We start from the raw sequence: 144,179 nt of genomic DNA on the forward strand, positions 1-144,179 counted from the left end.
ACAGAACTAAGAAAAGCAAAATTAAATGAGACCAACCTAGTTGTGAGCACAGAAGGCAGAGGGCCAATTAGCAGACTTTATGATGACAGTTGACAGTGAGAAGGTCCTGTGGGCATTTTGTTGCTATGTTGTCTAAACAGTGTTGTCTCTTTATAAGTTCCTAGAGAGCAGAGACTGCCTCATTTACCCTTAAATTCTGTCCAGCTCCCAGAAGAATACCAGGCACTCATGGTTGCTCAATAAGAACTATTCTGATTTTGAAGTCTGTTTGAATGTGTCCTGTAAGGAAGGAATGGATAATAACTCCTCTTAGTACTGTAATGATTGACATTTTATGGCTCTATTTCTTCAGATTATCAAGATTTACTTGGCCCTTAATTTAGAACCAAATTTCTTTATTAGTTAGATTTCCTTTCCTTCCCTAGTCTCTGAACTAGTGATGGGTCAACCACTGTTTCTAGCTAGAAGGAACCATTAAAGGCGATATATAATCCAATTCCCTCCAAATCTTACCATTATACATTTTTGGACATGTATAATGTGGGAATCTGTTTTGCTTGACTGTGTATATTTGTTACAAGGGTTTTACATCTTGTTCTTTTTTTTTGATAATGGAAGTAAAAGAGAAGAGGGTTTTTTTATTTGAAAAAAGAAAATAACAGGCAAAAAGATCTATGACAAAGTCTCAGAAAAAAGTTTCAAATCACTGAAAAAAATCACTGAAAAATTCATCTATGACATACAATGATGACTTATGTAAGAAGTGGGATGATAGGTAATATTTCCAGATAAAAGAAACTCTCAAAATAAGTAGTAGTAGTAAACCCAGAAACTTGAGTCATAATGAGAAATTCTGCAAGGAGATGAGAAAAACCCAACTTCTTTTCAGAGTGATTCTTTTTTTTCTTTTTTTAGGTTTTTTTGCAAGGTAGTGGGGTTAAGTGGCTTGCCCAAGGCCACACAGCTAGGTAATTATTAAGTGTCTGAGACTGGATTTGAACTCAGGTACTCCTGACTCCAGGGCTGGTGCTTTATCCACTGGGCCACCTAGCCATTCCCAGAGTGATTCTTGAAGGCATATTACATACATTGACTACAGGAAGGTCAAAAGTACATATTTAACATAATATAATATTCAATATAATATCAGAATGGAACTCTATCAGAATTTGGAATCAGAATGCCTCAGTTCTTACTGGCTTTTCTCTTCACCTTTCCTTTCCTTTTAGCATTTCTCCTTTCTGGGCCTCAGGTTTTGTTTTGTTTGTTTTTGTTTTTTGCCTTAGCTTCATCATCACACAACCCTGGGAGGTAGGATGCTATTGTAAGCTGCATTTTCCATTTGAGAAAACTAAGGCAGATAAAAAGTGTGCTGGGGTGGGGGTGGGGGGTTGTTACATAACCAGAATCAAGCATATGAAGTACGTTTTTTTTTAATCCTGCCAGATAGTGGGGAGGGCAAAGGATTAGGAGAGGCTAGAGAAAAGCATGTTCAAAGTGAATAGGGAAGAAAAGATAGGAAGAACAGTATCAAATAAAAAGAAGAACAAAGCTTTGGAATGGAAAAAGAAAAGAAGGGAGAAAAGAAAAGCAATGGGCTGAAGGGGGATAATACGGTAAGAAATAAGGTAGAAGAGCTAGTCTCCAAGAAGTGAATTGAGGAAAGTAAATGAATAAGCAAAGTTCAAGAAGAGCTATTTTCACATTTTAATTCCCAGCTACCAAAGAACTGATCCCAGTGGGCTCAAGGTGTCATTATGACTCAGCCTTCTCCATGTGATAACTTCAACAGAGGCTTTACACTCATTTGTCTGTTTCCACCAAGGAAATTGGGGGGATTAGGGTAGAAAGTGAGTGTGAGAATTGAGTGAATCACAATGACCCCATCTTGTGACTCAGAACTGGAGCTAGTCCAGTTCCATTTCTATTCAATTATGGGTCTAGTCCAAATTCTGTTTTAGGAGAAAACTTTATTCAGTTGTGGGAATTGGGTGAAAATCTTATTGTATTGTTTGAACCCAGCCTTATGTGGCTAAGAAGCTAAACCACCTCTACCTAGGTTAAACTGATCAAAAACACAGTCAAATCCAAAGAATGAGGCAAGGAGTTTTCTTACAATTGTACTTCTCAAGCAACCCATATGTCCTATCTGAAAACTGTCCCCATACTGATCAATTCCTTTGATAGTTCACAGACATTTGCGGGGAATGAGACACTTTTTTTTCCTGAATTCAGGGAACTGCATCAGTTCACTTTCCCCCTCCCAATTTGGAAAGCCCCTAATTGTTCCTCAAATTAGAAATCATATTACCTAACCTTGTACTGTTTCATTTTAATTAATCAATCTTATTTGATTAATTTTTTAATGTATAAAAGTTTATCATTTTGGGGTATTTGGGAGTCTAGGCCTGAGCTTGGGTGGGGTCTGATCTTGGTTTTTTGGGCAATTGGCATGCATTGCCTAATAAATCACTGTATTCAAGAGACTGAATCTTTGTTTCCTCTGCCATTTCACTTTTCTCCCCCCACAAATTACCAAATTGATTCAAGGTAAGGGAAAGCCATGCTATGGTGAGAGGAAAAGTCTGCTTTGGGCAGATAGAATTGATAGAAAAACTGACTGACTTGGGGCAAATAGAGTCCCTAAAGATTGCCAGAGCAAACCACAGTTGGCAGAAAAATTTACTAGGGTGGGAGAGGGATAGGTAGGTGGAATAGCTGGTTCATAATTTGGCCTGGCTTTCCTGTGGAAAGGAGAGAGAAGTAAAGAACACTTGAGAGAGCTGAGAAAAGTACAATTAAAGAGGCAAGCCAGAGCTCCCCAAACATCAGAGATGGTTGGAGATTGGAATCAGAGATTGAAATTAAGGGAAAAAATAGAGTGAAGTCATAAAACATCATCAAATATTAGCAAATGATGTGACTTAAGAGATCTTCTACTCTGAATTCCTCATTTCAGAAATGAGAAAGCTGGGGTCTAAAGAGAAGTGATTTGCTCAAGGTTAAACCATTTCTTAGTATCAGAGCTGGAACATGAACCTAGGTTCTCTTTTTATTTCCAATGAAGGAAATTTGTCCTTTGTTTTCTTTTTTCTTTTTTTTTTCTTTTAGGTTTTTGCAAGGCAAATGGGGTTAAGTGGCTTGCCCAAGGCCATACAGCTAGGTAATTATTAAGTGTCTGAGACTGGATTTGAACCCAAGGTACTCCTGACTCCAGGGCTGGTGCTTGATCCACTGCTACCTAGCCGCCCCTGTCCCTTGTTTTCAAAGAGGACCAATGACATGGGGTGATGACTTGCCAGTAAATTGAATTAAAATGAGGCAGAGCTGTGCAATATTATTAGTCTCACTGTTGGTCTTCCAAGGTCCTCTAAGTCCACTAGCAAGACAAAAGTTAGATGACTGGCAATGGCCTAGATGCAGTGGCTAACCTTGGCATCTTTGATGTCTGAACAAACCCTAAGTACTCCACATTGCCTGCCTGCTTCAACTGCCTTCAAGGTTATTGGAACAAATTGTTCTCATCTGCCTATTTCCCCCCAGGGGAAGTCTTCACATGGTCGGGATGGACATTCCTCTAATTCACTGAAAGGCTTGAGGCCTGATGATTACCCTCAATCTAGTTTAGCCCATCTGCCTAAATGGTTTACCAGGGTGTGGCCTTGTGGCTGCCTAAAATTATACTCAGTTATCTCTTCCACATTGTGGAGTTTAGGAGCATAGTGCCCTGGAGATCTGGAAAATTCATGTCAAATGTTTTTGCCCTCCCTTTATAGTAAAGAAAAAGTCTGAATTTTTTTTCTTTTTTATGAGGTGTTTACAATACCTTATTATAAAATTTGGCTTAAATATTTGATGATAGTCTATATGTAGGTCAATGTTAAATAAAAATACTGTATGAAATACTGTATATCATTTTTTTGAACCACTAGGAACACTATGCTTGGGATCCATGATTTTTAACAGAATTTATAGTGTTTAAATGACATAAGACACAAGAAACTTGAGATGCAAAGATCATTCTATGAAATCACTGTGAGATGTCACATGAGAGATTGCCAGAACCATGCTTGCCACCCCTAAACTGGTACATAAAACTGCAGTTCTTTTAGTACAAATTTAATTTTAAGGGTAAAAATGTGCAACCTTATGTAATTAAACAGTAAAATATATATTATAGGTAATACTATACAAAAAGTACATTTATGAATTACTAAACTTTTAAAGATGTTTCTACATTTCTAGCCTTTGTATGTCATCTGCTGGGTTTTGTGCTCTTTTTGCAAACATTATCTTTTTATTTATTTTACTTTATTTTATTTACTTATTTTAACTTTAAAAAAGAAATTGTGCTGGTTAATGATATTAAAAGACTGTAGTGTAATTGTAGAGTTTTTGGAGCCACAGGTGAGAGAAGTGAACAGCAAAGGAGAATGAGCAGGTTTAGAAATCCCTTACAGCAATGGGGCAAGTTCTTCCTGAACACTTCATATTCCTGAATGCTTCAAAGAGGAAGAAGAACCAAGCAGAACAGTAAAATTATAGGAATAAAGGACTATATTTGGAAAAGAGTGGGACCTCAAGGATATAGTTTTGATTCCTTTAATATGTTTGGACTTGATCTGAGATTGTACTGATGTTTAAAATCCTAATGGGAAAATTCCCTCTAACAATATAGATTAACAAATACTCAAGAAAGTATATTCTTAAAAAAATTGTCTTTTCTAATATATCATGATTATTTGTGTGTTTGTATTACTCTTTCTTACTGCATCAGGAGATAGCAGATTACCAAATGCACCATTCTTAACTCTTGAGATGTACAAAAGCAGGCACATTTGTTTTGCTGGCTATAATCTACTAATCACTAACTAGATTATAAATTTCTTTTTTTGTACAAAAATTACTTTATTACTGCTGATTTTTAAAAACTTTTCCTTTGTTATGATACAAAGAATTCTTACAAACAAAATATTGTACTTTATGACCTTGTTTTCTCTCATTTTCTGACAACTTGATAAAAGCTATAAATGCATAATCCATACAATTAATACAGGTTATATATGAACTAGAAATGTATGCAGAACCAGAATAATACTGACAATATACTATAAAATAAGCTATGAACTATCTTTACAGAATAGAAAATGCACACATAAAACTGTACCAACTGAGGCTCATAGCAAGAGAAAGGCCTCATTCTCCATTGAAACATTTTGTAAGTCTCCACTGTGAGCATCTGAAGATTATAAATTTCTTGGGAATAGAATGACTTTTCAACTTTGTATCCCTAGTTTAGCATAGAGCTATATGAATAAATAGCTGTTTTTCTAAGGAATAAGCTACAATGGGGGGGGGGGGCAGAACCAAGAGGCTGGCATGAAGGCAGGAATTCCCAGAAACTCATTCCCCAGAAAACTCCAAAAGCTGTCAAATTATGATGCTGGCCAAAATTTAGAAAGGCAGAACTCACAGAAAGCCTGAGTGATACAATTTCCCAGTCCAAGACAACTTAGAAGTTCCACAGGAAAAGTCTGTTTCACCATGTCTGGGGGGGGGGGGGGTTGGAAAAAGTCACTGCTAGGGCAACTGCAGCCTCAGCACAGAACAGCACAGCCAGGCCAAGTGGCTAGATCCCTGGGGTGCCTGGGTCCATAGCAGAGGGGACAGATTTTCAGACTTCCTGGCCCAGGGATCACTGGGAACAGCTTGAAGGGGTGGTGAGAGAACTCTGCTGCAGGAGAGTGAGTGTGGAGACCTCAGAACAGTGCTGCGCTGAGAACCTGCAGCAAGAATCAGGGAAGCCACCCTGCACCTCCAGAGTGCAGCCCACAGACGGTAAAGGGGTTGGGTTTGACTGCAGAGGTCTCTCTGCTCTCCCTGGGTCAGGGCTCAGCTGTTTGCCCACATTCAGATCCAGGTTATAGTTTGTACTCCCATACCACCATAGCTGAGCAGGAACCCTCCTCACAGCTCCAGGGCAGAGGGGAGTGCCTGAGGTCATCCACATACCAAAGTACAGACAAGAGAGCAGTCAAAGCCTCTCATAAGACCTTGGAGGAATTAAGGTCCCTGTGGGTTGTCCCAAAAGTGCCCCCCCCCAACCTTGGAAGTGTGGTAAATCAATTATAGGCTGAGGAAATGAGCAAACAAAAGAAAGAAGAATCTGACCATGGAAAATTACTTTGGTCCCATGGAAGATTCAGAATGACAAAATTGAAGCTTCTGTACCCAAAACTTCCAAGAGAAATAGAAAATGGACTCAGGCTATGGATGAGCTCAAAAAAAAAAGACTTTGAAAAACAATTAAGGGAGGTAGAGGAAAAATTGAGAGAAATGAGAGTGATGCAGATAAATCATGAAACCAAATCAGCAGTTTGATGAAAGAAATACAAAAAAATACTGAAGAATAAAGTATGTCAAAAACCTGCTTAGGCCAAATGGAAAAAGCAACATAAAAAGCAAATAATGAGAAGAATGCTTTTTAAAAAAGCAGAATTGCCAGCTGGAAAAGGAGGTAAAAAAGTTCTCTGAAGAAAATAACTCCTTCAAATGCAAAATGGAACTAAAGGAAGCTGATGACTTTGCAAGAAATCAGGAAGAAATAAAACTATTCCAAAAAAATATTAGAAGAAAATATGAAATACCTCATTGGAAAAGCAACTGACCTCAAAAAACAGATCCAGAAGAGATCATTTAAAAAATTTATTGGGCTACCTGAAAGTCATGACCAGGAAAAGAGCCTAGATTTCATTTTTTAAGAAATAATGCAGCAAAATTGCCCTGAGATCCTAGAAGCAGAAGGTAAAATAGAAATTGAGGGAATTTATCGATAACCTGAAAGAGATCCCAAAAGAAAAACTTCCAGGAATATTATAGCCAAATTCCAAAACTCCTAAGTCAAAGAGAAAATACTAAAAGCTTCCAGAAACAAATAATTCAACTATTGTGGCTCTATAGTCAAGATTCCACATGATCTGGCAGCATCTACATTAAGGACTTGAAGGGCTTGGATTGATATTCTAGAAGGCAAAAGATCTTGGTTTACAACCAAAAATCAACTACCCAGAAAAACTAAACATCCTCTTTCAGGGGGAAAAGATGGACTTTCGAAGAAATGGGACTTTCAAACTTTCCTATTGAAACAACCAGAGCTGAACAGCAAGTTTGATCTCCAAGTACAGGACTCGAAGGAACCATAGAGAGGGTGGACTAGAAGGACTAACTATGAGGAATTTAATAATGTTGAACTGTTTGTATTCCTGCATGGGAAGAAGATACTGATAACTCATATGAACTTTCTCATTTATAAGAGCAGTTAGAAGGAGCATATATAGACAGGGCACAGGAAGGAGCGGAATATAAAGGTATAATATCGTAAAAAGATGGAGTCAATGGTCATAAAGGAAAGTATGGGAGGAAGAGAAAGGAGAGGAAGAAGGGGCTAAGATATTTCACATAAGAGTCAAGAAAAAACTTTTTCAATGGAGTAGAACAGGGGAAGGCAAGGGGGAATGAGTGAACCTTCATTCTCATCAGAAATAACTCTGAGTGAGAAACAACTGTGGAGTTTGAACAAAGACCAAAGACTATTACCTTAAATTTAGGAAAAAAAAACCTGATATCTTATCATCTGATCTTGCTATCTCTTATACTTTATGTTTCTTCCTTAAGGATATGACTTCTTTGGGCAGCTAGATGGCACAATAGATAGAGCACCAACCCTGGAGTCAGAAGGCCTCAGACACTTAATAATTACCTAGTTGTGTGGTCTTGGGCATGCCACTTAATCCCACTACCTTGCAAAAAAAAAAATAGGATATGACTTCTCTCTCATCACACTCAATTTGGATCAATGTATACCATGGAAACAATGTAAAGACCAAAAAATTACCTTCTGTGGGGGAACGGGGGGAGGGAAGCAGGATTAGGGGAAAAATTGTAAAACTCAAAATAAATAACATCTTTAATAACAAAAAAGGAAAAGAAATGGCTCTGAGAGGAAATAACACACACACTTAAGAGGGTATAGAAATCTATCTTATCCTAGAGAAAAATGAGAGGAAAGGGATGGGATAAAGGGGAATGGGGGGAGGGAAGGGGGAAATATGAACATCTATAGATGTATTAGTGCCATTGGAATAACAAATTTGATATGATGATGAATATAAAAAAAATAAATAAGCTACAATCTGTGAACTTACTCTGCCCTTTCCCTGCCCCTTAATCTTGGTTCTTCAAAGCACACTCAAGAAGGCAGTACTCTTTACCAAATAACATTTTAGAAGTGGAGACAGAACCAGTATCCCCTATTTCATCTATCATTATTTGTTCTTACTAATTGATTATGGACAAAGATCAGCATACAAGATATAAAAAAGTAAATAAAACCCAGGGAGTTGGGAAAGACTTATGTAGTCATAGATCTCAAACTGGAAAGGATCTCAGAGCCACAGAATATAAACCTCTCATTTTACAAATGAACAAGCTGATGGATGTTATAGTAACATAAATATCATCCAGTTCAATTTTAAGAGAAGGGAGGGCTTAGAGTGAATAGAACTTATAAGTGGCTGCAAAAGTATACTGAAGGAATAATTCCATTTAAGGGATACAGGTAAAGTGGCTTGTTTTCAAGCTTTTCCTAGTTCAGATAGGCCATCCAACTGGCACTAAAATTATACTTGCACTGTCTTATCAGTAATCGCGTGATTCCTCATGTTGACTGATTGAAAGACATGGTAAATAAAACTATCCCAGAATGATCTCAAGTCTAACACTTCAGATTTAATATTAGGATGTATATATTAGAGTCAAATTACTTTCTTGACGTGATCATGGAATTTCAGAGCTGGAAGAGACTCTCTACCCGAATAAGAATTTCTTCTTTAATACTGGTAACTTATTTTTTTAAGATCACTACTGAGTGAGAACTTCATTACCTGCTGATGTAGCTGATTCTACTTTTGAATAACAGTTGGAAAGTAATTTAAGTAATAATAATAATAGTGGGGCAGCTAGGTGGTAAATAGAGCACTGACCCTGGAATTGAAGGACCTGAGCTCAAATTCCCTCTCAGACACTTATCTAGCTGTGTGAACTTGGGCAAGTCACTTAACCCCACTGCCTTGCAAAAACCAAAGCAAAGCAAAACAAAACAAAACAATAGACCTACTGTCCCTGGAATCATTTCCCACTGTGGGCTCAAGCCAGAACTGACTTTCTCAGTTTTTCATGCAAAATACTCTCTATTCCACCTTCATCCCTTTGAACTGGCTGTTCTCAAAGCTTAGAATGTACTCCCTCCTCACCTGTACTTCAGAGAATCCCATTTTCTTTCAAGATGTAGCCCAAATAATACCTTCTCCATGAAGCTTCACTTAATTTTCCACTGACAAAACTTGTTTCATTCCTCCTAAAATTACCTCAAATGTAATTATTTTGTATTTCTTCTCTTTATATTTCTTCTCTCTCTCTCTCTCTCTCTCTTTCTTTTTCTTTTTCTTTCTTTCTTCTTTGTTATCTTCATCTTCTTCCTTCTTCTCTGTTCTCTCTCTCTCTCTCTCTCTCTCTCTCTCTCTCTCTCTCTCTCTCTCTCTCTTTCCATGTTAGGGTATGAGTAAGCAAGGGTTTTTTTTTTCATTCATTCTATTTATATGCCTAATACCCACCACAGGGTCTGGCATAAAGTAGGTGCTTAATAAATGCATAATGATGGATAATTTCTTGTGAGTTAGCTAGGTTTCTAACGGTAATATATAGTTTTTCTGACTATATTTTAATGTTTTAACTATTAGAAGCATTTAAATATCATTTGGAATACTCCACTGCAATTTAATACAATGGCAATGAATATCGATAGATAGATAGATGAGATAGAGATAGAGATAGAGAGAGAGAGAGAGAGAGAGAGATAGATAGATATATAGAGAGATAGAGACAGAGACAGATATATATATATAATATATATATATATATATATATATATAGAGAGAGAGAGAGAGAGAGATGTGTGTGTGTGTGTGTGTGTGTGTGTGTGTTCTGCTGTGAAAGTTGGCACCATGAGGAGGCTGAAGCTATCCCCCCAAAAATGAGAAAAATTTCATTGAGTCCCTTTACCTGGTAATAATATACTTACCTACCTAACAGCTGGACATAGGCTTTCCATCTATTGAAATCAATACAAAATAAATGGGAGCAAACAAGTTGGACTTTAAACAATGTATTACATTGAAATTAGTTAGTTCAAGAAAGTTATATAGTCTTGGGGTGGATAGGTGGCACAGTGGATAAAGCACCAGCCCTGGATTCAGGAGTACTTGGGTTCAAATCCAGTCTCAGAAGCTTAATAATTACCTAGCCGTGTGGCCTTGGGCAAGCCACTTAACCCCATTGCCTTGAAAAATCTTTAAAAAAAAAAAAGTTATATAGTTTTGTAATGTAGTGTTTGGTTTTACTGTATAAATTTTCAATATTTCAGCTATTTTTAGCCAACCAGTACCATTTGGAATGCTCCAATGGAGCTTGATTCATTGATTCATTGACAAATGTATTGTGCATACATTAAAGTAACACATTACTCACCTACCTTTTTCTTTTCTAGTAATAATTTTAACTATTAATTAGAAATAAAGATTTCACAATTCAAAATAAAAGTAAACAAACTAGCTTGACTTGTGACATGTATTTTGACCTTAAGTCACTTAACCTCTACCTGCCTCAGTCTCCTTATTCATAAAATGAGATTAATAATAACTCCTACCTTCCAGGGTTGTTATGAGGATGAAATGAGAAAATTTTAAAACACCTTGCATACCTTAAAGCACTATATAAATGGCAATTATTATTACTATTACTATGGTTGCTATATAATTCCTAGCTATCTATTGGACACAATAGTAATATTAAGTTTTTCAAAAAATGTTTCTTATATTTCAGCAATTGATATTAATATACATCATTGGAATATTCCAATTAAATTTGGTGCAGTGCAATTCTTAGTTATATTATTCTCAAATATTTTGTTTCTAAATGATCATACTCCACTTGATAAACTAGAAATAAAGATTTACAATTATTTGGAGAAACAAAAAGCAAAATAAGTTGATTATTTTACAATGGATTTTACTGAAATTATATACATTATTTCATTTGCATAATTAGGTTTCTGTTTGTCAAACATAATATTTATTATACCTATGAAGCCATGAAGACTTAGATTCAAATTTCAACTCTTTACATGTAGAGGCTGTATGATACTGGGCAAGTCAAGTAACTTAGTGTTTAGGCAACTCCTTAAGACAACAAGCTTTAGAAAAGAGGAAGTCTAAAATTGACAGAGAAAGTTTTCTTATTCATGAGTTCTCTATACCAGTGAAATTGCAATACTAGCTTCTATCACTGTCTTATCTCCAACTAATAATATTTCATTACAGCAGTTAGAAATAATTTTTTAACTATAAAAAAACAAAGTTAAGGAGGACTTGAGTTCAAATCTGGCCTCAGACACTTAATACTTACTTAGCTTAGCTATGTGACCTTGGGTAAGTCACTTAATTCCATTTCTTCCAAAAAACAAAACAAAACAAAAAGAACTAAGTTAAGCAATTAAAAAATAGAGCAAATGAGATGAACTTATGTAAATTGTGGGGGAAATAATTCATTCTTTATTTATTTAGTTAGTAATTGAACCTAGCATTTTTGGCCAGAAATGGCCTAACTCAAAACTGAAGTCATGCTGACCTCAAAGATTCCCTTATCTTTGGGTGTACCCAAAACACTTTTCTATCCAACAACTGTTCCTTCCTCAGATTTTATTGAATGTTTATCCTTATCTGTTGATATCCATCTCAAAAAGTCAATTGACTTTTTCAGTGTTAGTCACCCAACTGTTTGTTTTTTATTCTCTTATTTGAACTCAATATAATGTAAACTTATTACATTATATGACCGAGGGAAGGAGTCATCTATCCAAAATCAATAGAAACTTTCCATGCCATGGTAATGCCATTTCAATACATAAATTCTTCTATTTAAGTTTCTTCTTTCCCATTAACAATATTATACTCCATCATCTAGAAATAGAAATTGCAATCTATTTATAGCACTACAAAACAAAGTGGAGCAGACTAGTTGATGTTCTGGCAATATAAGCTAAACTTTATCTAATATTCTATTATCTAATTTTATCTAATATTCTTTTTCTGGCTTTCTACTCTGTAGAAATGATTTTATAAAATTTTTCTAAAAGATCCTTTTTGGATTTTGAGATATATATATATAGTTTTTGCAAGGCAATGGGGTTAAGTGGCTTGCCCAAGGCCACATGGCTAGATAATTATTAAGTGTCTGAGTCTGGATTTGAACTCAGGTACTCTTGACTCCAAGGCCAGTGCTGCACCACTGTGCCACCTAGCCACCCTTTGAGGTATATTTTCAACTGACACAATACATAAATTGGACACAATTGAAAAAGACTGAACAACAACAAAAAAATGTTTTCTACTATGGAAATTTTCCTTTATTACCTAGAAATAGATGCTTTTTTTCACTATTTAAATCAATCCATATAAATTAGAACAAACTTGTTTCGTTGTCAAGAATTTTACTTGGACTTGTGATATCATATTATATTTGAGTTTTATACATAATTTCCAGTTAGCTATTTAGATTGCTGTTACTAATATTTGGTCTCTCCAGCTAAGTTTCCTATATTCTAGTCATATTAATCAATTTAAAATCTATAGAAGCTTTCTGTGCCATGGTAATGCAATTTCAATACATAAATTCTTCTATTTTATGTATCTTCTTCTTTCCCATTAACCACATTATTCTACATTATCTAGAAATAGAAATGTCAATCTATTTATAGAAGTACAAAACAAAATGGAGCAAACTAGTTGATGTTCTGGTAAAATATGCTAAATTTTATCTAATATTTTATCTCCTAACCTCTATTAGGAATATTAATTTACTCAGACTAGATTGCTCATTACTACTACTACTATTACAATTAATAGCTAGAATTTATACAGTACTTCAAGGTTTGCAAATTGCTTTCTCTCGCTCTCCCTACAAACAAACACACACACACACACACACACACACACACACACACACACACACACACAAACAATCTCACTTGAACCTCATAACAACACTGAGAAGGTAGCTGCTTTATGATCCTATTTTCCAATTGAGAAAACAGAGCTGAGCAGAGATTAAGTGACTTGCCTAGTAGGTGTTTGATGGGCTTCAGAAAGTATTTGAACTTTCTGGTTCCAAGTCCAACAATTTAATACACATATGTCAATCCAAAATTTAGAGGACCTCTCTTGTGGCGTACGGTGCAATGGCAGTGTATTTTCTGTTATTATATTTCACTCCATTAGCTAGGATTAGATATTTCTTGCTATTTGTTGAAACTATGAAACTCCACCACCACCTGATTTTTGATAATGTATAGTTTCTAGATAAAGTACATGATTTCTGACTTGCATGAACTGATGCTGAGTGAAGTGAACAGAACTAGGAGAACATTGCACACATTAACATTAACATTGTGAGATGATCAACTATGATGGACACAGTTCAGTGATCGAAGATAATTCTATTAAGACTTGTGATGGAAAATGACATTCATATCCAGAGAAAAACCTTTAGTTTGAATACAATACAGAACACACTGTGTTTACTTTTTATTTATTTTTTTATTTTTTTAGGTTTTTGCAAGCTAAATAGAGTTAAGCGGCTTGCCCAAGGCCACACAGCTAGGTAATTATTAAGTGTCTGAGGTCTGATTTAAACTCAAGTACTCCTGACTCCAGGGCCGGTGCTCTATCCACTGTGCAACCTAGCCGCCCCAAGTGTTTACTTTTTAAATATTCTCTTACCTTTTTTCTTTCTTTCTCATATTTTCTCTCCTTTATTTCTGATTTTTCTTTCACAATATGACTAATATGTATATCTGTTAAACACATGTATTGTGCTTACTGTGCATGTATATCCTATATCAGATTTCTTACAGCCATTGGGAGGGGGAGGGAAGGGAAGGTGGTAGAAAAATGTCGAATTCAGAAACTTACAAAAAGATGAATGTTGAAAACTATCTTTGGATGTAATAGGAAAAAATAAAATAATGGTTAAAAAAATGAAATAAGCACATGATTTCTTATAGTGTTTTTATAGTTAGGATCCTAGTCTATTGCCATTTGCATCAATCTAAAATCAAAAGAACTATCACTTACCTTATTTTCTTGGTTTCTAATTATCATATATCATTCCTTTTATTAGATACTTCTAGTTATTTTGAGCAGAGCTGAATAATTTACAGCACATTTCTTATTTTCCCATTGTATTCCATTCAGACACATACAGATTTTTTTAAGAAAGATTTTATTTTGAGTTTTACAATATTTCTCCCATTCTTGTTTCCCTCCCCCCACACCCCACAAAAGGCATTCTATTAGTCTTTACATTGTTTCCATGGTATACATTGTTCTCAGTTGAATGTGATGACAGAGAAATCATATCCTTAAGGAAGAAAAATAAAGTATAAGAGATAGTAAAATTACATAATAAGATAATGAGGTTTTTCCCCTACATTGAAGGTAGTCTTTGGTCTTTGTTCAAACTCCACAATTCTTTCTCTGGATACAGATGGTATGCTCTATTACAGATACCCAAAAATAGGCCCTGATTGTTGCACTGATGGAAGGAGCAAGTTTATCAAGGTTGATCATCACCCCCATGTTGCTGTTAGGGTGTACAATGTTTTTCTGATTCTGCTCATCTTGCTCAGCATCAGTTCATGCAAATCCTTCCAGGCTTCCCTGAATTCTCATCCCTGCTGGTTTCTAATAGAACAATAGTGTTCCATGACATACATATACCACAGTTTGTTAAGCCATTCCCCAATTGAAGGACATTCACTTAATTTCCAATTTTTTTGCCACCACAAACAGGGCTGCTATAAATATTCTTGTACAAGTGATGTTTTTACCCATTTTCATAATCTCTTCAGGGCATAGACCCAGTAGTGGTATAGCTGGATAAAAGGGTATGCACATTTTTGTTGTCCTTTGGGCATAATTCCAAATTGCTCTCTAGAAAGTTTGGATGAGTTCACAGCTCCACTAACAATGTATTAGTGTCCCAGATTTCCCACAGCCCTTCCAACATTGATCATTGTCCTTTCTGGTCATATTGGCCAGTCTGAGAGATTTGAAGTAGTATCTAGAAATGCTTTTATTTGCATTTCTCTAATAAGTAATGATTTAGACCAATTTTTCATATGGCTATGGATTACTTTGATCTCCTCATCTGTAAATTGCCTTTGGATATCCTTTGACCATTTGCTAATTGGGGAATGGCTTGGGTTTTTTTTGTTTTTTGTTCTTTTTTTTTTTTTTAAGATTTTTGCAAGGCAAATGAGGTTAAGTGGCTTGCCCAAGACCACACAGCTAGGTAATTATTAAGTGTCTGAGACCAGATTTGAACCCAGGTACTCCTGACTCCAAGGCCTGTGCTTTATCCACTACGCCACCCAGCCGCCCTGTGGCTTGTTTTTTTTGAAAATTTGACTCAGTTCTCGGTATATTTTAGAAATGAGTCTTTTGTCAGAAATACTAGTTGTAAAAATTGTTTCCCAATTTACTACATTTCTTTTGATCTTGGTTGCGGTCACATACAAGATTTTTGATGATACAATGGATAAGAGTGCTGGACTGAGAGTCAGGAAGACTCATTTTCATGATTTCATATCTGGCCTCTGATATCTATGTGACCCATGTGACCCCCATCTGTTTACCTCAATTTTCTCATCTGTAAAATGAACTGGAAAAGTAAAGAGCAAACCATTCCAGTATATTTGTCAAGAAAATCTCAAATGGGGGGCGGCTAGATGGCGCAGTGGATAAAGCACCAGCCCTGGAGTCAGGAGTACCTGGGTTCAAATCTGGTCTCAGATACTTAATAATAATTACCTATCTGTGTGGCCTTGGGAAAGCCACTTAACCCTACTGCCTTGTAAAAACCTTAAAAAAAAATCTCAAATGGAGTCACAAAGAGTCAGGGAGTACTGAAACAACACAACAACACCACTTGAATTATAATGACAATCTTTAGTTTCTCAAACTAAGTTCCCAGCATTTTTGCCACTTAAATTAATCCAACATCAACAGGAATTCTCTAATGGGACTTGATGCAATGTCAGAATACAACTTTAGGGGTGGCTAGGTGGTGCAGTGAATAGAGTACCAGCCCTGGAGTCAGGAGTACCTGAGTTCAAATCTGGTCTCAGACACTTAATAATTACCTAGCCGTGTGGCCTTGGGCAAGCCACTTAACCCCATTGCCTTGCAAAAACTAAAAAAAAAAAAAATACAGCTTTAATCTTATGTGTCTTCTTGCCTATTCTTAACTTCCAGGATCATTATGAGGATCAAATGACATAATATTGGTAAAGCAGTTAACAAACTAAAGCACTATATAAATGCTATCATCATTTGTTTTTTGTTGTTGCTACTATTATTTTATTTCATTAGTAAAAAGTACATCTGGGAGCCCCAAAGTGGCAAAGTAGGCAAAACACTGACCATGTAGTCAGGAGGAACTGAGGTCAAATCTGACTTCAGACTCTTGACACCTACTACCTCTGTGTCCCTGGGCAAGTCACTTAACCCCAATTGCCATACCCCACAAAAATGTAGATGTTTTCTTATTTAGAACATTAGAAAATAAATTAGAACCTACTCATCATAAAATTGAATATGTATTTTGCATATGATTTCTAGTTATCTAAATAGATTTCTAATATTAATATTGGGTTTCTGACATTCTGACTATATAAATTAATCTAGCATCAAAATGAATTATTTAATTACATGTTGGGTAGTATTAATGTAAACTATATTCTTTTTTCTATATCTTATCTATTAATAATAAAGTGTTCAATTAACTAGAACTAAATTTTTTCTAGATTAGCCATACCAGCAAAACAAAAGAAAAAACTATAGTACATACCTATGGGAATTTGACAATATAGGCTGATTTATGGCATAGTTTCTATTTAGCTTTATGATATTAAATAAGAATATTAGATTTTTCAAACTAGATTTCCCCCATTAAAATCTATGTGTAACAGTCCCAGTCTTGGTTTTGTTGAAAGAACTGTGGCCCACAGGAGGTATCTCTACCATGTGGACCACAGCATGTATTGCCATGAAAGTTGGCACCATGAGGAGGCAGATGGTGTCCTCAAAACTGAGAAAAATAAATCTTTTTCAGTTTTCTAAGATAATAAATCAGAAAAATCTATACAATAAGTCGCTTTGAGGAAACATCTTTTGCCTTGATTTGTCAGCTATTGAGATCTCTGAAAAAATTGGTAGAAGACTTCAAAAAATTAGGAGGGAGTGTCAAAAAATTTCTAAGTAAAGACATATTATCAAATTTCAAATAAAAAGGAATCAAAATCTTCTAAGACATTAGGATGTATTCCTCTTGTTGAATATCCAGAATCAGTATTTATGTATATGTCTATATATATATGTATGTGTCAGAGGAAATACTTTATTTCATTCTAGCTATAATGAAAAAATAATATTAATTGGAAAAGTCATTGTGGAGCATGTATACTGTCAAATGCTTTATCCTAGGAAGTAAACATTTTCCATATTGATATGAAATACTATATTAAACAAAAAAATTGTATGTAATCAAGAAATCAAACATAATAAGAGAGAGAAAATCTAAAAAAAAACCTTTGTAAAAATAGAAAATTTGTTTTAATCTTTCCAATTGTGTCCAACTCTTTGTCATCACAAGTGGGAGTTTTCTTAACAGATATACTGGAATAATTTTTGCCATTTCCTTCTCCAGCTCATTTTACAGATGAGAAAACTGGGGCAAACAGGGTTAAGTGACTTGCTCAGGATCATACAATTAGTAAGCATCTGAGGCTATAACAAACTATTTTACCCTTAGTTGTTCAATGTACATCAAATAAGCTATACCTTTCCTAAGTCCTTTAGTCCTTTTTGGGTTTTTTTTTTTTCCTGTGCAAGGCAATGGGGTTAAGTGGCTTGCCCAAGGCCACACAGCTAGGTAATTATTAAGTGTCTAAGGTCTGATTTGAACTCAGGTTCACCTGACTCCAGGGCCTGTACTCTATCCACTGAGCCACCTAGCAGTCCCCTTTAGTCCTTTTGATATGGATAAAACTTCTAGTCTGTAGAAGCAAACACTAGCTAAACAAAGGAACAGAATAGATTGTGAACTAAATTCATCCAAGCCTAAAAGAAAACAAAATAAGGGCTGTGTGAGCAATACTCACAAAAATACTAAGCTCTTCAGGCCCATTTTCTAAGTAAAAACACAGAAATTTTGCAAAATGTACTGCATTCAGAGTCCATATATTCTTTTATTTCATGTGTTCTGTGTCCTTACAATTCAACTAGTAAACTCAGATAACATTTGGATGGTGTGTATGCATACATGCTAAATCTAGTGGAAAAAATTAAGCTGAATTTGGGAGCAACTTCTTCTGAATAGTAACACACAAGGATATATTCCAGAAATTTCTGAATATCAAGGAATTATAAATTAAAAAAAGACTTCTTAGTCTTGAATTGAATTGGATTTTAAGTTATCAGCCAGGGGGATTAAGAAGACCCTAGTTAAGGATTTTGGAACTGTCCCAAGGGCACATTCTGCCTGGCTGATCAAACTTCCCAGTATGTAGAAGAAAGCTGCTGCCCATATATTCAAGAGACAGTCATGCCAGTCTCTCATTTTGATGAAACAGATAAAAATGTGTCTTAACTATAATAAAAGTCAGATTATATGTTTTTTTCCCCAACTGCAGTTCAAATAAAGATGGTATCAGATAGACCTCCTAGTAAAGAGCCTAAGAAAGCTGAAGTCCAAAGCACAGGTGTCTTACCTTCAGGGAAGCTGCACCAAAAACTGAAAACTATTATTGATGTTGAAGATTCAGTTTTGTTTGAGTCTTCATAATCCCTTTTGGGATTTTCTTTTGTTTGTTTGTTTTGAAAGATTTTATTTATTTTGTTTTACAATTTTTCCCCCACTCTTGCCCCCCCCAACCAAAGGCATTCTGTTAGCCTTCATATTGGTGCCATGTTATACATTCATCTCAGTTGAATGTGATGACAGAGAAATATCCTTAAGGAAGAAAAATAAAGTATGAGATAGTACAATTACATAATAAGATAATGGTGTTTTTTTTTTTCTAATTTGAAGGCAATAGTCTTTGGTCTTTGTTCAAATTTCATAATTCTTTCTCTGGATGGTATTTTCCATTGTCGATACCCCAAAATTGGCCCTGGTTGTTGCACTGATGGAATGAGTAAGTCCATCAAGGTTGATCATCACTGTCATGTTGCTGTTAGGGTGTACAGTGTTTTTCTGGTTCTGCTCATCTCACTCAGCATCAGTTCATGCAAATCCCTCCAGGCTTCTCTGAATTCCCATCCCTGCTGGTTTCTAATAGAATATTAGTGTTCCATGTCATACATATACCATAGTTTGTTAAGCCATTCCCCAATTGAAGGACATTTACTTAATTTCCAATTTTTGCCACCACAAACAGGGCTGCTATAAATATTCTTGTACAACTGATGTTTTTACCCATTTTCATAATCTCTTCAGGGTATAGACCCAGTAGTGGTATTGCTGGATCAAAGCGTATGCAAATTTTTGTTGCCCTTTGGGCATAATCCCAAATAGCTCTCCAGAAAGGTTGGATGAGTTCATAGCTCTACCCCACTAGAGATTTTCTTTGTTATTTAGGGTTTTTTTTTTGCAAGGCAATGGGGTTAAGTGGTTTTCCCAAGGCCACACAGCTAGGTAATTATTGTCTGAGGCCGGATCTGAACTCAGGTGCTCCTGACTCCAGGGCCAGTGCTCTATCCACTGCACCACCTAGCCGCCTCCTGGGATTTTCTTAACAAATATACTGGAGTGATTTGTCATTTCCTTCTCTTGATCATTTTACATATGGGGAAACTGAGGCAGAATTACATGACTTGCCCAGGGTTACACCGCAAGCAAGTATCTGAAGCTGGATTTGAACTCAGGAAGATGAGTAATTCTGACTCTGGACCAGAACTAACTACAAAAAAAGGAAATCAGAAGAAAAATATAGAATTCTATTTAAAAGAACAAAACAGATTTTCCTGCTGCAGAAGAAGAAAATAGTATTTGTAGTTCACCAATACAGTTTTCAGTGGAATGATTTTAAACCAATAAAGAAAATTCTGAGTTTTGAGGTTTTACATACTGAAAGCAATGATTTACATGATATGTTAGACATTTAGGAAAAAGAAAACAGGTGCTGTCCATGTTTCTTCTCCTTCTTCAATCTTTATATTTAACTAGGTTTCAGAGGATTTTTAAGAATTTGTACTTTTCAGGGGCAGCTAGGTGGTGCAAGTGGATAAAGCACCGGCCCTGGAGTCAGGAGCACCTGGGTTCAAATCCGGTTGGAGACACTTAATAATTATCTAGCTGTGTGGCCTTGGGCAAGCCACTTAACCCTATTTGCCTTGCAAAAACCTAAAAAAAAAAGAATTTGTTCTTTTCACAAATAGTGAAGATGAATGTTACTGAAAAATGTATAAAATTCTTCCTTTACTATTTATGTGAAATTGAACATTTTAATAACCAAATTTAAATATTAAGATAAGGATTATTATTAAAATTTTCTTAAGAATTGTTGTCCTGGGTGGCTAGGTGGTGCAGTGAATAGAGCACAGGCCTTGGAGTCAGGAGTATCTGGGTTCAAATCCAACCTCAGACACTTAATAATTACCTAGCCGTGTGGCCTTGGGCAAGTCACTTAACCCCATTGCCCTGAAAAAAAAATCTAAAAAAAAAGTAATTGTTGTCCTTCAGTCATTTTCCAGGCATGTCCAACTTTTCATTATCCCAAATGGGATTTTCTTGTCAAAGATACTGGGGTGGTTTGCCATTTGCTTCTCCAGCTAATTTTGCAGATGAGGAAACTGAGGCAAAGAGGATTAAGTAACTTGACCAGGGTCACACAGTTATAAGTAGCTGAGACCAGATTTGAACTCAAAAAGATGTCTTCCTAACTTCAAGGTCTGCATTCTATTTACTATACCATTCACATCCCCAGAAATTTAATACTTTTATACAAATAAATGTTACTAAAGCTACAGTGGCTACTGCATCTTGCATACTATGTACATAATTTCTCAGTAAAACTTTCTGAATGAACAATTAAATATGAACTCATACCATAAGGGAGATGACATCACTTCTCAGTAATTTTCAGTAATGTTACAGAATCATATAAAAACTTAGTATCTCAAAAAGGCATTACAAGTAAACCTATTTAAATATTAGATTGGGGCAATATAATATATACCACTGAAAAGTACTTATCATGATAAAAGGAATATATTATAAATTAAAATATCTAAATGGATATTTGAATTCTGTTTTAGAGAGCAAGAGACAGAGGTGTAAAACATCCCCATGAAGATGTTCCTATGTAACAAATGCTTGGGGCAATGTCCAGTATTTTCATGGTAAATGACTATGATGATTGATAACAGGACTTGGGAGAGACTCCTCTATTGGTACTGAAAGGCAATTTTCTCACTGATGAGCTCTGCTAGTGGTGCTAGTTGTTTGAAGCAGAACTTCTGAGCAGATAATACATTTCATTAACACCTGCCTGTAGCACAGTCTTAACTGTTAATTGGAGATCTGTTTGGTTTGGGATGCCATATGGTATTAGGTTTTGCTTTTCTGTTCATGGTTCTTGAAATTAATATGAATGCAAAAGGGTGAGAATCAAACTACTTAAGTGTTTCAGTTTAATTCTTAGCCATGTTATTTTCAAGAATTGGAATATTAGGGGCAGCTAGGTGGCATAGTGGACAAAGCACCAGCCTTGGAGTCAGGAGTACCTGGGTTCAAATCTAGTCTCAGACACTTAATAATTACCTAGCCGTGTGGCCTTGGACAAGCCACTTAACCCTATTTGCCTTTCAAAAAAAACTAAAAAGAAAAGAATTGGAATATTATATTTGTGATGTGTGATTGTGGGAGGAAAATGCTTTAAGTAAAGCAGTCAGCTAACAATTCAATAGGAGTGCAAAACAGTAGTCATAATTAAAAAGAACATCTAAAATTAATAACCAATCATAATAGTCAATTATTAATAACAAAACTAATAATCCAAACTAAATATCTAATAATTGCCCCTTTTGCCATGGAAGTAATTCCATTTCACACCTGGGAAAAGTAAACCCAATTTTTCTTTTAGTTTTTTTTGCAAGGCAATAGGGTAGTGGCTTGTCCAAGGCCACACAGCTAGGTAATTATTAAATTTCTGAGGCCGGATTTGAACTCAGGTATTCCTGACTCCAGGATTGGTGCTCTATCCACTGCCCCATCTAGTCACCCCTTTCCTTACCAATTCTGAAGGTACTATGCTGATGATGCCTCCTCACCAAAAAATTCTACCTGCTCACATACTCAATCTCGAGAACACTTAAGCATCCCTGGACAGCTTTGGTTTCCTCTCTTGTCTAGTCCTTCTTTTTTCATTCTCCTTTGCCAAGGTTGTGTCATCATCTTTTTTCTGAACCCTAATTGTCCTGTCTGGGTCCCTCTTTTCCCTATACTCTTTGCTTTATTGACCTCATCAGATTCCCATTTATTACCTCTCTGCAGATGAATCCCAAATCTGTGAGTTTACCAACACCAGAATGTACCATAGTCACCTCAAACTTTCAAACTTCCACAATACTTTCAAATTTCTGTTTCTGTTTAGGGTATCAAATCTTGTCAATCTTTTCCTTCTTAGACTCAAAATTAGCCTTGACTCTTCCTTCTTCCACACTCTTCACATCCAATAAGTTGCCAAATTGTATCAGTTTTGCATCAGTGATTCTCTCTCATTTTTGTGCTTTTCTCTCCCCTCTCACCATCTAGCGGCCCCATCCAATATTCTTAAAATGACTTTTTTCAATTAAAGGCTGTCTTCTCTCTAAACATATTTTAGTGATTCAGTGGATAGAATATTGGACAAAGGAGTCAAGAAGACTGGAATTCAAATCAATTTACTAGCTGTATGACCCTGGGCAAGTCACTTAACCACTGTGCCTCAGTTTTCCTAACTAAAAATGGGGATAATAATAACACTGACCTCTCAGGTTTGCTGTGAGGATCAAATAGATTAATATTTGTAAGATCCTTTGTTAATTTTAAATCTATTTAAATACTATTTATTATTAAAATCATCCCCAAAAGACTTAGGTCTTTGGAAATTTCTGGTCAAATTCACTTCTATTGCATAACAAAGAATATGTAAAAATCTCAGTGAGCTGACTTTGCTTGATTTGCTCCATTAAGGAAACAATAAGGTTTTTGTTATCTGGGTCACCATCCAGTATTTTCAGGGTAGATGGCAATGATGGTTAGTAGCAGAACTTGGGAAGGACTCTATTGAAGCCAAGTTAAAGCCCTGGGAAGTTTCTCCAGAAATCTCTGCCTGCTTTTAGTTTTTCATTGGATCAAACTCTCAATCAGAGAGTGGATTGTGAAGTATGTGGGATCCCCATAGAGGGGTTGGCTTATCAGTTTGGGGAAAACATCTCCTTATCAATAGTAACCCTGGAGGTCAAAGAGACAGATATATGGTTGTGAAAATAGAGATGTTCAGGTTAGCAAGGAAAGAATGAGACTAATAAATTTCATCTTCAAGAAGGCAGGCCTCCCCTATGTTAAGAGATTTCTTGCACTACCAAGATATCCTGATAACACTGACCTCAGAGAAATGCTTTATCCCACTGAAGTAAAGGAGATCTTTGGATACAAATAAGAAAAATGGGTGAATAGTGTCAACTGATAGACTCCTTTTTTTGCCTTTGTATATATCTCCCTTTATTCAGTTCTTTACAATATATCTGACAGTTGCCTATCAACTAACACTAACTAAGCTCTTTATCTTCTCATTTACTGACCTTCCATAAACCCATCAGTAACGAAATTCCTTCCTTTAAATGAGCCAAACAATGGGCACTTACTACTCAGTTGGTTTCTTTAAAAGGAGAAGTGTGTATCTACACCCATGTGCATACACACACACACACACACAAACACACACACATACACACACAGACATTCCTTTTCAATATAAAGGAGAATACCAATCAGACTGGAGTAATCTAGTGGGTATTTTGATGGCATTTTTATGGAGGAAATACTGAAAGCAATGCTGCATTTCTCTAAGCGTGTTGACAATATTCTAACCTTCTGAATCAATACAAACTCTCCAGCTGGACTAGATATATGCTGTTTCCTCTCCTAGCCATGCTGATAAAGGCAAATGTTCCCTCATTCCCCCTTGCCTTCCCCCCTTCCATATCATTGTTCATATCATTGTTCATAGCTCATTGTAATAAAGAAAAATCTTATTATATGAAATATCTTAGCCTATTCCTCCTCTCCTTTTTCTTTCTCCCATTACATTTCCCTTTTATCTATTGACTCCATTTTTATACCTCAATATATCTTCAAATTCAGTTTTCTCCTGTGCTTCATCTATAAAAGCTCCTTCTACCTGCTCTATTAAATGAGAAGGTTCATATGAGTATTATCAGTGTCATTTTTCTATACAGGAATACATGTAGTTCATCAGCATTAAGTCCCTCATATTGTCCTCTTCTCTTCCGCTCTCTATGCTTTGCCTGAGTCCTGTATTTGAAGATCAAACCTTCTGTTCAGCTCTGGCCATTCCAACAGGAATGTTTGAAATTCCCCTGGTTCACTGAACATTCATTTTTGCTGGGTAGTTGATTCTTGGTTGCATTCCAAGCCCTTTTGCCTTCCAGAATATTATATTCCAAGCCCTATGAGCTTTTAATGTAGTTGCTGCTAAGTCCTGTGTGATCCTGACTGCAGCTCCATGATATTTGAGTTGTGTCCTTCTGGCTACTTGTAATATTTTCTCTTTGACTTGGGAGTTCTGGAACTTGGCTATAATATTCCTGGGGGTTGTTTTTTTTTGTATCTCTTTCTCAGGGAGATAGGTGGATTCTCTCCATTTCTATTTTGCCCTCTGCTTCTAGGATATCAGGGCAATTTTCCTGAAATAATTCTTTGAAAATGATGTCAAGGCTCTTTTCCTGGTCATGACTTTCAGGTATTCCAATAATTTTTAAATTATCTTTCCTATTCCTAAAGTTGTTTTCCATATCAGTTGTTTTTTCAATGAGATGTTTCATGTTTTCTTCTAATTTTTCATTTTTTTGGTTTTGAAGTAATGAGTCCTGATTTCTAGTAAATTCATCAGTCTCCCTGAGTTCTATTCTTTGTCTGAAGGATTTGTTTTCCTCAGAGAGCTTTCTTATCTCCTTTTCCATCTGGCCAATTCTGCTTTTTAAAGCATTCTTCTCCTCAATAACTTTTTGAACTGTGTTATCCATTTGACCCATGCTGGTTTTTAACATGTTATTTTCTTCAGCATTTTTTTGGATCTCCTTGACTAAGCTGCTTACTTCATTTTCATGTTTTTCCTGCATCTCTCTCATTTCTTTTCCCAATTTTTCCTCTATCTCCCTCACTTGATTTTCAAAATCTTTTTTGAGCTCTGTAATGGCCTGAGCCCAATTTTTGTTTTTCTTGGAGTCTTTAGATGCAGGAGCTTGTACCTCCTCATCTTCAGATTGAGTATTTTGATCCTTCTTGGGCTCACAGGCAAAGTATTTCTCAATGGTATTCCTCTTTTTTTCTCTGCTTACTCATTTTCCAACCTGAGCCTGGTTTCAGGGTCCTTCCTGAGCTTTTGGGACACCCCCACAAGGGTCTCAGTGTGTGAGGCTCTGTCCTCCCTCCTGGTCTGTGAATGACCATAAGCGCCCCCCTCTGCCATGGGGCTGAGGTGGGGGGGGGCTGCTGTTCTATGGGGGGGGGGCCTAGACTGCAATCAGGATCTGCATGTGGTCAGAGCCCCAGAGTCCTATTCCAGGGGCAGAGGACAGACCTCAGCAGTCTCTCTCCACTCCCTACCTAGGCTCAGCACTCATACTCTGAGGGCTCCTGCTTACCAGCTTTGCCTGCCTCTGTTTCCTGGATCTGGGCTGCCCTGGCCAGGCTTCTCACTGTGTGCCCCAAGGGCTGGGCTTCACATGCTCACTCTGGCAGAGGTCCCCCTGCTGTTCCCCCAAGTTGGGCCTGCTGCTCCCTGGGGTGTAAATCAGGAAACTGCCCCTGCTGCTGTGAGCCACCACGGCTCCCAGTGCTGCCAGGGGCCAAGAAGCCCCCATAAAAAGAGCAAATAAATTCCAGACATACCAGGAGCCAAGAAGCCCCCTGTCAGAAAAGATAAAAGGAGCAAACAAAATTCCAGGCATACTAAGGGCCAAGATAAAGGAAGGTCACCCTCCATTATCAAGAACAAACTGACCACAGACTATCCCTTCTCTCAGGCCAAGGCATACCAACTCCACCCCTAAGCTAATCCCCTTGTTCCTTCTCTACAAAATATAAGCAGGTATTTTTCTCAAATAAACTCAGACCTTATCCACCATCCTTGGGTCTCACTCTCCTTATTCTCACCCATTCCATTTCAGGCTGGGTCCTCCTCGACACCCCACTTTTCTGCCCCGCGGGTCGGGGCACGTGGCGCCCATCGTGCGGCTCGAGGCACGGACTCTTGCCAGGCAGACCCCCGTAAAGAAGAATCGTCGCGACCCCCTCTGATCGCTCCAGAGAGCCCCAGGAACAGGTAAGTGACGTCTGCCTCATTCTTTTCTCATGGGTTCCAAGCTGTCTAAATAACAGGTCTTTATACGGGACCTTAAACTGGCACTTAAAGACAGGAGAGTTAAAGTAAAGAAAAAGGATCTTGTTAGATTCTTCCTTTTTATAGATGAAGTATGCCCGTGGTTTCTGGTAACAGGACCTGAGATCCACCCAGGCAAATGGCAGAAAGTAGGAAGAGATCTTAATCAGAAATTGAAAATAGAAGGACCCGATGCCGTCCCTGTTTCAGCCCTTTCTTACTGGGGTCTTATAAGAGACATAGTGGAAAGGGCAACCAGGGACCCCACAAAAAAAACAGCTTCTTTCAGTTGCAGAGTCCTGCCTTTGCCCTCTTTCGCATACAGCCTCTATAAAGTCTTTGAAAGAAGAGGAAGCGAAACCCCCTAAAACTCCAGCTAGATCTCCCTCAGCAGCTATTGAAATCCCCCCAAGCAAATCCCTCTATCCTCCTCTCCCTTCTGAGATAACACCAGCAGAGGAGCCCATAACCTGCCCAGTGTTTACAAGAAATAAGAATCTCCGGTCCAGTCCAGAAATGGACCCAGATTCAGAGCCTCCAGACCCAGGCGATGAGGCAGAACTTGAGGAAGAAGCTGCTAGATATAATAACCCAGACTGGCCCCTAGCCTCCGCTCCCCCTCCATACCTAACTGCCCCTGCCTTCCTGCCCCTGGGGCCTAATGCCCCCTTTACTCTCTCCGCACTAGCAGCCATCTCCCGTGGGGGATATCTTCTCCCCTCCAAGTGGCTCAGGGTCATCCAGGCAGTACTTACACGAGGACAGTTCCTCACCTGGAAGGCTGATTTTTTTGATCGTTGTCAAACCATTGCTTCAACTACCTATAAAACTTCTAAGGGAGCTTATGAAAAACCCTTAAGGACAGGGCATTGTAGAAAGAGCCCACCAAATGCTCAAAAACATGATTACTAAATTACAGAAAGGGTCAGAGACACTCTACCCCAAGATTTAACAATGCTAAAACTATTCTTAACCATGCCCTCTTTGTCCTCAATTTCCTCTCCCTTGATGCTAATGCCAAATCTGCAGCAGATCCGCCTTTGGCATCCCACTACTGAACACAATTATGCACAGGCTATGTGGAGAGATCCCATCTCCAACAAATGGCAAGGACCTGACCCAGTCCTTATCTGGGGTAAAGGACATGCCTGTATTTATGATTCATCAGCTCAAAATGCTAGATGGCTACCTGAGCAAAATCACATAATCCACCCAGGGAACCCCCTGAGGAATCCCCCTCTGTGCTCTCTTGTAGATAAAAGATCCAGCATGAAGGCACTCGTCCTGTGCCTGCTCCTTCCGCTGTCCTGCTCATACCAACTACTTAACTACACTTGGGTCAGTCGAAGATGCTCAAGGATTCTGCATCTGGAGTACCTCGAAAGTTGACTCCACGACACCCTGGCTTCCCCTGTACCCAGATCTTTGTCGATTATCCGAATGGAACAGTGGATGGGATGCAGTATGGGGGTCCGATGATCGCATGACAGGCTGTGGCTCTCAAGATAGAAAAGAGAGGCTTGGGACCCTCTCCTTTTATGTTTGCCCGGGATACCATCGCTCATCAGCCCCACAATGTGGTAGAATGGGGGACTTCTATTGTAAAAATGGGATTGTGAGAAGACAGGAACTGGGTACTGGATCACCTCATTAATGCCTCTGTACAAGCTTTGACCCAGATACAGAATTCTTCATTGGAAGAATGCTGGATCTGCTATTCCTCTTCCCCTCCCTTCTATGAAGGTATTGCTCAATTCGGGAACATCACACACTCCAACAGAACAGATGATCTCAGATGGGGCACTGGGGAATCCCAAGGCCTCACTCTTACAAAAATCTCCGGTCAGGGACGTTGTCTCCTTGGCCCACATATGCTCCCCCCTCTTCAGCTAGACACAGTATGTAACCAAAATACCCTTATTAATACTTCCTATAGATATGCTGTAGCCCCTCCTAATACCTATCTTGCCTGCTCATCAGGACTAACCACCTTTGTGGACACCAAACAATTCCTTGATAAAAAGGACTATTGTGTCCTTGTCTCCCTTTTTCCTCACCTAACTGTCCACTACCCGGAGGAATTCCTCCAATTTTGGGAACATGGAAGGGGTACCCTTATCAGAGACAAAAGAGAACCCCTAACAGCAGTTACACTCGCAGTCCTGATTGGACTTGGGTTTGTTGGCTCTGGTACAGGTATTGCCTCCTTAGTTTCCTCCAATGCACAGTACACCCAGCTTAGCTCTGCTATTGATAAGGATCTCTCAGAACTTCAAGCAGGGTTAAAACACCTAAAAGATTCTGTTGCCTCTCTAGCTGAAGTAGCATTACAAAATAGACGTGGTCTTGATTTGTTATTTTTACAACGGGGGGACTCTGCGCGGCACTAAAGGAAGAATGCTGTTTTTTTAAGGATAAACTTGGCCTGGTAGAAGACAGTCTGCAAAGGGTTAAGGATAGCCTGGAAAAAAGAAAAAGGGAGAGAGAGAAAGGTGAGGCATGGTATAAAAATTGGTTTTCCACATCCCCCTGGCTCTCTACTCTGCTCCCAAGCCTTCTAGGCCCATTAATTGGCTTCCTAATTCTAATTTCTTTTGGACCATGGGCCTTCAGGAGACTGACCAACTTTATCAAATCCCAAATTGCCTCAGCCCTTGGAAAACCAGTTTCGGTCTTATATCACCAATTGAAAAGCCAAGGGTCCTGTGAGGACCCCCAAATGGAACCCTTGAGGTTCGCTGCTCTTACACCTCGCCCACCTTGGTATGCGCGCATCTGCTCAAGGAAAGGCACCCCCTAAGGGCTGCAGTGATACCCAATGACGGGATTTAGTGCAACTCCATGACTTGGGAACATCAGATCCTACAGGAGATAACAAGGACCTTGCTAAGGTCCCCTCCTGGTCACGGATACCAAGCATGAAAACCAAGTTGCACAGCCTAAGACAGGGATCCTGCCCATAAATTTAAAATAAAAAAGGGGGACATGCCAGGGGCCAAGAAGCCCCCATAAAAAGAGCAAATAAATTCCAGACATACCAGGAGCCAAGAAGCCCCCTGTCAGAAAAGATAAAAGGAGCAAACAAAATTCCAGGCATACTAAGGGCCAAGATAAAGGAAGGTCACCCTCCATTATCAAGAACAAACTGACCACAGACTATCCCTTCTCTCAGGCCAAGGCATACCAACTCCACCCCTAAGCTAATCCCCTTGTTCCTTCTCTACAAAATATAAGCAGGTATTTTTCTCAAATAAACTCAGACCTTATCCACCATCCTTGGGTCTCACTCTCCTTATTCTCACCCATTCCATTTCAGGCTGGGTCCTCCTCGACACCCCACTTTTCTGCCCCGCGGGTCGGGGCACAGTGCCCTGGAGCTACCTCCAGGAGGCTGAAGTTCCTTGCTTTGGCAGGCCACCCCTCCGATCCTGTGGAGCCGAGCCTTCCCACTCTTTTCCAGGTTACCTTGGGTTGGAAAACTGCCTCACTGGATCCCTCTGTGGGTTCTGTGTCTCAAAAGTGTAGTTAGAGTTCTTAGTTTATAAGTTTTGCTCCAGAGCAACTGAGAGAAGGTCCTCTCCTGTCACCATCTTGGCTCTGTCCTCTCAGATTTTTAGCTTTGAAGTGCAATTAAAAACAGAGGTAATCTAATCAATCTTTTAACAATAAATTGTTAGTGGTATGATTTCTAGTTAATGATAGAGCTCCCTAATGATTACATCAACTTTCCCTTTTTTTAGTTCACCATTTTCTAGCCTTGTGTACTAATCCAGCAACTATAGGAGCTCTCCAGTGGAACTTGAAGCTATATCAGGGTGTATCTGTATTCTACAAATATCTTATAATATTCTACTCCATAACTTAGAAGTAGAAAACTTTTTGCTTCTTAGATCAATGTTCAATCACTTGGATCAACCAGTTGAAATTTTCTCAGTGCATTCAATTGGCACAATGAATGTATGATCTTGAGTTAACTAGTTATCTTTATTATAGTAATATTGCTTTTTTAAAGGAGTTAAGAATTCTAGGTTTTTCAAATCTGAGGTATCACTTCATACCTTTCAGATTGACAATTATGACAGAAAAGGGAAATTATCAATACTGGAGGGGATGAGGGAAAACTAAAGTTGGTGAAATTATAAATTGACCCAAACATTCTTGAGAGCAATCTGAAACTATACCCCAAGGGCAATAAAAATCTGCATACCCTTTGTCACAGCAAATGACTGGATCCTATTACTGAGTCAAGAATCCAATAGTGGAATCATTGAACTGAATCTGAGATGAAATCAAATAGGAATAACTGTAAATTTTGAGGGTACCAAAAAAACTCCACAAATGTATCATGGGGAAGGCATGGATAGCCAGCAACTCTTCTGTAAAAGATCTGGAAGTCTCAGTGAACTGCAAGCTTAATGTGAATCAGCAGTGTGATGTGAAAGTCAAAAAACATTAATACTGGGGGCGGAGCCAAGATGGAAGCAAGAGCGGATCCTGTCTTAGACACTCTCTCATAAATCTTTGAAACTAAGGACTTTAAATTTTCGAGAGACAGAACCCACAGAGGGACCCAGTGAGGTAGTTCTCCTACTCAAGGTAACCTGGAAAAGAGCAGAAAGGCTCTGCTCCCCCAGGGTTGGAGGGATGGCCCACCAGAGGGGTGGTCTGCTAGAGCAAAAGAACTTCAGCCTCCTGGAGGCAGCCCCAGGGCGCTAGGAACCACAGCTCACAGCAGTTGGGGAGTTTCCTGAGCTATGCCCCGGGGAGCACTGGGCACAAATTGGAACAGCAGGGGACCTCTGCCAGAGCTAGCATGTAAAGTCCAGCCCTCAGGGTACACAGAGAGCAGCGTTGCCACTGCATTCCAGATCCAAGAAACATAAGCAGGCAGAGCCAGTAAGCCCCAAGAGCATGAGCCCATTGAGCTTAAGGAGGGGAGTGAAGAGAGACTGCCGAGCTCTGTCCTCTGCCCCTGGAACAGGACTCTGGGGCTCTGAATACATTCAGTCTAAGCCCCGCCCCCCCCCCCCCGCCCACATAGAACAGCAGGGGCTCCCTCTACCTCAGCCCTGTAGCAGAGGGGGGAGCATATGGTCATTCACAGACCAGGAGGGAGGACAGAGCCTCACACACACTGAGACCCTTGTGGGAGTATCCCAAAAGCTCAGGAAGCACCTCAAAAACAGGCTTAGGCTGGGAAAATAAACAAGCAGAGAAAAAAGAGCAACACGATTGAGAAATACATTATCTATGATCCCAAAAAGGATCAATATACTCAGTCTGAAGATGAGGAAACACAAGCTCCTGCATTTAAAGACTCCAAGAAAAACAGAAATTGGGATCAGGCTATGACAGAGCTCAAAAAAGACTTTGAAAATCAAATGAGGGAGTTAGAAGAAAAACTAGGAAAAGAAATGAGAGAGATGCAGGAAAAACATGAAAATAAAGTCAGCAGCCTATTCAAGGAAATCCAAAAAAATGCTGAAGAAAATAGCATGCTTAAAAACATCTTAGGTCAAATGGATAACACAGTTCAAAAAGTTATTGAGGAGAAGAATGCTTTAAAAAGCAAAATTGGCCAGATGGAAAAAGAGATAAAAAAACTCTCTGAAGAAAACAAATCCTTCAGACAAAGAACAGAACTCAGGGAGATTGATGAATTTACCAGAAATCAGGAATCAATACTTCAAAACCAAAAAAAATGAAAAATTAGAAGAAAATGTGAAATATCTCATTGAAAAAACAACTGATATGGAAAACAGCTTTAGGAATAGGAAAGATAATTTAAAAATTATTGGAATTCCTGAAAGTCATGATCAGGAAAAGAGCCTTGACATCATTTTCAAAGAATTACTACAGGAAAATTGCCCTGATATCCTAGAAGCAGAGGGCAAAATAGAAATAGAGAGAATCCACCAATCCCCGCCCCCCCAAGAAAGAGATCCCAAAAAAACAACCCCTAGGAATATTATAGCCAAGTTCCAGAACTCCTAAGTTAAAGAGAAAATATAATAAGCAGCCAGAAGGACACAATTCAAATACTGTGGAGCTGCAATGAGGATCTCACAGGACTTAGCAGCAACTACATTAAAAGCTCCTAGGGCTTGGAATACAATATACTCTAAGGCAAAAGACCTTGGAATGCAAGGGAGAATCAACTACCCAGCAAAAATGATTGTTCTCTTCCAGGGAAAAAGATGGACTTTCAGTGAACCAGGGGAATTTCAAATGTTCTTGTTGGAATGGCCAGAGCTGAACAGAAGGTTTGATCATCAAATACAGGACTCAGGTGAAGCATAGAGATTGGAGGAGAAGGGGAAAATATGAGGGACTTAATGATGATGAACTGCATGTATTCCTGTATAGAAAAATGACACTGATAATACTCATATGAACTTTCTCAGTTAATAGAGCAGGTAGAAGGAGCTTTTATAGTTGAAGCACAGGAATAAGCTGAATTTGAAGATAAAATATGGTGTAAAAATGGAGTCAATAGAAAAAAGGAAAACGTAAAGGGAGAAAGAAAAAGGAGAGGGGGGAAAAGGCCAAGATATCTCATACAATAAGATTTTTCTTTATTACAATGATATGGAAGGGAGGAAGGCAAGGGGGAATGAGGGAATCTTTGCTCTCATCAGAGGTGGCTAGGAGAGGAAACAGCATATATACTCAATGCGGGGGACATGAGTGATGGAGGAGAGGATGGACCATGGCAGGAGAGTGGTCAGATATAACACATTTTCTTTTTTACTTCTTGCAAGGGGCTGGGATTGGATGGCCTGTCCAGGACCATAGGGCCAGGTGGATGCTGGGCCTAAGGGGTGGTAGGGGGGCTTGGGGCCTCTTGGCCCCAGGACCAGGGATCTGTCTGCTGCGCCACTCAGCGACCCTACAGCAGAGTCAGAGTGAAAGGACAGAGAAAATACAGTACATGGTAGTGGAGAAATATGAAAGGAGGGAGTTGCGATCAGCAATGGCAATGGTGGAAAAACATAGAAGTAACTTTTGCAATGGACTTATCATAAAGAATGTGATACACCCAAGACAGAATTGTTAGTGTTGGAACAAAGACTGAAGCACATTTTTTATTATAATTATTTGGGGGGGGGTGCAGGGCAAATGGGGCTGGGTGGCCTGCCTGGGGCCACATAGTAGGGTGATCTTTGGGTGTCTGAGGCCAGATTTGGACCCGGGTGCTCCTGACTAAAGGGCCAATGCTCTGTCTGTCACCCAGCCACCCCTACTATTATTACTATTTTATTTTATTTTGGGTCTTTTTTTTCCCTTTCTTTTGGTTTATGCAGGGCAGTGGGATTGGGGTGGCTTGCATGTCACACAGCTGGTGATTGTTGGGTGTATGGGGCTGGATATGGGCTCAGGTGCTCCTGGCTCCAGGGCTGGTGCTCCGTCCATTGCATCACCTAGCCATAGCTACAATTATTACTATTATTTTTTTTATTTAATTTTTTTCTCTCCCCTTTATCGCTCAAGTGAGTCTATATTTTTTGTGGGGAGGGGGCATTTTGTTTACTCTTAAACAAAAATATTTTATTAATGTATAAAAAAACATTATTTGTACAAAATGAGAATAAATAAATATTAAAAAAAAATTAATACAATCTTGGGACTGCATGTTGAAGGACATACCATTCAAGGATAGGGAAGTGATCAACCTGCCATTGTAGTCTGTCACTGTCATCTCATCTGGAATATTGTTTTCCACTCTGAGTACCATGGTTTTAAAAAAAACGTTTTCAAGTTGAAGACTATACAAAAGAGATCAAACAATCAATAAACATTTACTGAGCACCTACTATATGTCAGACATTAAGGATTCCAAGCACTGGGAATACCAAAAGAGACAAAAGACAACCCCTGACCTCAGGAACTTACAATCCACTGGGTGAAACAACATGCAAACAAATGTATATAAAGCAAATGATACATGTGTGTAGACATGCATACATACATACATACATATATATGACAAATAGGAAATAGTGGGAGGGCATTAGAATAAGAGAGGTTGTGGAAAACTACCAGTAAAAGATGGGATTTTTAGTTGGAACTAAAAGGAACTCAATGAGGTCAGTAGGCAGAGCCAAGGAGAGAGTGTATTCTAGACTTGGGGGAAGCCAGGGAAATTACCTGGAGCCAGAAGACAGAGTATACTGTTCATGGAATAGCCAGGAGGTCCATGTCTCTAGACTGAAGAGAATATGACTGGGAGTAAGGAGTAAGAAGACTTGAAAGGTAGGAGGGCACTAGGTTATAAAGGTCTTTGAATGTCAGATTAAGCATCTTGTATTTGATCCTAAAGGCAATAGGGAGCTAATAGGGTTTATTTGGCCAGTGGGCTTGGTGTGTGTTGGTATGTATTATACAGTGTGCTTTAGGAAAATCACTTTGGTGACTGAATGGAAGAAGGATTGGAGAGGGGAGAGACTTGAGGCAGAGACCTACCAGCAGGCTATTGCAGTAGTCTAGGTGTGAGGTGATGGGTGAGGAGTCTACCATAGAGTGGTAGCAGTGTCAGAGGAGAGAAGATGGTCCTACTTGAGAGATGATACAAAGTTGAAATGGATAGTTCTTGGTAACAGATTGGAGATGGTGGTGAGAAATAGTGAGGAATTCAGGATCATGTTAGTTTGTGAGTCTGAGGGGCTAGGAGGGTGGTGTTGTCCTGCCCGCTATAGTAATAGTGTAGTCGCTGGCTACTCGGAGTTCAGTTCTGTCTATAAGGAATCATTATTCAGACTCTGGAAAGCAAAGGTGAAAATAAAACAAAAATTTATTTAAAAGGTTACAAGACATAGGAAGGGCGAGACAGAGAGAGAAAGGAGAGAGAGAGAGAGAGAGAGAGAGAGAGAGAGAGAGAGAGAGAGAAGCCAAGGAGCGGGGACAGGTTGGTAGAGAAGACTGTAGCTCTGAGCTGGAGTCCAGCTTGCCTCTCATCCAGAGGGCAAAAGGTGAACTCCCTTTCTCTGACTAGACCCCGAATTAGGAAAAGCCTAAGGAGATAAGGATACAAATTTTTCATTAAACAATGAAACAATGGTTCATCAAGAATGGGGGGGGTGTCTCCACCCAGGCAGCTTTTAAGATTACAATTATCTTTGTTAGAATCATAATTCTCTACTTCTAGTCAATTTACATCTCAAGAGTAAGATCTTAAGTCAATTTACATCTCCACCCAATTTTCTTTGTCACATTCACAATTCTCTTCATCTCTCCCCTGAATCAATAGGGACTGTAGGAAGTAAGAAAGGGTTTAGTGAGAACAATAGAGTTTATGATGTCTATAGATATTCGATTTGAGGTGTCTGAAAGGCTGTTGGAAATAATGAGATAGGAGATCTACAGACAGAAATGGTAATTAAATCCTTGTGAGTTAATGAGATCTCCAAATAAAATAGTTTAGAGGGAGAAGAGAAAAAGACCCAGGAAAGAACCCTGAGGGACATTTACTATTAGAAGGAATGATCTGGAGGAGAATGCAGCAATGGAGAAAGAAAAAAAAAGCAGTCAAATAAGTAAGAGGAGAACCAGAAGAAAGTGTTTTCTCAGAAACCCAGGGAAGAAAGGCAGCTTGGTGGTGCAGTGGATAGAACACCAGTCCTGGAGTCAGGAGGACCTGAGTTCAAATTCAGACTCAGACACTTAATATTTACCTGAGTGAGCTTGGGCAAATCACTTAACCTTATTGCCTTGCTAAAATGAGAAAAAAAAAACCTAGGGAAGAGAAACTATCAAGGAGGAGAGACTGAGTGATCAACAAAGTCAAAGGTTGAAGTCAAGGAGAATGAGGATTGAAGAAAGATTAATTTGGCAAGAAATTTGGTAAGAAATCATTGGATTTCTGAATAGCTCGAAATTCGTGACATGAGAGTTGAGTATATTTAACTGGGAGAAAAGATATAATAAGGAGCAGCTAGGTGTCACAGTAGATATTGTTCCTGAAACAGTCAGTATCTCTAGACTGAAGAAAATATGACTGGGAGTAAGAGAACTGAAAAGTTAGGAAGGCACCAGATTATAAAGATCTTTGAATGTCAGACTGAGCATTTTGTATTTAATCCTAGAGGCAATGGGGACTCCTGGAGCTCAAATCCAGACTTTAATAGCTGTGTGACATTGAAAAGCCACTTAACCCCCATTGCCTCCACCCCCTCTCCCCCAGGCCAAATAAAATAAAAGAGAGAAGATATTGTGTTTGAGTTATTTAAAGGGTCATGATGTTGAGGAGAGTGTAGATTTGCACTTGTTCTGTTTGGACCCAGAGGGTATAACCCATCTATGGGTGGGAGTCAAAAAGAAGCCAAATGAGGGCTAACATCAGAAAGAACATTCTAAGAATTAGAACTATTAAAAGTAGAATAGTTTGCCTTTGGAGTTCCCTTCCTTTGAGGTCTTCAAAGAAAGACTGCTTGACTACTTACTGAATAAGTTATGGAGGCAATTCTTTCAGACATAAATTTTTTTTGTTTTTTTTTTGTGGCAAGACAATGGGGTTAAGTGACTTGCCCAAGTTCATACAGCTAGGTAATTAAATGTCTGAGGTCGAATTTGAACTCGGGTCTTTCTGACTCCAGGCCAGTGCTCTATCCACTGTACCACCTAGCTAACCCCTTTCAGGCATAAATTGGATTAGATAGCTAATTGGATCTCTTTCAGCTCTCTAAGTTTGTGATACTGAGACAAGAAAAAACTGAAGATTTCAAAGAATGCATTTAGGAAGGATAAGACATAGGGAGAAATACAATGATAAAAGGTTATGGTCAGAAGAAAATAAAAACACAAATCATTTTTTCCTCTAAACTATTTTTGATTAGAGAAATGAAAATGAAAATAACTTTGAGTTATGGACTCATAGCTATCAGATTAATATGACAGAAAAGGAAAATGACAAATCTTGGAAAGGAAGTGGAAAAATTGGGACACCGATGTACTGTTGATAGAGTTGTGAACTGATTCAACCATTTCTGGAGAACAATTTGGAACTTTATTGAAAAAACTATAAAACCATGCATGCCATTTGACCCACTACTAGGTTTATAGCCTAAAGAGATCAAAGGAAAAGAAGGACCTATATGAACAAAAATATTATAGCAGTTCTTTTTTGTGGTTACAAAGAATTGGAAATTCCTATCAAATGAAAATAGTTACAATTGAACAAGTTTTGGTATATGATATTTATAAAATACTATTGTGCTACATGAAATGACAAGCAAGATGCCTTCAGAGAAACCTGGAAAGATTTACATCAACTGATGCAGAGTGAAGCCAGAAGAACCAGTAGAACATTGTATGCAGTAATAGCATTAAAAAAAAAACAACCTAAGGAAGAGGAGGAGACTATGACTAACAATGTCAAAGGTTGAAATATTGTATGATGATCCATTGTGAATGACGTAACTATTTTCAGCAAAGGCATGATCCACCAGAATTCCAACAATATGATGAAAAATGCTATTCACCTCCAGAGAAAGAACTAATGGAGTCTAACTACAGATCAAATCATACTTTAAAAACAACCCTCCCCCTTTATTTTCTTTTTTGTTTGTTTGCTTTTGGTCACTCCCTACCTCTTGTCCCCAACATAGCTAATATGGTCAGTGTTTTAGCCATAATTTAGCCTAGTTCCTCAGAACTAGAAGATAGACACATAGATAGAGATAGAGGCAGGGACACACAGAGACAAAGAGACACAGAGAGAGGCAGAAAGACCAAGAGAATGTGACATAGAGACAGAGAGACACGTGTGCACATACACACACACACACACAAAGTTTTAGTGAGCTTTGCAGGGTAGAGAGGCAAAATACTTTTAATGGAGTATATGAGGCAGAAGCAGTGACTGGCTTGGCATTGTGGAAGCCAGCTATCTTTTAAATTTTTTAAAAATTTTCCTATGGATCATTGAAAGTGGTTGGTGAGCAGAGAAAGAAGAATGGCCTAACAGGTGACATACAACAGTTACCATTATCTGGATTGTATGGAAAATGTTGAAACTGTGAACTTAAAAAAAAACAGCCACAAACAAGTGAGAAGTAAGATTAACAGTTCTTCTTTGCTTACTAGTTTAACAAACTGAGTCAAAGAGAGTTTAAGTGATTTGTCTAGTCTTTAAGATAGAAATTCAGAGAACTGAAATTCAAATTTTTCTTTAGCCACAAGCATTTCTCTTTCCACTATAATACACTGGGACTTCCCTTCCCCTTCCATCTTATTCCCTTTCCCCTCCCAAGGAAGGCAGTAATGATCCTGTCTGGAAAATTATCTTGGGGTAAATATATGCATTAGTTAAACACACACACACACAAACACCCACAGACTTCTGGGACCTCATGAATCCACTACCCCTTTATTCTTTATAGAGAGATTCCAGAGAAATTGGTTTGGCTAAGTCCCTCATCCCCTCCCCCCATCTCACCCTTGCCCTAGTAGTGGTTGTGCCAGTGTATTTACAAAGCCAATTCTTTGTATCTTTCTGCTTCTCAACTCAGCAGTCCTCCAACAGTTATTATTTTTGAGGCACCACAAATAGTTGGTGCTAGGAGAGTGAGATGAATAAACCAAGTCTCCTACCCCAAGGGGATTGTAATTTAATAGGAAGGAAAAGACAGTACACAAATAGCAGTTATATGAAATAAGGCAGTGTTTTCAAACAAATGTGGCTGGCCACCTAACATTTTTATGCTGGAAATTTACTTGTAGAATTCATAAATTCTGGTTTGGGAGGCTTAAGGGTTTGTGACACCTTTAAGATAAAGGGGAATTTGGACTTAAAAAGCAATTTAATTCAATGCAACTGGGCAATGGAAGCACATAACCAGAGAGAGAGAGAGAGAGAGAGAGAGAGAGAACAATAGAACAATCCCTATCCTCGGGGAATTTACATTCTACTTTAACTACAGATAAGTAAATGCAAGATAAATTAAGGAGGAGATTGCTAAAAGCCAAAAAGCTTGCAAAGACTTCCAATAGGAGGTAGTTGAGCCTTGAAGAAAGTTCAGGTTACTAAAAGGTGAAAGTGAGGAAAGAGAAGGGAAGTGTATTCTAAATCTGAGAGATAGTACATGTAAAGACCTGCAGGTGGGAGATGAATTGTTGAAATAAAAACCTGACAAATTGGCTAAATTTGACTAAAAAAGCAGAGCCCATGAAAGAGATTGGAGCCAAATATTCTCAAGTCAATGTCCATACTCCAAAATCATTGCTTAGAATAAAAGTTTTTGATTCACCTGTTTAACAATTTAACAATAAATACTTGATGTTTAACGTTTAAATGGGGAAAAAGTCTCATTTTCTCACAAAGTACTCTCTTTACTTCATACAGGAGACCAAGTTTCTACAGCAAGGACATTGTGAGAAATGCTGACTAGAAAAATAGAAAGGGATATGGAAGGACAGGGAGGATTATCTCTTCTGAGATCCTACTTTTTTTTTCTTCCTTTCGCTCTTCCCTTCCCTTTTCCCCCCATGCTATTTCTTGTTCTAGTCTTTTCTAGTTTCTCTTTGTTAACTTAAACATATATCTTTCCAGGACCCAATAAGGTAAAGAGGTAGCAAAATCCTCATCTTCAAAACCAGATTTTTAGCTGGATTACCTCTCTGAAAATCTAGACACCTGGAGTTCTATCACAGAAAGAAATGTATTGAGAATATGTCAAAATTACTGAGACCACAAGATGGCAGAGTATACCCAATCAACTGGGCATCTGTTCCAGTATCAGTAATGGGAGAAAACCCTGGTTTAATGATGTAAATCCTTTCTATTTCTGTTTGGTTGTTCCTTTTTAAGTCCATCCACTTCTGTTCAAATAGGGAAATAAGAGAGAATATCCAAGCCTATTTGAAATGCTAACAAAGGCTAAATTGTAGTGTAGTTGGGAGTGAAGGGAATTTCCATATGGGGGGGGGGGATTTGATTTTAATGGCCATATTTTCAAAATTAAAAATTTAGCACATATAGTTTGACCAAGTTTGACTTTTACAAAATCTCCTCTTCTTCATTTTGTCCTTGTCTTTTGATATCAAAGAAGACCAAAATGATACTATGTTTGAGATAAATTGCAGCATGTCCTACTGTGGCTCTGATACAATAGGAGCTTGGAATGCTCTTACACAGGTTGGGCACAAGTACTCCAACCGAATACCTGGGGTGGAGTTCTAAACTTATGAATGTCACATTTCCTATAAAGTGCTTCAATTCTGCCTTCGGCAGAGAATGCAGCCCCTCCACTGATGAGGGCATACCATGCTGGGTGGTGCCATGCTATACAATCAATTCTATTAGTTTATCATACTTGAAGAGCTGCGACAATCAAAGCAAAAAAGCAGGGTTAGATCCTTGGTGAGAATTTCAGAATAGCTCTACAAAGACGTTCTCTTCCATGAGGAGAATCACTGAGGAAAAGTGGTTAGATCTGGAGTCAGAAGTTATGAGTTTGAATCTTGATTAATTTAATAATTCTGCGACCTTGGATAAGTCATTCAACCTTGTTTGAAAAAATGAGGAGACAGCTAGATGAGGTTACTTCAGTGATCTCTTGTAGTTTGTAATTACTAGTTCTAAGATCTGGAGGGTGCCTGTGTGGTATCACACAATTTCAGTCAGAAAGGACATCATTGTTCATCTGTTCTAACCCATACTTGAATAAGTCATCTCTACTGGGGCTCCTAACATAGACTTCAGGCTTTCCTGACTCTAGGAAGCCAAAGGAAGAGTTCAAAAAGCATTCTGGGATGACCATGAAAGAAGAGCATAGTAATTAAGTAAATACTGTGAACAATATACTATGTCATAATAATAAGCTTCAAGAAAACATTTTTAAAAACTGCCCTGCATTAAGAAAGAAACACAGTATAATGGAGAAAGACTGGTCCAGGAGTCAGGAGTTTTGGGTTAATAAATTTTTGGTTTGCCTTAATGATAGTCTCTTTTTAAGAGGTTCTTCCATCATCTACATAGTTTCTCAGAGAAGACATACCTGGGATCACATTGTCCAGGTGATTACTGAAATTGAAAGATTAAAAAAAAAAGAAGAAAGAAAGATTTAAGAAAGTCCAAGCCATACTCTGGCCAGTCAAGAGATCTGGACTTGTAAGATGTCCAGACAGAAGAATTGGAGATCACAGAATAATGATCTGAAAGCTGGAATGTTGGGAGCCAGGGTCTCTAAGCTGTTTGACACAGTCGCAGCAAGAAGGCTCAAAGCAATCACACTGCCTGATGGAACAACATTTCCTTCTTCAATATGTATAGGGATTGGGGTGGCTAGGTGGCAGTGGATAAAGCACTGGCCTTGGAATCAGGAGTATCTGGGTTCAAATCCAGTCTCAGACACTTAATAATTACCTAGCTATGTGGCCTTGGGCAAGCCACTTAACCCCATTTGCCTTGCAAAAAACCTAAAAAACAAAACAAAAAATAAACAAAAAAATATATATATAGGGATTTCATGCATACCAATATTTATAGGTTTATTATTGATTGCAATATTTACTCACCCTACTAGTAGAATGACTATAAAGGAAGGATTTCTGAGAAATTCCTTGAATAAAACAGATTGTAAACTGTCCAATTTTAACAGGACTGCCTCTCCCTGAGGCATATAAAAGGCTTCAACATTATGAAATCTCTGGAAAACCCAACACTGGGAATTCCAAGGAGATGTCAGAATATATACAGGGAATACAGATACAAGATGAGTCAGATAGAATTCCTGGGAAATTAACAGTTTTGCCCCCTTATCTTACATAGGAATATATGAAAAAGATGGTGAGAAAATAGTACAGGTGACCGATATATGAATTCCAGCAGCCTTAGTTTCATAGGAAAGAATAAAAAAGTCACAGAAACTATGGTTTCTACCAACAAGGCCTGAAAGAAAAATTGGTTATTGTAAGAGTTAACAGATGGGTGGACAAGCATGAAGACCCTCACTATAGATTGTTAAGGAAGTATATCAAAAAACATTACTTACACAAAAAATATAGAAAACTTTCCATTAAAAGAATTGCTTAATTAATAACTTTAAATGAATTAACAATTATATAATGTAGTAATAAATAAGGTAACAGGTTGAGGTCATCATGGTCTGAGTAGGGATAAGAAATCAATTAACTATATGATTATTAATTAAACTTGTAATCACATGATTAAAACTTGTAACCACATGAATTATATGATTGATGATGAAAATTGTACACTTTTGTAACCAAGGAAATGATCTCAGCTTGCTTGCTTGCTTGATACATACATGATTCTGAGACTATAAAAATAAATCCAAGCAGCTGACAGCCAACGTGCTCCTGCCTTTACCCCTGTGTTGACTCAACTCATTTCTCCCAACTCTATCCCTCCTGTCAGGTTCCAAGGACCCCGTGGAGGCTGGACCCCTGCACTGGAAGGGATCTTAGAGACCAGTAAATTCAACTCCCTCATATTAGTGATGTATGTAAGTACTATATCTGCTCAGCAGTCCCACCATAGGGTTTTTGGGAGAATATAATAGGCTATAGACTATTGCTTTATGTTTTAATTATTCATTAAATATTTCTTCTGAAGAAGTAAGTATCTATTCTATAACTGGTATCTATTTTGTGAACATAGAATTAGGTAAGATTTTACTGCTGAGGGTCATTCCAACTCTCAAATTATATTATTCTGTGATGCAGTGTAGTAAGGTAGAGTGAAAAGGATGCTGAATTAAGAATCAGGAGATCTGAGTTTGAATTCTGTTTTTTTCATCTGTTTCCTACATGATCTTGAACAAGGCACTTAACTTCTCTGCACCTCAGTTTCCTCCTCTGTAAAATAAGGTAGTTTGACTAGATGCATTTTAACTTCCCTTCCAGGTCAAAATCTGTGATCTCATGATTCTATAATCTTAGATAATAAGAAAAGATATTTGATGGAGAGAAAGAAGCTTTGTTAGATTCAAGTCCATAGTCTTAATAGTCTGGGATTCCATAGAACATTGCCCAGGTGGATACTGAAATTGAAAGATTTAAAATCACTCTATTTAAAAATACTCGAGTTCTGACAGAATCAGTGCCAGAGGGTGTTATTGTTGATTCTCTGTTCATGACTTTGAAAGATGGTAAAAGCAATATAATTATTAGGTCTGAATTCCAAAGAGATTCTAAAAAAGAGGGCAAATATTTATAACATCCCATTTAGGGTGGCAAAGATTTGGAAACAGAGGATGCCCTCAACTGGGGAATGACTGAACAAGTTGTGGTATATGAATATAATGCAATACTCTTGTACTATACAAAATGATGAGTGGGATGGTTTCAGAAAAACCTGGAAAGTCTTACATGACAATGATGATAAGTGAAGTGAACAGAACCAGAACACCAGAAGAAAGGAACAGCAACATTGTGCAATGATCAGCTATGATTGACTCAGCTCTTCTCACCAATATAATGATCCAGAAATACAATTTCAAAAGATTCATGATGGAAAAAGTTTATCTATATCCAGGTCAAAAATGATAAAGTAAAAAGAACTGTCTTTTTATATATATTTTTGTTCTGTTTCTTTTTTACAACATGATTAATGTGGAAATATGTTTTACATGATATTACATATCAGACTGCTTGTCATCTTGGGGAGGAGACATAGGAAGGAGGAAAAAAATTTGGAACTCAAAATCTTATGAAAAATGAATGTTGAAAATTGTCTTTTTATGTAATTGGGAAAAAATCAAAGTACTATTTAACAATACATTTTAAATAATTTTTTAAAAATGATAGAGGGAATGGAGTGAAGGCAGGAAATCTCAGAAGCTCTTCCTCAGATTACTCCAAATATCTTTAAATGATGACTCTAACTATAAATTAATTAACTTAAAAAAAGATGATGGATACCACAGAACTGATGAAGGGAAAATATTCTAATAGATCAAAAAAGAAAAAAGAAAAAAGCAAAGATGTATTTGCCAGTTATGGACCAGAAAATGACTAATATTCCCAGGAACATTCTAGAACTCCTTTTTATTGCAATAGTTTGTGAGCATTTAAAGAAAGGAAGCGGTCTTCTCAAGAACAGATCCTGATGGAATTACCTAATTTTTTTTTTGTTGGGTTACTAGATTGATGGATCAAGGAAATGTGTAAAAAGAGCTTATCTGAGTTTCCAAATTAATAAAATACCTAATGCTATCATTAGGGACAAGACAAAGAAAAGCAGATGGAAAGACAGTATAATCTGATAGATTTGAAATTGACTAAACTCATGAATGCAAAAATTGGTAAATATTCACTTGAAAGATTTCTATTGGGAGGTCCCTGGGACCTGTGCTTCTGAGTTTGTTGTTTTTTTCTTTTTATCAATGACTTGAATGAAGGAATTATTATCAAATAGGAGGGAGAACTAAAAATTGGATTGGATTTAGAACATAGTCTACATGAGAGCTGCCTTCATACAATTAAAGAGCTGTCATATGGCAAAGGCATACATAGGTTGGACTCACTCTGCTTGACTGCAAAGGACAGAATTGGGAGCAATGATTAGAAAGAAATTGCAGATGGATCACCGGCCTTGGAGGCAGAAGTACCTGGGTTCAAATCCAACCTCAGACACTTAATAATTACCTAGCCTTGTGGCCTTGGGCAAACCACTTAACCCCATTGCCTTGAAAAATCTAAAAAAAAAACATTTGCAGAAAGGCAAATTTTGATTCAATATAATAATATATTTTCTTATTCCTTGAGGGTAATGAATTCTCCATTTTGAGACATTTTTAAAATTTTTATTTACTTAAATAACTTGTCCAAGGTCATACAGCTAGGCAATTAAGTGTCTAAGTACTCATTTGAACTCAGATCCTCCTGACTCCAGGGCCAGTGCTCTATCCATTGTGCTCCCTAGCTACCCCCTGTAGGACTTTTTAAATCAAAGTATGGGTGATAACTTGAGGACATCAAAGAGGGAAATCCTCATTAGGGGTGTTGTTCATCCTTCATTTTCAAAGTGGACCAATGTTATCACAGGTGATGACTTGACTTGTCCACGAATTGGATTTAAGTGAGGTGGAATTGGAAAAATACATCATCCTCACTCTTTCTTCCAGAGTCATTTAAGTTCAATGGAAAGAAAAACATCAGGATGATTGACAATGGCTCAGGATGCAGTGGATGACCCTGACATCTTCAATGCCTAATCAAACTTCATGTGCCAGCTTGGCCATTGAAACAAAGTGGTTTCATCCACTCATTCCATCAAGAGCAGTCTTTAGGTCTAGAAGTTCTCTGAAGTCCCTTCCAATTCTGATGTCTTGGAGATTTTAAGGAGGAAGAGGTAAGCTGAAGCAAGTCCTTGAACAGTCTTGATCTCCTCAGTGAAGTAGGAGCTGAGGACATTTGCTAAGAGAGAAGGGGGTCTGTGAAGTGAGAGAGGATAACAAGCAAGAAAAGTCCAAGATAGCTGACCCAGGAATGTGTAAGAGAATCATTAATAGAATCCTAAAACAATTTCAGAGAAACAATAAGGATGTCCTGGCCAAGGTTGAACAGTACACATTTGTAGTGGACCTAATTAGAATGCTTTCATAACTGTTTCAGCAACAACCACTAGCCCTGCCAAGGGAGCAGAGGAAGTGGACAACCCTGGTTGCCCAGAATTAGGTATTTATGATAGAAACACTAAGGGATGAAGAAATTGGCTTATATTGAAAGCATTGTTGAAATCACTGACTGAGACTAACTATGGTGCTCAAGTTGGATAGTCTTTCAGGGGAAACAAGAAGAAAAATGTTGGACCAGAGGATTAGAGATTGCTCCAAGGACCAGGGAGCCAGAGGAGGAAGGAAAAGTTTAGCAGTAATGAGGGAATGACAAAGGGTAAAGAGACTGTGTTTCAGAAAGGGAAATTTAAGAGTTGGAGATCTTGGAAAGGGGATCAGTTTGGATGATGAGATAAATGAATGAGCCAATTGGTATGGCTATGTGATTACATGCACACAGAAAAATAGCCTTGTGATTCCAGTTAACTGGGATGAAGAGGGTTCAAATAGGTTCTAATCATAAGTGCTCAATCTTTTATCTTTTGGGGGCTGCATTGTCCAACACAAACTTGTCAAGGGCTGCATATAGAATTTAATATTTACTTATTAATGACTACAATGTAACCCCACCATGAAAATTACCATGATAATACTCTTATAAAATGAGAATAATAATAAAATGTCATAATGAAATAATGAATAAAGTCTGATGTGACCCTTAGGCTAAGGGTTTGGACACACCCCTTCAAAGTAGTTCAATTTCACATATCCCTTCCATAGTCTTGACAACCTACCTCTCAGATCCTTCCAAAAGAAATATTGAGCTTGAAGAACTAAGTATGATAAAGGTCAATCTTTTTTCTGGTCTGACTATAAGCACAGATAAAGATGAGACCAAAGATCCCTTGTTGAAGAAAATAGCCAAAGAGAGAGTTGAAGGGATAGAGGACTCAGCCATTCAAGCAGATGTCACATCTGGCCACAGGGGGGAGATGTTGCTAAGGGGACATTTCAGTCAAGGGCAGTTGTTCAGAGTGTACAGGATTTTGACTTCTGGTCAGTTCCTGAGAAAACTACTTCAGTTTTTGTCTTAGGTGCAGACCAGCAGGTGTGTGTGTGTGTGTGTGTGTGTGTGTGTGTGTGTGTGTGATCTATTCTAATACACCTTCAGTCCTCCATTCTCTCAATGCTTTATTCTGGGTCTTGACAGCCAACACCTAAGACTGGGAAAGGAACTGACCTTCACCTTTTTTAGCTGGGTCTGACCTGTTGACCAGTTCTAGTCTCTGCCCTCTTCCTAGCCTGGTCATAGGAAGGCTCTTGCAACACCACCCCCACCCCAAACCCCTGGGAACTGGAATCTCTGAATCTCTTCTATTTTACTTCCTTTCCTTAGGGTAGGGCATGTATCTGATGCCCTAGGGAAGAATCTTTGACTGTTTACACTTTCCCAGGGTGGGAAATAGTAGAAATGGGTTCCTGGACATTCTGCACAATGGTCCAGCCTCCTGGGGATATGCCCCAAAAAAACTTCCCTTCCGGTGTCTTCCCTTTCCTGGGAACCCGACTGCTTGTCTGGGATCTGGCCAGAGTAGGATGATTTTTCCAAAATAGAACAAACTAAATACATCCTCATGAGTTGGGACCTTGATACCCTACTGGGACCTAGTCTGGTGTGTTTAGTTAATTATTAAGTTCCTACTATGTTGTAAGTACCTGAGATACCAAAAAACAAAGTCCTTGACCTCAAAGAGAGCATATTTTATTGGGAAAATCCATAATATGCACAAATATTAAACCTACCTTCACAATACGCATGTTTATGGACATGTATTTATATAAATGTGTACACACACAACTTAGTACACGGGAGTTGGATCCCTGCTGGTTTCAAGTAGAGCTTTCCCAGCATTTGCTTCTTGGACAGGAGAAGGTGGCCCCTGACTTTATGCTGCACTGTTTAAGTCTCAATTTCCAAGGCGAGTATAGTAGTTACAATATCATATCTTGTTTATAATTTCTGTCAGTGCCCATTGTAACTTGTGCTTTTAGCATTTGTATTTGTGTGTGTGTGTGTGTGTGTGTGTGCCCCTACTCTTACTCATTAGTATTAATCAGTTTGATATTCTATATAAATCATATAGAGTAGATAGATTCTTTTTTTTTAGGTTTTTGCAAGGCAAATGGGGTTAAGTGACTTGCCCAAGGCCACACAGCTAGGTAATTATTAAGTGTCTGAGACTGGATTCCAACCCAGGTACTCCTGACTCCAGGGCTGGTGCTTTATCCACTGCACTACCTAGCCACCCCAAGTAGATAGATTCTTAGTGGGCCTCAAACTTTAATGTAATGTTCACTACTTGTTGGTCAAGTTATGAGGCTCACTTGCACAAACACAAGAATTCTGACAAACATATCTCCATCCCAACTCCAGGTTCAAAACCAGCATGGGTGAGATGCCTTAATGCTTTGGAAAATTCCCCAATTTACTTTTGTACCTCCAGATCATTTTCTCTTGTTTCACATGAGCAGGTGACCATCTTATAGCCAAGAGTCAGTGGAGATGCCCCATGTTTCACCCTATCTGTGACCCACCTTACTAATATGTCATTTTTGGTCATTAAGAGCAAGTTCTATCAACCAATGATATTCTGATTTTACCATGCCTCTTGCATTTTTAGATATCGAACTCTATATAAACAAGGACAGGAAAGTTTGATCATGAGATCCATCTGGTGTACATTTCATTAGAAGGGACCATAGACCCTTTAATTAAGTGCCACTGACTCAGAGTTCTGCCTCAGTCTCTTCTATTGTAGGTTGGACAATTTTAATCCCCACAGGACCAGAAGAGAATTGTTTAATCAGTGCAGGGTTGAGATAAAATGTAAAATACCCATTTAGCAGTCTTGCAAACTGTTTCATGTTCTCATGTTTAAGTCTCAATCTGCCAGGAGAGCATAATAGTTATGATGTTATAACTTGTTTCAAATTTCTGTCAATGCCCATAGTGAGTTGTTGTGTTTTTTAGCATTCTTTTGTGTAGAGGAAATAGCTGTCCTATACTTCAGTACCTTTCTACTTCCTCCTTTTGTGGGTAGCCATAGAAGGGAGCCAACCCTAAGTAATTTAAGTAATTTTCCTTGGGCTCTAGGGTAGAGAAAGCAAAGCATAAGAGGGGGGGAAAAGCCCTAAACCTCCTTTTAGGCAGGCAGGGTCTCTTGGAACTGAACCTAGTCCATGTGAATGAGTCCAGAGCTTAAATGGGCTTCTTGGTCAAGAGAACACAGGGTACCAGTCCCAAGGTCCCAGCAGGGGTAATTTATTGTTACACTGAAAACCTTCCAGTTAGCAAGAAGCAAGACAATAATTTTCTATTTTTCCTTCTCCCTTTTACCAAGAGGGTGATTTCTGTTTCTTAGAGTGTGTTTACCCTTCTGTTTACTTTAGCTCTTAAGTTAATAATTGAGATAAATTAAACAGCTGTTTGGCTAACCTTTGTATGTATCAAGGTTTAACTGCGGGGGCAATCATTGAATGCTAGAGAAAAAGATTTAAAATGACAGGGTTATTTTGATAAGAACCTACAGACTGGGGGCTCAGAACTGAAAAATAGAATTACCAATTCATTATACAATTTATCAGAGCAGTATACTTATACAAGAATCTCTCTAGGCAAGGAATGAATCAGAAATGGCTGGAGGGGGATGGGGGTCTAAACTAGCTGGACTGGTATGGGCTAGAATTGGAGGTCCTGTTTTCTTTTGATGTTTTTAAAGGGGAAAACAAATCTCTTCTTCATAATGGGTGAAGGACCAGGAGAGTGGAGGTGTGAAGAAAAAATCTTGCCCAATGGGAGAATAGGAGATGCCTGGAAGGGTGGGCCCAGGAAGAGTGATTAAGCAAGCTTCTGCTAGAGATCTAAAGTATCTGCAAAACCATTTTGGGGCAGAGGGTTACTAATGCCTCTGGGGATCAGGTTACCCCATGCAAGGTGCTACCTGAACTGAACCCTGAAGAAAGACAAGGATTCCATGAGGGAGAGATAAGAAAGGAATGTATCCTAGATAGGAGAAATGGTCCTCACCACCCCTGCTCAGAGTCTAGATTTAGACATTTGAACCCTTTCTGTGGTACACTCTCCTGGTCCACTAACAGAACTCATCTTAAAGAAGCCCATCTTCTGTGAATTTTAAGATTGTCTCCAAAAGCTGGCTGGTAGAGAGGTGAGGAGAATGGGGGGGGGGGGGGATGGGACATACCCAAATACAACCTGACGAAAAGTCTTAGGACTTAGAGAATCAATTTTGGCACTTGTAGTTGAGACTCAGATACAGGTTCAGCAGTAGGGGCTCCTGAGCCTTGACCTCCCTGGGAAAGAGTTGTTTATTTGGGTCCTGGGCCAGGGTAGAATGACCTCTTTGTAGGTCAAGCTGTAAACATCTGAGGCTCACACTGCTGGGCTCCTGCTGGGCCCCTGCTGGGAATGGGTATCTTCTCTTTTGCCACCTGTACCTGGGTATTTAAACTGTCATTAAGATTTAATTGGATTTTTAAATGTTGTTTTATGTATTGCATAATTTTGTTATCTCTAATGTTTTATTTCTTCCTTTTGGAGCTGATTCTTCTCTCACAATTTTGATCTATGTTTATCATGGTTGCAAATGTAAAGCCTATATCAGATTGCTTTCTGTTGGGGGGAGGGGGAGGGAAGGGAGGTAGGGAGGGAGAAAAATTGTAAAACTCAAAACCTTGCAAAAAAGAATGATTGATAGAAACTACCATTGTATTTAATTGGAAAAACAAATAAAATATTTATGTAATATATATCTAGTATATCTAACACAAAGGCAGGATAGCTGTGCCTAATTGAATCAACTCCATAACCTTGTTATGCATCCCTTCCCCTGTCATTGGTTAGGTTGAACTACTTTGTTACTAGTTAGATGTTTTATAAGTATCTCATTGGACTACTAGACCAACCTGAATCAAACCTGGCCTACAACATATCCCAGCTACCCCCAATTCCAACTGCTTTCAGAGTGTAATTTTTGTTTCTATGAAGAATCAGACAGTCCTGTCTCTTAAAACTCTACTCAGAATTTCTGTGATGTAGAGTCATGGCCTATCTAGGCTAAATCATTCTTCTTTGGCCATCATGCTCTGTTCTGTCACATCTATCTATGCCAGCCTCACCTCTCTGGTGTCTTTGTCCTCCTCTTCCCTACCCTTCTCTTTTGCTTTGTGTTATTAACAAATTGTGATTGTTATTGAACAGTACCATCTCTGAGAATATTAATTTTTAAATATATTTTGTAATTTCTCACATTCACATATGTTGTTTCTCCTTAATAGACTCATCTCCTCGAGGGAGGATCTGTTTTATTGTCTTTGTATCCCTACCTTGTAGCAGAGTGCTTATCACATAGTAGGTGGTTAATAAATACTGTTGAATTATTTTCAAATAAATGCTGTTGGATTATTAAGTCTGCTCACTTTCTTCATTACACCTTAGAATACTTTCCCTGAAGCCTTCTGGGGTGTCCAGCCGTGTCTTATAAGGGGCTGAGCCCCCACTCTGGTCCTAATGGAAAGATCTAGTACATTGAACTCATTGTCCAATAAGATGCTAAGGAAATGGATTGCGTTCCATCTTGTCAGATCTCCTCTTCATTTTTCCCCTCTTTCTTTTCCCCAAGTCCAAATGCCCTTTAGAACACATGGCTGACACTAAATATCTGATCTGCTAAATTCTCTATTTCCTGTGTGGGTGGCACAAAGGATTTAGAACAATGGACCTGGAGTCAGGAAGACCTGAGTTCAAATTCGAAGTCACTTAACCTGTTTGCCTCAGTTTCCTTAATTACAAATAGAGAATAATGATAGATAGCATCTACTTCCTAGAGCTGATGTGAGTATCAAATGAGATAATATTCGGAAAAAGCACCTATATACTCTATTAAATGAATGTTGCTTTCCCTTTTCAGATTCTTTTAGCACCAAAGTTGACCAGGTTTTACTCAGCTCCGGGGAGGGGGCCCAAGGAGTGGAAGAAAAATAGAAGGTTTCATTCATTTGGTTGGCTGAGTTCCCAGGGTAAGAGTGCTCCATATTGGGGATAGGTCAGGGAACTCATTTGCTGAACTGAGCCCCTTCCCCTGAAGTTGGCCCCTTGATGAGAGATATATACTTTGCTGAGATGACTTAGCATCTCTCCTGCCTAGTCCCCATCCATAACTAGGGGATTATGTTGAAGATAATTGGTCACCTAGAGTCAAGAGGATTGTCTCTAGCTCATGCAATCTGTGGAAATGACTCGCTCTTCTCTTTTGAATTTAGCATTTTCCCCCATGGATTTCCACCAAGTGGAAGTTGAAGATTTTTCTCCTTTCCTCTCCCCAAATGGCCTACTTGCTTCCATGAGTCTGAGTCCCTGGTCACTTGCTTCCTCCATTTTTCTGTTCCATTTCTTGAGCACATCCTACAAATTCTGAGAAATGAATATTTCAAGTCACTGTAGCCACCTTGTATGTCTGAGTGTTTGCTTTCTTGAATTGGAAGCTGCACATCAGGAGGTGATTTCCCCAGTGGCATTTGCTTGGAGGAGAAAACAGATCTCACTTTCCAGGAGTTTCCTTTAGGTAAAAGACTAAAGGAAGCCATGCCAAGAGATCTAGACCTTGTGAAGCATTCATTTAATGTAGGTTCAGGACAAATGTGAATGCAGCATTATCTGTTTAGATTATTCCATAGACTTGTTATTTTCCTTGGCAGTACAAGGAATATAATGGATTATTTGGGATATGTTTATGTAAAATATGATTCTGCTTGTTGGCTCATGGTATGACTATATCTTATATATGCATACACACATATACAAATAGACACACAGACACACACACACATATATATGTATATATCTTGTGCACCATTTTTTATGGTGGAGGAAATAGCTGGCTTATATTTAATATCCAAATTATCCATTGAATACCTTTTTTAGAAAGGACCCTGTTATTCCCCTCATGGTGAGATCCTAGATAGAAGCCACACCTAAGTTTTCTTTTAGAGATTTTGGGGGGGGGGTGGCCAGAAAAACAGAGAGAAAACCCTAAACTACTCTTTCTGGTCAGACACACCCTCTCTTCCTGTAGAATGAATCTGGGTCCTAGAGAATGAGCCGACACTTTGACTATCTGAAACATTTAGTCAAGGAATATAAAATTCAAGGCTGAAATTATCAATTCTCCTTTCCAACTGACCCCCATCCTACTCTGAATCTCAGATCTTAGGAGATCAGGGCAAGGGCATGGGAAGAGTACACACTGACCCGTAGCCAATTAGATTCCTACTTACTCTTAGCATTTCTTCTCCCTCATCCCCTACCCTTTACCCTTAGGGTAGGGCATGTTTAGATTTTTTTTTTTTAGATTTTTCAAGGCAATGGGGTTAAGTGGCTTGCCCAAGGCCACATGGCTAGGTACTTATGAAGTGTCTGAGGTTGGATCTGAACCCAGGTACTCCTGACTTCAAGGCTGGTACTCTATCCACTGTGCCACCTAGCCGCCCCTAGGGCATGTTTAAAAAGTAGAATGACTGCTTACACAGATTGGAAGAATGTCATAGTGTTTTGGGGGGCAGAGGGAGGGGAAGGGAGCCCCATCCCTTTTGATCAATTAAAACTCCTAAGCTAGGTGGTTTAGTGGATAGAGCACCAACCCTGGAGTCAAGAGTACCTGAGTTCAAATCCAGCCTTGGACACTTAACAATTACCTAGTTGTGTTGCCTTGGGCAAGCCACTTAATTCCATTTGCCTTGCAAAAACCTAAAACAACAACAACAAAAAAAAAAACCACAAGAAACCCCTCCAAAAAGCCCTCCTAAGTTATCTTCCATACAAATGACTGTAGTGAGGCAGTCACTTGAATCACAATCTAGGAGTTTATAGATAATATACTTAGAACTGGAAGGGATCTTAAGAGGTTATCATTTAGTAAATACTCTTATTTTCTCAAACCAGCCAAGAGCAGAGAATTGTCACACTTGCCTTTAAGTAGCAGAAATGTGATTCTGACTGTAAAGAGGCACTCTGAAGCTTGACTCTGCTGCTTCCTACCTGTAGAAGCCTGGGTAAATTACTCATGATCTATAAACTTTAGTTCCCTCTTTTGTAAATAAAAGGGATGGCCTAGGGTACCTCTAAAGGTCTCCTTCCTTTCTCAATATTGTTGTTCACTTCTTTCAGTCCTCTCTGACTCTTTGTAATACCATTTGAGGTTTTCTTGACAGAGATGCTGAAATCATTCGTCATTTCCTTCTCCAGTTCATTTTACAGATGAGGAAACTGAGGCAAATAAGGTTAAGTGACTTGCCCAGAATCACAGAGCTAGTAAGTGCATAAGCCTGGATTTGAATTCAGGTTGGCCTGACTTCAGGCCTGTGGTGTCTATCTGCTGTGATACTTAGCTGTCCCTCTAAATGTGTAGTCCTTATTTTTTTTTTAGGTTTTTGTAAGGCAAATGGGGTTAAGTGGCTTGCCCAAGGCCACAGGGCTAGGTAATTATTAAGTGTCCAAGACCGGATTTGAACCCAGGTACTCCTGACTCCAGGGCCCATGCTTTAACCACTGCACCACCTAGCCTCCCCCTTGTACTCCTTATTTTAAGAAAAGAAAAAGATAAAACAATTTTGAAAGACTTAGGAATTCTGATCAACACAATGACCAACAGCAATTCCAGAGGACCCCTGATGAAATATGCTACCTACCTTCTGATGGAAAGGTGGTGAAGTTAATGTCTTTTTTTAAAATTTAAGGCAATGGGGTTTAAGTGACTTGCCCAAGGTCACACAGCTAGGCAATTTATTAGCTTTCTGAGGCTGGATTTGAACTCAGGTCCTCCTGACTCTGGGGCCAGTGTTCCATACACTTCGCCACCTAGCTGCCCTCCCAGAGTTGGTGAATTCAGGATGTATATCTTATGTGTACATGTGCATCATACATACATATAAATATGTGAGTATGGGAAGTGAGACCTGACTTATATAAGACTTTGTTTTGTTTGTCTATACATATTTATAACAGGAATTTTCCTTTTCTTTTTCATTTAGGAGTAGGATGGGAGAGAGAGAGAGAATAATGAACTGAAATAAAATTTGTTTAATCTTTTTTTAAATAGTTATTCCTAATAAATTGTGCTTTTCTAAATTCATTTTATTGTCACAGTCTGTCAATATTTCTTTTGGGTCAGCTAGATGGCAAAGTAGATTGAGCACCATCCTGGGAGTCAGGAGGACCTGAGTTCAAATCCAGCCTTAGACACTTAATAATTACCTAGCTGTGTGACCTTGGGCAATTCACTTTAACCCCATTGCCTTGCAAAACCACCCCCCAAAAAACCAACAAAAAAAATCTCCTTGAAATCTTGCTTTGTTGCTGAACATCCTTTCCAGCTTTAAAACGGCTTCAGATTTTACAAACCTATTTTCTAATTCTTCATTTAAATCATTGTTAAAAACATCCAATAGGATGAGACCACATATAGAGCCCAACACTGGAGATTTGCCTCCCCCATGATGACTTTTGTTACTGTTGTTCAGTCATTTTAGTTATGTCCAATTAACTCTTCATGACACTGTTTGGGATTTTCTTGGCAGAAGTATTGGAATGATTTGTCGTTTTCTTCCCCAGCTCATTTTCCATATGAGGACACTCAGACAAACAGGGCTATGTGACTTGCTCAAAGTCAAACAGCTTGGAAGTGCCTGAGGCTGGATTTGAACTCAGGAAAATGAGTCCAAGTCTGGCATACAATGTGCCACCTAGCTACCCTGAATATTAACAGTATTCCATGAATCATTCCTCTTTAAATTATCTCTACTATAATTTGTCTTTAAATTAGTTGTAAATATAAATCAAACCCATATTCAGCCCCCATCCTCCATCTCCCACTGCTAGCACAGTCAGGACAGGGATTCAAATCATGGTTTGCCACTGTGTGACCTTGACCAAGTCATTTAATTTCTCTGTTCCTTGTTTTTCTCCTCAGTTAAATGATAGAGCTTGACTAAATGACCTTTGAGATCTCTTCCAATTTTAAAATTATTCAAGAGGTTACACACACACTTGTGTACATGTATGTATGTATATATATATATATATACTAATGCATATAAATTTATACACACATATATTAATATACATTTAGAAGGTGTCAAATATAGTACTTAAACAATTTCTTTGTTTTGTTTTTTTAGGTTTTTGCAAGGCAAATGGGGTTAAGTGGCTTGCCCAAGGCCACACAGCTAGGTAATTATTAAGTGTCTGAGACTGGATTTGAACCCAGGTACTCCTGACTCCAGGGCCGGTGCTTTATCCACTGTGCTACCTAGCTGCCCCTTAAACCATTTCTTCCTGATTTCAAGGCTGGTTTTCTCTCCAATAGCATTTTGTCATTGATTGTCTGTTATTCTCTCTCTTTCTACGTTCCCTCTCTCTCTCATCTCTTTTTCTTTCAAGCTTTCTCTTCCTATTTTTTTCCTTTCCTTTTTTCTTTTTGTACTTATCTCTTGACCTGGAAGAAGACTGGAAGACATTTCTCTCTCTCTCTCTCTTTCTCTCTCTCTCTCATACACACACACACACACACACACACACACACTCATGTTCTCTCAATCTTCTGTCTTATGTTTGTATGTGTTTGTGTGTGTGTATGTGTGTGTGTGTGTGTGTGTGTGTGTGTGTGTGTGTGTGTGTAGATGTATAGACAACCGATACAGAGAGGGAGTAAGGTGTACTGGGATTATTGGATAATGGGTCAGACTTAAAATAAAAAATACCTGGGTTTAGGTCCTACTTCTGAGATTCACTGGCTATGGGACTGTATGACCCTGGGCAAGTCACAACTTTTCAGTGATCCAGAAACTTAGACTCTTAAGTTATAAATAACTTAGTAACTGCTCTGTATCTCTCCATGAGTGGATGAAAATTTTTGTTTTGTTTTTTTTGCAAGGTAATGGGGTTAAGTGGCTTGCCCAAAGCCACACAGCTAAGTAATTATTAAGTGTCTGAGGCTGGATTTGAAGTCAGGTACTCCTGACTCCAGGGCCAGTACTCTATCCACTGCACCACCTTGCCGCCCCCAGATGAAAATTTTACCTAAGAATTCCCTCTATAACGAAATTACTGAGTCAGAACCTGACATTGTTTCCCTCCCCTCCTCCCAAAGAAGAACATATGATTGTCCAGGTGAAATTCCTGGTATCTTTCATCTTTCCTCAACCTCTTCCTGTTAGCTCCTATCTCAGGTTCCACGCCTGACCCCAGCCCTCCCCAACATACATCTAGGTTCATGAGCATACTAAGTGGTTGGAGAAGAACAGCAGAAAATAGGGAAAACAACAATCTTTTAGAAAGTAATATAGCCTCTAACAGTTTGTGGAAGTCAATGCAGATAACAGGCAAATATTTGCTTGTTTGATCCTGCTGGGAAAACAGTAAGTTGAAATGAGACTATCATGGGACTCCATGTCTCCCCAGCCTGGCAATGACTATTAGTGATGACATACTGGAGAGGCTGCTACAAAGATCTAAGAGTTCAATAGGAATCCAGAATGAGGATTCAAAATGGGGGGGGCTGTTAACAAGAATGTAAACATCTTTGGACACCAGGAGTCAGAACGTGCAGTTTTGAATCACCCTAAGTGATTCAAGCCCCTCTTTTCTCTCTCCTGCCACTCCTCAATTTCCTCATCTGTAAGATCAAAAGGTCAGGGTGTGATACTGGTTGATCTTTTAAGTTTCTTCCAGCTATAGCATTCTGGGAGTTTGTGAATTGTAGCTTCATAGATGGGCAGTTAGGTGCCACAAAAGATAAAGCACTGAGCTTGGAATCAGACTTATCTTTGTAAGTTCAAATCTGACCTTACCAGTCTGTGTGACCCTAAGCAAGTCATTTAACCCTCTTTGCTTCAGTTCCTCATCTGTAAAATGAAAAAGAAATGGTAAGCTACTCCAGTATCTTTGCCAATAAAACCCCAAATAGGGTCACAAAGAATCAGCCAACCTCATTAATGATCAGCAATCCTGTCCTTTTATTCCATTTCATTCTCTTCCATAAATTCTCTCAAATCTCTCCTCCTGCCTCAAACCCCAAACACTAAAAATTATAGCAGATGCCCTAACTTCTTTTTTGGTGAGAAAGTTGAAAGTCATCTCAAGAGATTTCCCATCTTTCTTCCACAATTCAAAACATATCTTATCCCCTGCTCTGCTCTTTTTCTCTCCTGTCTCAGAATAAACACTTATTCCTTCCTCCATGTATTTCTTTGAGGCATTTTTTTTACTGGCTGCCTTCCATGTCTGGAAATCTCCCTCCTCATCCTTATCTTCTGAAAAAGGCCTTGTCAATAAGGAAAATACTAAGAGGAAGAGAAATTAGAATGGGATTAAAGGGTTGACATAAGCCTTTAAAAAATGATGGGGGGTTCCTAGGTGGTACAGTGAATAGAACACTGGTCCTGGAGTCAGGAAGACCTGAGTTCAAATCTGCCCTCCGATACTTAATAATTATCTTGCTGTATAGCCATGGGCAAGCCATTTAACCCCATTGCCTTGCAAAAATCTTAAAAAAAATGATTGGGAAGACCCTAGCATGTATATAGGCTGATGGAAAGGATCCAAATGGGAGAGAGGGAAAGGATACATAAAGCAGGAATGGATTACCAATAACAAACACTTGGAGGACATGGGGCCAAGGATATGGGTTGAAGGTATTCCGCAGAAAGTTAAATCAGCAGTTAAATCAGCAGCAAGCATAAGCATTAAGGCCTACACTGTGCTAGGTTCTGTACTAAGTCTTCTTTAATCTTATCTTTCCTTTGAGATTGTTTCCATCAGCTAGATGGCACAATGGGTAGAGTCAGCCCTAAAGTCAGGAGGAGTTGAGTTCAAATCTAGCCTCAAACATGTGACATTAACTAGCTGTGTGACCTCGGGCAAGTCACCTAACCCTGATTGTCTTGCATCCAGGGCCATCTCCAGTCATCCTGATTCATATCTGGCCACTGCATCCCTGGAGGAGAAAGTGAGGCTGGTGACTTAGCATAGCATCCCTCTCACTCAAATCCAAGTCATGAACTTGTCCTGGCATCACCTCCTCAATGTTATGGTCTTCTTCAAGTAGGAAGGACTAACATCATCTCCAATGTATCCCATGTCTTGTTTTATATAGTCATTTACCTATTATCTCCCTCATTATTGGACTGAGTTCCTTTTTTGTTTTCAAAGAAGTTATCACAGTTTCTGGTAGTGAGTAGGTCTTAAATAAATGCTTCTTACTGACATAATTCATTAGGGGAAAACTCTTGATATATGATAGTTCTCTAGGTCCTTGTTATCAATAATTATTCTTGCTTTTATGTATGTTATTTCTCCTCCTTTGGATCCTTTCATCACTCTATATACATTCTAGAGGCCTTCCCCAATCATTTTTTAAAGTCTTATCTCAAAATTTTAATCTCATTCTGATTTCTCTTCACCTTCTTCCTCTCCATATTGACAACCTCTGGGAAAAGTGGTTATGGAGCAGCTAGGTGGTGCAGTGGATAGAGCACTGGCTCTGAAGTTAGGAGGACCTGAGTTCAAATCTAGCCTCAGACTCATAATAATTGCCTAATTGTGTGACCTTGGGCAAGTCACTTAACCCCATTGCCTTAAATAAATAAAAATTTTAAAAAGTGGTCTTCACTTCCTAATCATTTGAAATCTGATTTCTGAACCTATGCTATGGATATCCAGAATCCAAGATCCATTTCTCTAGATACCATCTTCCCTTTACTCTCTTGGTTCTCCTACCTTCTCCTCTTTGATTTTACTTCTTCCCAATCCCTCAAGGTGGCTATCCTCAGTTCTTTTCTTACATAGCTATATCATTTATTCACACAATTTCAGTTGTTATCTCTACTCTGATGACTCCCACATCTATATATCCCATCCTGTCCCAAGAATTCCAGACTAGTATCTCTAACTGCTTAAAGGACCTCTCTACATAGATATATTGCCAACATCTCAAACTCAAGTTCCAAACTAAGTTTGTCTCTCCTCCAAACCTAACATTATCTCGTTAATGGTGCATCAATCATGTGCACTGGTTCACATTTTTTTTCTGATATTTTTTCCTTTCTCTCAGCTTTCAGGTACCAAATCTACTTTCCCTCTCTCTTCTCACTACTACCACCCTAATACAGATTTTCATTACCACCTGTCTTGAATAGTTTGCAGAAATTCCTTTGTAAGGGGCGACTAGGTGGCATTAGTGGATAAAGCACCGGCCTTGGAGTCAGGAGTACCTGGGTTCAAATCCGGTCTCAGACACTTAACAATTACCTAGCTGTATGAACTTGGGCAAGCCACTTAAGCCCGTTTGCCTTGCAAAAACCTAAAAAAAAAATTCCTTTGTAGTTCTTCCTATATTTATTCTATTCTTGCTCCATTCTAGTCTTCAGAATACCACCAGACTAATCTTCCTTTTTTTTAGATTTTTTTTCTTGCAAGGCAATGGGGTTAAGTGGCTTGCCCAAGGCCACACGGTTAGGTAATTATTAAGTGTCTGAGGTCGGTTTTGAACTCAGGTACTCCTGACTCCAGGGCTGTTGTTCTATCCACTGCGCCACCTAGCCACCCCAAGACTAATCTTCCTTAACCATAGATCTGGTTATACTACTTCTCTGTGCAAAATCCTTAAATGGCCCCCAATTTTTACTAGATAAAGTTCAGATTCTGGCATTCAAGACACTCCACAATTTATCACTGCTACTTTTCCTAACTTATCTCATATTATTTGTCACATACTCTGTGCTTCAACAAGTAGGAGTCCTTAATTTCCTGGTACTTCCTTCTTTCCATACTATTATTCACATTGTTCCCTGTGCCTTCCTTCCAATCTGTTGAATTTTTACCTTTCATTTTAAGTCCAGTTGACATACCTACTCTGTTCTCCATGATTCTCCTATAGATAATGGCTTTTTCCTCTTCTTAGATCTCGAGAAGTTGTGAGGGTAGGGATCATTTCTTGCCTCAACTTTCCATCCTTCTGAGTGTCTATCAGTGTTTGGCACAAGAGTGCCAATTGAACTGAATAGAGGAAGGGAACATTTATTAATATTCCATGCTAAGCACTTTGCAAATATTATCTCATTTGATTCTCACAACCTTGTAAGGTAGGTGCCATTATTTCCACTTTATGGTGGAGGAAAATTCAGGAATTCAGAATGCTACTTTTAGCCCACATTCCAATTGTGCTTTTCATACAGCCACACTGTGGGGTGCATAATACAGATGATTATTATCCTCTTTTGATAGATGAAAAAACTAAGATTGTAATAGTTTAGTTATATCCAACTTGTTAGCAAAGATATTGAAGTGGTTTGCCATTTTCTTCTGAACTCATTTCATAGATGGGGAAACTAAGGCAAATAGGGTTAAGTGACTTGCCCAGGATTACCTAGCTAGTAGTATCTGAAGCCAGATTTGAACTCAGGAAGATGAGTCTTCCAGATTTGGCTCTTTATCCACTGCACCACCTAAGAAGAGCTAAGAATTGCTAAAGCTGGGGCATAAATTCTAACATTCTGACTGCTATCACCCCTCACAGGCAGTTGCTATCCTTTCCTACTCTCCCTCCCCATTTCACTCACCAATATAATCAATGCTGAATGCAGGGAAGAATACTGGATTCAGAACGAAGGACCTGGTTTTGGGTCTGCCATTTACTACTTAGTCTCATTTTACTGATAACCTAGTCTCATTTTTCTAATCTGTAAATCTGTAAAGCAATGACCTCTACATCTGTTGGAGCTCAGATCTAGGATCTGATAATTCCTTCTTCCCCTTCCCCCAGCACATGCTCCATTATCCTTTGGGGAACCATAATCCTGACTCATAGTAGACCTGGAAGGCATCCTTTGGGCATCCAAACTGCCTCAGCATTCTTAATCTTTCCCTATCCCAACACCCAGAGAAAACATACATGGTTCTTGCCTTCCTCTTCTGAACCTCAGCCCCCTAAGCTGCTCAAGGAGGATGAGGTCACAGCACTTTAGAGTTGGTGCAGATGTTCAATAATTCATGGAGCTGATCTAGGAGGGGGCAGGTTCCTGAAGGGCAGTGGTGGAGACAGCAGAGTAAGACAATCCAGACTCAGGCATTTTGACTTGACCTTGGCACATCCCCCCCCCCAACTTTCATATTCATTTTTTTTTTGGAGTATTACCTTCCTCAGCCTCCATTCACTGATAGCACTCAGAGTTGCAATTTCACCAAGTCTTTCCTTTTTGCAGATGACAGTCTGTCATGCTTTTGGAGTCATCACTGCTATCAGAAAAGATCTAGATGAGGTTTAAAGGTGGTCTCAGGATGAGGATAGGAAATGGAGGAGAGACAGTAAAGAGACAGCAGAGACTTTGCTGGGTATACCTTGTGAGTGTTGTGAACCCTTTGGGGGGGGGGGGGTTCCTGGCAGTGATACTGGAGTGATTTGCATTTTTTCTCCAGCTCACTTTACAGATCAAGAGTTAAACTCAGGGTCACACAGCAAATAAATGTCTGAGACCAGATTTGAACTCAGGAAGCTGAGTCTTTGTGATTCCAGAACCAGAACTCTATGTACTATGGCACCACCTAGCAGCAAACCTAAGAAGGACCAAAAGTCCAGGACTTCTTTAGTGTGTAACTTTGGACACTAGTTACTCCTCTGGACTTACATTAGATGAAAAGCCCAAACTACAACAGATTATCAAAGGGTGTCAAGGTAAAAACCCAAGATCAGTCACATGTATGAAAATATTTATAGCAGTTTTTTTTTGTGGTGGCAAAGAATTGGAAATTTGGGGAATACACATTAGCTGGGAAATGGATGAACAAATTGTGGTATATGAATGTGATGGAATAATATTATTTTATAACAACTCATGAGCTGGCAGATTTCAGAAAAACCAGGAAAGACTTGAAATGATGTTGAGTGAAATGAGCAAAACCAAACAGACTTATCAGCAACAATGATAAAAGACAATTCTAAAAAAATGCCATCCACATTCAGCAAAAGAATTATGGAATGTGAATGCAGATCAAAGCATATCATTTTCACTTTTTGAAAATGTTTTTTTCTTTCTCATAATTCCCCCCTTCTATTCTGATTTTTTTTTTCATTACATGACTAATATGGTGTCAAATTCAAATAGAAATTGTTCAATCTGGGACAGCTAGTTGGAGCAGTGGATAGAGCAGCCCTGGAGTCAGGAGGACTCAAGACACTTATTAGCTGTGTGACCTTGAGCAAGTCACTTAACTCCATTGCCTTAATTTAGGAAAAAAAGAGAAATTGTTCATTCTGTGTTGGACAAATCATGACCCTACTGGGAGTTTTCTTGGCAAAGATACTAGAGTGGTTTTCCACCTGCTTCTCCATCCTATTTCAGAGTTAAATGATTTGGCCAGGGCCACACAGCTAGCAAGTGTCTGAGGCTGTATTTGAATTCAGGTCTTCCTGACTCCATTCACTAGAATTGTCAATTTCTACAAAAGGATCTTTGTTATGTTTTATTGTGACTTTGTCAAATATTTCCTAATTACATTTTAATCTTATTAGAGGGACTGTTTGGACTACATGTGATTATGATTGACACCTCTGGTCTGTTTAAGGTCTGAAGTCCTTGGTAGCTCTATTATGGATCATCTTCTCATCCTAGTTCTGCTCTTGTAGTAGCAGAGAAGATAATGCTAGATAATAGATGAGAAAAGTGCTCAATTATTCCATTTCTCACTAGTGTTTTAGCTTTTCCCTAAGTCCCCAGACATCATCTCTCAGGGACCAGGTCTCTCATTCTATTCCCAAAGAACTCCTCCCAAACTGATTCTGTAAGCAACAATAGCCTCTAGGGTATATTTGATTTAAGAACTCAGTCAACAAAGGAGGCTCTGACCTCTAGAAATCATCAACCAGGAACCCAGCAAAACTGAACTGAATTAGTAATTAAGGTATTGAACTAGTAAGTAGCTTGGTTGTGTCCAATTCTGTGACCCTTCTTGAGGTTTGTCATTCTTCTCCAGGTCATTTGACAAAGGTAAAAAGGATAAACTTATTTAGATACTCTCCTTCAAAAATTTAGAGATTGTATAGAATAGATAACAGACTTGTTCTGTACAGGCTATAATAGAAGCAATTAGTGAACATTGCTAAGAATTGATCAAATACTCTGTAGCAGATACTGCGTGGAAGTGTTGGTTTCAAAATAACGTTTCAATTCAACATAAAGACTAGACTTGTCCATTTGTGACCCTTTCCTAAAGGGCAAAGAATCATAATATATAGCAACTCATGGATTCATTGAAAGTCATCTTGGTGGAATGAACAAAGAATGCCAATTTTGTTATTCAAGGACCTGGGTTCAAATCCATGTCTTTCCACTGTTGTAGTGCAGAATGCCAAGTTTCCAGTCAAATGGATAGGATTCAGATTACAGCTCTGCCACCTGTTTGACACTGGGCTGTATCCTCATCTCTACAATGATGGAATAAAGCACCTCAAGGATTCTTCTATTGAAACTTTCTCTGGCTAGCCAAGGTTTACCATCAAGAGTGCTTTTCTTTTCCCTCCCCTCCCAAGAAGTAGCTCCATTTTCAGTCTGTTCTTTAAGATTATGACTCCAGAGCAGACGATTTGAGTTGCATTCTTTGTCAACAATATCCCAACTGTTCACATATCTCAATCATTCAGAGACCCTCTGTCTATATTCCCTGTCTAGCCCTATGGCCGATGGGCCCATCCAATCTGCAGTAGAGTCAAATGCAAACATTAATTATATAAAACATAGTAAAACTTTATTCAGTCAAAAGGATCTTTGGGTCACTAACTCAAGATCAGGGAAAATTTAGGGATGGGTGGATGGGGTTTTCAACTCCACACCCACCCTTTCCCCCCCAAAATAATACGTGGGCCTACCCATATATAAAACCCAGGTTACAGGTAAAACAGAGGGTGAAGGCAGGGCAGGTCACATCCAGCAGGAACAGATCCAATTCATAGGCCATAGGCTTCTTTCTTCTTGCTTTCTTGATCCATCAGCCTTTTCTCCATTTCCCTGACCCTTCTCTATATATTAGAATTCATTAAGCTTAGCCCCAGAAAAATACTGTTTGCAGAGGAAAGCACTTGGATTCAAGAGATTATAATGTGGGGGTACTCACTACACCTGATAGCACCTGTAGCTATTCTGAGTACTTGAAGCCAGGTGGAGGTGGGTGAGCTAAGGAAACTGTCTCCTTTTGTTTTCACAAGGAAACCTACATCAGGAGCAGGAAACAGCTGCCAGGTAGCAAGGATAATTCCTGTATCTTTGGATTGATTTTACTATTTCCTAGGTGACCAGGTAAGCTCCCCATCCCACTCCTTTCTCTGGGTGGATCCTATTTGGTAAAGGTGTTCCTTCTCTTTCAAAGTCACTCTTTCTTATTCCCCCAGTGGAGACATAACACAGGAGAAAGTTGGAAGGGACGTGGATCTTGATATCTGACCAACAGGAAGTAACAACGTGTATTCCTAGACTTTTTAAGTACAAAGAGTCCATCTCCTGACCCAGAAACCTGGTTCCCATTCCACTCTAGGTCAGGAAGTATATATACAGCTCATCCTACCATCTTGTGTCTCTTAAGGACCCTTCCACTCTTGGCCCAGAGATGTTCAATTAATCATGTCTTCCTATTGCTTCTTGTCCCTGGAGTGTCCAGTTGGAGCCAGACAATTATACCAACTATGGTCCCAGAAAATGAAAGGGGACTTAAGGGGGAAGCCAAAAGAAACCCCCCCCCACCCACACACACAGCTGCATCACTGCATCTGACCAGACAGTCAAGCCCTGCAAATTTCCAACTTTTCTTGGTCAAGTTTTTCAGGAAGAGGGAGAGGGGGCTACTTTCAAGTAGTATGGTCCATGTAGTCAGCATCCTCTCTGATGGAGCAGAGAGCAGAAGGCCTCATGGTCCAGGGGTTTGAATATGATCCCGAAGACTAGTGGCAAGGAAAGGTGGGGGGAGCAAACATAGCACTGAAGTGGCTCAGATCCAGGAACCATGGCCCAGGGAGCATCCATGAGAAGCTTACAGTAGAATAAACTATTACTTCTTCAGAAGAGTGTTAGGCATGATCCCTTGCTTCCTGCTCGGGACGCTTATCATCCCTGGCCATTTTCTTCCTTCTTTCAAATGGCAACCATTCACCCTCATGGGTAGCAAACCCAGGGGGAGCCCGACTGGAACTACCTACCTGCAGGGTCACTCCCGGCTCAAGTTCCAGGAGCCTGACCCCCTCCAGAGGAAAAAAAAACTGCAAGAAAGGAACAGCATCATTTGTTGAAAGGGAGAGGGGTGGAGTGGGCAGCAAGGGGCACGGCTACATAAGCAAGGTCCTGGGATGTGGGCCAAAGAGGAAAAAGGCACCTGAGATGTCAGCTCACAGTGGGCAAGGTAACCTACAGGAAATACAACCACAGGGACTCTTCCTTCATTCTGAAGAGTTTGGGTGGTTCCAGAAGGGGTTGCCTCTTTGGGTGGGCCAGGGACATCAGGATAGGTGGGTTGGTAGGAACTGATCTTTATGGCCCACAGCTTCCTGATAGATAGAAAAGCCCAGGAACAGATAAAAAGGGGACATGGGGAGGTGAATCCTGCTCTTCCCAGATTAGACATCCATCGTGGGCAGGCAGCCCGCCTAAGTCCACTGCTTCAGATCTGCTGAATCCGGGCTCCCTTCTAGTTTGCATTACAAGGCCTGGAAAGGTGCTGGGTTCTGCATAGCCTGTGTAAGGAGGAATGAGGACATCAGAGTGGCTTGCAGTCCAGGGGAAGGAGGGAGTCTACCATCTTGTTTTATTGTAGGGGGAGTGATCCTAAGAGAAAGAACAAAGATCCTAAGAGAAAGAATAATAATCAAAGAGGGCCTGGGCTACTAAAGTTTGAATCACCCTGGCTCTTACCCTCATCCCTAAGGGGGTAAAATTTTTAAAAAAGAAAGGCCCCAGGAGGTTTGTGCAGTCTTGAAATCACAAGAAAACACAAGATGTTTTGGAAAAATTTCCTTATTTTCTTCTCTGATCTTTCCCACACTTTCAATCAAAACATTTCCCTGGAAATGAGTGCCAGAACCATGCAGCATTTAGCTAGGAGGGAAGGGACATTCCAAAGTCTAGGGTGACATGGCTTGCCTCAAGCAGACCCAGGACACCAGCCAGACCCCAGCTAGAATCTTGAGGCAACTCTGGCTGTTCCTCTTCCAGCTCATTTGTGTGTGAGTTGGAACAATCATTTCCCCACTGTGGGTCAGTTTTCTTCTCCATAAAAAGAAGAGATTGGACCAGGTAATAACTGCTTTGATTAATCTTTTAGTTCTGATATTTTACATTATATTCTCAGTATTATAGCACTTGGGTCTCCATACAAGTGACCAAAGCACAACTATTCTTCCTACAGTCCCACCTTTCCTGGGAATGAAACGAAGCAGATAACTAATAATAAAACCAACTAACATCATTTTCTCCCAAGCCTCAAGAGCTGTAAGAAATGGTTTCCTATTGCATGTTTTGAACTTTTTGACTTCCAGTTCCAATCCTACTCCCAGATGATTTTTATCAAAAAGAGAAGCTGCAATCAATTGCTTTTTTACAGATGGCTTGCCCTGGGCTACCTATTCTTTTGTTTTCTCCAAGAGTCTTTAACATTATGGAGTTACTGTGGAGAGTCCTACATGAAAATAGTAGCTGCCCACTCCAATAAGTCTAGGTCAGAGGTTTGTTGAGACTAACCTTATATACTGTTATACATGTAAGCTTTATTCCTAGGAAAGATGGGATTCTCCTGGGGTAAATGGGCTTTGATTCAATCACCTATGCAATAATCTCAATATTTTTTACATTCGTAGAATGTCAGAGCTAAAAGAGAATTACCATTGTGATTCCCTTGTCCAATTTCCTCCTTTATAAAGGAGGAACCTAAGATCCAACTAGAAGTCATTTGCTCAAAGTCACATCCATTTGGGTGTCTATGTGGGGAGGGGGAGTAGAAATAGCTCTGTATACTGTAATATATACAGTTTTGCTAAAGTTGATTAATTTTTCTCTAAGAAGATGTGCAAGCTGCTTCTACTAAGGGTGGTACAGACTAAAAGGTAGGAACCATGTCTCCATAGAATGAGCCTTAAACACTGTACAACTCGAAATGAATTTAAATGAACTGAGAAGGAATTGGTACTGAGTTAATAAGTGAACCATTTGACTTCTCTAAGATGAGAAGAGTGGACTAAAGAAACCCTAAGACTCTTTTTGGCTCTAAACCTAAGATCCTGTGATCAGAAAAGCAAAATTTAGAAGAGAAAGTTGTGGAGAGAGAAATGGTGATAAAAGTCTATAGGAAAGGGGTGGTGTAAAGGGAAGAAAAAGAGAAGAGAGTGAGTGTCTCCAGAGTAATGAGGTCAGAAACAACATGGCCAGAGGAAGGAATAATAAAGCATAGATATATTTATTACATGCCCTTGTTCCTCACAGAGGAGCATGGGGTGGAACAGAAGAGTTCATAAAAGCTTTTGAGCCTATAGGGATCTCTAAGCAGATCCAGAGAATGGGAGGCCCAAATCCAGTGGCCAAACAGCGAAAGAATACTATTATGCTGGAGTGCTAGTGGCACACCTGGTTGGTTCTTCCACTCTCCAAACACTGTTGAGGTGTGGGTGGGAGGCAAGATGGGATGACCATCTTGGCAGGAGGGTCAGGAGGAATCTGAGTCAAGGGCTGCTTGCTCAGTCAGTGGTGGGGAGAGGGCTTCCTTCATCATCCCCACCTGAGGCCCCAAGCCAGGGGGCATGTCTGCCCACTCCCCTTCTAAAACCTTCCCATCCCTTTGGTTATGGGGCTCAATCCCATGAATAGGGGTTTCTAAAGACCTGCGAGTTCTTGCCATCCTTCTGTGATGCTGTCTGTTGGCTCTGGGAGGCATACACATCTTCAGCCCGAAGGGTTGAGTTGGCACTGCCCATCACCTGACTGCTATTGGCAGTGGCCCGTGGGAGGATGACATCATAGGGCCCTTCAGACTAGAAAGAAAAGAAAAGACCTCATAATCAGGAATGGATAAAGATCACCTATGTGGATGAAAAGGGACTAGGAAAGAAAGGAACTGACCTCTGGATCCCTACTCTTGAGTTGAGTCATTGGAGTAGTTAGCCTGAGATATGTTCCCCTAAAAGCCTCTCAGGACAAATGGGTTTCCAAGAAAGCCCATCATTCCAGAATAAGCTGGAAGGTAAATCATCTGGGAACGGTATTGTCTGTTACATCTCATTCTCAGTTTCAGAATCTCACCTAAGATTCACCAGAATGTTCTCAGCTACCATAAACTATCCCAAATGATTACAAATTATCTTGAGATCCCCTCTTCCTTGTTATATATATACACACCTGTCCCTTGCCTCTTATCTGGGTTAGGCCCCAGTTTTCAGTGATTTCAAGCAGTTGTAGACCTGGTGTGTAGTTAACTTTTTCTTTGCTGTTGTTCTGTCATTTTAGTTTTGAGAACCAACTTAGATGTTGTTCTTAAAGGGCTATGTGAATGAAGGATGTGTACATGTTATCACTATTTTCCAGAGGTCTCAGAACATCTTATTCAAATGTCCTGCAAATAAGTGTAAGACTTAGACCAAGGAGAAGGGTAGATGATGGACTGGGTTTGTCATGGTCCCATTTCTATGGGTGATCACAAGTAGCACAGTGACCTGAAGTCAGGAAGACCTGAGTTAAATTCAGTTTCACATTCACTAGCTGTGTGACTCTGGTCAAGTCCACCCCTGTGTGCCTCAGTTTCCTCATCTGTAAAATGAGAATAGTAATAGCACCTGCCTCCCAGGACTATTTTGAGGATCAAATGAGATAATATACTTAAGTTTTCCTGATTCCAGATTTGGAGCTCTATCTACTGCATCACCTAATTGTCCCCTTTCCACTTTATCCTTCAGACTAGGGAATGGAGAGGAAAGGAGAGGTGAGGGTATAAGAAGGAAAAGCTAGCTGTTTTGTATCCTCCAAGACCTCTGGGTCATCCTGCCTCCCAAAACAGGGGGAGAGGAGGTGAGTCTAACCCAAGGGACTGTCTCTTGCTTTCTGTTCCTAGCTTCCTGCCAAGGCAGGTCACTGACCCCTCCTCACAGATTCTGTCAACTCTTCCAAGAGTTGAACCTCCACAGAGTGAGTGGGAACCAAATCCAGTTCAGGCTTGTTCCCCACTTAGCAGGTCTATTGGATAGAATCTGGAGGAGTTTTAAAGCTGAAGACTGCCGGGCCTTTTCCTCTACATTGGGGTTTTCTTTGGGTTGGGGTATAGAGCTCCTCCAGAACCTTCCTGGGGTAGCTATTGCTAGGGGACAAGAACTCTGAAATTCTGAGGTTTGTTTCCATACTGTTTGCCCTTTTCCTGGGTATTCAGGAACTGTAGAAGGGCAGAAAAGATGTTAGATTATTTGGTTGTGACCCTCTCCAAGTACTTTAGGGAGCCCTGGCCAGGCTAATGATACTAAGGCTACTAAGAGCAAAGGATTTGTAGTTTGGAGACCTAGAATCATGTAGTACATATTCTATTCTATAGATTTTTATGGATTTTGCAAGGCAGTGGGGTTAAGTGGCTTGCCCAAGGCTAGATAGCTAAGTAATTATGAAGTGTCTGAGGCCGGATTTGAACTCAGGTACTCCTGACTCCAGGGCCAGTGCTCCATCCACTGTGCCACCTAGCCACCCGGGAGACCTAGATTCAAATGCTGGTTGTGGAATCAAGGAGAATAAGGAAAGCAGAGATAGTAACATTCCTTTCCTTACTGGGTTTCTCTGAATGAAGCAGTTTATAATTATAAACTGGATTTCTGGAAGGCTCAAAAGATGATTTCTTTTCTTTTCTTTTCTTTTTTTTTACAAGGCAATGGGGTTAACTAAGTGGCTTGCCCAAGGCCACACAGCTAAGTAATTATTAAGTGTCTGAGACCGGATTTGAACTCAGGTACTCCCGACTCCAGGGCTGGTGCTCTATTCACTGTGCCACCTAGCCCCCCTCAAAAGATGATTTCTGCAGAGCAGTTTGCAAACTTTAAAAAGTCATTTAAATGAAACTTCTCTTGTAATTACTATTAGAATAATAGTATAACATATTAGAAAGGGATTTTTCCCCCAGGTCATATTTCCAATCTTTCTCAGTGCTGTCAGCTTCCTGCTAATGATGACTTCAGTGGAGGTGACTGTCTTGGATGACTCCAGGGAAATAATCTACATTTTTGCTTAACCCTCTGTCCCTCCCCCAGTATGATGGGATTCAGACCCTATAGTTCATGAAGTCAAAGGGTATTGATGTATCATTGCGCAAAAGAGAAAATTTCAGAATGAGAGAAATGTGTCAGGAACATTAGTTTTCTCAAAATATGTATATGGAGGACAACTCATCCCAACCCTGTCCTACCCTCACCCCCAAAAGATCCCACCCAGCCTGGGACAAGGTTCAAGCACTCAGGTCTTATAGGAGAGAGGGTTTCCCAGAACAGGCAACAATCTCTCCCTTCAGAAGCCTGAAGAAGGGGACATAGGGTTAAAGAATTGATTCCCCTTCATATATCAGTCAAGGCGGACTATTGCTTGACTATTCAATGACAACCCCTATGAGGCTCTGGCCCTAATGCCAAATAACATCACTTACCAGGCCTTTGTGCATCAGGGCCATCTCAGTGGGTTGATAGACACTTGTCAGGAGCTGACCATTGTAACCACTATATGGTGACACAGGTCTCTTGGCTGCAAGAGAGAAACAAGGAGGGTAAATATAGAGTCAATGCCTAGGATTTCTCATTCATCTCAGGGACCAACCAGGAGGCAGGGGGTAAGCTTGGAGAAGAGGAGTTAGGTGGAGGTCCATCTGACAATGATCCCTTGGTTGAATACAGCCCCATGCTTAAGGATGCTTAACATCTGTTCCTTAAGAGGGACCTCCCAACCAGTGAAGATACTGAAAAATCAAAGTGCATGTGGGTAAATGGCCCAGGGATACATGAATTTATCTTATGATAGATTTCTACTTCTTCTGAAACTTGGGATGTTCTTCAAGTCTCTTTGTTGTCCCTCACCTGGAAGTCTGTGGCAATTTCACAGGATACTTAAGGGTGTTTATCAGTGATTCACTTTGCTCTACATTGGCCTCACAGTTCAGATGGCAGTCTCCTGCAGGGGCTATTTGTTCACAAAGACTCCCTCCCCGCCAGCCCTCCCACCCCATCTTATTTCTCCAAGGCCCTCTGGACAGCTGTTTTTACACCCCCCTTTTGTTCTCTCAGTGACAGTGGCTGAGAAGGGAAAATGGTCCAATTTCCATTTGCAGCTTCCTTAGCAGCTGCTCATCCAATAAAATAACCCCTAGCCCTAAATAAGGGCTAACTAAGCCCCTTATATCTATGGACCCAAGAGATTTATCAGTAGTAAACAGAACACTAGACTTGAGAAACTGAGTTCATACCCTACCTTACTCACTTAGTAAAACTAGGTACCCTGGAGCTAAGCTATTTTGACCTCTGTTTCATGTGTTAAAAGGATCAAATGAGAGTAACATATATAGAGTGCTTTGCAAAAATTTCAAGCACTACCATTTGTCTCCTAGCCCAGGGCCCCTTGGCAGGCCTCTGGGGTAGCCTTCAACTACAAGAATGCCTCACTCAGCCAGTGGGAGTTGGTTTCCCTGGTTTCCTTAGCCCCTAGTTGGACTTTTACCTGTTTGTTTGGGTAAGAAAGCTCACAAGCCCCTGGGACTTTATAAAGATGTGCTGAAGGGCCCCACAGCTCAGATGGCTGGCTCCTGACAGATCTGTCTGTCCACAAGCAGAGGGACCACAACCTATATATGGCTTCCTAAGTGCTGGGCTCAGTTTATTGATTTTTCCATTTTGAAAACCAAACATATGCAGAAAACCCCAACAAGCTGCATTTCCTGAAGTGTTTACTTACTTTGAGAGAACAAAAGCACAGAGCTATTTGGGTTTGGCAAATAGGTACAGGCCTTGAAAGGAGGAGTACTGGAAGGGTCAGGGGCTCCTTTCTAATCACTCCATTACATTTCTTATCATTTTCTGCCAACTTCCTATCACCAACCTGATCTAACGCACAATGTACACTCAAAGCTGAGAAATGTCACCGTCCCAAGAATCTGTACTGCAGCCTATGGGGATTAAGGGTTAAAAGCCAATCACTTGGATGGACAAGACTGATCAAGGTTTATTCCCTTTGCCAACTATAAGATGATGTGACCACAGGTAAAGGGACAGGAAAGAGCTACCAAATCAGGGTTCCCCTCAGGCCATTACTCTAACCTGCAGGAGTCCGCAAGGGTCAGGTCCTTTGACCATAAAGGCAGTGTCAAAAGCAAGAGTATACAAGAAAGGGGCAGCTAGGTAGCACAGTGGATAAAGCACTGGCCCTGGAGTCAGGAATACCTGGGTTCAAATCCAGTCTCAAACACTTAATAATTACCTAGCTGTGTGGCCTTGGGCAAGCCACTTAACTCCATTTGCTTTGCAAAAACCTAAGAGTATACAAGAAAGTTCAGCCTTTGGGTCTTAAGGGCCTTTCATAGGGCTTTCTTGGGACAAAAGTTAGTCATGTGGGGTGAGTCAAACCCACATATTTCTTTGGAACCCTTCCTGATCTAGTACCTAAGAAGATGCTGCCTATCCCTGACCTATCAAAGACTTGACTGGGATTTGCAAAATCTTTGCTATTCTCCCTATAACTCCAATTCCTCCCTCCTTTGCTCAGAGACCAGTACAAGTTCAAGGGTAAGCTTGAATTACTGGGTCTAGAGTCAGGGCAGATGTAAACTGAGAGACCATTATGTGATGGCCTAAAGATGGGTCATCATTTTTTCTTAGGTGAATTGATTTATTTTTAATTTGAAATAAAATGTTTAAAAGGAGGTAGAATCTTAAACAAATTGTGTCTCTACAGTTTTGACAGTGGAATTTTAGGTGCCTAGTCTTTAGATGTAACTTTCTTTCTCTTCACTTGCCTTCCCAGCACTCACAGGGTTGCCTAATTCTTTAATAGGTCCAAACTCCAGATCTGTTGGGGTAATGGCTCTTCGATCCCACCATTCTTGTAATTTGTAAAAAAAAAAAAATGCCCCAGTTAGAAAGGACAATACTCAGAGCTGAATTCTAAAACATTTCTCCATTTCAATTCATATGCCCTAAACCTACAGGTTCAGAGCCTCCCAAGTAGCCAGCAATGCAATGAATTACAAGAATTTCTCTCATTTTCAACTCAGCAGTATAATTTTTTTGTCTTGCCCACACATGCACATCAACCACTTCATCCTTCCCTCCAAAGACAGGTAGGTCAAGAAAAAGAACCCAATGTTCTCCCTACCTACCTGAAGATGGTTCGTCCATTGAGAAAGCCTTGTTTTCCACAAACATACTCTGTCCCTTCTTCTCTTTCAGGATGGTTTCATAGCCCACACCACGGGTGGGATAGATATCTCCCTGGTAGCTCTGCTCTGGGCTGGCCTTGGTCACCTGGGAGACTTCAGGGATTATGTAAAAGAGGACAAAGGCCCAAGCATTGGCAGCCAAGGCTATGGCCAGGGTGGGGTCATCCCAGGTAGGGCTGTTTCTCTGCTCGTTGCCATAGGTATACATGACAATCCAAACCACCCAAATGGCAATTGAGGTGGCTGTGGTAAGTAGCACAAAGATCCCATGTTTCCGCCAACGCTTGAAGCGGCCACAGAGAATGGGCCAGGCCCCCACAAAGGCGGCCAGCAGCAAAAGCATAACATAAATAAGGGCCATGACAAAGTCCATATTGGCAATGGCACAGGAAGATGCCTCTCCCCAGATGGCACTTCTATTGCTATGAAGACTGCCCACCCCTTCATGCCCACCCCTGACTAATGTGATGATTAGCCACTCTGTGTTGATGATGACCTCCACCAGGGCCAAGAGCAATGCCACAGCAAAGATGACCCAGCCACGAGGTGCTTGGTTCTTCCGGGTCAGGAAATTGAGGGCAAAGACATGGGCACCCAGACAGGAGAAACAGATGCCAAAAAGGACACCAAAAAGAAAACGCCTTGAGGCACAAGTGGAGAAGTCAGGCTTGACCACACAGGCAAACACAAGGCAGAAGAGGCCTAGTGTTCCCAGCAGAAAAAACACCTGGGTCCCTAACAGGCTCCTCTTCTTGCTGTCCTGAACAAAGGGAAGGCTGGCCACTAGGATGATGGTGAGGACAAAGGTAGAGATGACGCCAGCCCCAGCCAAAGCCTCCAAGACAATGCCCCAAGCTCCAGAACGGTCACACAGATTGTAGTAGAGGGGGTTGAGATCTGGGCTGCACCCAGGTGGAGCACTGCCCTGGGCCTGATTCCTGGGAAAGAGCAGCAGCAGGACACCCAGGTAAGTCAGGAGGCCCTGGGGAATAGCCATCCTTGCTCCAGAGCTAGTCCAGGCTGGGTCCCCGAAGGAGCCTAGAAAAGGAAGAGGAAAGGGAAGAAAGAATAAATTCCTCAAAGATCATTCACATACATAGTCACATGTATGCAGACTGACACATTTATGGGTAAGTGAGAATATTTTATAACTATATATATGTATTTCTTTATAAAGGTTCCCTCTCCCTCCTTCAACTAATAGAAAAGGGTAAAGAAGAGAGAAAAATAAATGGGGCAGCCAGCTAGTCTTGAAATCAGGAGGACCTGAGTTCAAATCAGACATTAGTTACTTACTGGCTGTGTGACCCTGGGCAAATCACTTAATTCATATTGTTTCAAAAAAAACAAAACAATGAAAATAAATCCTTGTTAAATGAAAAAGAAATTTAAAAGATACACATAAACATTAAAATAATAGTTCATAATAGGCAATGAACAAAACAATTTTTCAGTAATTATTATTCCCTTTATAGACTCAATGCAAAAAAAAATTGCAAAAATGCATTATCTCCAATTTCCACTCAGCAGAAAGTTCAGTCTAAATCTATTTCCATTAACAGTTTCTCCAGGACTGGATACAGACTCCAAGCCAGTGGTCAAATTTTTTTGATCAATATACTTCTATTTAGAAAACATTTTTCAGCAAACATTCCCAATAGGTGAATATTTACATGAAGTTTCTGCATGAACTACTGTACTGACATAAAATGTATGTTATATGCAATTGTATCATGCTAACATAGTAAGCCATATGTAAAAGAAATAAGGATAAGAATGTTAAAATATATATTTTTTGAAGTAAAATTTCATTTTATTCATTAATGATACAAAAATGCCATCACTGAAAAATATCATGTTTTAATGAGAATAATGTAATTAAATAGTTTTTTTCTGAAAATGTTGGTTTGGTGCTTGCTAATACAGTGACTTGGAAGGTCTAGATCTAAGTTCAGGTTACTTCAAAGCTTCTGTGATAGCAAAAAGATTTCTCATGAAAAAAAAAAACAGGGACCAAATGGAAGAAGGGGGGAGGAGAGTATGTACAATGGATAAAGCGCTGTCAGGATGACTCAATTCAAATCTGAACTCAGACACTAGCTGTGTGACCATGGCAAATCACTTAAACCTAACATATCTGGTTTAGTTTCCTCAACTATAAAATGGGGAAAACAGCACCTACTTCTCAGGAATGTTATTAGGTTCAAATGAAATCATATTTGTAAAATACTTGGCATAGTGTCTGGCACACAGGTGATATATATATAAGAAAACAGTAAATAGGGACTAAAAATGACTGAACAATTATTTATATTAAGAAGGGGATCATTCAATCTTGCCCACCAATTTTTGTTGACATTCACCAGTCTGGGGGTTCTTAGCCTATTTTTTATGACATGGTCCCTTTTGACATCTAACTTTGCTCCTTGGCTTCTCCTTGTCACCTGCTCCCTGCTCTGCCCCAGGCTTGAGTCTTCCTTGTTTTCTTGATGCAGGGTGAGCAGCAAGAAGTTCCAGGTTCAAGGAAGCATTTTTCCTCACTTCCTGGCCATCTGAACTCATAGACTCCCTTTATGCACCACGATGTACCCTTCTCTGTCTTAGATAATCTCATCTATGTCAAACACAGTGTCTTGTCTAGAGTTAAATGCTATATAAATGTTAGCTAGCAATTATTGTTTTTATCATGACATACACATCCTCTACAGGTAAAATCAGGAATAGGGGTTCCTGCTCCTGGGGAGGCAGAATCTGCCTCTTTCCATAGAAACCCAGGCACCTGGATATCCCAGGAATGACAGAACCTGCTACTGCTGGGGTTGTGGCTGTAGTGGGGGTTGGGGTAGCAAGGACTGGGGTATTACATGAATGACTGCCTGAAGTCTTCTCCCTCTCTCCTACCCTCTCCATCAGGACCATCACTGCTGATCATAGCACAGCCCACATTGGATGCAGACTCACTAACCTCAGTCAGGCTGGAGACATTATCGACAACCAAATTGTTCACTCAGCATTTCTTCTTTCCCTCAGATTCTTTCAGAGAAATCCTTTGGCACTAGTACTCAGAACTACCCTAAACCCCCTTCCTGTAAAGCCTTTAACCCACAAGCAGTCATTCATCAAATATTTATTAGGCAATTACAGTGGGCAAAAATGGGGTCAGACTATAGAGAAATCCTATTATACAAGATGGCCTTTACCGGCCCCTTAGCAGTCCCCTTTGGAATTTTACCACCTTCCTAGGCATCTAGTACTCATGTTCTCCCTATCAATAACAGGATGCATGGAATAAAGAAATTCATTCTGAGACATTGATGATTTATGGAAGATGCCTAGAGGGACAAATCCTGACTTTCAAGTCCTAGGACCAGGGTTTGAATCCTGATTTCTGCCACTTATTACTAGGTATGACCTTGGCCAAATCATAGTTCTTGTTTCTTCATCTTTATAATGACAGGATTGCTGAACCTCTAGGCTTTAGTTTTCTTAGCTATAAAATGAGAGGGCTGCTTAACCTCTCTGGACTGGCATTTTCCTCTGTAAAATGAGAGGGCTCCACTAGATGACTAAGGTCCCTCCCAAAGTATGATCTATGATAACTATAATAGTAGAATTTCAGGCAGGACAGAGGGAGATTAGGGAGATGTTTTGTAGGCTTCCCAGTACACACCTCTCAATCCTAATTTAAACTCTATTCTAGCTGAGGGATGGGAGCAGAACCAGGAAAATATTGTACACATTGTGAGTTAATCAACTATGATGGATGCAGCTCCTCTCAGTAGTTCAGAGATCAAGTACAACCCCAGGAAACCTGTTATGAACAATGTCATCCACATCCAGAGGGGAAAAAAAACCACAAAAACCCACTGAATCTAATTGTCTAATATGTTTACTTTTTTAAAATTTCTCTTGTGTTTTTCCTTCCTATTTCATGGTTTTCTTTCTTTTCCCTTAATTCTAATTTCTCTTATACAAAATGACTAATAAGTAATATGCTAAACACAAATGTACAACTTTACCAGATCCAAGAGGAGGGGGAGGGAGGTAGAAAAATATGTAACATAAATTTGCAAAAGGATGAATGTTGAAAAACTAAAAAAAAAATTAAAAAAACCTATTCTACCTTTCTATCTGACCAGTTTTGTATTCAGTACTGTCTGATGTGGCTGTGATGGATGACACAAGCAAAAAATAATTTGTACATAAAATATCTTCCTTTAACAATTACACTGAAGTTATTGTTATTTCACATAGGTAAAAAAAAAAATCAGGCCTCATTCAGGAAATTCAAGTACAAAACTTACAGTCTAATTAAAGAGAAAGAACTCACATATCGCAAAGACTTAAGAATGATCATAATGCAAGAATTTCCATAAAAGAGACTCTCTTTTAGGCAGGAACGTCTACCTTACACACAACCACCAAAGTTGAATGGTTAAGACCATGTGCAGATTGTCCCTCCTTTATCCCCTCACCAATTCTGAAGGTACTGTGCTGATGCCTCCTCACCAAAAAATTCTACCTGCTCACATACTCAATCTTGAGAATACTTAAGCATCCCTGGACAGCTTTGGTTTCCTCTCTTGTCTAGTCCTTCTTTTTCAGCCTCCTTTGCCAAGGTTGTGTCATCATCTTTTTTCTGAACCCTAATTGTCCTGTCTGGGGCCCTCTTTTCCCTACTCTTTGTTATATTGACTTCATCAGATTCCCATTTATCACCTCTCTGCAGATGAATCCCAAATCTGTGAGTTTACCAACACCAGAATGTACCATAGTCACCTCAAACTTTCAAACTTCCACAATACTTTCAAATTTCTGTTTCTGTTTAGGGTATCAAATCTTGTCAATCTTTTCCTTCTAAGCCTCAAAATTAGCCTTGACTCTTCCTTCTTCCACACTCCTCACATCCAATAAGTTGCCAAGTTGCATCAGTTTTGCATCAGTGAGTCTCTCTCATTTTTGTGCTTTTCTCTCCCCTCTCACCAAATCTGTGATCATGGGCAAGTCATTTAACCCTGTTTGCCTCAATTTCCTCAACTGTAAATGAACTGGATAAGGAAACAGTGAACCATTCTAGTATCTTTGTCAAGAAGACATTGAACTCAAGTCCTCCTGATTCCAGGGCTGGTGCTCTCTCCATTGTGACACCTAACTGCCCCTGTCGAGAAAACTTTGAATGGGCTTGTGAAGAGTCAAGTACACTGAAACAACTGAACAACAAACTACAGGATCACAGCTCACTCCCATTTTCACCTTTTACCTAAACCAATGATTCTCAATGTTCTTTGTTCCAGGAACTCCTTTCAACACTAACAATGTATTGTGAATTCTCAGGGTAATATAATATACCACTCAAAATATTCTGCAATGAGTTACTACTTAGGGTGCCATTAAATAATTTTTATGTGAATTCTTTGGACCATGACCCCATTATATGGGAACTATTGACCTAAACCACTGCAAAAGCTTCCTAACTGGTATCCTAGCCTTCAGTCTCTCCTATTCCCAAACCAGCCTCCATACTCTGCAAGTTAGTATTTCTAAAACACAGATTGACTTAAGTATCTGAAATGTACACCTATACCTGCTGCTTCTAAGATAAACACAAAATCCTCAGCCTGCCAACTTAAAACCTTCTCCATTCTTGCATCCATCTACCTTTCCAGTCTTTTCAGAGAACTCCCCTTCTTGTACTCCCCTCTCTAGCCAAAACATCCTACTCACCTTGCACAACATTCAAGTTCTGAGTTCTAAGTCTGGCAGAGCAGATTATCTAGGTTTGAACTGTACTGCTTTTTTACTTTCAAATCTCGAAATTCTGAGCTTTTTCCAAAGCATAGTTTAGGTGATGCTTCTAACATAAGATCTTCCCTAATCTGACACATGTTAGTTAGCTGTGTCTCCTTGAAATTACTTGGTGTGGGGGAGTCTGGCTCTTTTGAACAGGCTTGTGTAATTTTCAACTTAAAGAAATATCAGTAAATGTGCTTCTTAACCTTAAAAAAATTACTTGGCGTACTATCCACAAAATGTTCAAAGAAAAAAAAATGTTCAAAGAATTAGCAGAACTCTGGCAGTCTCGGGAAGAAGACCTAAGGAAGAACACACAGACAGTAACAAGCTGCACAGAATGAAAAGTTGAGGGTGAGTTGTGATCTAGAGCTATGAAAGGAGAACCCACACTGACAGAACTATAGTCATCAAACTAAGATTATTACTAACTGTTCTCTGTAAATGTATCCTCTTTTAAGTTACATTGTTGTTTGACCTTCATTTTCCAAGAGAACCAATGACATCATGGGGTGATATCTTGAGTGAACTGGACTTAAGTGAGGCAGGGTTACACAAATTTGTTAAGCCTCACTTTCTCTTCCAGAGTCACTGGACAAGAGTTAAGATGAGTGGAGATGGCTCAGGATGCATTGGAGGACCTTGGCATCTTCCATGTCTGATCAAGCTCTAAGCTCTCTCCACAGTGCCTGCTTTAGTTGCTTTACAATCAGTAGAACAAATTGTTCTTGTCTGTCTATTCCATTGGGGGGAAGTCTTCACATGCTTGGGGTAGACACTGCACCTCCCAACTCTCTGTTTAGTTATAATACTGGTTGAATGGAGAGAGTGTGATGTATTCACTAGGAATTCGTGCTCTTCTGTAGACTTGGGTTCAAATTGTACCTCAACAATTCCTAGCTGTGCAATCACAGGCAAGGCATTCAGTGTATTAAGACTCAGGACACATTAAGGCTATAAGTTAAAGAACACTGCTGTTCAGTTGTTTCATGACCTTCTCTGGGTTTTTCTTTAGAGGGATTTGCCATTTCTTTCTCCAGTTTATTTTACTGATGAGCAAACAGGGTTTTATGACTTGCCTAGAGTCAAAGCCGTGTTTGAACTCAGGAAGAGGGGTCTAGTACTCAATCCACTGAGTCACCTAGCTGCTACTAAAGAAAAGTCCCATCCATCAAAAAGCATTTATTAAGAACTTCTCAAAAGCCCAGCATTGTGGGAAATGCTATAGGTTGGGTACACAAAGGAAAAAAGTCTCTACCCTCAGGGAATCTTACCTTCTAATGAAGGAAATAAGTTTTAACAGTAGAAAAATCATAGAAGATAACTATTGGTATAAAATAATAATGATGATAATTCACATTTATTCAGTACTTAAGTATTGATAAAGTGTTTTCCTTACAACAATCCTGTGATTGAGGTACTTATATTCCCATCTGACAAGTAAGGTGACTAAATCTCAGAGCTAATCAAGTATCAAAAAAAGCTGGACTCAAACCCAAGTCTTTTGACTTTTAGTCTACTCAACTATATTATGGGAAAATGTATTCTGAGTTTCAAGCAACAGGTTTACAAGATGTTTTGTTGTTTAATCGTTTTTCAGTTTTGTCCAAATCTTTGAGACCCTATTTGGGATTTTCTTGGCAAAGAAAGGGGAGGGGAGTTCTGCCATTTCCTTCTCCAGCTCATTTGACAGATGAGGAACCTGATAGGGATTAAGTGACTTGTCCAGGGTAACATATCTAATAAGTAGCTGAGGCCACATTTAAACTCAGGAAGATGAGTCTTCCTGACTCCAGGTCAGGTCAGGCACTGGTATCCATTGAACCATTTATGTGGTAGGGACTTCCTGTAGATCATCAATCAATATAGTCCAAATTGAGAATGAATACAGAAGTTATCTGGGTGTGGCTGCTGTGTAAAAGAGTTGCTATTAACTAATACTGAACCAATAAACCAAGGATTCCCTGTGTTATAAAAAAGAGGATTTGTGGAAGAATATACTGATTAAAAATTAGCTGCACAGGATGAAAAAAAAATGAGTTTGAGCTCTGATCTGCAGAGCTATCAAAGGGAGAACCCACACTGATCCAATTTCCAATTTTCTTCACAACCATCTCAAACAAGGGCTTTTATGAACTAGGAACTAAGCACTAGGTTAGAGCTGGAGAAGGTGAGGCAAGGATTCAAAAATGCTCCTCCCCAAACCTCTGACCCTCTAAACACCTTTACAGGTTCTCTTCCACTCCCAGCTTCCTTTGTATATTTAGTGGACATCAGGTCATATCATTCTTTCATCCATACTGGTGGACTATATAAAAAAGACAATTCATTCTATTCTCTTGGCCTTTGTGACTTCTTCAGGAAATACCTGACCAGACCTAAGTCTCTGAATTTCCATAAAGAACCCTCAGGTAGGGGGGCTAGGTGGGGCAGTGGATAGAGCACCGGCCCTGGAGTACCTGAGTTCAAATCCGACCTCAGACACTTAATAATTACCTAGCTGTGTGGCCTTGGGCAAGCCACTTAACCCCATTTGCCCTGCAAAACAACCCCTAAAAAATTTTTTTTAAAAAAAGAACCCTCAGGTTAAGGAAGCCTCAGTCCAAGCCATTCATTTTCTTATTCCTCAAATTCTGTCAGGCAACTCTCCCAGAGCTTGATGGTTCCTTCTTTCTGGAGGGCTAGTAGCCTTTCCAATCAACTCTCCATCACTATGGGAGTGTCTAGGAAAGCATGAAGGATGAAAACATTAAAATGCCAGATAGATTGGGAGGGGTAGAGAGAATCAGGAGTTGTCCATTTTCACAAGGACAAAGAATGAAGGTTTTCCCAAGTTTCTGTGCTCTAAATAAGCTTACTTAGAATAGAGGACTCCTTGAAACTCAAGTAAAAATCTAGTAGCTACAGATCCTTGACTTCCAAGTCCTGTATGTGGTATAGGAAATAGGAATGTAAATTCAAATTATTATTCCCTCAACAGGAAGCTAAAAGTTGATGCTTGGCAAAAGAAGCCAAAGCTGGTTCTACTCTGCTATCCAAGGTGATATAGGGGCATTTGCTTTCTTTTTAATGCTGGCATAGTCCCTGTTTCTGTCTCTTGGGTTTTAAGAGAACCTCCCAAAGCTTCAGCCCAAAGCTGGAATTCTTAACTAGGAATCCATGGAGAGGTGGTTAGGGGGGGTCTGTGAAGTTGGATAGGAAAAAAAATCTTGCTATGTTCCACTGGACTGCCAAAAGGACCCAAGAAACCCCCCCAAAAAAGTTATGAATCCCTATCCTGAAACTTTTGCTTTAGGGCTTGGAACAGGGTATTGGGATTGATTAATTTAGAGGTCAAAGGAGAATAGATGAAATCTTCTGTTCCTCTGTATTATCTCTTATTATGGTGTTAAGAGTTCAGCATTGAATTGATTCCTGCACAAAAGGCTTTTAATCATTTTTGAAATCAAGCTAATTCTGGGCCAAGCCACCCAGCTCCCTCACATGGGTCCTGATCAATCCAGTCCAGTCTAGTTCCCTTTCTTCTCCTCTGTTTTCACCTTTCTTGGGGGAGATAAAGGATCGTAGCAGGGGAATAGAGGAAGGAGAGGGGGAACTAGACTTGACCAGCTTTGCTGAGACATAAAATTTGTCTAGAATGTGGGCTGTAAGGGACATCTACCTGCTTACCACCAATCTTTGGAATTTACACTAACTGCCTCACCCTTTCTCATCGTTGCCTTGAATTCTGAGAACCCAAAGGACAAAGGATGCTTTCAAGAACATTAGAGTTTACATAGATCCTGGCAGGGTAGCATGGTATACAGTATTAAAAATGCTGGTTTTGAACTCAGGATAGACCTAAGTTGAAATCCTGTCTCTTGAAACTGTGTGACTATAAGGAAGTCACTTAATTTCTCTGTGCCTGTTTCCTCATCAAATAAAAGAAGGTATATTACTCATTTCATTCCAATAGCATAAAGTTTAAATTCTAGACACCACCAGGGGCAGTTACACACCATCATCTCCTTCCTCCAAAACAAAACATACTCTCAAACCTTCAGGCAAAGGAGCAAAGCAAAAGAAGTGGTCTAGAAAGTATAGAAAGACTGGGTCTAAGCTAAGGCATCCGTTCCCCTTTTTTACACTCCTTCTTTCCCCCTCCACTACTTAAGCAGCCTATCAAAATCTACTGATATATTGATAGCTTTACATTTCCTCTTACTCAGATTCCATTTGTTCTATGCTCTTCCTGTCCCAGAGGTAGCCTTTAGGCCAGTGGTCAGACTTTGCAATCTGGAGGGCTCCAGAGGATTGTGGGAGTGGGGGAAGGGAAAGGAGGGGCGGTGGGCTTTGGAGTTGTTTTTCAAAACCTTTTCCCCTACCCCCAATAAAAAGAAGAAAAATTAAAAAGAGGGAGTCAAGTCAACAAGGATGAATGAGACTTCAAAGACAGGCATCTAATACTCTCAGTAGCTGTTCCCAAACTTTTTTTTTTGTGACCCGCGTGTCTTTTGTACGAGTCATAATTCCTGATATTCTGGCTATTTTGAAGGACAAGCTGGCATCGAATGCCAGTAGTTCCTGGAGAAAGGTAAAAGTATTTTGTTTTGTTCTTATGTGACTCCTACGTACAAGTGTTCGGGTCAGGGAGAAGACTTTATAAAGGATGGTTTGTGGCTGGTAAGGGAATTTGGAAAGCAAAGGCACCAAGGGCTGGGGGGTTGGGAGCGATGTGAGAAGGTGAGGGAAGGTGGCTAGAACATAAAGTCAAAGGGCTAGAAGGGAGGTCGGGTGAGGCTTAACCAGGGTCTGCACTTGCGAGTCTTCCTTGAAGTTAGACACACTCTCTCTCAGGCTGCCTGGGTCCACTCCTACAGATCTCAAAGCGGAGGTGCCGCTGTGTGGCAGCCAGGGTTTTCGGGCACTCCTTTCGCCACGGCAATCTGCCCTCTGCTCGAGCTCCGCGGGTAGCGGGTGGCCCGGAGCAATCCGACTCGTCAGAGTCAATATTGACCGGGAGGCTCGCTCGCAGAGGCAGCCCGGGGAGCCGCTGCCAACGCCTTCCCGAGCTAGTTTCGGAGGAAATAATCCCCTCTCTCTGAGGGGCTCCGCCAGGGCCCCCCCCCCCCCAGTAGACTGCCTGCGCTCCAGAAACCAGAAACCCCCTCCGGAGAGCTCCACTGAGCCTGGGCAGAAGGGGGTGCCAGCATCGTGCCACCCGAATTTCTTCCCAGACTGTAGTCCCCTAGCCCCGACTCCCAACTCCCCGCCCTCCCTCCTCACTGCTCTCCAAGTGAAAGGAAGCCATACTTACCTGGGACGCCTCTACTTCCCGGGCCGCTGCGGGGAGATGGGGGCCAGGCGCGGCCCCGGGCTAGGCGCAAGTGGAAGGACTGGAGAGAGGGAGGAGAAGGAGGAGGGACTCCCGGCTGGGCGTGGGCACAGGTCCCGGGGCTGGAACCCCGGCGGGCAGCGATTTGGGAGGAGGATTCGGAGCTGGGACGGGCTGGGGTCAGGGGTTACTCGTCTCAACCCTAGGCCGGGACTTGGGGGGGGGTGCTTATCTGCCTCCCTCCCGCTCCCGTCTCTGCCCCACTCTGGCCTTTCTTTCTCCTCCTAGAGGGTGGGCCGGGCCGTCTTCTGCATCAGCGTGACATCACCTCCATTCAGGCCCTTATCGCGCACTCCGCAGCGCTCCCAGGTATGTGCAATCAGTTTACGCCTTAACTAAACCTCTCGGGAGGGCCCCCAGCCTCCTGGACTCCTTTCCACCTCCTCCAGAAGCTAGCTTGCGGGCTGATGCGGGGGAAATTTGAGTTTCTGGAAAAGCTAGTTTGTGGCTTGTTACTGCTCTCATCCCTCCTTTCTCCCCGCCCCCTCCCCCATCAACACGTGGGCAAACATTCTCTCTACAGACTTTCTACCTGGCGAGTTTGAGCAGCAGAAGCCCACCTCCCCCGATAAGGGCCCTCATCTTCCTTCAGTCACTGGCTCACTAGGCACACGATTTTGGGCTTCCCTTTGAAGACAGCCTTGTCACGTGTACACACACACACACACACACACACACACACACAACACACGCTTTCTTTAAGCAGTCGCACATAAAGGCTTTCTTTGTCGCTTCTGCGGGTTTCCAATCCCACACGCGCCCAAACACTGCCCCCCCTTGTCTGCCTCCTTTCCTTCCCAAACACCCCTCTTCGAGAGACAGCAAGAGAAAACCGCGGTGCTCACTCCAAAATCGGTTTGATATGTAGTGATATGTAGTGCGTAGGGACCCCCCCCTCCTCTTACTGGTCTGTTTAACCTCCCAAATTCCCCTGGATGACTTCTCCGAAATAAATCGAAGTGCTCCCCCAATCCCTTCCTGTAAATGGACCAGATATCTATCCTGCCCTGTCCTTATCTGTGTGGCCTTGCCCTGATGTCTTTTTGGGGGGCAGGGGGTTAGAGATTCATCTAAAGGGGCCCTCCAAATGTTTCTGGGACTTTCTTGGACGCCTTACACGTACTCTTCCCCTATCCCCTTTGAGCTCAATTTTTTGGTTCTGATCCTTCCAGGCATTTTAGGGGTTGAGGGGACTTGGAGAGCGTTTACAAGACCTTTCACACACTCTCCAGGAACCGTAGAAAATTAGAGGAAAAGGGAAACGAAATCAGGAACCAGCCTCCCATGGCACCTCGGACATGTAAACAAGGGGAGATTTTTCCGGCTGCCTTCCCCACCGGAGCTTTGGGGCCCGGCCCGGGAACGGTGTACGACACGCAGCCAGGGTGGGCGCAAGGAGACCTTGCTAATAAGACAAGGACGACTCAGAGGAGCCCAACTGGTGCTGAGAAGGGAGACGGTGTTGCGACCCGGAGCGGGGGAAGGGGCAGCTGCGAGGGAAGAGAGGTCCCCGGGGCACTAGCTCTCCAGGCTCCTGGTTGCCCCGGGAATCGCCAGCTAAGCGCGCTCGGAGCCAACGGGCTGGTGGGGCGTGTTTGCTCAACTCTGACCGCAGGCATGGGGAGGGGGAGGAGAGAAAGCAGCTGGTCGAGGGCGGTGGGGGGGCAGAGTGGGAGGGAAACGAGCCTAGGGGGAGGAGGAGGAGGGGACCGGGAAGGAGAGGGGTAAGGGGATAGTGTGGCAGCTTGTTTGTTTGCTTGCCCCTATCTATGACAACCAGGAGTCAAAAACTCAAATGAATCACCCCGGGTTGCCAGAGAGATAAACCTCAGGCCGGCCTCTTCTCAGCACACCACGTAAGAGCTGCTTTACTGTCTCCTGGAGAGAGAGTGTTTGCTTAGCGGCCAGCGCTGGGCCGTGAGGGGCCCAGCTTCCCCAAACCCTACTTTGCCCCCAAATTGAATACTAAGACAAAGATGGAAAAAAGTTTAGGGATCACGGTGGGGGCTGAATCGGTTGGAAATTTTTTGTAACCTCTTGGGGAAAAAAATTTCTTTTGCAAAGCGTGCTTCAGTCTTTCTCATTCCCAAACTTGGGGTCCTCTATATATGTATGCATTTGTTCACATACCTTTCTACCCACCCTCCGGAGCATGTATGCGAAAGCAGACCAAACATACATACAATTGGATGAACTAGTAGTTGCTTTCAAAATTGCCCATTCTAAACAACCCAGAGATTTCACCTCAAATTCAGCAAATTGGCCAAAGATGTCAATAGATGAAATAGTTGTTGGATGGGTTGTGGGAAGATAGGCCCAATAGGGCATCCTTGGAGGAGCTGTGAATCAATAAATCTTTTTGGAAGGCAATTGGAAAGTATTCAAATAAAATGAGTAAAATGTTCATACCCTTTGACTCAGGCTCTACTAAGAGGGTCTTTCTTACATTTAATGGAGGTCATGGAGAAGAAGAAAGTCACAATATGCACCAAAACATTTTTGCAGCACTTTTTTTGATAGCCAAGAATTGGAAACAAAGTAGAGATACATGGCAGGGGGATAGAGGTGGTAGCTAAACAAATTGCTGTAGCAATGTAATGGAATATTATTGTACTTTGAGGAAACAAAGAATGTGAATGTTGAAAAACATGGTGGAAGCATTTACAAGTACTCTGAAACAGTGAAATGTGAAGTAAGGGGAGTCAAGAAAACAGTATGCACAATGACTGCAGTAAGGTAAATGGAAAGAACCACCACAAAACAATTGAAAATGATGATTGCAAAATTACAAGAACAAACATGACTCTAAGGAGATGAGAAGACAAACCTTTCCCCCATTACTTTGCAGAGGTGGGTGGGAGAAGTGGTATGGGAAACTGCATATATTTTTAGAGTTTTTGATGTATTAATTGGATTTTGCTGATTTTTTTTCCTCTGCTTCCCCCCCCCAACAATCTTTGTTATATGGGATTGGTTCTTTGAGAAAGGAGAGGGAAGAATGCTGGGAGAAATTTAGGTGATGTTAAAACAAAAAGATCAATAACATATATATTGAAAAATAAATTTGAAGGAAAAAATAAATTGTGTTCTCTGTTCATAGGATTTAGAGCCAAAAAGAGCTTTGAAAATTATTTAGTCCAACCTTTCCTTTTTATAGATGAGAAAATGGAGTCCAAAAGTAAATTGCACTATTAAGAAGTAAGGGAGGGGCAGCTAGGTGGCACAGTGGATAAAGCTCTGGCCCTGGAGTCAGGAGAACCTGGGTTCAAATTCGGTCTCAGACACTTAATAATTACCTAGCTGCGTGGCCTTGGGCAAGCCACTTAACCACATTTGCCTTGCCAAAACCTAAAAAAAAAAAAAAGAAGTAAGGGACAACAGTGGCACTTAGGCCTAGATTTCCTGATTCTGAAAACCCTTTCCACTACAGTGCCCTCTTATTATTCATTAACTAGGATGAATAATGTTAGAATGACCCTGCCAGCTTGGGTTTGTCCATTGACAAAGGGAGTCTTTCAATAGTATATGTGAAAAACCATCTAAGGAAGTTATATGAATATAGATATGGGGCATAGGGAAAAGAGAGAGGTAGAAGTTAGGACATGTATGAATAAATGGCTTCAGGTCACCCAGAAATGAGTTAGTAGCTTAGCTGACCTTTGCCCATTTATTTGTAAGCTATTTAGTTGGGTACCAGTTTCTTTTTTCCTGTGGATAGACCTGATATCTTATTCAAGAAAGAGGAAGAATTTGCTCTATACTTTGGCCTTCCTTAATTCTAGAATATAGAGCTCTTCAAATGAGACAACTAGGTGGCCCAATACATAGAGTACTATACCTGAAGTTAGAAAAGGACAGAGTTCAAATCCACCTCTGACAGTTTGCTAGCTGTGTGATACAGTGTAAGTCACTTAACCCTGATTGGCAATAAAATAAAAAAGAATCTGTCACATTCTTTGTTTTGTTTTGTTTTAGGTTTTGGCAAGGCAAATGGGGTTAAGTGGCTTGCCCAAGACCACACAGCTAGGTAATTACTCAGTCTCTGAGGCCACATTTGAATGCAGGTACTCCTGACTCCAGGGCCAGTGCTCTATCCACTGCGCCACCTAGCTACCCCTTCTCACATTCTTTAGACTGAGTCCAGTTTAGGTACTACTACCAACCTATATGAGACTTTCTGATTTCTCCCTCTTGAGATTACTTAGCTATTTTCTTTTTTCTTCATTTTTTTTTTGTTATGGACACATCTAGTTAAGTGACATGGCCAGGGACCCACAACTAGTTACTGTCAGAAGCTGGATTTAAACTTAGGTCCTCAATTTCAGGGGTGGAGCTCTATACACAGCACCTCGGAGCTGCCCTAGTTATTTTCTTGAGTAAGCAGAGGTAGTGTGGATTATTGTATAGAGAGCTGGTACTGGAGCCAGGAAGACTCATTTAAGTCCTGCTTCTAACATAGACTAGCTGGATAAATCATGCTCAAGGGCAGCTACTGTCTGAAGGAGAAATTGCAAAGAAGGAACCAACTGGAAATAACTCTGGAGTTCCCTATACCAATGAAGTCACAGGTACAGCTCCTTTCCTACTTAAATACTGGTTATATCAGTCCATCAGAATCTAGTCACCTTCTGGGAAATTGCTTTTTTTGTCTTTATTTCTCTAATACAATGACTAGTTTTCCTTGGGTGCTTAATAAGTATTCATTGAGCTGTTATTTTCAAGAGCTGAACCTGTCAGGCTCTGGAATTTGGGAGGATAGAAAGTGGAATTTAAGCTTCTGGAGAACAAGGACTGTTTCTTTTCTTTATAAGCCCAATGTCCAGAATGCCTTAGTGTCAGTAGTTCTTAATCAGAATTTATTGAATTGAAGGCATCAGTCATCCCTCAGAAGTTTCTTGTGAACTGAACCACAGAAAGGGATGGCAGATGCTGCTAATAACTACTTCTTCCCCTTTTTTCCTAATTCCATTTTCCACTCCATCATTTCTGAAACAGGATTCTCTTCTAGGACAACTAGAAGAGTTCAAGTAACCTTGAAGTCTCCAAGTTCCCACATGTTCTCTGCTCCATATACCCTTTCAGTCCCTGACTCAATCAGAATTGGGAATCTAATGTTAGGAAGCATATTGTTGTTGTCCATAGAGTCACCTTGGTAAAGATTTTGGAGGGATTTAATGGATCCTTTTGTCAGGCAATCAGAGGTTTTGTGATTTGCCCAAGGTCAGAAAATATAAGAAGTATGAAAAATGCCACAATGAGTAAGATTTATGTTTTCTCTAGCTCAGGATAGTATTTGCCAGTGGAGTCAAGGAAAATTTCATAAAAGACATTTTTATTTTCATTGATTTGCCTTATAGGTTAGGGATATATTCCCAAAATCTCTAATTCTCCTTAACTAGCCTGTAATAAATTGTTCATTCTTAAGCTTGTTTAATTCTTTTTTTCTTTTAGTTTTTGCAAGGCAAATGGGGTTAAGTGGCTTGCTCAAGGCCACACAGCTAAGTAATTATTAAGTGTCTGAGGCTTTATTTGAACTCAGGTATTCCAGACTCCAGGGCTTATGCTCTAGCCAATGTGCCACTTAGCCACCCTAAGCTTGCCTAATTCTTGAACCAACTCCTGGGGTGATTTGTTTGCTAATTCACTGTCCAAAGGAATTCTTCATTGCAAGTAGGAATCCTTTTGTTTTGCATCTTTTCTCTGTGTCTAGTATTGGGTTGATCAAGCAGTGGCCCTCCAACTCTTACCCCAGGACACTGAAGGTTCAATAGGAAATGATTTACCCAAGTGGTTACCCAGCTAGTAAGTGGCAGAATCAGGCTTCTGCCTTCACAAACCTGAACAGGGTTGTGGCTTCCAAATTTAACAATCTCCACTCAAACCACGAAGCCTTAGTAATTCACTGTTACCTTGGGCAAGTCTGTCTCTTCTCTTTTCCTTGGACCTTGCTTTCCTTTATAAAATGAAAGAGATGCCCAAAGCTTAGCTGGTCCTTCAGTGGATAGAGCACTGGACCTAGATTCAAGAAGACCTGTGTTCAAATGTGGCTTCGCATAGTACTAGTTGTGTGACCCTGAGAAAGTTTGCCTTAGTTTCCTCAATTATAAATGAGGAAGAGGCAGCTAGGTGGCGCAGTGGATAGAGCACCGGCCCTGGAGTCAGGAGTATCTGAGTTCAAATCCAGCCTCAGACACTTAATAATTACCTAGCTGTGTGGCCGCTTAACCCTATTTGCCTTGCAAAAACCTAATACATATAACCTATCTGGAAGGATTGATGTGAGGATCAAATGAAGTAATAATTTTTTTAAGTGCTTAGCAAAGAGCCTGGTACATAATAGATACTATAAAAATGCTTTTTCTCTTTCCCCCCATGATGATGATGATGATGATTCCTAAGGACCTTTGCTATTTCTAACCTTCTAGGATTCTAGGACTTTAGAAATTAGAAACCCAACCTCCCTTCTGCTGACTATTAGGTGCCCTGGAGGTTAGATTCCACCTGAAAAAAAGGTGATATTCATATTTAGTTGAGAGGCAGGAATCCTAAGTTACAGTCTTTGTTGTGTCACTGACTCTTTGCAAAGGTTTATAAATTTCCATTCAGAAGGGACCTTATTATCTTACTTCAACCTGTTCCTCTGTCAAGGGAAGAAATTCTTCTCCGCTAGGGTTCAGGCACTCCTGTGACTGCAGCCCTGGCCCAGATGCTGACTTTTACTGTTGAACCGAATTAACTAAACCTCGGGTTCCCAGATACCTTGATGGATAACTTGGATCTTTGCACCAAATTGGAACTAAGAGCTAGTCTGGTAAACAGCTTTTGCATTTGACCTCTTCTGGCTCCCAGTCACTTGCTATATCAGCATTGACCTGTTACAATCTAGGGTACAGTGCCCTAGATAAATAAATGTCCTTGTCCTCAGGCATCACATAACTCTAGGGGCCAGCAAGACTCCTTGAAAGGAGGAACCAGGCACCCGGCCAACAATGGGCACCTACCTCCTGGGTGTTTACAAGAGTTCAGCTACTAGGGTGGGCCTTGGCTCCTTAAGAACCAGGAAGCCAGGTGCCAGGGGCGGCTCCAGTTAAACATACATTCAGTGCAACCAGCAACCCATGGATGCCTTTGGAAATGTACCCCAGAGGAGGGTGCTGGGCAGACTTGCAAGGAATGTCACCTGATGAGCAGAGCTGGAACCTTTGGCAGAGGCTGTCCACTTCATCCCTTCCCCCCACCCTGCCCAGAGTTACAATACACTAACTTATCCCAGGCACTGGCAAGCCCGAGACAAGAAACTAAACCATTGTGGATGAAGAGAACTGGGCTTTGCCCCAGGTGGCCCAGCCTGAGGCTTAGGTTTGGGTGACCTCCGCCAAATTGGCCAGGCAGTTCCATAGGATTCCAAGGCACTGAGAAAAGCATTTTAGAGCTCATGTTATTGCTGCCCTTTCCCTGTTTAGAACAAACAGTGTATGACATCCTCTGGAGCACTTGTGTGCTCAAGTCAACAATTTTTTTGTATAAAGTAGTTACTAAGTACAGAGGGATTGTAATAGAGACAAAGATTGGGGGGCGGGGGTTGGGGAGAATGGCCCTGCCCTCTAGCAGCTTGTAATCTGTTAAAGGGATAAGATGTGTCCAAATAAATAAGATACAGGCTAGAATGTTACCTGTTGGCAACCTCTTGCCTCCTGTTCCCGGCTTCCTTCAAGAAAATTCTAGGACACAATAGGCTCACTTTAACACTACAGAGCCAATTTCTATAATCAAGATTGCCAGGCTACCTTAATCTCCTATCTCTGACATCCTTTACCTAGACTTATTCCCCAGTAGGGCATATGTTCCTTTCATTCCTCATCCCACTGGATGCTGAATGCAAGACTATCAAAGAATATTACATTCCCCTAATTCCTGCACAAAGTTTCTAAAGGATTTGAGAGCACCTGAAAGTATAGTCAAAGCAGGGCTAATGACCTTGGAAAGGCTGAGGGTGCAGGGATTGTTGGTCACAGTGAGGACAAAAAGTAGTTTTAAGAGCAAGGCATCAGAAAAGAAAGATTGATAAAAGATTTTGTTGTTTTGCTGTGTCCAAATCTTTGTGACCCCATAGATCATAGCATGTCAGACCCTTCTATCTTCCACTGTCTCTTAAAAGCTGTCCAAGTTCATGTCTGTGGTTTCATATTATCTATCCATCTCATCCACTTCTCTCTCAATTCTTCTTTTGTCTTCGTGAGGGTCTTTAACAATGAGTCCTGTTTTCTCATTATGTGGCCAAAGTACTTAAGCTTCAGCTTCAGTATTTGACCTTTCAATGAATATTCTGAATTAACTTTTTTTAAGTATTGACTGATTTGATCTCCTTTCCATTCAAGGGATTCTAAGAAATCTTCTCCAGCACTATAATTCTAAAGCATCAATTCTGCACCCTCAGTTTTCCTTATAGTCCAACTCACAGTCATACATTGCTACTGAAAAAAAATCAGTTTTGATTATATGGACCTTTGTTATCAAAATGATGTCTCTGCTTTTTAGTTGCTGTCCAGATTGACTATAGATTTTCTTCCAAGGAGGAAGTATCTTAATTTTATGACTGCAATTGGCATCTGCAGTGATCTTTGAACCCAAGAATATAATATCTGACACTACTATTATAATTTCAGAGGTCTTGGAATAGAAATGGAATGCTTAATGGGGTGATCATTCCTGGGTAGAATGGTAGAGTAGGTAAAGGGAAATAATATTCCTTCATATCCATACACTGGAATCCTACTTACCATTTACTATCCCATCCCAGTTCTCTAGTGCTTCTACCACTTGATAATGAACAAAGTTCCTTTTATTTTGCATCTCTATTTTTTTCCACTTTCTGAAACTCATTGAGACTTGGAACTCTTCTCCCTCCCCAACATTGTATTCCTGTCTATCCTCTCATAATCCCAATACATTATTCTTGGTTGAGAAGACCAGAGTATTATTTGCTCCCCATTGCCACTTCTAGATTCTCCTTTTACTACCACCACTCATCATATTTTTATTTATCCAATTCTTTACCCAATTCAGATCATCCTGATAGTTATTATTTACTCATGTCCAGGACTCGATCTTTCTCTGAGTTCAGTGTCTGTCTAGTCTCCATCTCCTCTCAACTCCTAGTCTTAGAATAGGAGATTTCAACATACGTAATGATTCTCAAATAGACTAAATCCTCAGTTTTTTCAGTCTATTCAATTTCCATTACTTAGCACTCCACTCTACTCTAGCTATACTCTCGTCATATTCTTGATCTTGCCATCACCTACAAATGTCCCACTTTCATCTTCAAGAATTCTGAAATTCCTTTATCCCTTAATAATATTATCATTTCATCTCTCCTTATATTTTACTACTAAATCTTTTTTTTTTGCCATCACTTTGATTATTGCATCTCCCTAGGCTGTCACTTTGACTCTGGCATACTGTCTTATTGAATCCTTCCCTACTGCCACTCACATTTTTGAAATTTCAACCTTAGATTACTTATATCCTTCACCTCCTATGTTCCTATTCACATGCTGCTGAATGGAATTAGAAGTCATGAAACTCGACTGATTGAATCCAGTACAAATTTATGTTATCTAATCTCAACTAGCCTCTTACTGTTGAAAGGCAATCTTTCTCTTCCCCACCATTGGTTCTCTGCCCCACTCACTACAGTGGCTCTTCTAAATCTGTTCTTCAAATCTCAAGACTTCCTGATCACCCCTCCCCTCATCATCTCATCAGAGGACCTTACCTTCTACTTCTCTAAAAATAAAAATTAGAGATAATTCCCTTTAAAATTCCCTTCACTTCTCATCTCACATCCCTCTGAAGCTGAACCCATCAACTTCCTTCACCTTTTCACTTGAAGAGGTATCCTTTTTTTCTTTTCAAGACTAACACCTCTATGTGTTGATCCTGTCTATATTCCTTCCTATCTTTCCCAACATGTTACCCCACATTGATTTATCTGCTTCTACTCTTCAGTCTATCTCAACCATTCTTTTTTAAATTTCATTTATTTATTTATTCTTATTTTTGTACAAATGATGTTTTTTAAATACATTACTAAAATATTCTTGTTTAAGAGTAAATGTAATACCCCATCCCCCAAAAAATATAGACATGCATGAGTGATAAAGGAAAGGAAAGAGAAAAAAATTAAAGTTAAAATTAAAAAAATAATAATAGGTGCAGTCAGGTGGCTCAGTGGAAGGAGCACTGGCCCTGGAGCCAGGAGCACCTGGGCCCAAATCCAGCCCCAGACACCCAACAATCACCCAGCTGTGTGATCCTGGGCAAGCCACTCCAACCCCATTGCCCTGCAAACCCCCCCCCCCAAAAAAATACCCAAAGTAAAATAATAATAATAGTAGGGGCAGCCAGGTGTCTCAGTGGACAGAGCACCAGCCCTGGAGCCAGGAACACCCGGGTCCAAATCCGGCCTCAGACACCCAACAATCACCCAGCTGTGTGGCCCCAGGCAAGCCATCCAGCCAAGCCACCCAGCCCTATTTGCCCTGCAACCCCCCCAAATAATAATAATAATAATAATAATGATAATAATAATAATAATAATAAATGTGCTTTAGTCTGTGATCCAACAACTCCAGCTCTGTTGCAGCTGGATCATATTCTTTATGATATCACATCACAAAAGCTACTCCCATATTTTTCCACCATTGCCATTGCTGATCGCAACTCCCTCCATTCATACTTCCCCACTACATATACTATATTTTCTCTCTCCTTTCACTCTGTCCCACTTCTTAAATGTGCTGCAGGGTAGCTGAGTGGCACAGCAGACAGATCCCTGACCCTGGGGCCAATAGACCCCAAGCCCACATACCACCCCTTAGGGCCAGCATCCACACAGCCCTATGGCCAGACAAGCCATCTAATTCCAGCGCCTTGCAAGAAGTAAAAATTAAAATGTGTTATATCTGACCACTTTCCCCCCATGGTCCATCTTCTCCTCTATCACTCACATCCCCCCCCCCTTCCTCCTGTACCCTTTTAATCCTTTTTTTTAAGGTTTTTGCCAGGCAAATGGGGTTAAGTGGCTTGCCCAAGGCCACACAGCTAGGTAATTATTAAGTGTTTGAGACCAGATTTGAACCCAGGTACTCCTGACTCCAAGGCTGGTGCTTTATCCACTATGCCACCTAGATGCCTCCAATCCTTCTTACTCTAGATGTCTATACCCCATTGAGTATATATGCTGTTTCTGCTCCTAGCCACCTCTGATGAGAATGAAGGTTCCCTCATTCCCCATTGCCTTCCCCTTTCCATATCATTGCAATAGCTCATTGTAATAAAAAAATCTTATTATATGAAACATCTTAGCCTATTCCTCCTCTCCTTTTTCTTTTTTCCCATTACATTTCCCTTTTAGCCATTGACTCCATTTTTACACTAAATTATATCTTCAAATTCAGCTCTCTCCTGTGCTTCATCTATAAAAGCTCCTTCTACCTGCTCTATTAAATGAGAAGGTTCATATGAGTATTATCAGTATCATTTTTCTATGCAGGAATACATGTAGTTCATCATCATTAAATCCCTCATATTTTACCCTTCTCCTCCACTCTTTATGCTGCACCTGAGTCCTGTTTGAAGATCAAACCTTCTGTCCAGCTCTGGCCATTCCAACAGGAACATTTGAAATTCCCCTGGTTCATTGAAAGTCCATCTTTTTCCCTGGAAGAGGACATTCATTTTTGCTGGGTAGTTGATTCTCCTTTGCATTCCAAGCCCTTTTGCCTTCTGGAATATTATATTCCAAGCCCTGCGAGCTTTTAATGTAGTTGCTGCTAAGTCCTGTGTGAACCTGACTGCAGCTCCACAATATTTGAATTGTGTCCTTCTGGCTGCTTTTAATATTTTCTCTTTGACTTAGGAGTTCTGGGACTTGGCTATAATATTCCTGGGTGGTGTTTTTTTTTTTGGATCTCTTTCTTGGGGAGATCGGTGGATTCTCTCCATTTCTATTTTAGCCTCTGCTTCGAGGATATCAGGGCAATTTTCCTGTACTAATTCTTTGAAAATGATGTCAAGGTTCTTTTCCTGATCATGACTTTCAGGTATTCCAATAATTTTAAAATTATCTTTCCTGAATCTGTTTTCCACATCAGTTGTTTTTAAAATGATATGTTTCACATTTTCTTCTAAGTTTTCATTCTTTTGGTTTTGAAGTATTGTGTCTTGATTTCTCATAAAATCAGCAGCTTCCCTCAGTTCCATTCTACATTTGAAGGATTTATTTTCCTCAGAGAGCTTTCTTATCTCTTTTCCCATCTGGCCAATTCTGCTTTTTAAATCATTCTTCTCCTCAATAACTTTTTGAACTGTTTTATCCATTTGACCTATGCTGGTTTTTAACATGTTATTTTCTTCATTTTTTTGGACCTCCTTGACTAAGCTGCTGACTTCTTTTTCATGTTTTTCCTGCATCTCTCATTTCTTTTCCCAATTTTTCTTCTATCTCCTTCACTTGATTTTCAAAGCCTTTTTTTTGAGCTCTGTCATAGCCTGAGCCCAATTTCTGTTTTTCTTGGAGTCTTTAGATACAGGAGCTTGTACTTCCTCATCTTCAGATTGAATATTTTGATCCTTCTTGGGATCATAGACTAAGTATTTCTCAATGGTGTTCCTTTTATTCCTCTGCTTACTCATTTCTCTAGCCTGTGCCTGGTTTTGGGTTGCTTCCTGAGCTTTTGAGTATTAATGGGACCCTCCCCCCCAAGGATCTCAGTGTGTGAAGCTCTGTCTTCCCTCTTGGTCTGTGAATGAACACAAGCGCACGCCTCACCGCTGAGGTGGAGGGGAGGCCCTGCTGTTCTCTGGGGGTGCCTAGACTGTGATTAAGATCTGAATGTGGTCAGAGCCCCAGAGTACTGTTCCAGGGACAGAGGACCGACCTCTGCAGTCTCTCTCCACTACCCTACCTAGGCTCAGCACTCATGCCTGGGGGCTCCTGCTTACCAACTCTGCCTGCTTCCTGGATCTGGGCTGCTGTGGGCTGCTGTGGCCCGCTGCTTGCTGAGTCCCCTGAAGGCTGGGCTTTAGGCATTTGCTCTGGCAGAGGGTCCCCTGCTGATTGCCCAAGTTGTGCCTGGTGCTTCCTGGGGTGTAAGTCAGGAAACTGCCCCACTGCCATGAGCCACAGCTCCCAGTGCCCTGGGGCTGCCTCCAGGAGGCTGAAGTTCCTTCATTCTGGTGGACTGCCTCTCTAACCCAGTGAAACCGAGCCTTTTTGCTCTTTTCCAGCTTACCTTGGGCTGGAGAATTGCTTCACTGGATCTCTCTGTGGGTTCTGTCTCTCAAAAATTCAGTTAGAGTCCTTATTTTATAAATTTGGAAATATCAGAGCGAGAGAGAGAGAGAGAGAGAGAGAACCTAAGAGAGGATCCTCTCCTGTCACCATCTTGGCTCTGCCCCAAGATCACTTCTATCTGAACCATTCTTAAAACAATAACCCTCCTTTGATCCCACCATCTCTCTATAATTCTATATCTCTCTTCTCCCATTCCCAGCTAAATTTTTTTTTTTTAGGTTTTTGCAAGGCAAACGGGATTAAGTGGCTTGCCCAAGGCCACACAGCTAGGTAATTATTAAGTGTCTGAGACTGGATTTGAAACCAGGTACTCCTGACTCCAAGGCCGGTGCTTTATCCACTACGCCACCTAGCCGCCCCTTCCAGCTAAATTTTTCGAAAAGACCATTTACATTTTTAAATTTTATTCCCTTTCCTCCCATCCCCTTTAAACACTCCAATGCCTAGCTTCTGACCTCATCCTTCGGGTAAAATTAAACTTATTACTCTTTATAAAATTACCAGTGATCTCAATTTCTAAATTGAGTGACTTTTTCTCAATCCTCATCCAATTCAATCTCTCAGGATTTGCCACTGTGAACCAATTTCTCCCTTAAATGTTCTCTCTTTCCTGGATTTTAGTGTCAATATTCTCTTGCTTCTCCTACCAGTCTGATCATTCTTTTTCAGACTCCTTTGCTGGATCATCAGCCATGTCGCACTCTCTTAACTGTGGGTACTCCCCAAGTCTCTGTCCTGGCTCCTCTTCTCCTTTCCCTCCAAACTTTCTCATATGATGATCTTCCCCTCCCCCCCACTTTTGTGCATTTTTTTTCAATTACATGTAATGATAGTCTTCAACATTTTTTTTTGGTAAGATTTTGAGTTCCCTTACCTCCTTGCTGCCCAATACAACAAGTGATTTGATATAGATTATACATGAACATACATATTAAACATATTTTCATTTGTCATGTTTCACATGATGATTTTAACAGCTCTCAAGAGTTAATATCTCCATGCAGATGATTCTTAAATCTACATATCAAACTAGACTCCTGAACTCCAAGATTTCATCATTAGCTACCTATTAGACATATTTTACTGGTTTTCCATAGACATCTCAAACTCAATATGTCTAAAGCAGAATGATTATCTTTCCTTCTAAACCCAGACTTCTTTTGAACTTCTCTAGGTGGTGAAGTGGATAGGGTCAGACACAACTGAGAATAACTAGACAACAACATATATATATATATATATATATATATATATATATATATATATATATATATATATATATGCAAACACCCACACATTGGCACCAAAAAGCACTTTAGAAATTTGATATAATTATTATCAGTGCAGCAACTACTTCTTTTAATCTCTGTACCCAAGGAATTGAGGACACCAGTAAGAAAGCCAGAGACCTAGACCTGCACCTAATCACTCAAGTTTGTCTGCCTATAGGTGAAGCTTTGTTATAGTTCTGCTTATCTCCATCTCACACTCACATTGCTTCTCCTTTTCCCCAAACACCATTTAAGCAATCCTTGACTCAATAACATCCAGTTCAGTTAGTTCTGATCCAGAGTAATCTAAAATAGGGAATACTTATAGAATCACAGAATTTGGAGCCTGGGAGGGACTTTGCATAGTCTTTTTTGTTTGTTTGTTTGTTTTTTAGGTTTTTGCAAGGTAAATGGGGTTAAACTGCTTGCCCAAGGCCACACAGCTAGGTCATTATTAAGTGTCTGAGACCAGGCTTGAACCCAGGTACTCCTGACTCCAGGACTGGTGCTTTATCCACTGTGCCACCTAGCCGCCCTGCATAGTCTTTTGATTTTGCTCAATCATTTCAGTGGTGTCTGACTCTTCATGACTCCATTTGGGTTTTCTTGGCAAAGATACTAGAGAGGTTTGCCATTTCCTTTTTTTAGCTCATTTTACAGATGAGGAAACTGAGGCAAATAGGGTTAAGTGACTTGCTCAGGATTACACAGCTAATAAGAGTCCAAGAAAAGATTTGAATTCATGAAGATGAGTCTTCCAGACTCCAGGCCTGGCACTCTATACACAATATCACCTAGCTGTCCTTGCCCAGTCTAAGCTACCTCATTTTGCACATGACGAAATGAAACCTAGAAAGCTTATTTTCCCCCTAAAGTCCTGACTTTTCCTAAGGTCATAAGGATAATAATAAATCTGGGATTTATATCTAATTCTTCTGATTCCAAATCATCTGTTGGTTCTACTGTATAGCTCTCAGCCTCCTCCCTTTTATAAAAAAAGCCTGGCACACTTTTTTTTTATACTTTATTTTTAAATTTTTTAAAACTACAACTACAAGCAAAGATAGTTTCAACATTCATTTTTTTGCAAGGTTTTGAGTTCCACATTTTTCCCTCTCCTCTCCCACTGACAGCAAATAATCTGAGAAAGTTATAGATGAATAATAAGATGAATAAGTGTGTTAAACATATTTCAATATTAGTCATGTTGTGAAAGAAGAATCAGAACAAAAGAAAAAATGAAAGGAGAAAAACATAAACAAATTTTAAAAATTGAAAATAGTACAGTCTGTATTCATATACCATAAGTTCTTTCACTGGTTGTGGATAATATTTTTCATCACAAGTCTTTTAGAATTGTCTTTGATCAGGGCGGCTAGGTGGCACAATGAATAGAGCACCGGCTCTGGAGTCGAGAGTACCTGAGTTCAAATCTGGCCTCAGACACTTAATAATTGCCTAGCTATGTGGTCTTGGGCAAGCCACTTAACCCCAGTGCCTTGCAAAAACCTGAAAAAAAAAGAATTGTCTGATTATTGTACTGCTGAGAAGACTGAAGTCTTTCATATTATGTTTCTGTTAATGTATACAATGTTCACCTGGTTCCTGCTCACTTCATTCAGCATCAGTTCATGTAAATCTCTCCAAAAGCTTTTGGCACTCACTCTATTTATTTCTCTCTAACCAAGCACTGATTATTGAATAACTGTGATGTGGTGATTTTGCTATATGGTATAGAGAATATGGACTTGGAGCAGCTAGGTGGCACAGTGGGTAGAGTACCAGCCTTGGAGTCAGGAGGACCTAAGTTCAAATCCCAACTCAGACACTTAAATAATTACCTAATTGTGTGACTTTGAGCAGGTCACTTAACCCCATTGCCTTGCAAATAAAAAACAAACAAAAAAAGAGAATATGGATTCAGCACAGACTCAGATTCATGATCTGAGACTTATTAGTTATGTGACCATGGGAAAGTCAATTAGCTTATCTGTAAAATGGAGATAAAAATAGCATCTTACCTCAGAGGGCTGTTGTGAGCATAAAATGAGATAAATTGTAGAGCACTTCTCTAAAAAACTTAAAATGCTCTAAAAATTATAGCTCTTATCATCATTATAGTTCTAACTCCTTTACAGGTTGATTGTGTGGAAAGTGCTTTGTAAATCTTAAAGCTTCATATATTTGTGAGTTATTATTGTAATATAAGGAAGAAAGAAATACATAACAACTCTTGCCTTCCAGAGCTTTACAGTATAATTGAAGAGATAAGCTACATATACATTAAAATAAAACTAACTGTTCTGTCTTCTCTTATGCTTCATATCCTGTCAATTGTCAAGTATTATTTATTCTAATCATGAAATATTTCATATCCCTCAACCTTTCTCTCCTTTCCAATAAGGACTACCTTAGTTTAGGTCCTATTGCCTCTCATACTTGTCTTCCTTCTAATCCAGTTTATATGCCACTACCAGGTTATTTTTCCTAAAAGGGTAATTTGTATGATGCCATACTTGTTGACCTCTTCGTCTCATTAGGCTCAAAAACCTTTCCTGGCTTCTCAGTGTGAATTAAGTAAAAATTCCTCAATCTGATATCTGAGGTTCTCCAAGATCTGATTCCAACCTTTCTGATTTCTGGCTTATAGCTCATTTCCCCCCTCTTTTTGGTGACCGAGAAAACTATTCTCTCCTTCTGGATAGCCTCTGATTGCTCCATTTCCTGACCCCTCATGCCCCACCTCCACATCAGCACTGCTATATAATCCTAGTCATCATTCTCAGTAAAGAATAAATGCCAGTGCCTGGATTCATAGGATCACAGGACAGAGAACTGGAAAGGACCTTATGGATCTCATCTAGTTCTACTCTCACATTTTACAATTTTGGAAACTGAGCTCTAGAGCAGTTAAGTGACCTCTCCATGATTTCACACACACTAAGTTATAGATGTTTCTCTTTGCATTGTCACATTGTCTTTCCCATATATCGTATTCAAGAAACATTTATTAAATGTACCCAATGTGAGGAACCCAGGGGTTTAGAAATCCGGTCTCAAGGGCAGGAAGATGTACCTTAGTCACCTACTTACTAGCTATGTGACCCTGGTGAGAGCAAAGTTCTATCAGCGGTCAGTAGAGGAAGTTCCTTACTGGCATCCTCCTAAGCCAATGAGATGACAAGCCCTGTTTCCATCTCTCTCCCATGGGAGAGACAACCAGAACATGTGCGGCTGTCTTCCACTGCATCCAGGACCATCTGCAGCAGTTCTGATCCATATCTGGATCCAGATGACTTTGGAGGAGAAAATGAGGCTGGTGACTTTGCCCAGTCCTCCCTCAATTAAATCCAAATTCACTTGAATGTTCATGGTATCACCTGCCTGTTATCATGGTCCTCTTTGCTATTTAAATAGCAACAACAGAGCAGATATAAGAACCTTAGAGGGGTCAGTACTAGCAGATGGATGGATTTTTTTTACCTAAGAAACATGATACTAGAACCAAATCTTGAAGGAAGTCAGGGCACCTTTTCTGAGTTCCAGGAGATAGCAAAGAAAAGGTACAAAATAAAAAAAAAATAATAATAGTACAGAAATCAACTATAATGATACCTAGCATTTAGCTAGAACATTACACATATTGTCTCATTCTTTTCTCACAGCAACCTTGGTAGCTGGGGCTCTTGTTATTCCTGTTTTTCAGATGTGGAAAATAAGGCATTGAGGGAATAGGTGACAGCTCAGGGTCATGCAGTCAGTAAATTAGCTTAATGAGTCAGGTCAGATTTGGACTCATCTCTTCCTGACTTCAGGTCCAGTATTGGACAGGTCCAGGTCCATACTGTGCCTGCTTAGCTGCCTCTTAGGAAAGATGGAATGTCTCGTGAGGAAAAGCAAGGAAACCAGTATGACCGGAACATATTGTACAGTAAGCTTGGAAAAATAGGCTTGAGCCAGATTGCTACAGGCTTAAAATGCCAAAGGAGTTTATATAATCCTGGAAGCAATAAGGGTGCTGTTGAAGTTTACTGAGTGGACAATTTACCTACACCTTAGGAAATTCACTTTGGTTTCTGGGTAAAAGATAAATTAGAGTGAGAAGAGACTCCAGGCAGAAGGTCATTAAGAACTTATTGAATTGGATCAGAAGGGGATAGATATGAGAGACATTGTGGGAGACAGAAATGACAGATTGTATTGTACTAAACAATAATGTTGTTGTTTAGTTGTTTCAGTCATGTCTGACTTGTCATGACACCACTGGGGTTTTTTGGCAGAGATACTAGAGTGGTTTTGTCCTTTCCTTCTCCAGTTCATTTTGCAGATAAAGAAACTGAGGCATATAGGTTGACTTTTCTATGGTCATACAAGTAGTGTCTAAGACCAACTTTGAACTCAGAAAAATGAGCTTTTTTGACTGTAAAACCCTTTCCAATGAACCACCTAGCAGATATATGTGCGGGTGTACATATGTATATGTGCATATGTGTGTGAGGACAGGAGTTCAAATCTGTTTGTTTTTGTTTTTGTATTTTTAGATTTTTGCAAGGCAAATGGGGTTAAGTGGCTTGCCCAAGGCCATACAGCTAGGTAGGATTTGAACCCAGGTACTCCTAACTCCAAAGCCAGGGCTTTATCCACTACACCACCTAGCTGTCCCTGACATTTGATGCTAACTAGCTGTGTGACCTTGGGCAAGTCACTTAATCTTGATTTCCTTGCATCCAAGGCCATCTCTCCTCATCCTCATTCATATCTGACCAGATGATCCAGATGGCTCCAAAGGAAAAAATTGAGGCTGGTGACTTAGCACAGCATCCCCCATTCAAATTCAATTCATGTGTTTGTCTTGGCAACACCCACCCTGATGTCATGGTCTTTGAGAATGAAGGCCAAAACATTACTCAACAAATATATGTGTGTATGTATATTGTTGTTATCTTCTTTTTAAGGATGGAGAAACCAAGGCCCAAAGAGTTATGTAAATACAGTCAAGACTTGTCTGGTATTTTATAGATAACAACATGGTTAGATGATCATATTGCTTAGTGGAGTCCAGGTTTTCATTCTCCTAGTCTTGTGTTTTTTCGTTACACATAGTTGTATGTCAAAAGAAGAGTCAATCTGCTGTCTGGCTCACCACCCTGGTCTTGAATTTGGACACTTGAGGCCAGTAATGACAATGGTGCCAAAGGGAGTAGTCAGGCTTTGAGATTGCCACTCACCTAGGGGGTCTGAATTCCCAGCATGTCCAGCTCCAATTGCTCCAGAAGCTACTTGACCCTGTTGGAGAGGCCTGATGCATCCTCTTCCCTCTTCCATGCCTCAGCGGCAGTATCAGGTGAAAGCTGCTAGAAACACAGCTATTCTGAGAACATGATGGAACTCCAGGAAGTCTGGCACCAGATGAAATTTCAAACCTTTTTCCCTTCCCGACATATTGTAGCAGAGTTCAAGTTATTCTGCAAAACCAAAGAATTATGGATAGCATATTTTAGTCGCCGAAAAGCAGCAGTGATTGTCTCTGAGAAGTCACCTGATAGAGTAGCTAGAGAGCTGACCTTGCAGCAGGAAGACCTGGGTTCAGGCCCTCCCTTGGTCACATGTTGGTTGGGTAAAATTGGGTGACTTACTCAATCTGCTAGTTTATACCTCTGGAGCACAAGTGTCAAACGTGATCATCTGTCTGTCTATGTCTGCCTATCCATCATTGGATACTTTCTCATCTGGCTTCATTTTTCTTTTTATCATCTGTCTGTAATTATTTTTTCTCTCATCTGTTTATATCTTTTTTTTATCACTTAACCTTTCTAGTTATCAATCTATCATCTGTCTATGGAAGTATCTTTCTATTTATCTATTTCCCAAGTGCTCACTTAGTAGGCACTTTAAAGTGGTTATTGAATGTATGTAATGAATACAGAGACCTGGCAACATCCATTTCTATCTTCCTCCACTCATTCTCTGACCTTGCACAAGGAATTTGCCATCTCTGGTCCTCCTCTTCTTCATCTGTAAAATATAAGGGTTGTACTCAAGTCCTTTCCAAGTCTAAATCTATTGTCTTGAGTGTGATATGATAATATCATGTGTTTTACTGTTTTCTACCAGGAGGGATGTTCTAAGAATATATAGCTTGTCATGAAAGTCTTTAGTGGAGTTTTACGTTTTGATAACTTCAGAAGTATAAATTCTATAGACAATCAAAAATCATTATTTGAAAGTTTGACCACTTAGATTTCTTTTATACATGTTCAATTTTGTGAATTTTTGAACAATACATTTTCATTTTAACACTATACAATGCATGAGTATCAGTTTCTATTTGACACTTTTTCCATGTTTGTTGATTGGTTAGAGGTCCTTTCCTTTGGCAATGTCAGCTGCCTGATCTATCACCATTAAACTTTTTTCTTTTGGATACATCAAAACTGTCATATATGCATCAAATCCTTGGGGTTTTTTTTGGAAAATCTTTAAAAATTCCTTCTAAACTTAAATACAAATCAAGAAAAGGAAAAAATAACATTTCCCTGTGTGCATCTCGTAAACCCAGGATGTAGAAATAAAAATGCTCAGCTTCCTGGTTTTATCTGGGTTAAAGATTCTTGAATCTTTTTTTAGCCCTGGACTCAGGAGTCCAGAAGACCTGAGTTAAAATGCCATCTCAGATACTGTTTGATCCTGGGCAAGTCATCTAACCTTTGTCTGCTTTAGTTTATCTGCTTCCTCATTTATAAAATGATGGTAACAATATTATCTACCTTCCCAGATTATTGTGAGGATCAAATGAGATGATATTGCAAATCTTTAAAAATAGGTTTTATACACACATATAAAACAGACAGATGTGAGTCAGATTGCCTGGAGACTCCTTGCATATGAGGCAATCAGGGATAAATGACTTATCCAAGGACACAGAGTTAGTGTCAAGTGTCCGAGGCCAGATTACTGTGCCACCTAGCTGCCCCCATTGTATCTATAGTAACTGTATGACACCAGCATCTTTGCGGGGAAATATTCCCATGCTTTGAGGAGGTCTTTAGCATAATTGATAAGGCATAATGTTCCTGAGTTGGGAGGGGGCACTCTTCCTAACCAAATGAAATTCTGGTTACAAATTCTCCATCATGACAGGAAGCACACCCTTAGTTGAGCATCGCTCTCTTGATGAACTAGAACAGAAGCATTTTAATCAGATTCTGACTTTCTGCAGTAGAACTGAATATATTCAACTCAATATTCAATTCAATGGTATGCTTCACCAAAATCACACAGGCAGAACATAAGCTTTGAGAATCCAATAAACACGTATGTTAACCTAACTTTGTCTTTCTTAAAACCAAATTCTGGAAGCTAACACATGTTAGTTTAATTCTTAATTAAGGCCAAATTCATGAAGGTAATCAAGAGGAACCTGAGAACAACTAGCCACCTATTCCACCCAGTTTTCCTCTCTTTAACCTAGTATAAATGCCCCCTTTCCCTTCAATAGAAATAAAAACTAGAAGCATTCAGGTCTGGCACCCAACATTTCTCCTGCATTGCCTAAAATTATCCTGATTGGAGATTTCTCCATCTTGACTTTAATCCTGGACAATAGTAAACAACCAGTTTTTACCAAGTAAAAGGCAGTTTTCAAGATGTAAAAGAGGGAAGGGAGACAGGCAATTTGAAGGAAGAAGGGCACTTAAAATATGACTGAACTGAAAAGGGAATTGGAGGTTGTTTGGACCATTTGCAAATTCTGGGTGTGGGTAAAGGAAGAAGGTAGGAGTCTAGAAACAAATTGCACATTTAAATTTTGCCTAGGGCCCTCAGGCCTTTACCCCAAAGGCCAAGTTACTTTTTAACCTGAGTCTACTAATACTTTCAGTACACTTCACTGCTTGAGGGTTTGTTGAAATTGGGAAGCCCTTTGCCTTGATCTAGCTCTTCTCATGAAAACAAACAAATATACAAACAAACTTCAAACAGAACTAATAGGAGATAATTGACCAACTTCAACTTCTTTTTCTATTGTGGTTTACATTAGAAAATATCTTTTAGGGCAGAGGTGGTCTTTTTGTCTGCTTTTGAATTCCAAGTGCTTGGCATCTAGATTGTGTTGGTCACACTAGCTGTGGGACTCTGGGCAAGTCACTTCACCCTGTTTGCCTCAGTTTCTTCATCTATCATATGAGCTGGAGAAGGAAATGTCAAACCACTCCATAATTTCTGCCAAGAAAACCCCAAATGGGTTCATGTAGAGTTCTACACTTTTGGATCCAGGTCTGAGTTTCATTCCTGCCCAGTTGAGCCCCACTGATTATCCTTTCCTGATACCCTTTCCTGAAAACAATAATCCTTCATTACCTGCATAAAAGCTACAAACAACTCCCTATCTCACCTTGGTGACCCCCAAATAAAATAGATCCTCCATGGAGAGCCCAAACAGCTCCCAAGTCCTATAGAAACCATACTATCCTATTTCCTATATCCCATACGCTATCTAAAAAAAAAAAGACTTTCTTTGGGGCGGCTAGGTGGTGTAGTGGATAAAGCACTGGCCTTGGAGTCAGGAGTACCCGAGTTCAAATCCAGTCTCAGACATTTAATAATTACCTAGCTGTGTGGCCTTGTGCAAGCCACTTAACCCCATTTGCCTTGCAAAAACCTTAAAAAAAAAAAAAAAGACTTGCTCTCCCCTCTATCCACTGCTGGAGACTGCTCAGACCCAGCCTGCAGTTCCTTCCTTCAATAAACAGTTTTACATTCCATTTGACTCCTTTGCAATCCTCCTCAAACTTTGGACTTTCTGACCTCCCCTTTTGACCTTTCAGACAAGACTGCAAACTACTGAACAACAACACAAAACATCTAGGCCAGGGGGGAGATGTCTTTAAGGCAGTTGGAGATACAAAACAGTAGGTCTTCCACACATGTGATTTTAATAGCCTATTGCAATCTCATCAAAGGGAATTTTCTTTTTTTTTAATTTATTTTTATTAAAGATATTATTTGAGTTTTACAATTTTCCCCCCAATCTTGCTTCCCTCCCCCCCCCAAAGCACTCTGTCAGTCTTTACTTTGTTTCCATGTTGTACCTTGATCCAAATTGGGTGCGATGAGAGAGAAATCATATTCTAAACGAAGAGAGAAGTCTAAGAGGTAACAAGATCAGACAATAAGATATCTGTTTTTTTCCAAATTAAAGGGAATAGTCCTTGAACTTTGTTCAAACTCCACAGCTCCTTATCTGGATACAGATGGCACTCTCCTTTGCAGACAGCTGAAAATTGCTCCCGATTGTTGCAATGATGGAATGAGCGAGTACTTCAAGGTTGATCATCACTCCCATGTTGCTCTTAGGGTGTACAGTGTTTTTCTGTTTCTGTTCATCTCAGTCAGCATCAGTTCATGCAAATCCCTCCAGGCTGCCCTGAAATCCCTTCCCTCCTGGTTTCTAATAGAACAATAGTGTTCCATGACATACATATACCACAGTTTGCTAAGCCATTCCCCAATTGAAGGACATTTACTGGATTTCCAATTCTTTGCCACCACAAACAGGGCTGCTATAAATATTTTTGTACAAGTGATGTTTTTACCCTTTTTCATCATCTCTTCAGGGTATAGACCCAGTAGTGGTATTGCTGGATCAAAGGGTTTGCACATTTTTGTTGCCTTTTGGGCATAATTCCAAATAGCTCTCCAGAAGGGTTGGATGAGTTCACAGCTCCACCAACAGTGTAATAGTGTCCCAGATTTCCCACAACCCTTCTAACAATGATCATTATCCTTCCTGGTCATATTGGCCAATCTGAGAGGTGTGAGGTGGTACCTCAGAGAAGCTTTAATTTGCATTTCTCTAATAATTAATGATTTTAGAGCATTTTTTCATATGGCTATGGATTGCTTTGATCTCATCTGTAAATTGTCTTTGCATATCCTATCAAAGGGAATTTTCAGCTACAATTTTAATGCTATCCTAAACATCTTATTTCTTGTTCCCCTTTCCTCTTTCTCAGTCATTCTTACCCAGTCATGCTGACAGTTATGTGCTTGGCAAAAGTGAGGGAGCCATGGCAACTAGGTGACACAGTGAATAGAGCACTGAACCTGGAGTCAGGAAGACCTGAGTTCAAATTCGGCCTCAGACCCATCTTGGGAAAGTCATTTAATCCTATTGCCTTGCAAATATAAATAATTTTTTTTTTCAAGTGAAGGAGCTAGGCATATTCAGAGGAAATGAGGGTGAAATAGATGGAATAAGAGTACTGGGAAGACCTAGTGGGACTCAACTTGACTTTCCAGCCCTACCTTGTCAAAAGCATTTCCTATCAGTTACACTCTTCATTTCCCATTAGATACTTCTCTGGTTCTGTGGTGCGGTATGGTGTGGTGTGGGGTGTGTGTGTGTGTGTGTGTGTGTGTGTGTGTGTGTGTGTGTGTGTGTGTTTGGTATGTTTGTGTGTTGTGGTTTGCATTAGAATGTAAGCTCTTTTAATTTTAGCACTGTCAAGCACATTGTTAGCACTTAATGCTTTGTTGACTGACAGTGAAAATCCTTTCCTCTCTAAAAATAATCTACAGTTCCTTAAATCTGAGATCAGATATTGGAAGAACTTCATATTTGACAAGGATTTCTGAGAAAACAATTTAGGAATCAGGGTAGACCAATAACCAACACTATATGCCACTATCAGCTAAAAATTGATGACTATTAAAATTCAGACAATAAAAGCAATTAGAAAAGAACCAGATTAAATACCTTTCATAGCTAGTGGAATATGAGGATTCTTACCCAAATAAGGAATACAGATGATCATAAGAGACAGAACTGATCATTTTGATTATATGAAAAATTTTGCAAAAACAAAAGCAATGCAACTAGAATAAGAAATGAATTGGTTAACTGGGGGAAAATATCTTTGTTAAATATCTCTGATGAGAGTCCAAGATATGTAGAAAACTAATATGAAAATGTGAGATCTAAAATTAATCTCCAAATTATAGTAAGTATTCAAAAGCTTACATAACCAATTTGCTTCATGAATTCATCTAGCTGTTCACTGGGACCATCTTGCCATTGTTAACCATAATTTCCTTAGGCTAAAAATGAAATGACAAAGTTAGATTATAAATGAAGTTTAATTCCCTAGGATCTTACCAAAACCCAAGGGAGGATGTCATCCTTGCAAATGCCAACATTGATACAAAATTTGGGGGGCATTTTATACAAAATGAACAGTCATAAAACTTTTGGTGGCCAACCAGTGAAATTTCACATAGATGATATTTTTTTTAACGATATCATGCTCTCAAACCTTATAATTGCTTAAAATTCCTATTGACAAGGATTCTACTTTATGCTGGAAAGTAAATTTTTACAAATAACAATAGCATTTTCTCTCCTCATCCAAGATGTCTCTTATCTTGAATTTTGCTCATCAGGTAAGGAATTTATTGGTGCTAACATTGAGATGACGAAATAGTATTGACACAGGTTAAGTCAACATTGTAGGAGACAGGCTTTACATGGCAGACTGACATTTTATAACTATTAAAGGTTAAGAGACTGACTTCTGATCAGAAATATATAGATATTCCATCTTAAAGAATATTATATTAGACATCATTTACCCTGCATTTGTTGTGCTTCTCCTCTATTGGAACTTTTCTCTTCAGAGTAGATCTCTAGAAACCATGCTTCCTTAGTCCCTAGAGCAGTTAATTGAGGGACTTTGGAATTTAAATCCTGAGACTGAATTGTCGGGATTACTGAATAAATAAGTGTTAAATTCACTTTACCCCTACATGCAGTCAGTCAACCGATGCTTCACATTCTATCTAATCACTCACCTGAAACCTAACAGTTTCATAGAGAATTCCCCTATTTCCTTCTACCTTCTTCTCTGGGCATTCTGGGCATAGTAATCTAAATTAATACTATCATCACTCCTTTTTTTTTATTAAGTATTTTATTTATTTGTTTTTCCAACTACATGCAATGGTAGTTTTTACCAGTCATTTTTTTAGCAAGGTTTTGAATTTAACATTTTTCTCCCTCCCTCCTTTCCCTCCCCTCTCCCCCTGACAGAAAGCAGTCTGATACAGTCTCTACATTTATAATCATGCTAAACATAGATCAATATTGATCATATGGGAGAAGAATCAGATCCAAACGGAAGAAAGAAAACATTAGAAAGGAAAAAATGACATAATAATACAGCTTTTAAAAACTGAAGATAATAAGCTTTGATCTTCGTTTAAACTCCACAGTTCTTTCTCTGGATATGTCTAGTATTTTCTATCACAAGTCTTATAAAATTGTCTTTGATTTTTGTGTTGCTGAAATGAACAAGTCCCTCATGGTTGATCCCATGTTGTTGTTAACAATGTGTATGATGTTCTTTTAGTTCTGCTTATCTCACTCAGCATTAATTCATGCAAGCCTTTCCAGGCTTTTCTGAAATTCTGTCCTCATGATTTCTTATAGAATAAAAGAATATAGAGAATATTAGATTATAGAGAATATAGAATAATCACATACATATACCACAGTTTATTCAGTCATTCCTCAATTAATGGGCATTCCCTCAATTTCCAGTTCTTTACCACTACAATTTATCCTCATGACTATTAAGATCAAATGTCTTTTCCTTATCACCACTCCTCTATGTGGATTTTTTTCCCCTCTGATAAAAATGTAATCTCTTCCAGGACAGGGACTATTTCTCTTTTGCATTTATATAGAATCTAACACAGTTTTGGGGTCCTAGCAAACTTCATACTTTTTTATTTATTCATTCAAACAAAATAAACAAATAGGTCTCAAAAATGCAAAATATTAACTATTAGAAATTAATCATCTCTATCCCTTGTTTGCTCCAAATCATTTATAAGAGATAAGCAAAAATTTTGGTTTTTGTGCTTTGTTCTTGAAGCGGTCAATAATATCAGGAAGGTGATACCTTGACTTTCAAGTAAATTGGATTTAAGTGAGGGAGGGCTGTGCAGTCATCAGTCTCATTTTTCTCCTCTGGAGCTTCTGGGTCCAACAGCAAAATGTGGATCAGGAAAATTGTAGATGGCCCTACATCTTGGGATGTACTGGAAGATCTTGGCCCTTTTTAGGCTAAGGTTTTTCCAGGTCTTAGGTTGACTAGGGCAGTGTTCATTCAGTGATTGAGGGTAGGCAAGAAATGAGAATTACCTTGTTAAAAAAAAATCTATCTAGAAGGGGAAGGCCCTCAGTTTCCAGGAGAAAAGGGAAGGAAAGAGAAGGGGAAAAGAATACACAAATGTAGTAATGAAGATGATGATGATGATGTAAATGATAGGAGCAATTTGTATTATCAAAATAATACTGTGTAGTGTTTTCCTAAAACACAAAAATGCTCAGTCATTCTAGGTCCATTTCATTGAAGGTCTCCAATTTTATAAGCATCAGCAGGATTGAGAACTGCCATTTATAATCTCCCAAACCCACTAATAGTTCTCTCCCAGACCATACAATGCTTGAGTAAAGATTTCCTGAAAATTTCAGATACAATCAAATTATTATATAGACAAGAATATCCTTAAAGGAAAATCTAGAACCTAGAGGGGAAATTAGTTCTAAGGGTGGAAATTGGCTCTTTTTGGAAAAAAAGATATTTTACAAGAAATGGAATGAAATTAAAAACATTTCTGATGAACCTAACACCTGTATTGTTGCCATGGTTGCAGTGGTTTTGTTGTAGTTTTAAAGTTCTGCTCCTAAACTTGAGGCAGAATGTCCTGTCAGTTTGAATGTAGGCTCTGCTGTAGGTGATACTAGTCAGCCCCGCAGTTCTTGGGGGGTTTTTTTTAGGTTTTCGCAAGGCAAATGGGGTTAAGTGCCTTGCCCAAGGCCACACAGCTAGGTAATTATTAAGTGTCTGAGGTCGGACTTGAACTCAGGTACTCCTGAGTCCAGGGCCAGTGCTCTATCCAAGGGGCCACCTAGCCACCAACCCCACAGTTTTTTGGAAAAAAACCTTTTGTTTCAATTTGTATCTCTTGTCTACTGGAGAACAAATGACTTTGCAGTTGTGGCACTGACACACTAAAATAAGATCATTTATTAAACTCAAACAAACAAAATAATACTGTCAAATTATAATGATCATGCTTGGCCCCAAAGATGGGTAATTGGGTATGAAACACTGCATATAATGTTTGATGTTTTGGTTACATATGCTGAGCTATTTTTGTTTCTTCAATTCTTTGTTAAAAGGAATGACCTTTAGGAAGGGAAGGGGAAGCATATTTTGGGAAATGAAAGTGATGTAAAAATAAGATATACTGATAAAAATTTAAATTTAAAAAATCTTCTCCTCTCTAATAGTGTATTACATTTCAAAAACAGTTGTCCTGTACTTTCCAAAGGCCAGGTTTAAAACACTAGCCTATTCTGGGTCCTGGATCTTATATTGGGTGATGAAATATGACCCAGGACAGTCTTTGCTCATAAAGGTTCCCTGACTTTTTAATTACTACAGCCACTGTGCAAGAGATTTGAAGTGTTTCCTTCAAAAATCACATCTCCAATATTCCTACTCTGTCCCCTGAATCTGCCTTGGGGTATTTGTCCTTTCCTCCCTGCCCTCCACCCACATCCCAGCACAACATGATTAGTCAGCTCCTTAAATTTCAAAAATGATTTTTACTGTGCAAGGGACACAAAACCCAATAAGGGGGCAGCTAGGTGATGGAGTGGATAGAGCACTGACGCTGGAGTCAGGAGGACCAGAGTTCAAATGTGACCTTAGACACTTAATAATTACCTAGGTGTGTGGCCTTGGGCAAGCCACTTAACCCCATTGCCTTGCCAAAAAAAAAAAAAAAAACAATAAGGACTTGATAACCAGATAGAAAGGCAAGTAGGTGGCAAAATGAGTCAAGAGGACCTGAATTCAAACACAATCTCAGATATTTATTATCAATATGACCTTGAGCAAATCCCTTAACCCAGTTTGCCTTATGTGGGGTGTTTGGCTTCCACAAAATGTAAGGGGGAATTGTCTTTTTTAAAATTTTTTTAATTTAATATTTATTCTCATTTTGTACAAATAATGTTTTTTTATACATTAATAAAATATTCTTGGGGTGGCTAGGGCACAGTGGATAGAGTACTGGTCTTGGAGTCAGGAGTACCAGAGTTCAAATGTGGCCTCAGGCACTTAATAATTACCTAGCCCTGTGGCCTTGGGCAAGCCACTTAACCCCATTTCCTTGCAAAAAGAAAATATTCTTGTTTAAGAGTAAATAAAATATCCCCTCCCCCCCAAAAAATATAGACCCCCTTGAGTGATAAAGTAAAGGGGAGAGAAAAAAATTAAAATTAAATTAAAAAAATAATAGTAATAATTGTAGGTATGGCCAGGTGGCACAGTAGACAGAGAACCAGCCCTGCAGCCAGGAGCACCCAAGCCCATATCTGGCCCTGTACACCCAACAATCACCCAGCTGTGTGACATGCAAGCCACCCCAACCCCACTGCCTTGCATAAACCAAAAAAAGAAAAAAAAAGATCCAAAATAAAATAAAATAGTAATAATAGGAGTGGCAGCTGGGTGGTGGACAGAGCACTGGCCCTTTAGCCAGGAATACCCGGGTCCAAATCTGGCCTCAGACACCCAACAATCACCCTACTATGTGGCCCCAGGCAGGCCACCCAGCCCCATTTGCCCTGCACCCCCCCAAAGTAATAATAATAATAATAATAATAATAAATGTGCTTCAGTCTGTGTTCCAACACCACTAGCTCTGTCTCAGGTGAATCATATTCTTTATGGTAAGTCCATCACAAAAGTTACTTCCATATTTTTCCACCATTGCCATTGCTGATTGCAACTCCCTCCTTACGTATTTCTCCACTACCATGTACTATATTTTCTCTCTCCTTTCACTCTGACTCTGCTGTAGGGTAGCTGAGTGGAGCAGCAGACAGATCCCTGGCCCTGGGGCCAAGAGGCCCCGAGCCTCACTACCACCCTTAGGCCCAGCATCCACCCGGTCCTATGGTCGTGGACAGGCCATCCAATCCCAGTCCCTTGTAAGAAGTAAAAACGAAAAATGTGTTATATCTGACCACTCTCCCATCATGGTCCATCCTCTCCTCCTTCATTCACATCCCCTCCCTTCCCCCTGTCCCCGCCCTTCTTACTCCAGATGTCTATACCCCATTGAGTATATATATGCTGTTTCCTCTCCTAGCCACCTCTGATGAGAGCAAAGATTCCCTCATTCTCCTGTGCCTTCCCCACTTCCATATCATTGCAATAGCTCATTGGAATAAAGAAAAATCTTATTATATGAAATATCTTGGCCTATTCCCCCTCTCCTTGTTCTTTCTCCAATTATATTTCCCTTTTTCTATTGACTCCCATTTTTACACCATATTTTATCTTCAAATTCAGCTTTCTCCTGTGCTTCATCTATAGAATCTCCTTCTACCTGCTCTATTAATTGAGAAGGTTCATGAGTATTATCAGTGTCATTTTTCTATACAGGAATACATGCAGTTCATCATCATTAAGTCCCTCATATTTTCCACTTCTCTTCCAATCTCTATGCTTCACCTGAGTCCTATATTTGAAGATCAAACCTTTTGTTCAGCTCTGGCCATTCCAACAGGAACATTTGAAATTCCCCTAGTTCATTGAAAGATCATCTTTTTCCCTGGAAAAGGACGTTCAGTTTTGCTGGGTAGTTGATTCTCAGTTGCATTCTAAGCTCTTTTGCCTTCCAGTTTATTATATTCCAGGACCTATGAGCTTTTAATGTAGTTGCTGCTAAGTCCTGTGAGATCCTGATTGCAGCTCCACAGTATTTGAATTGTGTCCTTCTGGCTGCTTGTAATATTTTTTCTTTGACTTGGGAGTTCTGGAATTTGGCTATAATATTCCTGGGGGTTGGTTTTTTGGGATCTCTTTCTTGGGGGATCGATGGATTCTCTCCATTTCTATTTTGCCCTCTGCTTCTAGGATATCAGGGCAATTTTCCTCTAGTAATTCTTTGAAAATGATGTCAAGGCTTTTTTCCTGATCATGACTTTAAGGTATTCCAATAATTTTTAAATTATCTTTCCTAAATCTATTTTCCATATCAGTTGTTTTTTCAATGAGATGTTTCACATTTTTTCTAATTATTCATTCTTTTGGTTTTGAAGTATTGAGTCCTTATTTCTCATAAATTCAGCAATCTTCCTGAGTTCTGTTCTTTGTCTGAAGGATTTGTTTTCCTCAGAGAACTTTTTTATTTCTTTTGCCATTTGGCCAATTCTGTTTTTTAAAGCATTCTTCTCCTCAATAACTTTTTTTTTTTAGGTTTTTGCAAGGCACATGGGGTTAAGTGGCTTGCCCAAGGCCACACAGCTAGGTAATTACTAAGTGTCAGAGACCAGATTTGATCCCAGGTACTCCTGACTCCAGGGACGGTGCTTTATCCACTGCGCCACCTAGCCGCCCCACCTCAATAACTTTTTGAACTGTTTTATCCATTTGACTTAAACTGGTTTTTAGCATGCTGTTTTCTTCATCATTTTTTGGGATCTCCTTAACTAAGCTGCTGACTTCATTTTCATGTTTTTCCTGCATCTCTCTCATTTCTTTTCCTAGTTTTTCTTCTAACTCCCTCATTTAATTTTCTGCCCTAGATTGTCAAAGTCTTTTTTGAGCTCTGTCATAGCCTGAGCCCAATTTCTGTTTTTCTTGGAGTCTTTAGATGCAGGAGCTTGTGCTTCCTCATCTTCAGACTGAGTGTTTTGATCTTGGGATCACAGGCAAAATATTTCTCAGTGGTGTTCCTCTTGTTTCTCTGCTTGCTCATTTTCCCAGCTTAAGCCTGGTTTTGGGGTGCTTCCTGAGCTTTTGAGACACTCCCACAAGGATCTCAGTGTGTGAGGCTCTGTCCTCCCTCCTGGTCTGTGAATGACCACAAGTGCCCCCCTCTGCCATGGGGCTGAGGAGGGGGGGGCCCTGCTGTTCTATGGGGGGCCCTAGAATGTTATCAGGATCTGAATGTGGTCAGAGCCCCAGAGTTCTGTTCCAGGGGCAGAGCTGGGCAGTCTCTCTCCACTCCCCTCCCTAAGGTTCAATGGGTTCCTGCCCTGGGGGCTCCAGCTTCTATTTCCTGGATCTGGACTGCCTTGACCATGCTAATCACTGTGTACCCTGAGGGCTGGGCTTCATGTGCTTGTGCCCCTCCTTCCTCCAATTTGTGTCTGGCGCTCCGGGCCATAGGTCAGGAAACTCCCCAGCTACTGTGAGCCCGTGACTCCCAGCACCCTGGGGCTGCCTCTGGGAGGCTGAAGTTCTTTCACTCTGGTGGTCCACCCCTCTGGCAGGCCGTCCCTCCAACCCCGGGGAGCAGAGCCTTTCTGCTGTTTTCCAGGTCACCTTATGTAGGAGAACTGCCCCACTGGGTCCCTCTGTGAGTTCTATCTCTAGAAAATTTAGTTAGAGTCCTTAGTTTAGAAGTTTTATGAGAGAGCACCTAAGAGATGATCCGCTCTTGTCGCCATCTTGGCTCAAGGAGGGGATTGTTAATTTACTTAGCAAAGACTAGGGCCTGCCTGTGACTGTTGGAAGTTTCATGCAGGTATGTGAGTGTAAGACAAAAGAAATGATCCTGACCAATCACTGAGCTGAGTGAGGTCTCCTCATCCAACATTAAGCCTTCTTACCCAGGGGGAGGTCAAAAAACTAGCTTCAACTAGTCAGGGGTTGGCCTAGGATCTGTGTCCTTGTTGTTTGGGCCTGCTCAATGAAATTCATACATATTACTATACACTTACTCCCCTATGCTTATTAGTATAATGACCAGGGTGGGAAAAATATATAGGGGTGAATGCATTAATTAGATTGTAACCCTTACCAGTGATTGGCATAAAGGAGAGGAACAAGCCTTTCAAACTGCATATAAGACTGGACATTGTCATAATTCACTGCCTTTCTTACTAGGAGAGATGGTCCTTCTTTGTAAAGAAATTAATTAATAAAAGCTATTTTAATCATTCTGGACTAAATATTTATAATTACAAGTCATTGATTACACCTCATCTGTAAAAAACTAGAGAAGGAAATGGCAATCTACTAATATCTTTGCCAGGAATACCCTAAATGATATCACAAAGAATTAGAAAGAACTGAGTAAAAATTAAAGTGGGTAAATACCTAGAGAATAGGTATCATTTTAGGGTCTCATCATTGACAATTTCTCTTCCTAGCTCAAAAGAGATTTCCTGACTTTTTTTTTCCCTTTCCCTCCTATTCTTCTCTTTGATTTTTTTTTAAGTGTCTGAGGTCAAATTTGCACTCAGGTCTTCCTGACTCCAGGGCTGATACTCTATTGTGAAAACTTCAGAATCTTGATCTGTAGGGGATTATAGTTTACACTTTGATCCCAAATTGAAAATGCTTCCCTTAAAAACCATGCTATCTGAACTGGTTTGTTGTTTTACTAAAAACTGTATTCTCTCTCCATTCCTCACTCCCCAACACACCCATAACCACCCTAATTTCTCTGTGTTAAATTCCTTATTTTCATATTTCAGAGATTTTTGAGCTGGAATAACCCTCCAAAGTGATCTAGTGCAGTGCCCTTCATTCATTTCACAGATGTTAAAATTGTTTGGACCTATATCAGGATATGGTCACATAGTATCTTTTTCATTCAATCTATTAGGTAGATTTTTTTTTTTTTAGGATTTTTGCAAGGCAAATGGGGTTAAGTGGCTTACCCAAGGCCACACAGCTGGGTAATTATTAAGTGTCTGAGGCCGGATTTGAACTCAGGTACTCCTGACTCCAGGGCCAGTGCTCTATCCACTGTGCCACCTAGCCACCCAAGGTAGATAATTTTAAAAAAATTCAACTTTAATGCTTTTACTACATGCAAACACTCAATAAGCATATACAAATAAATACAGGAAGGAGATTCAGGTGCAGCTTGTCAGGTCAGGCCAAAGGGGACACACCTGGTCAATAACATCAGCAGCTCTTGGGGGAATAAACAGTCTTTTGGGTTCAAAGAGCTGTTCCCCTTGGTTGATAACTGTGTATGTGGATATAAGATTCCATGAAAGGCATTCAGGAGATTCCAGTTCTGGATCTGAGACTAAGCATGTGCTTAAAATCATTAATAACAAGCTGTCTAATCAGTCCCTTAGGTCCAAGGCCTGGGGCAAAACGAACAACTCCTAAGATATGTGGATGCTTCCTGGCAAAGCCATGTATTTTGTAGTGTGGTCGTGGTGTTTTCAGTTTCAGTCATATCTGACTTTTCATGACCCCACTGAAGTTTTCTTGGCAAAGGATGCTGGAGTGGTTTGTCACTATTGAGGGCATTCTAGTTTGGTCCCTTCACTTAAAGTAGTTAGCAAAGAACCACTTGATAATCTAAATAGGAGTTATTAAGTTGTTTTTCAGTCTTTTGACTGTGGCTCTATTTGGGGTTTTCTTAGCAGATCTAATAGAATGGCCTGCCATTTCCTTCTCTTCCTCATTTTGCAGCCAAGCAAACTGAGGCAAATAGCATTAAGTGACTTGCCTAGGATCACATGGCTAGTAAGTGTCTGAGACTAGATATGAACTCAGGAAGAAGACTCTTTATGATTGCAGGCACTTTATCCATTGCTGCCCTTAACTAGCCAAGAATACCTCTATTGATTGAATCTGATCAATCTAGCACTTGATGAGGTTAGAAAAGTCCTTGACAATTTTAGAAGTCCTTGAAAATCATTGGATGAAATGGAACTCTGCTGCACAGGAAGTATGTTACAATTTGTTGAGGAGACATACAAGCTCTGTGTAAGTTTGACATAAAAACACCAGTCAGTTTGAAATTCAGGTATTTGATGAGTGTCTGGAAGTGAAGAGGAGAGAGCCATTCCTGTCAAATGTTTGCCTAAGAAGGAGTCATGCAGGAGTAGAGGAGAGCTCTGGCCTCAGGCTTCCTGAGGGAGGTCAGAGGATTTGGACTTTTTCATCATCAGGAAAATCCTAGAGAGGTGGCAGTGATTACATGGGGAGCAGAGAATGAGATTTTGAGGAAAGTCAGCTTCAGATCCTTTCTATCAGGACTTCAGCAAAAAAGCTTTTGGGGTTTTCTTGGCAAAGATGTGGTCTGTGGACTCAGATACTTACTAGCTATGTGATCCTGGGTAAGTCACTTAACTCCATCTCAATTTCTTTATAAAATGAGCCAGAGAAGGAAATAACAGACCACATCTTTGCCAAGAAAACCCCAAAAGTCACAGAGTTGGACAGGACTAAAGGACTGAACAATAAAATGAACAACAAAAGGCATACAAGGTTGCTGTGAGGATCAAATGGGATAATATTTGTAAAGTGCTTATCACAGTGACTAGCATAAGTAGGTACAGAAGACATGGTTTTCTGCTTCCCTTCCCTTCCCATCCTTAGGGGAAGTTTATGAGTAGAGAAAAGGATTTCTAGTAGCTATGCTTCTCCTTTGCCACATATATACTCTCTGAATTTGAGCCTACATCCTTCTGGATCCTGTCCTGGAGAGACAGTTTGTCATGCTTTTGAAGATGAATTTTTTTTATTTTTTTGTTTTTTTGACCAACTTTTCTAACACTATATCCTTAGGAAAGTGCTGTTGAGTCATTTTTGTGACCCCATTTGGAGTTTTCAAGACAAAGAAATTGCCATTTCCTTCTCCAGTTCATTTTACCAATGAGAAAACTGAGGCAAATTAGGTTAAGTGACTTGCTTCAGACACAAGTTGTGTCTGAGGCCAGATTTGAACTTACAAACATGAGTCTTCCTGATTCCAAACCCAGCGCTTTATCTACCAAAGTGAAGGAGTTGGGGAAGCACATTGGTGGGTGCTTATGAGTTCTAGTGTTTGACAACTATAGCAGTCCCCTCCTCAAGTAGATTCTAGAGGAAAATTGCCAATTTTAGGGGACACTGCCTGCCAGTGTAAGTAGGGATTGGGAATAATTTCAGTGCATATTGTACCAAAGCAAAACTTAATTATTGTAGGGGAAGAAACATATAGGGAATAGTTATTAAGATACAATGTTTTAATCCGGTCTCAGACACTTAATAATTACCTAGATGTGTGGCCTTGGGCAAGCCACTTAACCCCATTTGCCTTGCAAAAATCCTAAAAAAAAAAGATACAATGTTTTAAACCAGAAGGAATGATAATAGGGTAATTGATTGAGAAAAGATGTCCCTTCCATGTATGGTAGTATTGATAATGTTTACTATTCTTAGAGCTAGGGCTGAAAAGGGAAGGTACTAGTATAGAGGTGGAATGAGAATGGTGTGGTGGGTTTGGGGCTAGGAGTCCAGGGTCACAGGAAGAATGCTGAACTTGAGTTCCAGTTTGGAGTGGAAACCTGGAATTCAGAAAGTGTGGCAATCCATCAGCATTTTTAAAGGGTCTTTTTAGTTCTAGATGGTGGTAGTGCATAATGAATGAAACAACCCTACTCACAATGCTGACATTCCATTTGGGAATCCAAATACATTATACATATACAAAATAAAGGAGAATAAAACTAAAGCTAAAGTAGTTATAAAGCAGTTTAAGAAAGTAGTTTTGGAAGGAGGGCATCAACAACTGATAGGGAATAGAAAGGTGATGCTTAAAGTGTCTTGAAGTTAGAGGCAGTTAAAAAAGGAGAGGTAAAGAGGGAGTGCATTCCAGGTATTGTTGTTATTTAGTCTTTTTTTCTGCCCTGTCCAACTCTTTTGCCATTTCTTTCTCTAACTCCTTTTATAGATAAGGCAACAGGATAAAGTGATTTGCCCAGGGTCATCCAGCTAGGAAGGGTCTGAGACTGGATTGAACTCAAGTCTTCCTGATTCTCCAGGCCTGGCATTCTAGCGACTATGGCACCTAGCCACCACTATTGGGGATGGTTAATACAAAGGGAGAATGATAGGCATTGGAGTGTCTTGAGCAATGGTGACAAAGCGAGTTGGACTGGAATGCAGAGTGTGAGATGGGAGAAAAAGGGATGGAAGGCAAACCATTAGGATGAAATTATAATATGAATTTCCCTTAATCCCAGTGATCAGATTTACTAGAAAAGGCCCATATTAGAAGACTATAGTTATATAGTTAGGCCAAATGTTCAGTCCTTATTTGGGTATGGAATCCGGGTAGCCAGTTACACACCTTCTTTATGATACTTATATAAATCTTAGACTTGGCATGATACAAAGATACTACGTACTCCGCCCCAGCCTAGGGGGTAGACCCGGTGGCAATGCAATATGGTGAAGTGGTCAGATATTCCTTTGCTTGTGGGGCAATGGTAAAGTGTAGACAGGTAGACAGCTAGCATGCTGCAGACAGCAAGCAGTGCATGGAGCATACTGGATGAGGGCGAGAAGCGGACAAGGATTTTGGAAACTGCTAAATGTGGACTTTACCCTATAATAACTGTATATAGCTCTCCAAACCTCCTCAGCATTCCTTTTGGTCTCTCTGAATTAAAAAAAAACCTAGAGAGCAACAAGGATGGGTTTAGTTTGAAATATCCTGTTCTCCTTGATTAGATAAAGACTTACAAGATTTGTATTTGCTTTACAGGGAATAATATGTGGTTTGCTTATGAGGATCAAAGAGGTTACCTAGGGATATATTTAATTTAATTTTTTATTTTTGGCAAGGCAGTGGGGTTAGGTGACTTGTCCAAAGTCACACAGCTAGGCAATTATTAAGTGTCTAAGTTAAATTTGAACTCAGGTCCTCCTGATTCCAGGGCTGGCAATCTATCCATTTCACGATCTATCCATTTCACCATCTAGCTGCCCAAGTGATAGACTTTAAAAGGAAAAGAGAACCAGGGACAGAACTGTGGGGTAGATCCACAATCAGGGAGTATGATATAGACAATGATTAGCCAGCAAAGAAAATGGAGAAAGAGCAAACAAGTAGGAAGACAAGGAGAGCATCATGTCATGAAAACTCAGGGAAAAGATAATCAGGCAAAGTCAAATGCCCCAGAAAGGAGAAAGATAGAGATTGAGAAAAGACCAAAAGATTCAGCAATAAAGAGATTGTTGATAATGAAAAGATTGATTTCAAGTGAATAATCCCATTAATAGCTAGATTGCAATGGAGGGTAGAGAGTAGGAGGAAGAGAAGAAATGGTAGCAGTGAATATGAACAGCTTTTTCTAGAAATTTGGCTAAGAAAAGGAAAGGAGATAGATATAGCTTGGGGGGATAATAGTGTCTAGTGATAGTTTTGGGTTTTTTTAATTTTCAAAAGTTAAGAAAGATGGGTAAATTTGAAGACTCACGAAAGATTGAGATTGCAATCTGCTGGAGAAGGTGGAAAAGATGGGATTTAAGTACATGTGGTTTGGTCTTGACTAGGACAAGGGTCGCCTGTTTCTCAGAGGCTGGAGGAAAGGAGGAAACTATGGAATTGATATCAGTAGATTTTCAGAGGAAAAGGAGGGAACTGAAAAAAGAGACAGGGTCAGATCAAGCATTTATTAAAAACTTACAGCATAATAATCATTATGCTAAGCATTAGATATTCAAATACAGCAGGAACTCACATTTTAACAGAGTAGAGCAGAATTTGGTGGTCAGTCTTAGAAAGAAGGCACCAGGCTAGGGTGGGGGGTGGGGTGGGGAGAGTATGGGAAAAACCATTAGCAGAAAGATTGGTGGGAGCTAGGTGACAGAGGGGAGTACCAGCCCTGGAGTCAGGAGGATCTGAGTTCAAATCTGTTATCAGATACTTATTAAGCTGTATGACCTTGGGCAAGTCATTTAACCTTGATTGCAGTCAACAAAGAAAGATCTGAGCTGAGACTTTAAAGAAACCAGGAGGCAGAAAAGAAAAAGGAAGGTCTCTGCATGACCTTTTGGAGATTTCTTGGCAAAAAAAAAGATACAGGAATGGTTTACTGTTTCCTTCTCCAGTTCATCTTAAAGATAAAGAAACTGAGGCCAACAGGGTTAAGTGACTTGCCCAGGTTCACACAACTAGTAAATGTCTGAAGCTGGATTCAAACTCAGAAAGATAAATCTTCTTAACTCCAGGCCTGGCAATCTATCTGTACAACCTGGTTGGCCCTTGTAATTTTTTCTCAAGTGCTTTTTTGCTATCCCCTGATGCAATAATTCAATTCAACAAATATTTGTTAAATGTCTGTTGGGTGCTAGGCAGCTGGGCTACAAACAAAAAGAAATAACCCCTCCCATCAAGGAATTTTCAATAAATATTTTCTGGTTTGATTTGAAAGGTCTTTTACCAGTCCCAGAACACTTTGATCAGACACTCTTACCTTTTATATTTATTATGATCCCTGGTAAATCCCCAGGATTATGGATCTTCCTCTGAGAATCTTGACTTCTTTTGAACTATTTCCAGAGATTGAGGAGGGAGGTTGGGACTTCAGTGTCTATAATGGCTAGTTAGGCCAGTGGAAGTAATTTTTATTTTTGCTTAGGACTCTGAAAAGGCAGAAATTCAGTGCTTGCAGGGTTATTGTTCTGAAGTGACAAGTAAGTAACTATCTAAAGAATACTTTCATCAAATAAATTATCTTTCTTTAATATAAGACATAGTACAGTGAGTGTCCCTCTCTCACTGAAGGGCTAGGTCTAAGGATTTACTCAGACAAGATACAGCTCCTGATCTAATCCTGAGGAGAGGAGTATTAATGGCTTCCCTTTTTCTGGCTCATTATTTGCCCCCCCACCCCCAACCCTTTGGATAGAAGTCTGTTGAAAACTTATGTAAAGGTTTGACATTTAAGTCTTGGGTCTTCCAGAAGAGATTTACAGGTTTCCTTCTATAATGATATTTGCTGTGCAAAGATGTAGATATCAGATAGAGGACAGCTATTTATTTTCTTTTCTATGAAAGAAATACTTTAAACACATAATACTCATAAATATCTATTAGCACATGCTTAAAATGTAAAACAGTAACCCATTACTCTTATTATTCTCTCCTGGAAGGTAGGAAAGTCTCCAGGAGGGAGACTGCTAAAAAGATTGCACTTTCACCTAGTAGCAACTCAATCAAGATCCCTATCTTGAGGTTAGCTAAATGTGCATGACTAATCCTCTTGGCTTTGATTGGAATAATGTAGCTGTGTTGGACAACTAGCATCTATCTGAACCTTTAAATAACTAAAACCTCTCAAGCTTGTAAGATTGTGAACTCAAAAATTTCCATTTCAAGATGATTGTTTAGACCCCCTGAGCACAAGATAAAAACACAAAGCAGAAGAGACAACTACAGATGAGATTCAGTGTCAGGTTTATTCACAGCACCATAGCTGCTACTGGGGAGAAATGTTAGCATTCCAAACCACATTCAAAAAGGGGAAGAGAGAGACTGACAGAGACTGGTTTCTTTTTTTTTTTTTTAATTAAAACATTTTTGTCCAATTACATCTAAAGGTAGTTTTCAACTTTAATCCTTTTACAAATTTTTGAGTTCCACATTTTTCTACTATTCTCCCTTCCCTCTCCCCTTTCTATGGTAGTGAAATTTGTACATGTACATGTACAATCATATTTAATATATTTCCATGTATTTCATATTGTAAAAAGAGGAATTAGAACTAAGGGAAAAAACTCATGAGAAAGAAAGAAAGAAAAAACAAAAAAATTTTTTTAAATGAACATAATATACTTTGCCCTGCATTCAGACTTCATATTTTTTTTCTTGATTTAGATGACATTTTCTATAGCAGGTTTCTCGGGATTGTCCTTGACCATTGAATTTCTGAGAGGACCTGCATGGATCACAGTTGATCATTTCACAATATTGCTGTTAATTTGTATAATTTTCTTCTGGTTCTGCTCACTTCACTCAGCATCAGTTCATGCAAGTCTTTCCAGAATTTTCTAAAGTCCATCTGCTCTTGATTTCTTACAGAACAATAGTACTTCATAACATTCATATACCTAACTTGTTCATCCATTCCACTAGGCATCCCCTTAAATTCCAGTTCTTTATCTGGCTTCTTTAAGCTTTCTGAGTGGGCACTTCTTTCTGGCTCAGTCCCCAATCCTCTTTGTCTTAGCCCCCCAATTATGATGACCAATAGGTTGCTATGTCGTCCCAAGACCCATGGAGCCAGAGCACACATGCCCAGCACTATGGGAGGTGCCGTGTTCCAGCAAATGAGGAACAGTTAGTTCTCTGATCACCCCCCTATAGTATTAATATTATTTCATTACTCCTCTTTCTTTAAGGTTCTCAGACTTAGAGCAGACAGAACTGTGTTCTAGCTTTATTTTCCCCTCCCATCTGCTTTTCATCACTAGCTTTCTTCCTCCCTCTCCCCCCATCACTTGCAGGAATATCTCTTTTCAAATTTGCATCCTTCATCTGACTCCAAGAGCTATTCTACCTGGTCACAGACTGGATTATCTCCCTTTCTGCTCCCCTTACCCTATACAGGACCCCCAGGTTACAGTCTTGAAGATTATCTGCTTCTTCTTGCCAATCCATTTGGGAAACTGTTTGGTTCAAGTTGTGTGAATAGAAAATGATGAAAACTGATGACAGGTCAGCAGAAGTATTTAGTTCCAGCTTCTGCTGCCTCTGAATTTAGTTTTCTTATTCTGTGACTATTCTATGACTGGAGTCTGGATGGCTATCCTTTCCTCTTCCTGGGTCAGACTGCTTCTTCCCCTAAACCTTCCTACATATGGTAATGATTAGTAAAGGAATAGCATCTGAAAATAAAACCAATCGGAGGACACTGAGGAGGTTGTATTGTTAACCCTGATGGAAAATTAAGGGTCTCCATTTAGCTTGAGTCATATTACCTTTCCCATACAAAAGTTTGTTTCTATCCTTTAGTAAGTGCTGATAGGAAGTTCTGTGAAAAGTTTATTGCCATGGTGGTAACAGTTTTTTATTTTTAACCACTTTGGGAGGGAGGAGTCATCAACTTCAGAATCTCTATTTAAAACTCTTGTAAAGAAAGAACCTGTTGGGGCGGCTAGGTGGTGCAGTGGATAGAGCACCAGAGCACCGGCCCTGGAGTCAGGAGTACCTGAGTTCAAATCCCACCTCAGACACTTAATAAATTACCTAGCTGTGTGGCCTTGGGCAAACCACTTAACCCCATTGCCTTGCAAAAAAAACCAAACAAACCTAAAAAAACAATGAAGGCCAAAGAAAGAACTTCCAGCTTCTGACTAAAGCTCCCTATGGTCAGACTAACCCTAGTGAGTCCTGGGGACTGGAGAACTCTCCACTCCACCTCTTCCCCCCAACCACTGACTTTGTAACCAGACTGCCAAATGGTTCAATATTAGAAGAAGATACGGTTCTATCAAAGGGAACAACATCAGAGAAGACCCGTCACCATCTGCTTTGTATCCATGGCACCACCAGGACCTTCCTATAGGTGATGCACATAAAACACCCTTATATGTGTTGTTTCTTCTTGCAAGAATGTGAGCTCCTTTTTTTTGCAGCTACAGCATTTTCACAATGCCAAACATATCATAAAGCACATAATAACATCTTGTTCATTCATTTCCTGCACCCTACCTCCATCTCAGAATTAGGAGTAGTAGTATAGGGAATATAACATAAATACATGCATTCCCAGAGATGTCTTCAAAGCTCCACATAAACCAGTAAATCTCATCTACCTTCCCTTTTCCCATCATTATGTGTCCTCAGATGAGGAATAGGTCATGAAAACAGATCATATTTGGCCAGAGCAACTACTGAGTTTGGAACATACCTCAACCCTTCTTTCCTTCCAACTCTACCTCATTCCCACTCCCACATCCCAAACTATTTCTTCTAAGTGCCTGCCTTGCCTCACCTTTCCAGATTTATTCTAGCAATTGATTTTTTAAAATATTCTCCTTGCTAACTTGATTCTACTCTGCAAAATTTCACTCTCTGATACTGTGGCTTCTGCTTATGAACAAGGTTGGGCAGATGGCTCTGGAGAGAAGCATATGCTTGGTTACCTGGGAGGTAGTAGAGCATGTTTTCAAGGGAAGGGAGGAAAAGAACAACACTGGAAGCCAACCAAGTGCCAAATCCTTTCTCTTTATTCCTCTTTCCTGGTTTCCCCCTCTCCACAGATATGTGGACCTAGTTGAAATTATTGCTTTCCCATCTCAGATTTCCATGAATAATTAACCCAGTACACCCAGCTGTGAATCTAGAAGTAGATATGAGGGGCAGGGAGGAGGGATGTACCTACAAATACTCTATCCATGGTTCATAAGAGTACAAGAGCATTTCTGTGCCACTTTTAGCTTTACAGAACATATTCAGCTAGATTTCATTTTCTTACAGCAACTGTATAAAGAAGCTGGAGCTAGAATTTACTGTTCCCCACTTTACAAAAAAAGTATCTTCATGGCATGGTGGATAGAGTGACAGGCCTAAAGTTATAAAGATTCCTCTTCAAGTGCTCAAATCTGGCCCCAGACTTTTAGTACCTTTGTGACCCTAGGCAAGTCATCTAACTTTGTTTGCCTTGGTTTCCTCATTTGTAAAATAAGCTAGAGAAGGAAATAAAAAAAACCACTCAAGTATCTTTCCCAAGAAGCCTCAAGTAGGGTCACAAAAAGTTGGATAAGACTAAAATGAATGAACAACAATTTTATAGATAAGAGATGGAGGCCCACAAAGGTCAAATGACTTGACCATAATGTAGAATCTAGATCACCCTGACTTCTGACCTCAATTCTCTCTGCTACATAGTGGGAATCCTGATTAGGGGTTACTCTAATTGTTTTAAACTATGAGCAAAGAATCCTTTTATAGGAACAATAATGTGGGAAGACTGGGTAGACGGAAAGAGGCTAATGATTCCAGTTTGTCCAATTCCACCTTAGTTTGAAAGAACCAAGTCTCCTTCCTCTTTCTCCTTCCTCTTTCTCTGTCCAGGCTTAAATGTCAAGGGACTGGGAGTTGTGATTGGACATAAAAGAGAGGAGGGAGAGGGTGACTTTGGAATCTAGGATATCAAGGGCTTTGATTTCAAATTTGGTGACTTTATCCATTCAAATGACTCTCGACATGCATTTCCAATCCCAGTCTCTTTTGATTTGGATCCAATTGGATGTACAAGAAGCATCTCAAACTCACCATTCTGAAGGAGAGTTCATTATTTCCCCTCCCCCCCCAATTCCACTCCATTTCCTAACTTCCATATTTTTGTCAATACCATTCTTTCAGTCAAATAATTTAGAACTTATCCTCAACTCCTCATTCTCATGTCAAACATCAGTTTCTGTTCTGTCCAGAAACTCTGAGGATCTTTCCCTCCTAGCTTGATTCTTTTATGAAGGCAAACTAGTTCATCTTTTGCCTCAGTTCTTACCTAACCTTTAATTATTGGATGGGTGTTGCTTCAGACCAACTGAAAATTGGAGAAAAAAACCTTAAAAAAAGGTCAAATTCTCCCACTGCATCAGGGACCATTGTCAATCATTTTTTTTTTAGGTTTTTGCAAGGCAAATGGGGTTAAGTGGCTTGCCCAAGGCCACATAGCTAGGTAATTATTAAGTGTCAGAGACTGTATTTGAACCCAGGGACTCCTGACTCCAAGGCCGGTGCTTTATCCACTACACCACCTAGCCACCCTGATTGTCAATCATCTTGTCATGTCACTAGACTTTTATGACTCTAGAAGAGACAGTGAGGCAGGTCTCATTTAAATCCAATTCACTTGCAAGCCTAGACATTACCTCCTGATATCATTAGTCCTCTTTGAGAACAAAGGATGAACAAGAGCAACCAATGATCAAATCTCAGTACTTCTACAACATTTCTCACCTCTGTCCCCTTGCTTCCACTTACAGTGCCACTTCTTTAGTTCAGACCCACATCACTTTTTTTTTTTTAGGTTTTGGTTTTTTTGCAAGGCAATGGGGTTAATTGGCTTGCCCAAGGCCACACAACTAGGTAATTATTGTCTGAGGCCCAATTTGAACTCAGGTACTCCTGACTCCAGGACCAGTGCTCTATCCATTGTGCCACCTAGCCACCCCTCCACATCACATCCTACTTACAGAGTCCTTAATTTCTTTCAATACTCAGTTTAAATATTATCTCTTACATGAAGCCTTTTGCAATTTATTCAGTTGCTAGTATTTTTCCTTCTCCTTCATTACCTTGTGTGTATTTGTATTTACTTCTGTGTGTGCATTGTTATCATTTCCAACAAAATGTAGGCTCCTTGGGAACAAGAATTATTTCATATTTTTCTTTTATCTCTAGCCTCCAACACAGGGCCTGACACAGGGAAAGAGTTATTCATTAATACAGGGAATCCCTAGATGAAGAAGTTCCTTCTGCCAATTCAGATCAGTACTTTCTCTGCCTTTAGTAGTGAAAAATTAGATGATTTACCCAGGGTCACATAGTTAGGATGTATCAGAAGCAGGAACTAAGCCCATGTCTTTCTGGATTTGAGACCAGCTCTAGACTCTACAACTCACTGCTTCTGACTTGATGATTGATTGATTATGAAGGTACCAGTTCTTTGGAGGTGAAGGAAAGGGAATACAGGAAACTAGAGTCAGAGGGAGATGATAAAAATGGGAGATTGAATTATACCAGTAAAAAAAACCTATACAAGTGTCCCTTCCACATCATGACTTTCCCCATTGTGATTTTGATTTATTGTTGGTAGGTTTAAGAAATTAAAGGGGAATTTTATGGAAATTGTTCAAAGGCCAGCGGACAACAGAGAAGTTTAGAAACTCGGATTCAGACTTCTCTGGCACAGAGGGAGAGCCAAAACTTTTAATTTTTTTTTAGGTTTTTTTTTTTTTGCAAGGCAAATGGGGTTAAGTGGCTTGCCCAAGGCCACACAGCTAGGTAATTATTAAGTGTCTGAGACCGGATTTGAACCCAGGTACTCCTGACTCCAGGGCCGGTGCTTTATCTACTGCGCCACCTAGCTGCCCCGGGCCAAAACTTTTTCTGGATTACAGGGACACTGTGCTGTTCCTAACTCCCATTATGTGGAAAGGATGACTGTACTTTAGAATTTTTCAGAGAACTGGCAATCATTTCTCCTGATGATAGGGATGAATATTGTAGAAAGGATGTATTTTAGCTGGGCAGTGAGGTGGCACAGCAAATAGGGTTCTGGGCCTAGTGTTAGGAAGACATGAGTTCAAATTTGGTCTCAGACTTTTATCAGCCATGTGACCCTGGGCAAGTTACATAACTTTGGTTTGCTGCAGTTTCCTCACTTGTAAAATGAGTTGGAGAAGGAAAGGTTAAATCACTTCAGTACCTTTGCCAAGAAAACCCCAAATGGGGTCACAAAACAACTATATTACCACCATTTAGTTAGAGAGATCCCTCTAAGAGGGTTCTAGTAAATGTTTTGAAACTGCTTTCCAAAAAATCCAAACTCAAATGCATGACACTTGTTTAAGTTTATTCCGAATCATTAGCAGTTTTTCACCACTTTCTTGAGTTTAGATAAGCAACAAAAGGACATATCAAACCCTAATTTATAGCATATGAAGATTTCCACATTGTAAATGCTCACACTGATATTTTAACAATTGACTCTTGTGAGCTGAAGAGAGCTGGCTCTAACATATTCCTGGTTCTGACTCAATGATTTTATGAAGGAGGAGAGTCCCATATGCCCCACTCAACCTATTCTCTCATTGGGAGGTCATAGGTTATAAGAACATTGGAAGTGGGAAAAGTATGTGTGTGTGTGTGTGTGTGTGTGTGTGTGTGTGAGAGAGAGAGAGAGAGAGAGAGAGAGAGAGAGAGAGAGAGAGAGAGAGGGAGGGAGGGAGGGAGGGAGGGAGAGAGAGAGAGATCATCAAAGTTAAATGTAATTAGAGATATTTCTGGTTCTTCCTAACTATTCTTTCAGGCTTCAACTCAAATCCAAATGTCACGGTCTTCTTCAATAAAGAAGGACAAGCATCTTCTTCAGTAATGAAGGACAAATATCATCATCAAAGGGACACCAATCTGTTCTCCTGATCCTAATAATACCCTTCAGACTCCCTTTCTTTTTTGTTCTCTTTGGCATCTTCATCTATTGTTTCAGGAACCAGAGAATTATATAGCAATTTATCCAAATCCTGGGGTCACTTAATAATAAAAGAAAACAATTACTTATCTCCAGCTTTAGAGAAAATTATGAGGGAGATAGTTCATAAATAGTTTAGCCTGATGAAAGACTTGTTACAGACAAGACCAAAAAAAAATCTTTTGGATGACAAAGAAATGTCTCTGAATTTGTTACCAAAAGTGAACATAACTCAGCCTTGAAAAGGAGCAGACAGTATTTACCAGCCCTTAAATCTTTTTTACTTTCCTGCCATCTTTCCTATAAACTTTAACGGTAGTAAATGAAAATGAATGGATAGTCTTTCCTCCTCAGCTTAATTTCTCTCAGAAGAGTGGATGACTAGCTGGAAGGCTAGCATATATCTAGCATTTTCTCCACACTTGGGTAGGACCTATTAAAAAAAGTTAGAGCTATTTATTCTTAGGAAGGTGGCTCATGTTTTTGATGATTTGATTTAGGAAATCTAGAAAGAAGTAAGAATTAGAACAATATTCTGAGGTATGGATCCTGGGGTGTGGGGAGGTAAAGAGAATGAGAGGTGTGGGGGAGAAAAAAGTTCACCAAAAATATTTCCTGTAAGAAAAAATGATAAAAATTCCCTCAGAGCTATGGTTTCTCAAACTTATTTAGTTCAGGAAAGGGAAAAAAATCCTCAATTTTTGTGTCCAATTTTTTCATGTTTTGGTACCATTTCAGCATGAAAGTTATAGAAAAAAAGTGATTGTACATTCAAGAAAGAAGATGAAAACTATTAGGGCTGAATTCTTTATCGATAAAGAGTTGCAAAAAAAAAAGATAAAGAGTTGCTTTGGTTGTCTTCCTTAGTCAGGGCTACACCCCTATGCTGGCTTCTTCCCCAAGATATTTCCTCTGGGTCACTCCTACCAAATGTGAGAAAGATTGAAAAGACTAAGTAACAAAATCAGCTGCAGTGGGGATAAGAAAAAAAGGAAGAAAAAAGTAAGAATGTAACATACACTAGGCAAATAATGCAAAAAGCAAGAGTCAAAATAGACACATGATCCTTTTTTTCGCCCATGGGAAGAAAAAATAATAGATGAGTCTCCTAGAGAAAGATATTTAAGGCATCTTGAGTTCACAATGGAGCTTCCTTAATAAACTCATGATATATAGTTTGCCCCTTTGAGGATAAGGCCCCAATTTATATTTGCAGGTTGGGTGACCTTGGATGAGTGGGTGGGGTAAGCTACTCTAGGTTCAATATACTTTGTATTTATTCTTCTGCCACTTTCTGTGTTTATTTGTATAGAGAATACCCCAGGTTTGGGGAAGAAATATTCATGTTACAATATTGCTATAAATGCTTTTTGCTTTAAGCTAATTGCATCATTTGCTGACTAATGGGAAAAAAAACAGTGATAGGGACTAGTAAGCTATATAGTTTTAGCAGTATGGATCTACTGAGTTTTTTTTTTTAACTTGAGGAAATACAGTCTACAAATTCAAGAAGGGAATAAAGCTTCCTAGAAGGAGTACTACATTGTACATGCTTGGTAGGCATCTCTATTTTGGATACTTTTGTTTTGTAGAAAATTTACTGGGAAAAATAGTATTTAATTTATTTTGATTTCAGACCATTAATTAAACATTTGGTTTTCTGGCATGTTTCCCTTATGAGTCAGAATAGTTGTAAAGAGATAACTTTTTTGCAATTAAAGTATTTTTTTCCAATTACATATGAAAATAGTTTTCAATATTCATTTTTGTAAGATTTTGAGTTTGGAGATAATTTTTACATGGTTGAGTGCATAAAGTACTGTCTGTGTCCATTGTTGTTCAGTCATGTCCAACTCTTCGTGACTTTATTTGGGGTATACTTAGCAAAAATATTAAAGTGGTTTGCCATTTTCTTCTCCAGTTCATTTTAGAGATGAGGAAACTGAGGCAAACAGGATTAAGTGACTTGTCAAGGGTCATACAACTAGTAAATGTTCGAGGTGGGATGGTACTTACTGGATTCTTTCTTTTTGTGTAGGTCTAGGTCTAGGTCAGGCAATTATAAATTCTCTGCAGGTGATCATTCCTCAAAGCTCCAAGGGAGTTCTACACCAGTAATTTGTCCTGCTTATCCCTCTTCGTGCATGATTCCTGCCATCTGCCTAGAGACCTGGATTTGTGGGGACTTGTTCAGATAACTCAGGTATATGGGATAACCTGAGTCCGACTTAATATTTTCCCTTTTATTTTCTTCTCTTCTCTTACTCCTGCCCCAGGAGTGATACTCCCCAAAGAAGCCACTGAGATTATCTGAAATTGCTTTTAGATGAATGATTTTAGGCTCATAGATCCAGGATTAGATGCTTCAACTAGACTGGAACCAGCCTCTTACCTGGGAGTGGGTGGAGCCAAAACAGAGCAGGCAAGGGACAAGACAAAAAAAATTTAATTAATTTCAGAGTAAGGAAAGTGATGCCTGAAGGACCAAAGACAGGCCTTGCATACATATTGAGTTGGACTATGATACAGTCATTCTTAGATCTTGAGATAATTTTCATGGTTTCTTGAGACAATGCAGATGGTTTTGGGTCCTGAGGGAATTCATTGTCTCCAGTCTTGGGGAGTCCTGGCCACCCTTTGGGGTACAGAAGCAGAGTGCAATACCTGTATGTAGGTAACAAGGTATAGGCATTATGAACATGTGATGGATCCCTAGGAATTAGGGGGAGCTAAATCCTTTAGTGAACACTTGGTACTGCTCCAAATAATATACTTGACCAGTGGGAGAGATCATTCTAGAATTTAAAGGATTATTGTTATCCTAACCTCAGGGCACAGCCTGCTTGCTAGGTCTAACTTTGGAAAACAGAGTATCTCCAAAGTATTTTGACAGAAGTTACCTTAGAGGTCATCTAGTTCAGCTCATTCATTTTATCCATGAGGCAACTGACATATAAAAAGCTTAAGTAATCTGTTAAAGGTCCCACAAAAATTAAGTATCAGATGCAGAATTCAAAGCTATACCTACTACTCTTTCCAGTTCTCCAATCTTGGCCTATGAATTAGCCACATGAACAGCAAGAACTCTTTTCATGAACTCATATTAGATTTTCTTAGACCTTCAGGGTCTTATCCCAGAGCTATTCCAAAAGAAACCAAAAGAAGGAAAGAGAAGAAAGGAAGGAAAAAAGAAATGAGAAAAAAAAGAAAGGAAGGAAAGAAGAAAGGAATAAAGGAAGACCTCACTATTTATTTATGGTCATAGCTGGCTCTGCTCCTACATTTTTGGGGAGTTCTCACCCTCTGCTACAATCTGAATGGTCTCTAGATTTCCTATAATCATAGAACAATAGAGATGGAAGGGTTCTTAAACATGGAATATTAAAACACAAAATGAGGAACACTGATTTGGAGTTTAGAAGACTTAAGGGACCATCAAGTTGGTTTAATTCCTTCATTTTATTGAAAAGGAAATAGACAGCCAAGTTGAGTGACACACCCAAGTTACACAAATGATATGATAAAAGTCACAGAGCAAAGACTAGAATCTCAGTCTCCAACATCTATTTTAGTACTATTTCTACTATGTCATACACCTAGAATATAGTGGGGACTTGAGCTATTAATGAATGAGAAAATCAATATCATTTTTTTTCTTAGTTCATAGACCCTGGGGTATAATGACCCCTGTTCAATGTACTCTTGCTGGTACTTTAAAGAATAGCTTTTTGGGCGGGAGGTGCTGTGGATAGAGCACCAATCCTGAAATCAGGAGTACCTGAGTTCAAATCCAGCCTCACACACTTAATAATTACCTAGCTGTGTGGCCTTGGGCAAGCCACTTAACCCCATTGCCTTGCAAAAACTAAAAAAAAAAATAAAGAATAGCTTTTTTAAACCATCTAGAATGTGCCTTCAGGTCTCATCAGTCTATCAACTATTCCTGATGGCAAATATAGAGTTCTTGGTAATCAGTTATAGGGAAGGGTCCAACAACTTCACTTAAGTGGCCTGTAAAATTCCCATGATTCTAGATTCTTAGGCAGGATAGTCAAAGGACTCTGGCTTGTGGTCCCTCAGAAACAGAAGCTCAGAGTGCCTTTCAGCTCTAAAATCCTTTGAATCTCTAAGTCATCCCTTAAATTTTCAAGAAATGCCAAATTTTCTTCTGGGGGAGCTATCATTTGTTCTGTTCTCAACTTCCTGCTTCCTGGAAACCTCTAAATAAATGTATCCTTTTGGCTGGGGCAGTCAGGGTGGGAGGAGAGTACATTCACAAGAGTCTCTAGTTCATTTGGATACAGATTCATTCTGGGGGAGTGGGACTGATCCTAAAGTAGAGGGGAAAATCAGGTTTTTTCTCTTTCTGGCATTGTTCCTTATTTCTGGAGCAAAGTCTAGATGTAAAATTTATGGTGCTTACCTAGGGTCTCCTCAAAAATGTGGATAATAGGGTCACTTCTAGAAAATGTACTGAAAATACAATATGAGTTTCATATTTAGGACAGCTTTACATTTCCTCTATCATAATAAATCCATAAAACACAAATAATTCAAAGGCATATGAAAAAATCTCAAAAATCCATTATACTAATGATATATTTTTGGAATGTAAAGATCATTTGCTGTAGATATAATTTTTTTTGCATTCTTACTCACCTAGATACTAGCCTTTTGCAGACTGATCAGCAAAGCAAAGCTTTCTTTTTGTCCTTCAACTTCAGGGTCTTCCTCTGTGATGACTATCAAGTATACTGAGCTCAGTGATTTTCAAACTCACAGATACCCTTTGGTTGATGAACTGAGTCTAGAAGAGTAAGAGAAACTATTACTAATAACAATGATCTGGAGAGATTCAGAGTTCCCCTCTTGGGACAGCTAGGTGGCACAGCGGATGGAGCACCAGCCCCAGAGTCAGGAGGACCACAGTTCTCCCCTTTTTCTTCTTTCAAAATCTGTCTCTGAAGGTTGAGTTAATCTTCTCTTCTAGCTAACCTCATCCCATCTTACAAGGACTTTCTGGTCCAAGGTGAATTCCATTCAATCAAACTTGGATGGAGACAGACTGTCTTGTCTAAAGTGCCCAAACCTGGAGTTAGTATGGATACAGAGATGTCTCTCTGTCCAAGGATGACATTATGTCACTCTTAGTCCCATACTGTAGTAGTCATTCGCTTGTTGTTAACCAATCAGGATTGATTCCCCCCTGAGGAATACCTACTCTTCAATATATAAACTGTGAGCCTGCCATCATGAGATTATCTTTGGTCTAAAAGAGAGGTCAATTGATGATCCTTTTATTCATAAAAATGCTGGCCTTATTAATAAAATGATGAACCTTTTTAAATGCCACAAAAGTAAACAGAAAGCAGGAAGCGGCAGTCAAGGAATTGAAGTTCCCTCTTAGACCTGCCTGGGCAAGGACAAGTTCCTCCTGTTGCATGCTTATAACTAACATTAAGTGTGGTTGGGAAGGAGAGAGGAGAGAGAACTCTCTTTCTTCCTTACTGAAAGTTCAAGGAAGAAAAAAATCCTTGAGCAGAGTCCCCAGTGAGAAGATCCTAAAAGGTGTGGGGACAGGAAAGGGGTTTGAACTCAATCCTTAAGATCTATTCCAGTTTTAAATCTCTAATCCTGTGAAGCAGAGAGACTTCTTTAATTCTGAGGATAATGGCAGTAGAAATGACTCAAGAGTCTTCATTTTGAGAGTATCTGAGAACCATAGATTCCCAGAAGCAGAGGGGAGGAGTAGGAATGTCTGCATCCCAGCAGTTCCCTCTTTTTCAAACCCCATTGCAGGATGGACCCCTGTACAAAGGAATTGTTTGTTCTTTGTTTCAAAGAGGACCAATAACAGCATAAGGTGAATTAGATTTAGGTAAGGCAGAGTTGCACAAAGTCACCAGCCTCATTGTCTCTTCCAGAATCATCTAAATCCAGTGTCAAGACAAAAGTCAGGAAAACTGGAGGTGATCCAGGATGCAGTGGATGACCTTGCCATCTTTGATGTCTGATCAAGCTCTAAGAATTCCACAGTGCCTGCCTGCTTCAGCCACTATCACACTCATTGGGACAAATATTTTCATCCATTCATTCTTGGGTTGAGGGGGAGTCTTCACAAACTAGACATCCCTCTAACTCACTGAAAGGTTTGAGGCCTTGTCAGTTACCCTCAACCTAGTTTACCCCAAACTTTACAGGGATGTGGCCACTGCCTGTGCTATGGCTTCTTGGACCCACAGTTGAGAGTTTGGAGAGAGAGATGGACACCAAGGTAGGTGATCAACACTGAAAAGGGCTTGGCAAACTCTCATACCAGAGATGGTAGTCCTCCCTGAACTTCTCATATATCCCACCTAAGGATTAGAAATCAAGAGTCCTTTTGCATTTATGAAGTAACTACTGTATTCTTTATTGCACTTTATATAATGGAGAAAGGTATGGAGGTCTATTCAATTAATTCAACAAACATTTTTTAAGCACTTATTATGTACAAGCATTGGGTAAACAAAGAAATGAAAAGTAGTCCTTGCCCTTAAGGAATTTACTATTTTGGAGGTTATGGGTGTGAAAGTTGATTCAGCCTGTAACCACTGCATAAATTGAAATGCATCTGTGTTCTTAATCAATTCAGGAGTTGTCTTCAATGGTGTGTATCTGCATTCAAGTCTTTCCATTTTGTTTGATTCTTGTCTTTGTCCTCTCAAAGTTTATCAGGAGTTCCAACCATGGGAGAAAATTTCCTCATTGTCTCTAAACAATATAAGAGTACCAGTGGCAATTCACCCATCATTTATCACTCTTTCCAGAGCAGCTAGGTGGTGCAATGGATAAAGCACTGGCCTTGATGTGAGTTTGAATCCAGCTTCAGATATCTAGCTGTGTGACCTTGGGCAAGTCACTTAACCCAGATTGCCTCACATCTGGGACCATCTCCAGTTGTCCTTTTGGGTGGGGGGCCAGGGTTTGCAAGGCAGTAGAATTAAGTGACTTGCCCAAGGTCACACAGCTAGGTAATTATTTAATGTCTGAGACTGGATTTGAACTCAGGTACTCCTGACTCCAGGGCCTGTGCTCTATTCACAGTGCCATTTAGCTGCTTCATCTCCAGTTGTCCTGATCCATATATGGTCATTGGATCCAGATGGCTCTGGAGGAGAAAGTGAGACTGGTGACTTAGAACAGCAATTCATATGCTGGTCCTGGCATCACCTCTCTGATGTCATGGTCCTTATCTAGAAAGAAGGACAAAAACATCATCATCATCATCACTCTTGCCATATGACCAATCTGTCTTGTCTTTTTGTCATACAGTTCTTCAATGCCTTTATTTACTCATGCTCCTCCTTGAGTTTCCTCATTGATTACATTTTGGAGCTTGCTCATAACCTAACTTGAGCCCATTTACTGTCTCCCTATATGATCCTCAAGAAAAGGAAAAGATGTTTTAAAGGAGTGACCCTTGATAGTTCACTTTTATGAGGGATGAGTCTGGTTCTGAAAAAAAAATAGTCACTAAGTATTACTTGGTCTTGACATGATTTATGGGGAAGGTTATAGCTTTATATTGAATGCCTGTAATATTATTATTATTATTATTGCTTTTGCCTAAGTATTAAGTAAATGATTATATTTAAGATTTAATAAGGGGCGGCTAGGTGGAGCAGTGAATAGAGCACTGGCCCTGGAGTCAGGAGTACCTGGGTTCAAATCAGACCTCAGACACTTGATAATTACCTAGCCACGTGGCCTTGGGCAAGCCACTTAATCCCATTGCCTTGAAAAATCTAAAAGAAAAAAAAAAGATTTAATGATAGTACTGTGAGTAGCTGAGTTTGTGTAAATGGAAGCATAGCAGTGGAGATTTGATAACTGTGATGGTGAGTAGGGGAATTGTAGTCTCTTTCCTCAACAGGATTGCCCCAGGACCTTGAGAGTTTGAAATGAATCTCCCTTTTGCCTTTAATATATATTATATTTACATGACTATTTCTTCCATTAGAATGTGAGTTCCTTGAGGGCAGGGGTTTTATTTTTTACTTTCTTTGTATCTGTAGCATTTACCATAGTGCCCAATACAAGGTAGACATTTAATAAATATTGCTGGACAACTAATATTGAAATCTTTTGCAATGTTTGCACATGTATAACATATCAGATTGTTTAACATCTCAGGGATAAGGGAAGAGAGAATTTGGAACTCAAAATTGTAAAAAAAATGAATGTTAAAATTTGTCTTTACATGTAATTGGGAAAAAATAAAATAGTATTTTAAAAAATACTTGTTGACTAATGGATCCTTCTTTGAAAACTTAGACTTGCAAGTGTGAGGCTAGGTTGGGGTAAGCAATCCAGACTAGAGAGTAAGTGGCGGGAGGGGAGGAGGAGTAAATGCCAGGCATACCACAGCCAAATGTTGCCCTCATCTAGAGTTCTTTAGAAGAAATAGCATTCTAGATTTTGCTACATAGTGCAACCCTCTAAAATGTTTACTTTGAAATGACACTATTATGCAAAGCTTAGGGTCAGTAAAAATGTTTTACAACTTCCTGAAAGCAATCTAGCCCACACTCTTCCTTCTATTCAACTTTGAGATTCCAGCTCATTGTCCATCTGTCCTGTCTGTCCCAGATATACTTTTTATTGCTAGATATCTGTTCAGGTACGTGTTGAAATCAGGGCAATAGACATCATTCATTTCATTTTCTCCTGTGTGGATGACCAGATCAAACTTTTTTCGAAAGATTACAGATTTATTCCTGAAGGCTCTGCAGTAACTAGCAACCTGATAAAAATCAATATGATTATGTTTGTTCAGTTGTGTCTGACTCTTCATAACCCTATTTGGGATTTTCTTGGCAAAGATACTGGAGTGGTTTGCCATTTCCTTCTCCAACTCATTTGACAGATGAGGAAATTGAGGTAAACAATGTTAAGAGACATGCCCAAGATCACACAGCTAGTGTCTAAGGCAAGATTTGAAATCAGTTCTTCCTGACTCCAGACCTGGTTCTTTATCCATTAGGCCCTCTAGCTGCCCCAAATCAAGATAATGTCATCTGCAAATAAGAGCATCTGTAGGACTGCATTATCCACAGAGAAGACCTCCCTGACTAAGACTTTGCATCGAATTTCCTCTATCACAATAGAAAATGCTTTTATTGAGCATACATCTCCTTGTTTTATGCCTCACATAATTTTAAAAAATTATTTTTTACATTTCCAACTTTTGATTTTCAATTGTCCATATAATTCAGTTAAGTCCTTTAATTATAGGCTATATTTTTCTCATTATTATTCTTTCTACTTTCTAATTATAAATTTTATTCTTTTTTTCTTTTTAAAGATTTTATTTAGGGGCAGCTAGGTGGTACAGTGGATAGAGCACCAGCCCTGGAGTCAGGAGTACCTGAGTTCAAGGCAAGCCTCAGACACTTAATAATTGCCTAGTTGTGTGGCCTTGGAAGCAAGCCACTTAACCCCATTGCCTTGCCAAAAAAAAAAAATCTTAAAAAAATAAAAATATTTTATTTATTTTGAGTTTTACAATTTTTCCCCTAATCTTACTTCCCTCCCCCCACAGAACGCAATTTATCAGTCTTTACATTATTTCCATGGTACACATTGATCCAAATTGAATGTGATGAGAGAGAAATCATATCCTTAAGGAAGAAACATAAAGTAAAAGAGATAGCAAGATCAGACAATAAGATATCAGGTTTTTTTCTAAATTAAAGGTAATAGTCCTTGGTCTTTGTTCAAACTCCACTGTTATTTCTCTGGATACAGATGGTATTCTCCATTGCAGACAGCCCCAAATTGTCCCTGATTGTTGCACTGATGGAATGAGCAAGTCCATCAAGGTTGATCATCACACCCATGTTGCTGTTAGGGTATACAGTGTTTTTCTGGTTCTACTCATCTCACTCAGCATCAGTTCATGCAAATCATTCCAGGCTTCTCTGAATTTCTATCCTTCCTGGTTTCTAATAGAACAATAGTGTTCCATGACATACATATACCACAGTTTGCTAAGCCATTCCAATTGAAGGACATTTACTTGATTTCCAATTCTTTGCCACCACAAACAGGGCTGCTATGAATATTTTTGTATAAGTGATGTTTTTTACCCTTTTCATCTCTTCAGGGTATAGGCCCAGTAGTGTTAGTGTCCCAGATTTTCCACAACCCTTCCAACAATGATCATTGTCTTTTTTGGTCATATTGGCCAATTTAAGTGGTATGAAGTGGTACCTCAGAGATGCTTTAATTTGTATTTCTCTAATAAGTAATGATTTAGAGCAGTTTTTCATATGACTATGGTTGCTTTGATCTCTTCTTCTATAAATTGCCTTTGCATATCCTTTGACCATTTGTCAATTGGGGAATGGCTTTTTAAAAAAATTTGACTCAGTTCTCTGTATATTTTAAAAATGAGTCCTTTGTTAGAA

General features: G+C 39.8%; 1 protein-coding gene across 2 annotated transcripts; it reads right to left on the reverse strand.

The window, feature by feature from the left end:
• Positions 1-64,771: 64,771 nt before the first annotated feature.
• Positions 64,772-86,173, reverse strand: GPRC5C (G protein-coupled receptor class C group 5 member C). 2 transcript variants are annotated; one of them, XM_074224640.1, is made up of 5 exons: positions 85,986-86,173; positions 74,840-75,937; positions 72,125-72,219; positions 69,339-69,488; positions 64,772-67,202 (listed from the first exon to the last, which is right to left on the reverse strand). In XM_074224640.1, the coding sequence occupies exons 2-5, from the start codon at positions 75,894-75,896 to the stop codon at positions 67,167-67,169; spliced, it is 1,338 nt and encodes a 445-aa protein (XP_074080741.1). In that variant the 5' UTR covers positions 75,897-75,937; positions 85,986-86,173; the 3' UTR covers positions 64,772-67,166. The 2 variants fall into 2 exon arrangements, with proteins under 2 accessions (XP_074080741.1, XP_074080740.1); XM_074224639.1 differs by lacking the exon at positions 64,772-67,202 and adding an exon at positions 67,209-67,293 and having other exon boundaries at positions 85,986-86,069.
• Positions 86,174-144,179: the final 58,006 nt, after the last annotated feature.

This window comes from Macrotis lagotis, chromosome 2 (assembly GCF_037893015.1).
Source record: "Macrotis lagotis isolate mMagLag1 chromosome 2, bilby.v1.9.chrom.fasta, whole genome shotgun sequence".
In the NCBI taxonomy this organism is placed as follows: domain Eukaryota; kingdom Metazoa; phylum Chordata; class Mammalia; order Peramelemorphia; family Peramelidae; genus Macrotis; species Macrotis lagotis.

Excerpts from the sequence above, each read along its gene's own strand:
- GPRC5C (XM_074224640.1), bottom strand. The coding sequence starts at position 75,896 with ATGGCTATTCCCCAGGGCCTCCTGACTTACCTGGGTGTCCTGCTGCTG. Across the intron at positions 69,489-72,124 it reads CCCTGATGCACAAAGGCCTG|TCTGAAGGGCCCTATGATGT; the intron begins GTAAGTGATGTT and ends TTTTCTTTCTAG. Across the intron at positions 67,203-69,338 it reads AGGATGGCAAGAACTCGCAG|GCTATGCAGAACCCAGCACC; the intron begins GTCTTTAGAAAC and ends CTCCTTACACAG.